Source organism: Salvelinus alpinus, chromosome 23 (assembly GCF_045679555.1).
Source record: "Salvelinus alpinus chromosome 23, SLU_Salpinus.1, whole genome shotgun sequence".
In the NCBI taxonomy this organism is placed as follows: domain Eukaryota; kingdom Metazoa; phylum Chordata; class Actinopteri; order Salmoniformes; family Salmonidae; genus Salvelinus; species Salvelinus alpinus.
Window position 1 is genome coordinate 43,489,113 of NC_092108.1, and position 144,179 is coordinate 43,633,291.

The 144,179-nt window shown below is 43.0% G+C and overlaps 5 protein-coding genes across 5 annotated transcripts; 1 reads left to right on the forward strand and 4 right to left on the reverse strand.

Annotated features, from left to right (window-relative positions):
* Positions 1–5,496: 5,496 nt before the first annotated feature.
* On the forward strand, positions 5,497–45,979 carry LOC139551095 (beta-1,3-galactosyltransferase 2-like). The gene is made up of 2 exons (XM_071362491.1): positions 5,497–5,719; positions 44,123–45,979. The coding sequence occupies exon 2, from the start codon at positions 44,391–44,393 to the stop codon at positions 45,636–45,638; it is 1,248 nt and encodes a 415-aa protein (XP_071218592.1). The 5' UTR covers positions 5,497–5,719; positions 44,123–44,390; the 3' UTR covers positions 45,639–45,979.
* Positions 6,035–75,142, reverse strand: LOC139551094 (parafibromin-like). Its single transcript, XM_071362490.1, has 18 exons — positions 75,016–75,142; positions 74,332–74,507; positions 73,257–73,362; positions 72,995–73,064; positions 72,798–72,860; positions 72,489–72,541; positions 71,930–72,018; positions 71,141–71,354; positions 70,413–70,511; positions 69,994–70,072; positions 62,443–62,507; positions 28,020–28,077; positions 17,499–17,534; positions 17,303–17,390; positions 9,852–10,013; positions 8,015–8,115; positions 7,607–7,748; positions 6,035–7,147 (listed from the first exon to the last, which is right to left on the reverse strand). Exons 2-18 carry the CDS (start codon positions 74,460–74,462, stop codon positions 7,111–7,113), a joined length of 1,593 nt encoding a protein of 530 aa, XP_071218591.1. The 5' UTR covers positions 74,463–74,507; positions 75,016–75,142; the 3' UTR covers positions 6,035–7,110.
* Positions 75,143–113,670: 38,528 nt separating this feature from the next.
* Positions 113,671–115,752, reverse strand: LOC139551097 (regulator of G-protein signaling 21-like). Its single transcript, XM_071362492.1, has 5 exons — positions 115,540–115,752; positions 115,258–115,317; positions 115,086–115,147; positions 114,776–114,942; positions 113,671–114,623 (listed from the first exon to the last, which is right to left on the reverse strand). The coding sequence occupies exons 1-5, from the start codon at positions 115,620–115,622 to the stop codon at positions 114,438–114,440; spliced, it is 558 nt and encodes a 185-aa protein (XP_071218593.1). The 5' UTR covers positions 115,623–115,752; the 3' UTR covers positions 113,671–114,437.
* Positions 115,753–128,026: 12,274 nt separating this feature from the next.
* LOC139551352 (regulator of G-protein signaling 21-like) lies at positions 128,027–130,123 on the reverse strand. The gene is made up of 3 exons (XM_071362844.1): positions 129,707–130,123; positions 129,237–129,403; positions 128,027–128,892 (listed from the first exon to the last, which is right to left on the reverse strand). Exons 1-3 carry the CDS (start codon positions 129,813–129,815, stop codon positions 128,716–128,718), a joined length of 453 nt encoding a protein of 150 aa, XP_071218945.1. The 5' UTR covers positions 129,816–130,123; the 3' UTR covers positions 128,027–128,715.
* A 3,513-nt stretch (positions 130,124–133,636) lies between these two features.
* On the reverse strand, positions 133,637–139,299 carry LOC139551098 (regulator of G-protein signaling 8-like). Its single transcript, XM_071362493.1, has 5 exons — positions 138,996–139,299; positions 137,539–137,637; positions 136,322–136,383; positions 135,588–135,754; positions 133,637–134,248 (listed from the first exon to the last, which is right to left on the reverse strand). The coding sequence occupies exons 1-5, from the start codon at positions 139,115–139,117 to the stop codon at positions 133,988–133,990; spliced, it is 711 nt and encodes a 236-aa protein (XP_071218594.1). The 5' UTR covers positions 139,118–139,299; the 3' UTR covers positions 133,637–133,987.
* Between the last annotated feature and the right edge of the window lie 4,880 nt (positions 139,300–144,179).

Consider the following 144,179-nt stretch of genomic DNA (forward strand, 5'->3'; position numbering starts at 1 on the left):
TGCCAAGGGTGCTTCAACAAAGTACTGAGTAAAGGGTCTGAATACTTATGTAAATGTGATTAAGTTTTATTTTTAATACATTAGCACACATTTCTAAAAACCTGTTTTTGCTTTGTCATTATGGGGTATTTTGTGTAGACTGATAAAAACGGCTAACAAAATGTGGAAAAAGTCCAGGGGTCTGAATACTTTCAGAACACACAGTACCAGTCAAAAGTTGACATCTACAAGGGTTTTTCTTTATTTGTATTATTTTCTACATTGTAGAATAATAGAGAAGACCTCAAAACTATGAAATAACACATATGGAATCATAAAAAAAAGTGTTAAACAAATCAAAATATGATATATTTGAGATTCTTCAAAGTATCCACCCTTTGCCTTGGACAGCTTTCAACACTCTTGGCATGTTCTAAACCAGCTTCATGAGGTAGTCACCTGGAATGCATTTCAATTAACAGGTGTGCCTTGTTGAAAGTTAATTTGTGGAATTTCTTTCCTTAATGCATTTGAGCCAATCAGTTGTGTTGTGACATGGTAGGGGTGGTATACAGAAGACAGCCCTATTTGGTAAAAGTCCATATTATGGCAAGAACAGCTCAAATAAGCAAAGAGAAATGACAGTCCATCATTACTTTAAGACATGAAGGTCAGTCAATCCGGAAAATGTCAAGTTTCTTCAAGTGCAGTCTCAAAAACCAAGCACTATATTAAAACTGGCTCTCATGAGGACCGCCACAGGAAAAGAAGACCCAGAGTTTTCCTCTGCAGCAGATGTAAGTTCAATAGAGTTACCAGACTCATAAATTGCAGCCCAAATAAATGCTTCACAGGATTCAAGTAACAGATATCTCAACATTAACTGTTCAGAGGAGACTGTGTTTATCAGGGCTTCATGGTCAAATTGCTGAAAAGAAACGTCTACTAAAGACTAAAGGACACCAATAAGAAGTAGAGACTTGCTTGGGCCAAGAAACTCCAGCAATGGATTTTAGACTGGTGGACATCTGTCCTTCGGTATGAGTCCAAATTTGAGATTTTTGGTTCCAACCGCTGTGTCTTTGTGAGACGCAGAGTAGGTGAACGGATGATCTCTGCATGTGTGGTTCCCACCGTGAAGCATGGAGGTGTGATGGTGCTTTGCTAGTGACACGGTCACCGATTTATTTAGAATTCAAGGCACACTTAACCAGCATGGCTACCACAGCATTCTGCAGCGATACGCCATCCCATCTGGTTTGCGCTTAGTGGGACTATCATTTGTTTTTCAACAAGACTATGATCCAACACACTTCCAGGCTGTGTAAAGGATATTTGACCAAGGAGAGTGATGGAAAGCTGCATCGATGACCTAGCCTCCACAATCACCTGACCTCAACCCAATTGAGATGGTTTGGGATGAGTTGGACCGCAGAGTGAAGGAAAAGCAGCCAACAAATGCTCAGCATATGTGGGAACTCCTTCAAGACTGTTGGAAAAGCATTCCAGGTGAAGCTGGTTGAGAGAATGCCAAGAGTGTGCAAAGCTGTCATCAAGGCAAAAGGTGGCTACTTTGAAGAATCTCAAATACATTTTGATTTGTTAAACACTTTTTTGGTTACTATATGATTCCAAATATGTTATTTCATAGTTTATGTTCTCTCTATTATTCTACAATGTAGAAAATAGTCATAATAAATATAATCCCTGGAATGAGTAGGCATCCAAACTTTTGACTGGTACTGTGTGTGTGTATTTTTTTTCACACTACGAGGTTGGAATAATACTGTGAAATTGTTAAAATGTCCTTTTGGGGTAAGAGCGGTTTGAAATTGGTTGGTAAATCGGCAAATAGACTAATAAGAAACCTCTCTACCAACTGCTAGTTTTCAATTTTCCACTCCCCACTCAGACCACTCCCAGACAGTCCTACATTGGACTTTTAAGTAGCTGAACATGCCATTAATACAACACTGTCCAAGAAAGAGAGACAGAATAACAACAAAGAAATCCAGAAAAACACGTCAATTTTATAAATTGATTTGCATTTTAATGAGGGAAATAAGTATTTGACCCTTCTGCAAAACATGACTTAGTACTTGGTGGCAAAACCCTTGTTGGAAATCAGAGGTCAGACGTTTCTTGTAGTTGGCCACCAGGTTTGCACACATCTCAGGAGTGATTTTGTCCCACTCCTCTTTGCAGATCTTCTCCAGGTCATTAAGGTTTCGAGGCTGACGTTTGGCAACTCGAACCTTCAGCTCCCTCCACAGATTTTCTATGGGATTAAGGTCTGGAGACTGGCTAGGCCACTCCAGGACCTTAATGTGCTTCTTCTTGAGCCACTCATTTGTTGCCTTGGCCGTGTGTTTTGGGTCATTGTCATGCTGGAATACCCATCCACGACCCATTTTCAATGCCCTGGCTGAGCGAAGGAGGTTCTCACCCAAGATTTGATGGTACATGGCCCCATCCATCGTCCCTTTGATGCGGTGAAGTTGTCCTGTCCCCTTAGCAGAAAAACACCCCCAAAGCATAATGTTTCCACCTCCATGTTTGACGGTTGGGATGGTGTTCTTGGGGTCATAGGCAGCATTCCTCCTCCTCCAAACACAGCGAGTTGAGTTGATGCCAAAGAGCTCCATTTTGGTCTCATCTGACCACAACACTTTCACCCAGTTGTCCTCTGAATCATTCAGATGTTCATTGGCAAACTTCAGACGGGCATATATATGTGCTTTCTTGAGCAGGGGGACCTTGCGGGCGCTGCAGGATTTCAGTCCTTCACGGCGTAGTGTGTTACCAATTGTTTTCTTGGTGACTATGGTCCCAGCTGCCTTGAGATCATTGACAAGATCCTCCCGTGTAGTTCTGGGCTGATTCCTCACCGTTCTCATGATCATTGCAACTCCACGAGGTGAGATATTGCATGGAGCCCCAGGCCGAGGGAGATTGACAGTTCTTTTGTGTTTCTTCCATTTGTGAATAATCGCACCAACTGTTGTCACCTTCTCACCAAGCTGCTTGGCGATGGTCTTGTAGCCCATTCCAGCCTTGTGTAGGTCTACAATCTTGTCCCTGACATCTTTGGAGAGCTCTTTGGTCTTGGCCATGGTGGAGAGTTTGGAATCTGATTGATTGATTGCTTCTGTGGACAGGTGTCTTTTATACAGGTAACAAACTGAGATTAGGAGCACTCCCTTGTCCCTTGTGTCTGTGCTCTTGTAGAATACTGGTTGAGGGGTAGAGATGTAGTTAATTAATCCTTGCCCACGAACATTCGACCAGCCATCAGATATGATTGCAATACAGTCTGCTTTCTCTATAATTTGCTTGACCTTCACTTGAACTCTGTTGAACTCTTCATCCAGCAAATGACTAGATAAAGCATGTCTATTTGGAGGGGTGTATGCTGGGCGAAGTACATTCAGAAAACTCTTCCAATACACATTGCCTGTGAGCATCAGATGTGAACCAGTTGCATTCACAGCTCAAGCAAGACATTCATCAGATTTCTCTGACTCCGTTCCTCCATTGAGCCAAAAAAACTTCTGATTCCAGGAGGACCATGAGCTGTTGCTATCGATAAGGTGTCTGATTCACCATTTTCACCTCGAATAGAAGTAGAAGGACTTTTGTCAGAAGTTGCTTGTTGTGAGCGCTGAGGGAACTTTATGCACTTGGCCAGATGATTCTGCATCTTTGTTGCATTCTTCACACATGATTTGGCACAGTATTTTCAAATGTACACAGCTTTTCCTTCTACATTAGCTGCAGTGAAATATCTCCACACATCAGATAGTGCCCGTGGCATTTTCCTATAAAGATTAGGAAAAAAATTGTTAAAAAACCCCAAATACAATTCCATGTACAGATAAATAGTTAAGCAGTTCGATTAAACAACTTTGTAAGATAAATGTTTTAAAATGAAACATGTATGGAAACAGGTGAATTAACACTGTTAGCAGGCTCAAGAAAGCTAAAACCCACATGTTAGCAAAAACTAAACTAGCAGAAATTGTTAATGAGTTAGAAATGTTTTAATCACACTTTGCTGTAGGCTACTATATACTAGTTAACAAAAAAATCATGTATGTCATATAAAATATATTCACCCCACCCAGTATTGTAATCAAAACTTATCAGAATGCATGTAGTCCTTGTCGCAGACAGTGTAGTAGTGTGGGCTCAATAGCATCTCATTAGTGTGCAAGATCTTGAGAATCAGCAGTACATGTGATGGAAGAGTGCACTGCATATTTGATGGAAGAATGCACTGTGCATGCAGAATGTTGCAATTCCATTGAATTGGGGATAGCTGAACCAATTTATGCCAATAGACCTAGACTTGCCTTATGTGTATCCCACAAAAAAGGTGCACTGTTATAAGCTAACTTTTTTGATGAATTTAAGCAAAAATTCCCCAAATTCCCTGGCTTAACTTCCCATGGAAAATTATCAGAACATTTCCGACCCTTTGCAACCCTAGTTATATTTGTGACGCTCTATGCGCTGCAAATCCCGAGTGGGCTCCTGAGTGGCCCAGCATTCTAAGGCACTGCATCTCAGTGTTAGAGGTGTCACTACCAACCCTGGTTCGATTCCAGGTTGTATCACTTCTGGCCGTGATTAAGAGTCCCATAGGGTGGTGCACATTTGGCCCAGCATTGTCCGGGTTTGGCCGTCATTGTAAATAAGAATTTGTTCTTAACTGACTTACCTTTAAGTCCTCATTGGTTTTTAGGAGCATATACCCACATTGGTGATAGAAAGATGAACTGAGGTCCAAACTCCAGTCAGTAGTGGGTAATGCACCTTAAAGTTGGTTGCCAACCGCCATATAAAGTCCAAAGAAGAAGAAAATGCCTGAAGGAGAGATTACTAGAAAAGTAGTGGACCTTGAGCATTTCAGGTAAAACAACCCAATGTTAATATCCCAGGACAAATTAGCTAGCAACAGCAAGCTAGCTAGATAAATTGCCATACATGTTTGCTTATCGACCTGTCCCTAAATTAATATAATTGGTTCAGAGTTCGTTTTGATATTTCATCCTGCGTGTCCTGATCCTGTTTGGTGTGGGGGATAAAATCAACATGCGCGCGTTGGCAGAAGCACCCGCGGTCTGGTCAGCATGTCAGTGTGTGGCAAAAGTTAGATATCTAATCAATGTAAAATGGAATTAAAATGACAAAACACTAAATTAAGGGAGAAGGATAGGCTACAACGACCACGAGCCAACAGGTAGGCTCCTTTTTAATATTCCGAATGGAGTTATTTGTAACTGTAGGATGAGAAAGCGAATGCACTGCAGCCTTAATTAACCCTAGCTAGCTAGCTTGACTATCTTCGTGAAGGGGGCAGCTGCATCCCATAATGGCGACCGGGTGTGTCGAAATAAGTGGGTGTATGGAAAGCGAATCAGCTAATTGGGCCGATTTGTTGGCACTCAAGACCGTTAACCCGGCGGTCAGTGCTCTAGTTTTGTGCCTGCCGACTCAAAGTGCTTCGTACTGGGTATAAATAATGGTCGTGTCGCCGGTACGGTGGTAGCTACGTGGCCATTTTCTCTCGCATTATTTTATTTCAAGTAGGTTAGAAGCCTACACAATAAATAACTAATATTTATAACCATTTAGACTGTAATACATAGTCTACTACGGCAACAAACGGAACACAGTGCCCTTACTCCTCCTTGGCAAGTAACGGTAACGGCATGGAAAGTAGCTACCCAGAGTGAAAGTAAGTACACGCATACAACGCATGAAGCAACAGTAGCCTGACAGTTACACCTATAATTAACTTTATCAAAAATACGAAAAGATCGTCCGTTTTATAACTGAAAATGTACAATCATCCTCTGACTTAACGGAAGAAAAAAACAGCTAAATCAAAAACCTTTACTGTATTTGTTTATAAGTAGTTTTCCTATCTAGCACCCGGATGTTTTCCTGATCAGATCATGAGGGCAGGAAAAACTTCAAGTCCAAATAGAAACCCAACTCTGCATGGTAAAGAAAGCCAAAGGAGATTTAAACTGCAACACAGACGATACACTTTCCGTCTACCAACTTTTATTAACCATTTGCATTGTGAACACATCAAATAAAGCAATGTCCATCATTACTTAAATTTGCACAACACCAACTAAAAATAACTAAACATCTTTATATCGTCATGTAGTGACCGAAGTGGTGTGTAGTTGCACATTTTTTTTTACAAAAAAAGGTGCAAATATTGGAATTTAATGTCTGGAACATTTGAACCCATCTATGCTGAATCATTAGCTTTGTTATGCATCAAGAATAAGATACCTAGCTTCTTCGATCTTCAAAGTCTGGCTCATATATCATCATATATACATTTGGATGCATGGAACGTCGCTCAGATGCACCTTGGCTGTAAGACTGCACACCTATGCGCTTTCAAACTAGGATTCTGTCCCAAATGGCACTCTATTCCCTTCATAGAGCACTGTAGTGCACTATTTAGGAAATAGGGTGCCATTTCAGAAGCATTTAGTAAAAAAGTAGAGACATAAATGTTCCTATCCTAAGGAAGTAAAAACATCGGAAAATGAAACTGACAAAGAGGTCTCGTATCCCTTATTGCCAGCAGTGATTTTTATTTGTACCACCAGATTTCCAAAGGGCTTCTTATCCAGCTCATGTTTCACATGGAATTTACAAGATCCATTTCACAAAGGAAATAGTATGGGAAGTTGTTTTCCCCACCTCCATCTATCCATCCCCCTTCCGCTCTCGCTCTTCAATCTGTCTCCACAGTAAAACGCTATACTGTTAGAAAATATATAGTTTTGGTATATTGTACATAGGAACTTGAAAAACATGGGAAGCTCCAACCTCCCCTTCCCAATGTCCAGACATACTGTATCTGCTGCTTCTATCTATGAAAACCATGAAGACCAGGTAGAAAGTATTTTCCTGAATGACTATCTGAACACGCAGGTCTATTCTGGGTCCCCAAAGTGCTGGTGGGGGGGTGTTGTGGGCCCGTGTGTCTCCTTTCTCTTCTAGTGGTAGTCCTGGTGGGGAGGAGGGAGGCTAGGTTTGGGGCGGGAGTTTATAAATGCCTTGACGGGACCTGTGGAGGAAGGAGGCCACGGTCCAGGCTCAGAACCTCAGGTGCGACTTGTGTTTCACCATGTATCTGTAGAGGGAACAGGAAGAGAACATGGCATGTGGCCAGAAGGAGCTCATTCATTCTACTGTCATCCCATTCAAATATAAATCCCAAATATTTCTATAACCCCAGAGTATATGAAGTATAAACTTTTACAGAGAATATTATTTAACTCAATGTACATGAGTGCTAACATTTACATGGTAACTTATCTTCCAGGGTTAGGGTCAATTCCATTTCAATTCAGAAAGTAAATCAAATTATAACACCACATTGTCCAATTGAAGAGAATTGGAATTCAGTGCACTTCCAGAATGAATTTGAAATATAATACATTTTTTCAGAAATATTTTTCAAGTAATTTCATTGAAAGGATAGACCAGTATAGAAAGAGGGAAGGGTTTTCATAACAAGATCTAGGTGGGTTTGGTATCAACCCCATTGCGTCATGAACATACATGTGCACAATGTGCTATCAAAACAAACCTGTCGAGGGTCTCCCAGAACTTCAGGAACATGGGCCGGTCGAGATGGCGCTTGTGGTGGCTCAGCTCCAGCACGGTCACGTCCCACTTCTGCACATTGGGGTCCATCTTCTGCTCGTCATACTTCAGATGGAAGGCTCGGACTGCAGGGTGACCACAACCACACACAGTCAATTAGGTAGGACCAAATCTCGTTTCGAGACATGGGTTGGACAGGTTAGCTCAAATACATTAACTTAAGTCCATCTAAAGGGATCACAGGTTAGTAGCCAAAGAACTGTATGGGTAGCACTTTACAGTTTGAAATACCTGGGTAACCATTTACCTGTCACAAGAAAGACATACAATTACCTTGTCGAAAGTAAAGTGCTACCCCTGTATGTATAAGAGCAAGTGGGAGGAATCTCACTTTTAGCGAAAATGTCCACAGGAGATCCGTCAGGTAGCAGCCAAGGCCAGCCCTTGAACTGCCAGGCAGGACCTTGCACGAAAACGGCCACCACGCGATCCCTGCACAAACACACACAGTAAACATCAACCTCTAGTGTGAAAACAATTAATACAAAATTAGACCGTTTTGCATGTGTGGCACAGTAAAATGGGAGTAGGTTTTGCACAATCGTCACATTGTAAGCCAGATGTAGAGAGGATGTATCGTCATTTGTGGCCATGGGGTAAGTTTTGAGGGGCTGGTTGCTCAAGTGGTATAGCGGTATGTGGGTCAAGTACTTTCATTTACAGCCGACCATTACCACAATATCGTGAGGTACTGTCAATCATGTAGTACTATTGTGTCTACACACACATGTAAAAGTCACATATTGCTTAAGAGCATTCCACACCAGGATTGTACAACATTTGCCCATTACTCATTTCAAAATTCTTCAAGCTCTGTCAAATTGGTTGTTGATCATTGCTAGACAACCATTTTCAGATCTTGCCATATATTTAAGTAGATTAAAGTCAAAACTAACTTGGCCTCTCAGGAACATTCACTGTCTTCTTGTTAAGCAACTCCAATGTATATTTGGCCTTGTGTTTTAGGTTATTGTCCTGCTGAAAGGTGAATTCATCTCCCAGTGTCTGGTGGAAAGCAGACCAGGTTTTTCTTTAGGATTTTACCTGTGCTTAGCTCCATTTTGTTTCTTTTTTTATCCTGAAAAACTCATAACATACCCATAACATGATGCAGCCACCACTATGCTTGAAAATATGGAAAGTGGTGCTCAGTAGTATGTTTTATTGGGTTACCCCAAACATAACACTTTGTATTCAGGACAAAAAGTTACTGATTTGCCACATTTTCTGCAATATTACTTTAGTGCATTGTTGCAAGTTTTGAAATATTTTAATTCTGTACAGGCTTCCCTTTCACTGTCAATTAGGTTTGTATTGTGGAGTAACTACAAGGTTGTTTATCCATCCTCAGTTTTCTCCTATCCCAGCCATTAAACTCGTAACTGTTTTAAAGTCTCCGTTGGCTTCATGGTGAAATCGCTGAGCGGTTTCCTCCTCTACGGCAACAGTTAGCAAGGACACCTGTATCTTTGTAGTGACTGGGTGTATGAATACGCCTTCCAAAGTATAATTAATATTACAATGCTCAAAGGGATATTCAATGTCTGCTTTTAAAAAATCTACCAATAGGTGTCCTTCTTTGCGAGGCATTGGAAAACCTCCCTGGTCTTTGTGTTTGAAATTCACTGCTCGACTGAGGGACCTTACAGATAATTGTATGTGTGGGGTACTGAGATGAGGTAGTCATTCAAAAACATGTTAAATACTATTGCACACTGAGTCCATGCAACTAGTTAAGCACAATTTAAAAACTTGCCATAACTAAGAGGTTGAATACTTATTGACAAGACATTTCAGCTATTAGTTTGTAAAAAATTTGAAAAACATAATACCCCATAATGACAAAGTGGAATTGAGTGTAGGCCAGTGGGGAAAAAACTCAATTTATTCCATTTTAAATTCAGGCTGTAAAAAAATCGAGGGGTGTGAATACTTTCTGAAAGCACTGTATTTATGGAAGATCATGAACGGTCATGTATGTTCATAATGTGGTCATGTATGGTCCTGGAGACTCACCAGTTCTAAGTGAAGTGTATGTATTGAAGATCATAAATGGTTATGTAGTAGGGTCATGTACGGTCCTGGTGACACGGTGGCTGGTCAATGATACGGAGTGGAATGTATGTATCGAAGATGCCAAATGGCCATGTACGGTGGTGGTGACTCACCAGTCCTGCGGAGCTAGTTTGAGGGGCTGGTCGATGACCCTGTAGGGCACGGTGACGCTGAGCGTGGCCCCCCCGGGCTGGATCTGGTCCTTGCGTCTCTGGAGCAGCACCTCGTTGTCCCGCTGGATGCCCTGCTTCTTCTTCTCCTCTGGCGTCACAAACCTCACGGAGAGGGGAGGGAGAAGAGTAATGGCTAATGCAATGGTACGATACAAAACCTCCGTCAAGAAAGCATTACTGTTAGCAAGGCAAAATAAAGTATTATGGTGCCCATGCAATGTTGTTTTCAACATGATTCTAATATAGGGATTTTTAAGTCCGACACATGTGAAGCTTGTTTATTTATCAAACGTTTATTGGTACCTCGTGGATAAATGTTGCAATCTTGTGTGTGATAAGATGAAGTTACTAAGTGTCCTGATTAATGAAGTGTTATTATTCATTTCCAGCATAGCTATTTTAGCCCAGTCTGAATTGTTCCCACTTGGTCGTCACTCCTTCCCTCCATTTCCTTTCTAGCATGCTAGCATACAAAACAAGTCCTACAATCTTCTTCTACCCATCAAACTTACTATAGCCTACATACCAAAGAAAGTGACATCCCCGTAGTTTGTTGTTGCCCGTTTTAAAACTTGGTAACTGCTAGCATGCTAGCCTCTCCACACACAAAACAAGACCTACTGTACTCCCCATCACATTCACTGTACAGTATAGCCGAGTATATGTATAGACGACATACCAACAACAAAAAAGTGAGCATCCCCCCTGTTTTTCACACTTTATTTGGTCTGTTTACAAATGCAACTCTACACAGAGTCAGGCAGTAGACTGGGTTGGTAGCTAAGGGTCATATTCATTAGGCACTAAACAAGAAACTCTGTGAAACAGGGAGGAACTTCCTGGACTTAAGCCAATAATAAACGCCAAGTGTTAAAACACTTCTGGGAATCCCTCACAAAGCATACTCGACATACCAGACTGGGGTTTGGAAAGTCAATGGGAGAAGTGAAAATGTCTTGTTTGTGCCTTTTTTAGATTCGAAAAAAATAGTCTACCTAGATTTGTGCCAATGTCTTAAAGGCACAGTGCAGTCAATGTGATTTGGAAAGTATTCAGGCCCCTTCCCCTTTTCCAAAATGTGTTAAGTTACAGCCTTATTCTAAAATTGATCAAATACAAATCCTCAATCCACACACAATACCCCATAATGACAAAGCGAAAACAGGCTAAGATTTTTTTGCAAATGTATAAAATGTAATAAAAAAATATTTACATAGGTATTCAGACCCTTCACTATGAGACTCAGGTGTATCTTGTTTCCAATGATCATCCTTGATGTTTGTACAACTTGGGAGTCCACCTGTGGTAAATTCAATTGATTGGACATGATTTAGAAAAGGCACACACACCTGTATATATAAAAGGCCCCACAGTTAACAGTGTATGTCAGAGCAAAAACCAAGCCATGGGGTCGACGGAATAGTCCGCAGAGCTCCGAGACAGGATTGTGTGGAGGCACAGATCTGGGAAATGGTACTAACAAATGTCTGCAGCATTGAATGTCCAAGAACCCATTCTTAAATGGAAGAAATTTGGAACCACCAAGACTCATCCTAGAGCTGGCCACCCGGCCAAACTGAGTAATCGGGGGAAAAGGGCCTTGGTCACGGAGGTGACCAATAACCCAATGGTCACTCTGACAGAGCTCTAGAGTCCCTCTGTGGAGATGGGAGAACCTTCCAGAAGGACAACCATCTCTGTAGCACTCCACCAATCAGTCCTTTATGGTAGACTGGCCAGATGGAAGCCATTACATAATAAAAAGCACATGACCACCCGCTTGGAGTTTGCCAAAAGGCACTTAAAGGACTCTGACCATGAGAAACAAGATTCTCTGGTCTGATGAAACCAAGATCGAACTCTTTGGCCTGAATGCCAAGTGTCACGTCTGGAGGAAACCTGGCACCATCCCTACGGTGAAGCATGGTGGTGGCAGCATCATGCTGTGTGGATGTTTTTCAGCGGCAGGGACTAGGAGACTAGTCAGGATTGAGGGAAAGACGAACGGAGCAAAGTAGAGAGAGATCCTTAATGAAAACCTGCTCAAGAGCGCTCAGGACCTCAGACTGGGTCGACGGTTCACCTTCCAACAGGACAACGACCCTAAGCACACAGCCAAGACAGAGCATGTGTGGCTTCGGGACAAGTCTCTGAATGTCCTTGAGTGGCCCAGCCAGAGCCCAGACTTGAACCCGATCGAACATCTCTTGAGAGACCTGAAAATAGCTGTGCAGCGACGCGCCCCATCCAACCTGACAGCTTGAGAGGATCTGCAGAGAAGAATGGGAGAAACTCCCCAAATACAGGTGTGCCAAGCTTGTAGCGTCACACCCAAGATGATTCGAGGCTGTAATTGCTGCCAAAGGTGCTTCAACAAAGTACTGAGTAAAGGGTCTGAATACTTATGTAAATGTGATTAAGTTTTATTTTTAATACATTAGCACACATTTCTAAAAACCTGTTTTTGCTTTGTCATTATGGGGTATTGTGTAGACTGATAAAAACGGCTAACAAAATGTGGAAAAAGTCCAGGGGTCTGAATACTTTCAGAACACAAAGTACCAGTCAAAAGTTGACATCTACAAGGGTTTTTCTTTATTTGTATTATTTTCTACTTTGTAGAATAATAGAGAAGACCTCAAAACTATGAAATAACACATATGGAATCATAAAAGAAAAGTGTTAAACAAATCAAAATATGATATATTTGAGATTCTTCAAAGTATCCACCCTTTGCCTTGGACAGCTTTCAACACTCTTGGCATTTTCTAAACCAGCTTCATGAGGTAGTCACCTGGAATGCATTTCAATTAACAGGGGTGCCGTAAGTTTAATTTGTGGAATTTCTTTCCTTCTTAATGCATTTGAGCCAATCAGTTGTGTTGTGACAAGGTAGGGGTGGTATAAAGAAGACAGCCCTATTTGTTAAAAGTCCATATTATGGCAAGAACAGCTCAAATAAGCAAAGAGAAATGACAGTCCATCATTACTTTAAGACATGAAGGTCAGTCAATCCGGAAAATGTCTAGTTTCTTCAAGTGCAGTCTCAAAAACCAAGCACTATATTAAAACTGGCTCTCATGAGGACCGCCACAGGAAAAGAAGACCCAGAGTTTTCCTCTGCAGCAGATGTAAGTTCATTAGAGTTACCAGACTCATAAATTGCAGCCCAAATAAATGCTTCACAGGATTCAAGTAACAGACATCTCAACATTAACTGTTCAGAGGAGACTGTGTTTATCAGGGCTTCATGGTCAAATTGCTGTAAAGAAACGTCTACTAAAGACTAAAGGACACCAATAAGAAGTAGAGACTTGCTTGGGCCAAGAAACTCCAGCATTGGATTTTAGACCGGTGGAAATCTGTCCTTCGGTATGAGTCCAAATTTGAGATTTTTGGTTCTAACCGCTGTGTCTTTGTGAGACGCAGAGTAGGTGAACGGATTCAAGGCACACTTAACCAACATGGCTACCACAGCATTCTGCAGTGATACGCCATCCCATCTGGTTTGCGCTTAGTGGGACTATCATTTGTTTTTCAACAGGACTATGATCCAACACACCTCCAGGCTGTGTAAAGGATATTTGACCAAGGAGATTGATGAAAAGCTGCATCGATGACCTAGCCTCCACAATCACCTGACCTCAACCCAATTGAGATGGTTTGGGATGAGTTGGACCGCAGAGTGAAGGAAAAGCAGCCAACAAATGCTCAGCATATGTGGGAAAAGCATTCCAGGTGAAGCTGGTTGAGAGAATGCCAAGAGTGTGCAAAGCTGTCATCAAGGCAAAGGGTGGCTACTTTGAAGAATCTCAAATATAAAATACATTTTGATTTGTGTAACACTTTTTTGGTTACTATATGATTCCAAATATGTTATTTCATAGTTTTGATGTTTTCTCTATTATTCTACAATGTAGAAAATAGTAAAAATAAATATAAACCCTGGAATGAGTAGGCGTCCAAACTTTTGACTGGTACTGTGTGTGTGTATTTTTTTTTCACACTACGAGGTTGGAATAATACTGCGAAATTGTTAAAATTATGTCCTTTTGGGGTAAGAGTGGTTTGAAATTGGTTGGTAAATCGGTAAATAGACTAATAAGAGAGAGTTCCAAACCTCTCTACCAACTGCTAGTTTAAAATGTTCTACTCCCCACTTAGACCACTCCCAGACAGTCCTACATTGGACTTTTAAGTAGCTGAACATGCCATTACTACAACACTGTCCAAAAAAAAACAGTAACTGCTTCATTCTGAAGGAGTGCCTTTGATTTGCTGGCCTGCACACGGGCAGTTCGGGTCAACACGACCGTTAGACCCAGTGACGCATTTCTGTGCATGAGCTTAGCTTGCTATAACATTGTTATGACATCTCCTACAAGTGTGATCGGGGATGTCTAATGGAGATAGTTTCTGGACCGCTTCATGTTTTTTCTTTGACGATAAATAAGGCCAATAAACACTAATTTTCTCCTAGTGAAAATCTTATATGTGCAGCTGTAACGGATGTGAAATGGCTAGCTAGTTAGCGGTGGTGCGCGCTAATAGCCTTTCAATCGGTGACGTCACTTGCTCTGAGACCTTGAAGTAGTGGTTCCCCTTGCTCTGCAAGGGCCGCGGCTTTTGTGGAGCGATGGGTAACGATGCTTCGTGGGTGACTGTTGTTGATGTGTGCAGAGGGTCCCTGGTTCGCGCCCGGGTCGGGGCGAGGGGACGGACTAAAGTTAAACAGCTATGGTTGCAATGTTTATGAGGAGCTGTCATGTGTTCACAGAGCAGAGGGTGGGTAGCTGGGCCCTGTGTTCTGCCCTCAGGGCTCTCTGCCTGATAATAGCTCCCCCTCCATCTCCATGCTGCTACTGCTCATTCACACAGCCAGAGTCACTGACACCATCTTAGGATGTCCAGTGATTTATGACTCCAACTAAACTGCAAAATAGCAATTACACCACGTGTGTGTGCTAAACTATGAAATGGCGTCCAAATATCTGAACCAAAGGTCAATTAGTGATTTAAAACACTAAAACTCACATTTTTGTTAATCGCTCAGCACTACCTTAGAGGCTTAGACAAATACCTGTATATCTTCCAAACGGGTAGGGTTTTGCTCAGTTAAACACAAGTTCCTGTTTAGTACTTTATGCTTCGATAATGACCTTGCCAACACCCAGCCTCCCAGAGAAGCATAAATATTGTGCATGTATTGATAAACTGAATTACCAGGGTTGAACACCAATAGGATTCATCCAACGTGTTTTTCATATATAGGCTCTAACACACACACCAGGGTTTCCATTAGCCTCCAACTGACAGCTTTTAGCCCCTCCAAATAAATAAAGTCGATAAATCAAACTGTTGCCAGCCAAAATGTACAGGAGGAAAAAAATACAAAATAATGCTTTTTATTCATTGATGGAAATAGGTTACCAGTCGATGTAGATACATTGACAGTCATGCTTATCGGTCTATAGCTTAATTTGCATAATTTTGTGGAATTAAATGGGCTTGTGTGTATTTTCATTAGTCATGCATCTTATTTATCCAACAAAACTATCACACAGCAGGATTTCTTCAACAGCTCCTCAGCGGATTGCTGCTGGACTAAAACATGTGCTTAATTGTGCCCCTTCATTTCACCTCCCATTCACCGCGCAGGCAACAGGCCATCAGCGCGTCACCCAACACTTTTTACAATGTGAGCTGAGGCAGGATGCATTTCTAAAACATACTTGTTTGAAACCTGAATGTTTTATTTAACATTATGACGCATGTCTTACCTTGCTTCAAAGTAGTCTATATGCAAAATCCAACCATGGAAACGTGGAGGCAATTCTTTTATAAAAAGACTAGGCGGCGCATTAGTTTCAAGTTGACCATTTCTACCAGTTGTGGATTTTCATAAGCACATTTTTGTGGAACAGTTTAAATTCAATAATAAGGTTTTAGTTTCTCAAAATCATTGTCATGTGGTTAATCATTCAAATCTGAATTAAAATTATAATCAAAAAGTTAAGTCAACTTATCACCAGCCTCTGCCATATGGACACATTGATAAACCGTGATCATTGGCGGCTAAAGAAATGAGCGCATGGAACTCAGCCTATAGGCTAATGCAGCAGAAGGCCTATATCCATTGCTCTTTCACACCGAGGATTGGTGAATATCGTGGGGTAGATTGTTGGAAAGATTATTCAAATGGCTTACTGTGAGGAACTATAGTTAATATATTATTATTTGCAATGGATGTTAAAGAAATACTTCCCTACACTTCTGCGCAGCAGCCCAGGTACTTCTATGCGTGCGCCATGAGGACAGAGAAACCATACAAATGCTCATTGCTCACATGGAGCACTCCAAACAAAAGAGAATGGAAAAAAACTAACAAATCTAATAAATGATGGTTATGAAATAAACCGAAACTTGTTTCTCACAAGTGTAGCAGGTTGTGAAATCTGCAATCAACGTTTCCACTCCGAGAATGATAAATTAAATGAATGTAACCAAATGACTAGGATTAATTGATAAAAACAAAACAAAAAAGGGCAAACAATTCACAAAATGAAACAATGCGCAAGAATTGGCAGCAGACAGCTGATCCATTCTGGAGACCGACTCGCCTGAATCTCCACCACACACCCATCCCTTTCTTCTAGTCTCAACATTAGAAATTATATCGAAGACACATTATCATCACACATTTTAGAAGCTTTTCACTGACAAACACAACTCAATAATCAGCTAGGGACGCTGCCCAAATTGCGGGCTTCCCAAATAAGCATAGTTTGAAACAATCCACAGCAACAAAAAAAATAAGATAATGATCCACGATTCCTCTGTGGCCAAGTCATGCTTTCTGGTGAAATATTTTATTTATTTCTGTATAGACAGGAGCAATTATATAATTTCAGCAAATGTATTTCCACTTCCCTATTGGACCCACCGCTATGCCTGTTCCTGTTCTATTTATTTTCAGATTAACTTTCTTTGTCCAGAAGCCAAAGGTACAATCCTAGTCATATTAGCAACCCATCCTAGTTGTTGCATCTTTAGATCCGCCCTCTAAGTTTCTAACATAGATTTGCATCTCTGTCACATATGGAACTGCTATCAGGTGCGCTGTTTACAATGGTGTTGGCAAAAAATAAATAAAAATGTATTGGCTGCTTCATTACATTAGTTGCATGTTCTGATACATTACCGTAATTGAAATTTGATTTATGTAATTCTGAGCACCATGGGTGGATGGCCTAATGGGTTATGCATCCATATTGACCTGGTAAATTTCAGAAATTACCCGGTAAATTCAAATCTTCCCGGTCATGTTGTCAGACGCCACATTTTCCTAAATGAAATCCTGGCGCATGCACGCGCACACACAGTCTACTTACTTGAGGTCCTGCAGTAGGTCCTTTGCATTGAGCATGGTGATGAGGGATGTGGTGGCCGCTGGGATGATGACGATGGGGGTCCGAGAGCCTTTAATGAAACGAACACAATGTATATGTTTAAGTTAATCTATTACTATTTATCACCATTCATCAATAACACTCGCACACACATACACACTGTCGTAGCAGTACATACCCTTCTTTTGATTTGGTGGGGGTCTGGCTTGGGAAACTGGAGGAGAAAAATAAATAATCAGTGACAGAAAGAACCGATATCCCATTATGAGCCATGTGCTGCAAAAAGTATCAAATTTGACAACAGATGAGACACACTGAACAGAGGAAATGACAGCTCTGGATTGTGTCCTGAATTAAGTGAAACGGACAGGCATAAACCAGGTAAAGCTAATGCACTCATTTTCTGATCAATTTTTTTATTTTATTTTAACCCTTCAAGGAGTTAGTTTACCTCAGACACGCACAGCTGTAACGATGTCAGTTTGTCTGGTTCCGAGACAAGCTTTAGCCATTGGATCCAATGAGTAGTGGAGCAGCTACTTTTGGTATGTTTTGTATATTTCACGGAAGCAAAGCACCTGTCTTTTTTGTAGTTAAAACACGGATATCCGCAAAGCATCTCTGTCCCGAAAGTTCTGATCCGAGATCAGGCCACCCCATCAATATAATCTTATTCATTATAATCTAATCTAAAAAGCAAATCTTATCCTATATAAGCACTCCTACCCAGTTCTCATCTAACAGAGCAATGTGTGTGATATGAAGAGCCTTGCGAGCTACAGTACGTTACAGGCGTAGTGAGACTTCCAAAAATAGATTTGCTGTTATGTTTTTAACGCTCACATCTCTTTTCAACCGTTTTTCCACCAAAGACACAAAACAGAATTGATCCTACCTCGATTATTAATAGCTTACTTGACACGAGAGATGAGACACCGTGTTACATTAATGCAAAAACAAAGAATAAGCAAACGGGAAAGACATTGAAATGTGGGGTTCACAAATTAAAGAGAAGAAACACGGTGTCATTAAATAGACATAACACTCCAAAATCGAAATGTGTCAGATATTGTCATAACTCAAGTGGTCATCGGAGTCCACAAACCAGGCCATTTTTAAAGATGCAGCTATATCCCACAATTCAAAATTAATTCAATTTTTTGGGGGATTGGAGGCAGCTGGGTCACCTTTTTTTTACCCGTTTTGTCCAATCCTAAGCATACATGCATGCAGAATATTTAATGCAATCCTCTCATTGGCAGAATTGCCATCTTTCAGTTGCGTGGTCTGATTGAGCTGATCTGCCCGGCTCTCCCACACAGCTCCCAGGCAGTCACTTGTCAATCTTTTGAACTGATACGAAGCCAGAACACTTGACTTGTAACTAACCTAAAAACAATGTTTACGCTCTCCTTTTCATGTAGGCTATTTTTGTTTTGATCACATCAGAAGCTCTAGTTTCCCATATGCACTGTTATTCATTCAACTGTATTGCTGCTCTTGCACCTGTCGTGGAAATTGATGTATACTGAGACAGTCATTTCTTCAAACAATCACCTTTATTTAATATTGATTAATTATTACAATAATGCAGTTGGTCGGCCACACACTAAAGGTGTTTTGCCGAGAGCTTAACCTTTAATGAAAAAACAGATCTTATATAGGAGACCCAAAAATGCTTAGTCATGGCTGCTTCCACCCCCCCATGCAGATCGGGGGCACCATCCTGGGTTCATCCTGTGGTCACCTGCACCCGGTGCCGTTTCCCAGATGCAAGAATGATTGGACACAATAAGGGATTGTTCTACTCTGCCAGGCTCTGTCTATCTCGGGTCACACACACATCACATCTATGGAATGCCAGCTGTAGGTAAATTGTCAGCTCAAGCCCCAGAGGCCGAACTCAGTCCCACAGACACAGATGAGAGTTCTCATCATAGATATTTGATGCATAAACAGTTTTAAACAATCTTGCGGTTGCTTATTTCCTAATGGGGAAAAAACAAACGCTATTTGATGAATATTAGGAGTACAGTAATACTGCTGGCATTTTTTGGAAAGCTCAAATTCCCCCCTTTTCAAATAAACCACCAATCTACCCCCTAGATGGTTATGATGGGGAGAAATTCAGAGCTGTAAATTGTTTAACCTGTAGCCAAGGCTTTATAGCCAATATGGTTAATTATGGCTGGCATTGATTACAATATCAATGTTGCCAGCCAAGGTATACGAGGGGATAGTAGGCCTAGTTGGACAAGGCTATCTGAATGTGTACGATGGAAGTTAGAGGTAGCCTAAATATTCATTATTTAATAGAAAAAAAAGCACAGACTACGTGACTAAAATGGCTGTGACTAAAACTGTCCAGAGTTTGTCGACTGATAACTAAAACTAAAAGGATGAAATGACTAAAACGTAACTAAGACTAAATAAAAAAAGCTGCAAAAATTAACACTGCTTTAAACTCCCGAGTGGCGCAGTGGTCTAAGGCACTGCATCTCAGTGCTATAAGTGTCACTACAGACCCTGGTTTGATTCCAGGCTGTATCACAACCGGCCGTGATTGGGAGTCCCATAGGGTGGCGCACAATCGGCCCAGCGTCGTCCGGGTTAGTGTTTGGCCGGGGCAGGCCCATCATTGTAAATAAGAATTGGATCTTAACTGACTAACCTAGTCAAATTAAAAACACATTTTAAAAAAGGTGGAGTTTCAGTGTTCATTTCTCCAGGCCAGCATTTGTGATGTCTGCTAGTTTATCAAACCAAGCTCATCTATTAATCTACACAAGCAGAGTAGTGGAAATGTGTAACATTCTGCCTGTCAGGCTATCTGTTACAAAATCCCTGCCTGAGACTCTTAGCACACCATCTCGCAGCCTTCTCTCAGGGATACAAACTCTGCAACTTTCTAACTCTTGCAGTTAGAACTACCTTTCCATGTACATTTCATCCGTGTGTGTGTCAATAAAGTACCCTTGTCTGTGTAACTTTGAGGTTGCCTTATTCACCTCTAACTGCGGGAGGTGCTTGTGGGTCACAGATCAGCCCAAACGGAGATTCGCTCTTTCACTATCGCTCACAACGTGGACGCACACTACATGCACGGGGCATTGTCATGCTGAAACAGGAGGTCCTTCCCCAAACTGTTGCCACAAAGTTGGAAGCACAGAATCGTTTGGAATGCCATAGTATGCTGTAGCATTAAGATTCCCCTTCACTGGAACTATGGGGCCTAGCCCAAAGCATGAAAAACAGCCCCAGACCATTATTCCTTCTCCACCAAACTTTACATTTGGTAGGAACATTGGGGCAGGTACCGTTCTCCCGGCATCCTCAAAACACAGATTTGTCCATCGGACTGCCAGATGGTGAAGCGTGATTCATCACTCCAAAGAATGCGTTTCCACTGCTCCAGGGTCCAATGGTGGCGAGCTTTACACCACTAGCCGACAGTTGGCATTGCGCATGGTGATCTTAGGCTTGTGTGTGGCTGCTTGGCCATAGCAACCCATTTCATGAAGCTCCTGACAAACAGTTCTTGTAATGAAGTGGCTTCCAGAGGCAGTTTGGAACTCGGTAGTGAGTTCATAATTTTTACGTACTGCGCACTTCAGCACTCGCCGGTCCAGTTCTGTGAGCTTGTGTGGCCTACCACGTCGCGGCTGAGCAGTTATTGTGAAGTGGAAACGTCTAGAAGCAACAACAGCACTTAGTTGACCAGGGCAGCTCTAGCAGGGCAGAAATTTGATGAACTGATTTGTTGGAAAGGCGGCATCCTATGACGTTGCCACGTTGAAAGTCACTGAGCTCTTCAGTAAGGCCATTCTACTGCCAATGTTTGTCTATGGAGATTGCAGACGGTGTGCTCGATTTTAAACACTTGCCAGCAACGAATCCACGAATTTGAAGGGGTGTCCACATACTTTTGTATATATAGTGCATGTCACACAAAAACACACACACAGAGAATGTGACTTCTCTACACAGCCATAGAGATGCCGAATGTCAGAAGGGGATAGCAAAACAGACATGCGATTCATCACGCTGCACAAAGAGCGGGGAAGGGGTGACCTTCAGCTCTGGACCTCATGTTCTTTTAATTTCCACGATAAATGGCATGTGTGGGAACAATGACGGACACTTGATGGCAGCTGCTAAACACTTGTCTGACCGCGTTCCGTGTAGGATGCCGATCACAGAATTGACAGGACGTTTATAAAAGTTGACGTTTGGCAGCTCTCCTTTCATAAACAATTCAATATACACATCTAGATCCATAGCCTCCGATACAATATGTTTTAGTGTGATTTGATTTGTGGAACGAATTCATGCGATTTGGTTTATTACTAGCTGCTGCTGATGGGATGACTTCTTGAAGTCGAGTGTGTGTGTGTGTAGGAATTAGGGGTGGGGGCAATTTATACTTTTATTCCCCCCACTTATCTGAAACTGCCATCACCCAGTGATTAACTTGTCATTTTTGCAGATCAAATGTTGTTCAGCTACTACTGTCAATATTCATCTTTAGAAATTAGCATGGCATTTACCCAATGTATATAATTCAGCTTTGAATTATTGCAGTCAAAACAGGGTGTGTGAGAATGCACCTCAAGGCTTAAAGAGATTCATAGACAGAACCCTGCAGGGGAGTGAAAGAGATAAGAAACAAGTCAGACATACCACTATATATCAACTTGGGCACTGGAAAATTACTGCTGAGCCCTTAGAAAACACTGAAAACTATTTTTCGCTCCTGCAAGTTTGTATAACTGTATATGCATGGGCTTGGTCTCATGAGTAGGTGTTGATGTAGGCAGTTACATCACTATGGGTTGACTGCAAGCATAATAAAAGCAACTTGGACTTTTTATTTTATAGAACTCAGGAGAGACTTCAGTTGTATGTTCAATCTTTGACTTCTGTCTACAGCTGTATTTTGATTAAAATTGATATGATTTATAAGTGCACATTTTGAGTATCCATGATTAAATAGAAGCCCAAGAAAGGAAGCCCAACAGTGGCTAGCTTCACAACACATAACCCGGTCCGGTCGAGACTCACTAGCCAGATGAAGCTAGCTGGCAACTTATAACGTTAGCTTTGGGCAACAGTGTTAAGTAGCTGGCTAGCCATTTATTATCATGAACTGACATTCAATTTCAATAGGCAAACAACAAGTGGCAACCTAGCTAATACTTAATCACAAGGATTCCTAAATCATTGCTAAGAATAATGAAAATGACTGCAGTTTCTACTGGTCATTGTTTTCAGGCTGGTTGTATTCGCGCTAGCTTGGTACCAAGCTAAAGCTAGCTACCCCAGAAGTTGCAGTCAAACAAACAATGCTTTATTACTAACACGGTATTGTAAACACATCGTTCGTGGCCGGTGTTTGCACCGCTTTGACAGTGCTACCGTATCTTTTTTGACACGCAATGACCCAAACGGCGTTCCATAGTATGTCGTGAAGCTAATAGCAGTGACGCTATTACTGTGTAACTCCGGTAGGGTAACATCTGAAAAATAGCGCACTTGGTAGTGTGTACTGGTGCTCGACCAATCGGCGAAAGCCAACATCACCCACGACTGAGAACGGTTGATTGTCAAGGGCAATGATTTCCATTCGCCTTTGAGTTGTCTCGCTGAAATCTTCTTACTCTTTCAAATGATTGCTTGACTTGTTGACTGCTCGATCCACACAGCAGACATTGTGTGGGCTAGGTTAGGAATGCTGTTGCACGTGTAGCGCAAAATCTTACGTGGCGTTATTACGTTATTACACGTTATTACGCGTTATTACACAATTTTTGCATATACTTTTTAAAATTGTTGGACATAAGACTGAGAATCAAGAAATCAGCACCAAGTGATTAACATTTTGGATATCTGTTCCCAAGTATTCCAATGCATAGACATTTTTTCTTTTTTGGTCTACCAGCCACTCAGATTTTTTCAACAAAAACATAAAATGCAACATGTAATGTGCTGGTCCCAAATTTCATGAGCTGAAATAAAAGATACCAGAAATGTTCCATATGCACAAAAAAACTTGTTTCTCTAAAACTTGTGCACAAATTTGTTTACATTCCTGTTAGTGAGCATTTCTCCTTTGTCAAGATAATCCATCCATCTGACAGGTGTTGCAAATTAAGAAGCTGATTAAACAGCATGATCATTACACAGGTGCACCTTGTGCTGGGGACAATAGAATGCCACTAAAATGCGAAGTTCTGTCACAACACAATGCCACAAATGTCTCAAGTTTTGAGGGAGTGTGCAATTGGCATGCTGACTTCAGGAAGTCCACCAGGCATGTACCAGGCAGATGGTTTTCTGTTATCAACGTTGTGAACAGAGTGCCTCATGGTGGCGGTGGGGTTATAGTATGGGCAGGCATAAGCTACGGACAACATACACAATTGCATTTTATCGATGGCAATTTGAATGCACAGAGATACCATGACGAGATCCTGAGGCCAATTGTCGTACAATTCATCCAGCCACCATTTCCTTATGTTTCAGCATTATAAAGCACGGCCCCATGTCGCAAGAAACTGTACGCAATTTCTGAAAGCCGAAAATGTGCAAGTTCTTCCATGACCTGCATACTCCGACATGTCTCCCATTGAGCATATTTGGGACACTCTGGATCGACGTGTTCCAGTTCCCGCCAATATCCAGCAACTTCGCACAGACGTTGAAGAGAAATGGGACTACATTCCACAAGCAACAGCCTGATCAACTCTATGCGAAGGAGATGTGTGACGCTGCATGAGGCAAATGGTGGTCAAAGTATTCAGACCCCTTGACTCTTTCCACATTTTATTACATTACAGCCTTGTTCTAAAATGGATTTAGTTAAAAAAAAATTATAAAAAATCTACACAATACCCGAAAACAGTTTAGAAATTTCCGCAAATGTGTTTAAAACAGAAATACCTTATTTACATAAGTATTCAGACCCTTGGCTATGAGACTCGAAATTGAGTTCATGTGCATCCTGTTTCAATTGATCATAAATGAGATGTTGGCTCCAATCAAGTTGTAGGAACCTGTGGTAAATTCAATTGATTGGACATGATCTGGAAAGGCACACACCTGTCTATATAAAGGTCCCACAGTGCATGTCAGAGCAAAAATCAAGCCACGAGGTCAAAGGAATTGTCCGTAGAGCTCCGAGACAGGATTGTGTCGAGGCACAGATCTGGGGAAGGGTACCAACAATTTCTGGCGCATTGAAGATCCAAGAACACAGTGGCCTCCATTTTTAAGTAGAAGAAGTTTGGAACCACCAAGACTCTTCCTAGAGCTGGCCGCCTGGCCAAATTGAACAATCGGGGGAGAAGGGCCTTGGTCAGGTAGGTGACCAAGAACCCGATGGTCACTCTAGCAGAGCTCCAGAGTTCCTCTGTGGAGATGCGAGAACCTACCTGAAGGACAACCATCACTGCAGCACTCCACCAATCAGGCCTTGATGGTAGAGTGCCCAGACGGAAGCCTCTCCTCAGTAAAAGGCACATGACAGCTCACTTGGAGTTTGCCAAAAGGCACCTAAAGGACTCGCAGACCATGACAGAAGATTCTCTGGTCTGATATAACCAAGATTGAATTCTTTGGTCTGAATGCCAAGCCCCACATGTGGAGGAAACCTGGAACCATCCCGTCGGTGAAAGCGTCATGCTGTGGTTGTTATTCAACGGCAGGGACTGGGAGACTAGTCAGGATCGAGGCAAAGATGAATGGGGCAAAGTACAGAGAGAGCCTTGATAACCTGCTCCAGAGCTGGGGCGAAGCACATAGCCGAGACAACGCAGGAATGGCTTCGGGACAAGTCTCTGAATGTCCTTGAGTGGCCCAGCCAGAGCCCCCCAAAAAATCTCTGGAGAACTGAAAATAGCTGTGCAGCGACGCTCCCCATCCAACCTGACATAGCTTGAGAAGATCTACAGAGCAGAATGGGAGAAACTCCCCAAATACAGGTGTGCCAAGCTTATAGCCTCATACCTAAGATGACTCTAGGCTGTTATCGCTACCAAAGGTGCTTCAACAAAGTACTTATTAAAGGGTCTGGATACTTCTGTAAATGTGATTTAAGTTTTTTATTAATACATTTGCATTTTCATTACGGGGTAGTGTGTGTATTTATTAGGTATAAAAGTAACAAAATGTGAAAAGTCAAGGGGTCTGTATGCACTGTAATATGAATTGTAACTCAGTAAAATCTTTTAAATTGTTCAGTGTAAAACAAGAAATAAGTTAAGTAGTAATATGGTATAGTGGCTGACTTTGTAGATATTCAAGTAAATAATACTAACTTTTATGCCTCCAAAAAAATTATCTATGAATGAACGTCACTTATTGCACACAGCTCCCCTGCCAGGCAGTGTTGCTGCGTGAGGTGGCATATAGGATTCCTATTTCTTTGTGCAATTAGCTGCCATGAAACAAAACCACAGAAATACTTTGTAAAGAGATACTGCAGCATTTTTCTAACTCACATGTGCTCATACTTGACTTTTTACTATTTTTATTTACAAATGTAATGCTCGCACTGTAGAGCCTTGCAAATTGACAACCCGCCTACGTGGCTGGTGAAATAGGCATTCTTACCCGCCAATACCTAAATTGACCCGCATTTGGCAGGTGTTCATTTTATTCCCCATTACTGATGCATGCTTAATTTGGATCGGTTTGGGCACCCAGGACGGATGCTTATCGGGACGGATGCTTATCTGTGAATCTTACCATCCTTTACGTTTGGCTTAGGTCACAACCTTGAAGCAACATCAGTTGTCCCGTTCTAAAAACTTAGAAAGTGTTTCAAACAGCAGGAACATGTTGAAGAAGTACATAGAAAGCTGTCTACATGTACAGTCGTGGCCAAAAGTTTTGAGAATGACACAAATATTAATTTTCACAAAGTCTGCTGCCTCAGTGTCTTTAGATATTTTTGTCAGATGTTACTATGGAATATTGAAGTATAATTAAAAGCATTTCATAAGTGTCAAAAGCTTTTATTGACAATTACATGAAGTTGATGCAAAGAGTCAATATTTGACCCTTCTTTTTCCAAGACCTCTGCAATCTGCCTTGGAATGCTGTCAATTAACTTCTGGGCCACATCCTGACTGATGGCAGCCCATTCTTGCATAATCAATGCTTGGAGTTTGTCAGAATTTGTGGGGTTTTGTTTGTCCACCCACCTCTTGAGGATTGACCACAAGTTCTCAATGGGATTACGGTCTGGGGAGTTTCCTGGCCATGGACCCAAAATATCGATGTTTTGTTCCCAGAGGAACTTAATTATCACCTTTGCCTTATGGCAAGGTGCCATGCTGGAAAAGGCATTGATCGTCACCAAACTGTTCCTGGATGGTTGGGAGAAATTGCTCTGTTAGGATGTGTTGGTACCATTCTTTATTCATGGCTGTGTTCTTAGGCAAAATTGTGAGTGAGCCCACTCCCTTGGGTGAGAAGCAAACCCACACATGAATGGTCTCAGGATGCTTTACTGTTGGCATGACAAGACTGATGGCTTTTTTCCGGATGCCCCAAACAATCAGAAAGGGGATTCAGAGAAAATGACTTTACCCCAGTCCTCAGCAGTCCAATCCCTGTACCTTTTGCAGAATATCAGTCTGTCCCTGATGTTTTTCCTGGAGAGAAGTGGCTTCTTTATTGCCCTTCTTGACACCAGGCCATCCTCAAAGTCTTCGCCTCACTGTGCATGCAGATGCACTCACACCTGCCTGCTGCCATTCCTGAGCAAGCTCTGTACTGGTGGTGCCCCGATCCCACAGCTGAATCAACTTTAGGAGACGGTCCTGGCGCTTGCTGGACTTTCTTGGGCGCCGTGAAGCCTTCTTCACAACAATTGAACTGCTCTCTTTGAAGTTCTTGATGATCCAATAAATGGTTGATTGAGGTGCAATCTTACTGGCAGTAATATCCTTGCCTGTGAATCCCTTTTTATGCAAAGCAATGATGACGGCACGTGTTTCCTTCCAGGTAACCATGGTTGACAGAGTAAGAACAATGATTCCAAGCACCACCCTCCTTTTGAAGCTTCCAGTGTGTTATTCGAACTCAATCAGCATGACAGAGTGATCTCCAGCCTTGTCCTCGTCAACACTCACACCTGTGTTAACGAGAGAATCACTGACATGATGTCAGCTGGTCCTTGTGTGGCAGGGCTGAAATGCAGTGGAAATGTTTTTTTGGGGGATTCAGTTCATTTGCATGGCAAAGAGGGACTTTGCAATTAATTGCAATTCAGCTGATCACTCTTCATAACATTCTGGAGTATATGCAAATTGCCATCATACAAACTGAGGCAGCAAACTTTGTGAAAATTTATATTTGTGTCATTCTCAAAACTTTTGGCCATGACTGTATTGAGTCAACCACTAATTCAAGTCCTTGAGTAACAGGGTCTGCAGACCTGCCCATTACGAACACACGAGATTCAACCAATAAAGGTCTTGTGTTTGAATACTGAAACCATGCCCACCGCATTAGGGGTTCAACGTGACGTGCAGGGTTTTATTCCAACCCAGCTCTAAAAGTTACTTTTTTGGGCCAGGGTTGGTGGTGACTGCTGATACAGGGGTTTTGAATGACTGGGAAAGCCGTCTCTACAAAAGGCCTACATTGACACAATGTTTTCGTGTCATCTGCTTTGGTGGTGACAGATACAGACCTGGTCTGGGGACGGGCTGCAGGGCTGGTGTCTGGGCCTTCCTGGCAGACGCTCCCTCCTGAAACACAAACAAAAACACAACGGTCAATCTACAGCCTGATGAATGAAACGCCAACCCTACATATTGGCATAGGATAAGCAAGTTCCATTCAACTCGGACTGTCTCCAACATATTTACACTGCATTTGGAAAGTATTCAGAGCCCTTGACTTTTTCCATATTTTGTTACGTTACAGCCTTATTCTAAAATGGATTAAATAATTTTTTCCCCTCATTAATCTACACACAATACCCCATAATGACAAAGCAAAAACAGGTTTAGAAATGTTAGCAAATTTAATATCACATTTACATAAGTATTCAGACCCTTTACTCAGTACTTTGTTGAAACACCTTTGGCAGCGATTACAGCCTCGAGGCTACTTGGGTATGATGTTACAAGCTTGGCACACCTGTATTTGGGGAGTTTCTCCCATTGTTCTCTGCAGATCCTCTCAAGCTCTGTCAGGTTGGATGGGGAGCATCGCTGCACAGCTATTTTCAGGTCTCTCCAGAGATGTTAGATCGGGTTCAAGTCCAGGCTCTGGCTGGGCCACTCAAGGACATTCAGAGACTTGTCCCGAAGCCACTCCTGCGTTGTCTTGGCTGTGTGCTTAGGGTTGTTGTCCTGTTGGAAGGTGAACCTTCGCCCCAGTCTGAGGTCCTGAGGACTCTGGAGCAGGTTTTCATCAAGGATCTCTGTACTTTGCTCCGTTCATCTTTCACTTGATCCTGACAAGTCTCCCAGTCCCTGCCGCTGAAAAACATCCCCACAGCATGATGCTGCCACCACCATGCTTCACCGTAGGGATGGTGCCAGGTTTCCTCCAGACGTGACGCTTGGCATTCAGGCCAAAGAGTTCAATCTTGGTTTCATCAGACCAGAGAATCTGGTTTGTCATGGTCTGAGAGTCCTTCAGGTGCCTTTTGGCAAACTCCAAGTGAGCTGTCATGGAAGCCTCTCAGTAAAAAGCACGTCTGGCCACCCTACCATAAAGGCCTGATTGGTAGAGTGCTGCAGAGATGGTTGTCCTTCTAGAAGGTTCTCCCATCTCCACAGAGGAACTCTGTCAGAGTGACCATCGGGTTCTTGGTGACCTCCCTGACCAAGGCTCTTCTCCCCCGATTGCTTAGCTTGGCCGGGTGGTCAGCTCTAGGAAGAGTCTTGGCGGTTCCCAACTTCTTCCATTTAAGAATGATGGAGGCCACTGTTTTCTTGGGGACCTGCTGCAGAAATGTTTTGGTAGCCTTCCCCAGATCTGTGCCTCAACAAACTCCTGTTTTGGAGCTCTACGGACAATCCCTTCGACCTCATGGCTTGGTTTTTTCTCTGACATGTACTGTCAATTGTTGGACATTATATAGACAGTTGTGTCTGCCTTTCCAAATCATGTTTAATCTATTTAAATTTACCATAGGTGGACTCCAATCAAGTTGTAGAAACATCTCAAGTATGATCAATGGAAACAGGATGCACCTGAGCTCAATTTCAAGTCTCATAGCAAAGGGTCTGAATACTTAAGATATCGGTTTATCCTTTTTACTAAATTTGCAAACATCTCTAAAACCTATTTTCGCTTTGTCATCATGGGTTATTGTGTGTAGACTTAGAATAAGGCTGTAACGTAACAAAATGTTGAACAAGAGAAGGGATCTGAATACTTTCCGAATGCACTGTATATATTGTCCATATCAAGAGCCTCAGTGTTGTGTATGATGACTGTTGCTCCCTCAGGCCGATTCCCCTTGGAAGGGGTGTGCGTCTAGTCTGATGGGAGTGCATCAAGGGTCACACCCTCTCTAAGGTCTAGGTAATTCATCATCTAATGACAGTCCCAGAGCTCTGCTTCAAAGAAGAGCTGTTAAAACATCTACATATACAGGGGGTTGTTTCTAATTGTCGATCCTGTCAGAGCTCTCAATACTGTCGATCCGGCCAGAGCCTGGGACTCAAACCAGTGATTGTATCACTAACCCAGACCCAATATTCCCTCTAAATTGCACGCATTAGAAATAAGCCTGCGATTGAACTTCACTCAAAGGGGGGGGGGGGGTGTTAACACTCAATGCTTCTCTTCACAGTGGGCAATTGTGATGAAAATCAACATGAGCAACTTTTAATGCAACATACCGAAACAAAACAAACTATGCAAGACTTATTAGTATGCAAAACTATGCACGTGATTTTGTTGTAGGCAGAACGCATCGGAGTCTGATTCTATTGCATTGACACGTAGGACTGTTGTATTTTGAGACAAGCTTCACTAATCTACGTAGCCAATACGGCAGATGGTAGCATAATTGATCTGATTCTCTGTAATAATGGTATGGGGAATAATAATGCATTTTATTTTGTAAAGTGGTTTCTTGTATCAAACATTTCTAGTCACCTTCTTGTCTGAAGGTCAAGTGGATAAACATTTTAACTTCAAGCCCTGCATGTTTTTTCCCCAAAAGTCTCATGGAATGTAGGCCTACATCTTACACCACACATTGGCTGCTATTGTAGGCTGCATGATAGAACAGCCATTTCCATGTTCAAATGTTATGGGATGCATTTTGTTTTTGATGGTAGGCCACTCTGGTAGGTCTACATTATGATCATCCACAGAAGCCTATTTGACCACTGCCTGAAACTTAAAGCAGGTACAGCCTCAGTGTTCACAGTGAACACATGCTGGAAGTTCCACAGAATTTTCAAAGTTCAAGTTTGCACTCAGCAGACCTGAAATTTGCTCAGTACAGAAAAAAAAGGAACCATTTTCCAGAACCTCAATGGCATACACATTATTTAGAAATGTGATGAAGTTGCCTCTAGACGCTGATCTTGGGTCAGTTTGGCCTAGGGGAAACTCCACCCTGAAGCACTTCCTGAAATACTGGCAATGTTGCTTTGACACATTGGTCCCTGTTGGATTTCCACTAGTAGGTTGAATTTAGTCTCTTATTTTATCTGAGATGTATGGCACACGGTCCACAGAACTTCATAAAGAGTCACCAGTTGACCCAGTGTTTCCCATAGATTATTTTCCAACACAGATAGGTGGCAGATTGAATGGTAGGGAAAACTGCTGTGACCAGAGCCATCTGTTCGTAGTTATATAGATATGTTTTCATATCATTTTACTCAGAACTCATAATGCGTCGGCTTCCTGCAGATTTGTCAGTTAACTCCATGGGCAGCAGCACAGACTTGTGAGTTGTCGATGACAGATATGATTCAATAGTTCAGGGCAGAGTCAAGAAAATGCAATGAAACTCCCGGGCCCATGGGCTGTTTTTTATTATTATTGCGGTACATTAAAGTTCTCATGCAATAAATTATGCAAGCCTATTTTGTATTGTCAAAATAATGAACTGTGAATATTTTATCTGATTAATTTAGCTGTCCAGATAGCACACATCGTCCACCAATAAAGGAGCGAGGAGTTAGAGGGGCGGTTTAATACAAATTTTTATCCATCTAGTCCAAGGGAGAATTTCAATTGAAAATTCCTCGCGTTCTCTCCAAAATCCATTGGAGGAGGTCAGAGTGGAGGGACGTGTAACTTTGTCATCCAATGGGGTTTGAGGAGGAGAAAGGATGCGAGGAGTATTCCCTTGAGATTCTCCAAGTACGTGGAAAATATAAGTAACCATTTCTATGTAGGCCTGTACTTCTTTGGTGCCAATTCTTAATGACATTGGTCACCCTAACTCTCAAAATCAGTCAATAGTCCTCCAGTCCAGTCAAAAAGTAAATAAACCTCAATGTATGGGGCTTCTGCCCCTGCAAAGGTTTTTGGTCTATCCCTCTAGAGCTCTTGTCCCTTAATCTCCCTCACATCTAGTTGCTTTCCCACTGTCTTCTCTTTCCTATTCATGATCTACTGGCCTCAGACAGATTAGTGAATCAGCAGCTTTGCTGGGATAGTCTGTGGAAGTCAAGCTGCTTAACTACATCAACACTGGCCTGACTGGAATGCCAGTCATAGGCCTGCACAACAAGCCACAGAAGAGCCATGCTCTCTACGAGAAATGTAAAGGGATACTTTATTTTTCTTCGGTACATTTAAAAAATTGTAATGATCCGAACCAGGGCCTAAAAATTACCTTTTTGGTCCCCCAGCCACTGTGGCAGGTAGATAAAAATCTACCAGTCACTCATTTATTTACCAGACAAAATATTTTTCATATTTACATAACATTTGTTATCAAACCAATAAATAGCGACACGGGACTAGTTTAAAATGGCCCGTATATAAAATGCGCGTGAATCCCGATTAAAAAGAAAAAAAAGGCACATCCAGTAAAAATGGGTCATATTTTTTTAACCATTTAGGCTAGAGACAAAACATTTTTCTTTGCTGTAAACATGCCTGTCACGAAGTCCTGCTTTATGTTCCCTCGCTGACACTGCAGCTGAGGCTGCATGACAGTGAACTTTCAAAGTCTACTCAGACTAGTTGGTACTCTTGGTTATAACAAGTGATAAAATGATACAATTTCTCACTTTGGGCACTGCTCCAATGTAACAAATGTACAAATCTAACAGAAGACTGACTCATCAGGGTCTGCATCCCCGCTCGCCATCACGGCTAAATTATATATTTCTAAAACTGACGGAGGAATAGACGCGCGTGAAGAGAGGACAGAGAAAAGCATGTAAGGGCATGTAGGGTATGCAGCTGGCTGATTACAGCTGCCACACATGATATGTGCATGAAAGTGAAGTGGATATTGGACCTGTGCACAAGAGACTAGTGGCTGTTGCTTATTAAATTCAACTGAACTTAAACAAAATGGACTTTATAAACATTTTATAACAGGCGCCAGCAGATTCTTTAGATTGGTAGGACTGAAAAGGTCGGTAGTATATAAGACACGGTACTACGGTATTCTAAAATGTTGGTATCATAAGTATCATGGCGTTTTGGTACCGTGACATTACAGTGGTACCGGTACACCGTGCAACACTAAAATCTGGTATCGTGAAAACAGTAGCATACTGTCACCAAGCCTGCAACTATCCATTAGACCATATAGAGAAAACAGCCCTGCCCCCCTCAGTAGCCCCCTCCAACTAGAGCAGATGTGACAGAGCGATAGCACAGCAAGAGAGATAGGGAGCGCGGGAGGTTGATAGAGGGGAAGCGTGTGGGGGCAGTAGAGACATAAGCGACGCTGAGAGAGCACCGTGGATGGAGAGAATGTAGCTCCGGTGCTCTACACACACACAGGCACCAAGAGCCAGTGTGCCCGAGTGAATTTGACAATGAGTCATATTTCAAACCAAGGGAGGGATCGCTCTGCGCGTGTGGGTGCGCTCGCAGCAAGAGGCATTGAAAAACATGGCAGAGAAGGAACGACACCGTCCAAAGCGGGATCCATAGAAGCAGTCACACCGTGATTGGGCCACCCCACACAGTGAGAGAAAAGCAGCGATAAAACGGTAACCGTGAGATGGAGCTGAGAGCCGAGCCAAGGTCTGTGGTGGACAGGAAGAAATAGATAAACCATTGAAGCTGGCAGCAGCACTGGGCAGTCATGGGTAGGTTGTTGTGCCCTAGTAGATGAGAGATGAGGGGAGCAAGCCCTCCATCCTGCCCTGAAACGACTTGCACTGGGGAACAGGTATGTCTTCTGGTCCGGCGTGCTCAATTACAGCTCAAAAACACGCACATGCTCTTACAAGAGCGTATTGGTAATAAAAGCTGCCATGTACAAAATTATGCACAGGTGCTTGCTGTTAGAAAGGAATATATAGCTTTGGGAGCTCGTTTTTGTTTAGAACCTGAGAACACATTGGGGTGTGTGTGTGTTTAATGTTTCTTTGCATTCCAGAGGATGCCAACATGGGGGATTTGGCTTTTCAGCACCTTTTGTGTGCTCTCACAAACAATCCTTTGTCTTGGGGGGTATTTTAAGAGAGCAGCATGTAATCCAGTCGAATGTGAGAGCCCACACCACTCCAGGGGACTAGTTGCCCAAAAATGTGAAAACAGTGCAGTGCTTTCACAGCAATCTAAATTAAACATACTTTTTCAGTTAGCTTGGGTTGCTGTGCCAAATGTGCCCACTTCTTGCTTACACCTTATCCAAGTATCAATTCCTCCAATTGTTTAAAGGAGCAATTGAGGACATAAAATATCTTCATAGTTAACTTATTTAGTCCACCCATATATTAGATAGTAACCTTAATCATGCACAGGGGCGGTTTCTTACAAGGAAAGGCACAAATAGCCCTCAATTTAAGAGAGAAGATTTTCTAAGAAGTTACTCTAACAGGATGTTGGTTTCCTCTTCATAACACATCTAAAAGTGAGGGTTTAAAAAACTGATACACATGTAAATACAAGTATAATAATAGATCCAGTGGCATGTCATTAACAGAGTAATTCGGTTGATTTTCTCTCAAAAGTAACTGGCTCCAGTTAGACTTGCATGACTCACATGCAAAGCGACATTATTAGTAGTCCTTTTTTAATGTAAATTGTAACACATACAGTACCAGTCAAAAGTTGACACAGCTACTTATTCAAGGGTTTTTCTTTATTTGTATTATTTTCTACATATTAGAATAATAGTGAAGACATCAAAACTATGAAATAACACATGGAATCATGTAGTAACCAAAATATATATTTATATTTGAGATTCTTCAAATAGCCACCCTTTACCTTGATGACAGCTTTGCACACTCTTGGCATTCTCTCAACAAGCTTTTTGGAATGCTTTTTCCAACAGTGTTGGTGTTGCCAGATATGCGGAGCACTTGTTGGCTGCTTTTCCTTCACACTGCGGTCCAACTCATCCCACACCATCTCAACTGGGTTGAGGTCAGGTGATTGTGGAGACCAGGTCATTTGATGCTGTACTCCATCACTCTCCTTCTTGGTCAAATAGCTCTTACACAGCCTGGAGGTGTGTTGGGTCATTGTCTTGTTGAAAAACAAATGATAGTGGGACTAAGCATAAACCAGATGGGATAGCATATTGCTGCGTGTGTGCAAATCTGTCATCAAGGCAAAGGGTAGCTACTTTGAAGAACCTAAAATATATTTTTATTCGTGTAACACTTTTTTGGTTACTACATGATTCCATGTGTTATTTCATAGTTTTGATCTATTTTAATATTATTCTACAATGTAGAAAATAAAGAAAAACCTTGGAATGAGTAGTTGGGTCCTACGTAGCGAAATTTGAAAGTGTTCTTTTATTTTTCATTGGATAAAAGTAGAGACTCAGAGCTAGACAATGGTATACAGTGCCTTCGGAAAGTATTCAGACCCCTTGACTTTTTCCACGTCAGCTTACAGCTTTATTCAAAAATTTTCAAAGTGTTTTTCCCCCCCGCATCAATCTACACCCAATACCCCATAATGACAAAGCAAAAACTGGTTTGTATCCAGACACTTTAGTCAGTACTTTGTTGAAGAACCTTTGGCAGCGAATACAGCCTCGAGTCTTCTTGGGTATGACGCTACAAGCTTTGCACATTTGTATTTGGGGAGTTTCTCCCATTCTTCTCTGGAGATCCTCTCATGCTCTGTCAGGTTGGATGTAGAGCGTTGCTGCACATCTATTTTCAGGTCTCTCCAGATGTTCGATCAGGTTCAAGTCTGGGCTCTGGCTGGGCCACTCAAGGACATTCTTAGACTTGTGCTTAGGGTCGTTGTCCTGTTGGAAGGTGAAACTTTGCCCCAGTCTGAGGTTATCAAGGATCTCTCTGTACTTTGCGCCGTTCATCTTTGCCTTGATCCTGACAAGTCTCCCAGTCCCTGCCACTGAAAAACATCCCCACAGCATGATGCTGCCACCACCATGCTTCATCGTAGGGATGGTGCCAGCTTTCCTCCAGACGTGACGCTTGGCATTTAGGCCAAGGATTTTAATCTTTGTGTCATCAGACCAGAGAATCTTGTTTCTTATGGTCTGAGAGTCTTTAGGTACCTTTTGGCAAACTCCAAGCGGCTGTCACGTGTCTTTTACAGAGGAGTGGCATCCGTCTGGCCACTCTACCATAAAGGCCTAATTGGTGGAGCGCTGCAGAGATAGTTGTCCTTCTGGAAGATTCTGCCATCTCCACAGAGGAACTCTAGAGCTCTGTCAAAGTGACCATCGGGTTCTTGGTCACCTCCCTGACTAAGGCCCTTCTCCCCCGATTGCTCAGTTTGGCCCGGACGGCCAGCTCTAGGAAGAGTCTTGGTGGTTCCAAACGTCTTCCATATAAGAATGGAGGCCGCTGTGTTCTTGGGGACCTTCAAAGCTGCAGAATTTCTTTGGGAAACAATCCCGTCTCAGAGCTCTATGGACAATTCCTTCGACCTCATGGCTTGGTTTTTGCTCTGAAATGCACTGTCAACTGTGGGACCTTATATAGACAGGTGTGTGCGCACCTTTCCAAATCATGTCCAATCAATCATGAATTTACCACAGGAGGACTCTAATCAAGTTGCAGAAACATCAAGGATGAGCAATGGAAACAGGATGCACCTGAGCTCATTTACGAGTCTCAAAGCATCAGGTCTGAATACCTAAGTAAATATCTGTTTCTAAAAACCCGTTTCCGCTTCGTCATTATGGGGTATTTTGTGTAGATTGATGAGGAAATTGTTTTATTTAACCCATTTTAGAATAAGGCTTTAACATAAAATGTGGAAAAAGTCAAGGGGTCCGAATACTTTCCAAAGGCACTGTACTATACACCGCAGTTGAGGAACAATGGAAAGTAATTCTGATTTTAAAGTTCATACATTTGTAACCCCACTTTGAGAAAATAATACACCTACTGGAGAGCACTTTTGTCTACACCCATTCAGCATTGTTCACACCCTCTAAAGCCTTAGTCCCACCCATGTCTTTAAGTATTCACGTGAGGCCATGTGCTAAACAGAGTAAGGTTGTGTAGTAAACAACCAAAGACAAAGTGGTCGCAAAAATACATCTTATCTAGCCCTTGGCCTATATTCTAATCCGAATTTGATGCAGGTCATGTTTTTCTTCACATTACCGTGTCTGGTAAAACACACACTATAGGCAAATCTGATCATAATTCTATCCTCCTGATTCCTGCTTTAATTCAAGCAGGAAGCACCAGGGACTCAGTCAATAAAAGAAAGTGGTCAGATGAAGCAGATGCTAAGCTACAGGACTGTTTTGCTAGCACAGACTGGAATGTGTTCCAGAATTCTTCCGATGGCATTGAGGAGTACACCACATCGGTCACTGGCTTCATCAATAAATGCCCTCGATGACGTCGTCCCCACAGTGACTGTACGTATATACCCCAACCAAAAGCCATGGATTACTGTCAACATCCGCTATGAGCTAAAGGGTAGAGCTGCCGCTTTCAAGGAGCGGGACTAACCCGGAAGCTTATAAAAAATCCCGCTAAGCCCTCCGACGAACAGACAAAGCGTCAATACAGGACTGAGATCAAATCGTACTACACCGGCTCCAACGCTCGTCGGATGTGGCAGGGCTTGCAAACTATTAGACTACAAGGGAAGCACAGCTGAGAGCTGCCCTGTGACACAAGCCTACCAGACAAGCTAAATTACTTCTATGCTTGCTTCGAGGCAAGTAACACTGAAACATGCATGAGAGGATCAGCTGCTCCGGACGACTGTGTGATCACGCTCTCCACTGCTCCGGACGACAGTGTGATCACGCTCTCCACAGCCGATGTGAGTAAGATCTTTAAGCAGGTCAACATTCACAAGGTCGCAGGGCCAGACGGATTACCAGGACGTGTACTCCAAGCATGCGCTGACCAACTGGCAAGTGTCTTCATTGACATTTTCAACCTCTCCCTGTCTGAGTCTGTAATACCAACATGTTTCAAGCAGACCACCATATTGTTCTTGGGCACAGGGACTAAGGCAACCTCCCTAAATGACTACCAACCTGTAGCACTCACGTCTGTAGCCATGAAGTGCTTTGAAAGGCCGTTCATGGCTCACAACACCATTATCGTAGAAACCCTAGACCCACTCGAATTTGCATACCGCCCCAACAAAACCACAGATAATGCAATCTTTATTGCACTCCACACTGCCCTTTCCCACCTGAAAAAAAGACCTATGTGAGAATGCTATTCATTGACTACAGCTCAGCGTTCAACACCATATTGCCCTCGAAGCTCATCACTAAGCTAAGGACCCTGGGACTAAACACCTCCCTCTGCAACTGGATCCTGGACTTCCTGACGAGCCGCCCCCAGGTGGTAAGGGTAGGTAACATCTGCCACACTGATCCTCAACACAGGGGCCTCTCAGGGGTGCGTGCGCAGTCCCCTCCTGTACTCCCTGTTCACTCATGACTGCACAGCCAGGCACGACTCCTACACCATCATTAAGTTGGCCGATGACACAACAGTGGTAGGCCTGCTCACCGACAACAACGAGACAGCCTATAAGGAGTGGGTCAGAAACCTGACCATGTGGTGCAAGGACAACAACCTCTCCCTCAACGTGATCAATACAAAAGGAGATGATTGTGGACTACAGGAAAAAGAAAACCGAGCATGCCCCCATTCTCATCAACGAGGAGCAGGTTGAGAGCTTCAAGTTCCCTGGCGTCCACATCACCAACGAACTAACATTGTCCAAGCACACCAAGACAGTCATGGAGGGCACTACTAAACCTATTCCCCCATCAGGAGACTGAAAAGATTTGCCATGGGTCGTCAGATTCTCAAAAGGTTCTACAACTGCACCAAAGAGCATCCTGGCGGGTTACATCACTGCCTGCTATGGCAACTGCTCGGCCTCCGACCGCAAGGCACTACATCCGACCGCAAGGCACTACAGAGGGTAGTGCGAACAGCCCAGTACATCACTGGGGCCAAGCTTCCTGCCATCCAGGACCTCTGTACCAGGTGGTGTCAGAGGAAGTCCCTAAAAATTGTCAAAGACTCCAGCCACCCTAGTCATAGACTGTTCTCTCTGCTACCGCACTGCAAGCGGTACTGGAGCACCAAGTCTAGGTCCAAGAGGCTTCTAAACAGCTTCTAACCCCAAGCCATAAGACTACTGAACATCTAATCAAATGGCTACCCAGACTATTTGCATTTGGTTTCTAGCTTCCCTGAAAAGTTGCATAACACGGGGGCTGTTCGATGCTAATGCAGAACGCCATAGGATGTTTTTTTTGTGTTGGTTAAGGGCAGTCAGGTCTGGAGAGAACCAAGGCCTATATCTGTTCCTGGTTCTACATTTCTTGAATGGGGCATGCTTAAAAAATAACCAGGCATCCTCCACTGACGGGATGAGATCAATATCCTTCCAGGATACCCCGGCCAGGTTGATTAGAAAGGCCTGCTCGCTGAAGTGTTTCAGGGAGCGTTTGACAGTGATGAGTGGAGGTCGTTGGACCGCAGACCCATTACGGATGCAGGCAATGAGGCAGTGATCGCTGAGATCTTGGTTGAAAACAACAGAGGTGTATTTAGAGGGCAAGTTGGTTAGGATGATATCTATGAGGGTGCCCGTGTTTACGGCTTTGGGGTTGGACCTGGTAGGTTCATTGATAATTTGTGTGAGATTGAGGGGATCAAGCTTAGATTGTAGGATGGCTGGGGTGTTAAGCGTGTTCCAGTTTAGGTCGCCTAGCAGCACGAGCGCTGAAGATAGATGGGGGCAATCAGTTCACATATGGTGTCCAGAGCACAGCTGGGGGCAGAGGATGGTCTATAGCAGGCGGCAACGGTGAGAGACTTGTTTTTAGAGAGGTGGATTTTTAAAAGTAGAAGTTCAAATTGCTTGGGTACAGACCTGGATAGGACAGAACTCTGCAGGCTATCTTTGCAGTAGATTGCAACACCGCCCCCTTTGGCAGTTCTATCTTGTCTGAAAATGTTGTAGTTAGGAATGGAGATTTCAGAATTTTTGGTGGTCTTCCTAAGCCAGGATTCAGACACGGCTAGAACATCCGGGTTGGCAGTGTGTGCTAAAGCAGTGAATAAAACAAACTTAGGGAGGAGGCTTCTAATGTTAACATGCATGAAACCAAGGCTATTACGGTTACAGAAGTCATCAAAAGAGAGCGCATGGGGAATAGGAGTGAAGCTAGGCACTGCAGGGCCTGGATTCACCTCTACATCACCAGAGGAACAGAGGAGGAGTATAACACAATATAAATAAACAATAAACACAATAGATCTCGTAAAAGATAATAAGGGGGGAAAAAACTGTTTATTTATATATTTTTTGTATCATCATCTTTGAAATGCAAGAGAAAGGCCATAATGTATTATTCCAGCCCAGCTGTAATTTAGATTGGCCACTAGATGACAGCAATGTGCAAAGTTTTAGACTGATCCAAAGAACCATTGCATTTGTTCAAAATGTATCAAGACCGCCCAAATGTGCCTACTTTGTTTATTAATAACGTTTCATGTTCAAAATTGTGCACTCTCCTCAAACAATAGCATGGTATTATTTCACTGTGATAGCTAGTGTAAATTGGACAGTGCAGTTAGATTAACAATCATTTAAGCTTTCTGCCCAAATCAGATACATCTATGTCCTGGTAAATTTTCTTGTAACTTACAACCTCATGCTAATTGCATTAGCCTATGTTAGCGCAACCGTCCCGTGGAAGGGACACCGATCCCGAAGAAGTTTTAAGAGCTCCAGCACAGAGAAGAGAAAGGAGCCTTGAATAATGAAACCTCAACATGTTGGCTAAAGCAATTGAATTCAGGAATTAATTCAACTGTTTTTAATCTTGGCCGTACCAAAGACTTTAAAACCTTTTGTTAGAACAGACTTTATGGGATGGATTATAACGTGTTTGCAAACATCTTTTCAAAATGCCTCGAGCTGTCCATCACTACTGTAAACCGAGAACTGTATAAAAAAAATATTTAAAAAACAGCTTCTACAGTGGTAGAAATAAATTATTTAATTCAAAGAAAGTAAAAAAAATAATTTAAAAAAGCATATTTTTATTAGGCTACTTTGCAGTGTGACAAAAACCAATAGGACAATGAGATGTTTACTGTAGCCTACATAGTAAAGTGCCTAATTCCTTAGATAAAAGGGAGAACAGACCATGTCCAGACTTTCGATGACCTCAAGTACTCGTCAACTCTGTCTTTAATGCTTTTTCGGGTCGCATCTCTCATGGACATTTAAAAAATAACATTAGACTTGGGGATTACGGTCACGGACAGTGATATTCACAAACACTATCGTCAGATGCCTGTGTTACGCCGAACTCACAGGAAAATGAACAGGTACAGTACTGTACCTAATAATTCTTAAATAAAATCTACTGCTGGTCTTTATGGTCTGTTGCACATTTTTACATTGTATTCCATTTCCAGCGAGACTATTCAAGCCATCAACTCCCTGATGGATGATCGTGCAGTCTCTCTCCTCTCGCTACAGCCAATTTCATTTGAATTAGAATAAATTAATATATTTGTAGGGGTTGATGTATTTTCCATTAGGTCAAATCTGGTCTGTGATATGGAGTTAAAATGTAAAACTTCATAGAGTTCTTAAGCCTCATACATTGCAAGTTGACCCTTTTTTGCCATTAGGGTACACTTTACAATAGGACTCAACTCTGACTGACAGCAGCATTTATCGGTAGTCTAAAATGTGGCACAAATTGGGGGATTTCAAACACCCAAGGGTGATCTATTAGACTATCCTTTTGTAAATTAATGGAGGTGTGAATGTTCCAGTCAGTCGCTCTCCTATTGCACTAGAGTCCTGCATCAGGCAACAACAAAATCAGCTGGCGGGTGTTCCCAGAGTTGAGAGAGAACTTCGGTAAATACAATGGCGCAATTACACTTGACATGTGGACTGACGATTTTTGAAAAATAGGATACTTGTGCCTGACAGCCTATTACATAAATGATGAGTGGACGTTATCCAACACGGAGTGGGACAGTGCAGTTCAAAACAGCAGATAACATAAGGCCAGCTATTGTGAAAGAATACTTGTGGATCTTGTTGATTTCCTCTATCGCTTCAACGGGCCTACTGTCCACCTGGTAATTGTGTGGTTCCAAAAGGATAAAGCGTCACCTACTGATGGATGTGTGGTTTCAGAGATGACATCCCTTTCCTGCACAGCAAATTGAAGAAATCTAGTTGTGAACGGACTGTTCATTAGGTTATAATAATCCATGCCTTCTGGGAATGTTATAAAGTCCAAAACTTATGGGTGGAGTTAGAAATTTGGCTGTCAGAAGTATTAAAATGGATATTGTCTGCATATTTCAAGACATGGCAAAGAAGGGTGCGGTGAGATACCCTATTATGGGTTGGATGATATTTTTCTCATCAATAAACTTGATGCAAAATAGCCTACTAAATAGGACAAGCCTAAATAAACTAGTATATTTCATAAATATATGAAGTAGCCCAGGTCTTGAAAATATCCCCTCGCTGGACTCTGTTTCTTCTTCACATTAGCAAAGAAGGACTGTTTCAGAAAATCTATAGAGGGGCTATTCGTTTTTCACACTGTGGTAAATAAAGCCAGCTTGTTATTTAGGTTTTTAGAGGGAGAGAAACCAAAAGCATAATCAGCGTTTAACTCCCCCTTTGTGATTGCGTGATTCCATCAGTGCGCCACACTATCTACCACCATCTACCACAAACAGTCACGACATGAGCTAAAAACTTAGTTGAGGAACCACTGTACAATCAACTCAGAAAGCAGGGGATGCTCATTAGTCAGCTAATTGAAGACATCTCTAAATGACACTTAAATGGGCTCATAAGCTTTGCACAGTATACTTTTCACTGTTAATTCAACATTAGTCGATGAATGATAGAGTTACAGTGCATTCGGAAAGTATTCAGACCCCTTGACTTATCCAATTTCTGTTACGTTACAGCCATATTGTAAAATGTATTAAATACATGTTTTCCATCTGCACACAATACCCCATAATTAAAAAGCAAAAAGTTGTTGCAAATCTATAAAAAATGTAAAACAAATGCTTTATTTAAATAAGTATCCAGACCTTTTGCTATGAGAGTCGAAATTGAGCTCAGGTATATCCTGTTTCCATTGATTATCCTTGAGATGTTTCTAAAACTTGGGAGTCCACCCGTGGCAAATTTAATTGATTGGACATGATTTGGAAAGGCACACACTTGTTGACAGTGCATGTCAGAGCAAAAACCAAGCCATGAGGTCAAAGGAATTGTCTGTAGTGCTCCTAGACAGGATTGTGTCGAAACACAGATCTGAGGAAGGGTCCCAAAAAATGTCTGCAGCATTGAAGGTCCCAAAGAACACAGTGGCCTCCATCACCAAGACTCTTCCTACGGCTGAGTAAAAAGGCACGACAGCCTGCTTGCAGTTTGCCAAAAGGCACCTAAAGACTCAGACCATGAGAAACAAGATTGTCTGGTCTAATGAAACCAAGATTGAACTCTTTGGCCTAAATGCCAAGCGTCACGTCTGGAGGAAACCTGGCACCATCTCTACGATGAACCTCCGCCCCCTCAGACTGGGGCGAAGGTTCACCTTCCAACAGGACAACGACGCTAAGCACACAGCCAAGATAATGCAGGAGTGGCTTCGGGACAAGTCTCTGAATGTCCTAGTGGCCCAGCCAGAGCCTGGACTTGAACCCAATTGAACGTCTCTGGAGAGACCTGAAACACTCCACATCCAACCTGACAGAGCTTGAGAGGATCTGCAGAGAAGAATGGTAGAAACTCCCCAAATACAGGTGTGCCAAACCTGCAGTGTCATACCCAAGAAGACTCGAGGCTGTAATCGATGCCAAAGGTGCTTCAACAAAGTACTGAGTAAAGGGTCTGAATGCTATTTTTTTTTTTTTTTTACATTCACAAAAATGTCTACAAAAAACTGTTTTTGCTTTGTCATTGTGGGGTAGTGTGTAGATGAAATAGTTATTTCCCCTCATCAATCCATTTTAGAACAAGGCTTTAACGTAACAAAATGTGGAAAAAGTCAACGTGTCTGAATACTTTCCCAATGCACTGTATGTTATCACACCACTACAATCCCTCAGTCACCCTAGACAAAGCGTGTGATGGTTTTAACTTGTGCTAACATTATCACTGTTGTTTTTCTCCTAGATAAAAACGTTGACCTCTGCTGAAGACCGCACTTTATCCCTGAGCATGAACCTGGTTGAAACATATGGGCGGGTTTGACAACTGACCAACAATTCAAAGTGACTTGAATGTTACTGTTTAATACATGCACCAGCTCTGATGTAGCTCCCTCAGGAGCCCTCCCGACTAATTACTTGGTTTATCAACAATAAAAAAGTTTGGTCGCACACAGCATACACCTGACTGAGTGTGTTACGGCTGCCCAAGTGAGGTGGTGCACATAGACAGCATGCAGTGGAGGAGGCGCCACTGCTACACGCACGTCGCTGGCCTACTGTCTCTCCTCTTGCTCCTGATCATCCTGGGCCATCAAGACTGGCTGCCGGGCCTCAGTGGGACAACATGGCAGAGGGAGCACCCAGTGGCTTACACCGAAAGAGGACTACACTCTACCAAAGAAAAAGGGAATCACAGCTCATCACAGATTCTACTGGTTCCCCCTGCGCCTCCGGAAAGAAATTCCAACCTCAGTTCCCCCCAGGACTCCTCCTTTCCACAGCGGATTACGGGACTGGAGAACTCAATGGCTGCTAATGCTAGCTTGAGAGGAGAAGTCGGGCTAAGGGGCCTGCTGACCTCAGAGCCATACCCTTACATCATCAATGAGCCCGACAAGTGCCGGGAGGGCAACCCAGAGCCCTTCCTGGTGCTGCTGATAACCACGGAGGCCCAGCAGGTGGAGGCCAGGGAGACCATTCGGCAGACCTGGGGGAACGAGAGCATGGTCCCGGGCCTCAGCTTTGTTCGGCTCTTCCTGCTGGGCGTAAAGGAGGGCAGGGTGGGCCGCCTGCAGCAGAGCAGCCTGGAGGCCGAGAGCCGGAGGCACCGTGACATCATCCAGCAGGATTACATGGACACTTACAACAACCTGACTATCAAAACCCTGATGGGCATGCACTGGGTGTCTGCGCACTGCCCGGGCGCCAACTATGTCATGAAGACAGACAGTGACATGTTTGTCAACACAGAGTATCTCGTGCACAAGCTGCTCCGGCCAGAGATGCAGCCGAAACGGGACTACATTACGGGCTACCTGATGAGGGGCTTTGCACCCAACAGGAACAAGAATAGCAAGTGGTACATGTCGCCCGAGCTGTACCCCAGCGAGGTGTACCCTACTTTCTGCTCAGGAACGGGCTATGTGTTCTCAGGGGACCTGGCTGTTAAGATCTACAGGGCCTCCCTGAGCATCCGCAGGCTGCATCTGGAGGACGTTTACGTGGGCATCTGCCTGGCCAAGCTGCGGATCGAACCCACGCCGCCGCCTAATGAGTTCCTGTTCAACCACTGGCGGGTGTCCTACTCCAGCTGCAAGTATAGTCACCTCATAACCTCCCACCAGTTTCACCCCAACGAACTGCTCAAGTACTGGCACCACCTGCAGAGCAACAAGTACAACGCCTGCATCAACACATCCAAAGACAAGGTGGGCAAGTTTCGCCAGAGGAAACTGCAGGGGGTACAGCCTATTTGGTGACAGAGGGTTGAGTGTGATGTTAGGTCATTGCCTGTGCAAGATACTGGGCAAGAGGTGACAGAGTCAAGCATGTTTTCGGACAAACTAATGATTGAAGGCCGTCTTTTTTTATTACTACAGTTCATATTTTTGAGTTTAATACATTCATTGATTGAAAGAATATATGCATTGGTGGACAGATGAAGACATTACTTATGTGAAATGTGGATGCTGTTTATTATGAGGATAAATCTTAGACTATTGGTGGACTGTCACTGTCTAGTATCCATTTTGTTCAACTTGAGTTTAAATACTTTTCCTTTTAAGGTTGAATCGAAGTAGCATAATAAAACATTTAAAAAGATCTGTAAGTTTCAGCTAGATGTTTTTTCTTTGTTGCATTGGATCCACACGTCGCACTTCCGCATCTGTGGTGAAAGTTGTTAGCAGTTTTTGTCAGACATTTTGACATCCCAAAAATCGGTGGTCTCACAAAATCATCCAAGCAGTTTTGGACTACAAACATTTATAACCCCTCTATGGAAAGATGACTCACGAAAACGAGGGTGTTCTCCGTTTTGCTCTATGACCACCACAATTTGGGACTCGTCTGAAGTCGGTACAGCTGATCTGCGAACTTCTGTATGCAGCGTCCGAACAGTATGGGCTACACACTAATGTGACCCCTCTGTCCCTCCAGGATTTAACAAGATTTGTGAATTCTGCAGCCAAAAAAGCTTGATTTAGCGTAAACTTTTCTGAAATACATTTTGCAATGTTTTTTTTCACATTAATTTCATAAAGCAATACAAGTCATGTGCTCAGTTTTTGTACGATTTTAAGCAGAATACATAATAGAAAAACAATTAGAAACATCTAAAGTGCTCAATTTTGGTTATTTTCCTTAACAGCTTTGTCATAATCCACTCACACCTCTCCATCAGGCCTGCCATCAACACAAGATGCATCTAACAGATTCAAAGCTGATCAATCTCTTTCAATTTGAGGATCAGTATTTCTTTCTAATAAGTTATCACAATCAAGAATTTTGAAGACTTTCTGAAAGGGTCGTAAGGGAGATGAAAAGAAAACGTAAAAATAGAGAATTGTGGTTGATATTTACTATTCCATTTAAAAAATCCAGAAAGATTTCGTGATCAGTATTACATTTTAGAGAGTTTAAAACAGCAAAGCTGACAAATTGCACTCAGTGCTTTGAGCAGCGCTCTCCATAGACAGACTGGGGAGGGCAGAGTGCTGACCCCCCTCCTAAAGCCAAGGTTAGCGGAGTAAAAGTTGAGTAAAACGCCACAACTTGATTCTTTCAGAGCTTGCCACAGTCTTCCCTGCTACCACTTCAGTCATGGTGATCTGCCGCTGCTGTGGGAACTGTTCTGACATTCTCATATGCTTTGCTGATTCTAAGTGACTTGATCGTCGACATTCTTTAGTTTCCAAAAACATTTGGAAATTGTTTCGCACGGTCGTTAGCTGTTATTGTTGGCAAATGAGATTGATTTCTGTTCATTATACTGCCCGTCAGCCATCACCCCTCTTTGCACGCGAATATGCTGACAGGCCAGGGGGAAAAAAGAAAAGAAACCTGTTGACGTGTGGTTGGATTGGGCCATTTTCCACGGTAACAGTGCAGTAATTGGTAAAAATTTACAAACCCGCTTTTGATTGGACCCTTTTATGCGCTAAAAGTGCGGGAATTGGTCAAAATTGCGAACTACTGCATCATATGCGTTGATTGGTTGATTTTGCATTGAATTATGCGATCACAGAAATGCAGAATCCTGGAGGGACTGCCCTCTGCAAAGATGACTCTCACTGACACGAACATGTCGGTTGTTTTGCTCTAAGACGCCCATAGGCCTCAAGACTCGTCTGAACGTCCCCTGGTACCAGTTGAAAGAAATGTATGAAAGTACACTGAACAAAATATAAAAACGCCACGTATTGTTCGTCCCATGTTTCATGAGCTGAAATAAATAAAAATACTAGGAATTTTCCATATGCACAAAAAGCTTATTTCTCTCATTTTGAGTATTTCTGCCTGCAATAAAGCCCTTTTGTGGGAAACGCTCATTCTGATTGGCTGGGCCTGGCTCCCATGTGGGTGGGCCTATGCTCACCCATGGCAGCACCCCTGCGTAGTCATGTGAAATCCATAGATTAGGGCCTAATGAATTTATTTAAATTGACCGATTTCCTTATAAATCAAATCAAATCAAATTTTATTAGTCACATACACATGGTTAGCAGATGTTAATGCGAGTGTAGCGAAATGCTTGTGCTTCTAGTTCCGACAATGCAGTAATAACCAACAAGTAATCTAACCTAACAATTCCACAACTACTACCTTACACACACACACAAGTGTAAAGGGATAAAGAATATGTACATAAAGATATATGAATGAGTGGTGGTACAGAACGGCATGGCAGATGCAGTAGATGGTATAGAGTACGGTATATACATATGAGATGAGTACTGTAGGGTATGTAAACATAAAGTGGCATAGTTTAAAGTGGCTAGTGGTACATGTATTACATAAAGATGGCAAGATGCAGTAGATGATATAGAGTACAGTATATACATATGAGATGGGTAATGTAGGGTATGTAAACATTATATTAAGTGGCATTGTTTAAAGTGGCTAGTGGTACATTTTTACATAATTTCCATCAATTCCCATTTTTAAAGTGGCTGGAGTTGAGTCAGTATGTTGGCAGCGGCCGCTAAATGTTAGTGGTGGCTGTTTAACAGTCTGATGGCCTTGAGATAGAAGCTGTTTTTCAGTCTCTCGGTCCCTGCTTTGATGCACCTGTACTGACCTCGCCTTCTGGATGATAGCGGGGTGAACAGGCAGTGGCTTGGGTGGTTGTTGTCCTTGATGATCTTTATGGCCTTCCTGTGACATCGGGTGGTGTAGGTGTCCTGGAGGGCAGGTAGTTTGCCCCCGGTGATGCGTTCTGCAGACCTCACTACCCTCTGGAGAGCCTTACGGTTGTGGGCGGAGCAGTTGCCGTACCAGGCGGTGATACAGCCCGACAGGATGCTCTCGATTGTGCATCTGTAGAAGTTTGTGAGTGCTTTATGTGACAAGCCGAATTTCTTCAGCCTCCTGAGGTTGAAGAGGCGCTGCTGCGCCTTCTTCACAACGCTGTCTGTGTGGGTGGACCAATTCAGTTTGTCCGTGATATGTACATCGAGGAACTTAAAACTTTCCACCTTCTCCACTACTGACCCGTCGATGTGGATAGGGGGGTGCTCCCTCTGCTGTTTCCTGAAGTCCACAATCATCTCCTTTGTTTTGTTGACGTTGAGTGTGAGGTTATTTTCCTGACACCACACTCCGAGGGCCCTCACCTCCTCCCTGTAGGCCGTCTCGTCGTTGTTGGTAATCAAGCCTACCACTGTAGTGTCATCCGCAAACTTGATGATTGAGTTGGAGGCGTGCATGGCCACGCAGTCGTGGGTGAACAGGGAGTACAGGAGAGGGCTCAGAACGCACCCTTGTGGGGCCCCAGTGTTGAGGATCAGCGGGGTGGAGATGTTGTTACCTACCCTCACCACCTGGGGGCGGCCCGTCAGGAAGTCCAGGACCCAGTTGCACAGGGCGGGGTCGAGACCCAGGGTCTCGAGCTTGATGACGAGTTTGGAGGGTACTATGGTGTTAAATGCTGAGCTGTAATCGATGAACAGCATTCTCACATGGGTATTCCTCTTGTCCAGATGGGTTAGGGCAGTGTGCAGTGTGGTTGCGATTGCGTCGTCTGTGGACCTATTGGGTCGGTAAGCAAATTGGAGTGGGTCTAGGGTGTCCGGTAGGGTGGAGGTGATATGGTCCTTGACTAGTCTCTCAAAGCACTTCATGATGACGGAAGTGAGTGCTACGGGGCGGTAGTCGTTTAGCTCAGTTACCTTAGCTTTCTTGGGAACAGGAACAATGGTGGCCCTCTTGAAGCATGTGGGAACAGCAGACTGGGATAAGGATTGATTGAATATGTCCGTAAACACACCAGCCAGCTGGTCTGCGCATGCTCTGAGGACGCGGCTGGGAATGCCGTCTGGGCCTGCAGCCTTGCGAGGGTTAACACGTTTAAATGTTTGGCATTTATAAAATTGTACCGAAAATTCCTGTTTAAATGTTTTACTCACCTCGGCTGCAGTGAAGGAGAGCCCGCAGGTTTTGGTAGGGGGCCGTGTCAGTGGCACTGTATTGTCCTCAAAGCGGGCAAAAAAGTTGTTTAGCCTGTCTGGGAGCAAGACATCCTGGTCCGCGACGGGGCTGGTTTTCTTTTTGTAATCCGTGATTGACTGTAGACCCTGCCACATACCTCTTGTGTCTGAGCTGTTGAATTGCGACTCGATTTTGTCTCTGTACTGGGACTTAGCCTGTTTGATTGCCTTGCGGAGAGAATAGCTACACTGTTTGTATTCGGTCATGCTTCCGGTCACCTTGCCCTGGTTAAAAGCAGTGGTTCGCGCTTTCAGTTTCACGCGAATGCTGCCGTCAATCCACGGTTTCTGGTTTGGGAATGTTTTAATCGTTGCTGTGGGTACGACATCGTCAATGCACTTCCTAATGAACTCGCTCACCGAATCAGCATATTCGTCAATATTGTTGTTGGACGCGATGCGGAACATATTCCAATCCGCGTGATCGAAGCAGTCTTGAAGCGTGGATTCAGATTGGTCGGACCAGCGTTGAACAGACCTGAGCGCGGGAGCTTGTTGTTTGAGTTTCTGTTTGTAGGCTGGAATCAACAAAATGGAGTCGTGGTCAGCTTTTCCGAAAGGGGGGCGGGGGAGGGCCTTATATGCGTCGCGGAAATTAGTATAACAATGATCTAGGGTTTTCCCAGCCCTGGTAGCACAATCGATATGCTGATAGAATTTAGGGAGTTTTGTTTTTAGATTAGCCTTGTTAAAATCCCCAGCTACGATGAATGCAGCCTCAGGGTGTGTGGTTTCCAGTTTACAAAGAGTCAGATAAAGTTCGTTCAGGGCCATCGATGTGTCTGCTTGGGGGGGAATATATACGGCTGTGATTATGATTGAAGAGAATTCCCTTGGTAGATAATGCGGTCGACATTTGATTGTGAGGAGTTCTAGATCAGGTGAACAGAATGACTTGAGTTCCTGTGTGTTGTTATGATGATCACACCACTTCTCGTTAATCATAAGGCATACCCCCCCGCCCCTCTTCTTACCGGAAAGATGTTTGTTTCTGTCGGCGCGATGCATGAAGAAACCAGCTGGCTGCACCGACTCCGTTAGCGTCCCTTGAGTTAGCCATGTTTCCGTGAAGCAGAGCACGTTGCAATCCCTGATGTCTCTCTGGAATGCTACCCGTGCTCGGATTTCATCAACCTTATTGTCAAGAGACTGGACATTGGCGAGTAGTATGCTAGGGAGTGGAGCGCGATGTGCCCGTCTCCGAAGCCTGACCACGAGACCGCCTCGTTTGCCCCTTTTTCGGCGTCGCACAGGGTCGCCGGCTGGGATCAGATCCATTGTATTGGGTGGAAGGCAAAACACTGGATCCGTTTCGGGAAAGTCATATTCCTGGTAGGAACGATGATGAGTTGACGTTAATCGTATATTCAGTAGTTCCTCCCGACTGTATGTAATGAAACCTAAGATTACCTGGGGTACCGATGTAAGAAATAACACATAAAAAAACAAAATACTGCATATTTTCCAAGGAACGCGAAGCGAGGCGGCCATCTCTTTTCGGCGCCGGAAGTTAGAACTGTAACTAAATAAAATATTACAAATTGTTGCTTGTCGCGTTTGTATGTTTTCTTCTCATATACATACACTATTGTTCAAGTTTGGGGTCACTTAGAACTGTCCTTGTTTTTTTTTTGTTTTTTTTCACATTTTTTGTTCATTAAAATAACACCAAATTGATCAGAAATACAGTGTAGACATTGATTATCTTGTAAATTACTATTGTAGCTGGAAACGGCAGATTTTTTTATGGAATATCACATAGGCGTACAGCGGACCATTATCAGCCACCATCACTCCTGTGTTCCAATGGCACGTTGTGTTAGCTAATCCAAGTTTATAATTTTAAAAGGCTACCTTGTTGGTATCAACACATCCCTTCCGCTGATCCTCAACACAGGGGTCTCTCAGGGGTGCGTGCGCAGTCGCCTCCTGAACCCCGTTCACTCATGACTGCACAGCCCCCTGTTCACTCATGACTGCACAGCCAGGCATGACACCAACACCATCATTAAGTTTGCCGATGACACAACAGTGGTAGGCCTGATCACCGACAACGAAAAGACAGCCTATAGGGAGGTCAGAGACCTGACCGTGTGGCACAAGGACAACCTCTCTCTCTCAACGTGATCAATAAAAAGGAGATGATTGTGGACTACAGGAAAAGGAGGACAGAGCACGCCCCCATTTTCATCAACGAGGCTGTAGTGGAGCAGGTTGAGAGCTTTAAGTTCCTTGGCGTCCACATCAACAAACTAACATGGTCCAACCAAGGCAGTCATGAAGAGGGCACGACCAAACCCATTCCCCCTCAGGAAAAGATTTGCCATGGGTCCTCAGATCCTCAAAAGGTTTTACAGCAGCACCATTGAGAGCATGCTGACTGGTTGCATCACTGCATGGTATGGCAACTGCTCGGCCTGCGACCGCAAGGCACTACAGAGGGTAGTGCGTAAGGCCCAGTAAATCACCGGGGCCAAGCTTCCTGCCCCCCTATACCAGGCTGTGTCAGAGGAAGAACCTAATAATTAAACACTCCAGCCACCCGTGTCATAGACTGTTCTCTCTGCTACCGCACAGCTACCGCGCCAAGTCTAGGTCCAAGAGGCTTCTAAACAGCTTCTACCCTCAAGCAATAAGACTCCTGAACATCTAATCAAATTGCTACCCAGACTATTTGCATTGCCCCCACTCCCCTCTTCTACACTGCTGCTGCTACTCTGTTAACTATGCATAGTCAATTTAATAGCTCTACCTACATGTACATATTACCTCGACACCGGTGCCCCCGCACATGGAGTCTGTACCGGTAGTACCACCTGTATATAGCCCCACTATTGTTATTTACAGCTGTTCTTTAATTATTTGTTATTCTTATCTTACTTTTTGGGGGGTCTTTTGTTAACTTCTTATGGCTGGGGGCAGTATTGAGTAGCTTGGATGAATAAGGTTCCCAGAGTAAACTGCCTGCTACTCAGGCCCAGAAGCTAAGATATGCATATTATTAGTAGATTTGGATAGAAAACAGTCTGAAGTTTCTAAAACTGTTTGAATGATATAACAGAACTCATATGGCAGGCAAAAACCTGAGAAAAAATCCAACCAGGAAGTGGGAAATCTGAGGTTTGTAGGTTTTCAAGTCTTTGCCTACCCAATATACGGGGTTATATTTTATTTTTATTTTTTACCTTTATTTAACTAGGCAAGTCAGTTAAGAACAAATTCTTATTTTCAATGACAGCCTAGGAACACTGAACTGCCTTGTTCAGGTGCAGAACAACAGATTTGTACCTTGTCAGCTCGGGGATTTGAACTTGCAACCTTTCGGTTACTAGTCCAACACTCTAACCACTAGGCTACCCTGCCGCCCATATTGCATTTCCCAAGGCTTCCACTAGATGTCAACAGTCTTTAGAACCTTGTTTCAGGCTTCTACTGTGCAGGGGGAGAGAATAAGAGATGATTGACTAAGAGGTCTGGCAGAATGCCATGAGCTCAGTCAGGCGCGAGCCAGTGAGAGGTAGCTGCGTTCCTTTTCCTTTCTAAAGACAAAGGAATTCTCCGGTTTAAACATTATTGAAGATTTATGATAAAAACATCCTAAAGACTGATTCTATACATCATTTGACATGTTTCTACGAACTGCAATGGAACTTCTTGACTTTGTCTGGCCTGCGCTTCGTGAATTTGGATTTGTGAACTATATGCGCAAACAAAAGAGGTATTTGGACATTAATTATGGACGTTATCGAACAAAACAAACATTTGTGGAACTGGGATTCATGGGAGTGCATTCTGATGATCATTAAAGGTAAGTGAATATTTATAATGCTATTTCTGACTTCTGTTGACTCCACAACATGGCGGGTATCTGTATGGCTTGTTTTGGTCTCTGAGCTCTGTACTCAGATTATTGCATGGTGTGCTTTTTCCGTAAAGCTTTTTTGAAATCCGACACAGCGGTTGCATTAAGGAGAAGTGGATCTATAATTCCATGCATAACACTTGTATCTTTTATCAATGTTTATTATGAGTATTTCTGGAAATTGATGTGGCTCTCTGCAAAAATCACAGGATGTTTTGGAAGCAAAACATTACTGAACATAATGCTCCAATGTAAACAGGTTTTTGGATATAAATATGAACTTTATCGGAAAAAAACCCACACATTATTGTGTAACACGAAGTCCTATGAATGTCATCTGATGAAGATCAAAAGTTATAGAGTTAATCACTTTCTGCTTTTTGTGACTCGTCTCTTTGGCTGGAAAAATGGCTTTGTTTTTCTGTGACTAGGTGCTGACCTAACAATCGCATGGTATGCTTTCGAGGTAAAGCCTTTTTGAAATCGGACACTGTGGTGGGATTAACAACAAATGTATCTTTAAAATGGTGTATAATACTTATTAGTGTATAATACTAATACTGTTTGAGGAATTTTAATTATGAGATGTTTGAATTTTGCGCCCTGCACTTTCACTGGCTGTTGTCATATCGATCCCGTTAACGGGATTTCAGCCGTAAGAAGTTAAATGCATTGTTCGTTAATGGCTTGTAAGTAAGCATTTCACTGTAAGGTCTAATATCTGTTGTATTAGGTGCATGTGACAAATAAAATTTGATGTCAGAGGAAAAACCAAGCCACGAGGTCGAAGGAACTGTCCGTAGAGCTCCGAGACAGGATTATGTCGAGGTACAGGTCTGGGAAAGGGTACCAAAGCATTTATACAGCATTGGAGGTCTCCAAGAAGACAGTGGCCTCTATTATTCTTACATGGAATAAGTTTGGAACAACCAAGACTCTTCCTAAAGCTGTCCGCACGGCCAAACTGAACAAATCGAGGGAGAATGGCCTTGGTCAGGCAGGTGACCAAGAACCCAATGGTCACTGACAGAGATCCTGAGTTCGTCTGGAGAAAGTTCCAGAAGGACAACAATCTCTGCAGCACTCAACCAAATCAGGCCTTTATGGCCAGATGGAAGCCACTCCTCAGTAAAAGGCACATGACAGCCCTCTGGAGTTGGCCAAAAGGCACCTAAAGGACTCAGACCATGAGAAACAATATTCTCTGGTCTGATGAACCCAAGATTTGACTCTTTAGACTGAATGCCAAGCGACACGTCTGGAGGAAACCTGACACCCATCCTACGGTGAAGCATGGTGGCAGCATCATGCTGTGGGGATGTTTTTCCAGTAGCAGGGACTGGGAGACTAGTCAGGATCAAGGGAAAGATGAACAGAGCAAAGTATAGAGATCCTTGATGAAAACCTGCTCAAGAGCATTCAGGACCTCAGACTGTGGCAAATGTTCACCTTCCAACAGGACAACAACCCCAAGCAGACAGCCAAGACAATGCAGGAGTGGCTTCGGGACAAGTCTCTGAATGTCCTAGAGTGGTCCAGACAGAGTCCGGACTTGAACCGGATCGAACACCTCTGGAGATACCTGAAAATAGCTGTGCAGCAACACTCCCCATCCAACCTGACAGCGCTTGAGAGGATCTGCAGAGAAGAATGGGAGGAACTCCAAGTACAGGTGTGCCAAGCTTGTAGCGTCATACCCAAGAAGACTCAGGGCTGTAATCGCCGCCAAAAGGTACTTCAACAAATTACTGAGGTAAAGGGTCTGAATATTTTTTCTATTTTCTTTGATAAATTAGCAAAAATGTCAAAAAAATGGTTTTTGCTTTGTCATTATGGGATATTGTTTGGAAATTGAAAACAATTTAATCCATTTAAAAATGTGGAAAAAGTAGAGGTCTGACTACACTGTCTCTCAGATACAGGGCAGACTTTAGAATAAACTTAGATTTTTGGGGGCGGGGGACTGTTTTTCTATGCGTTTGTATGGGCTAAAGCAGTAAGGCCAAAAATAAACAAACATTTAATAATTTTTTTATACTTCAAGGGGACATAAAATGTATAATCAAATTGCAAAATGATCCTCCGTATTACCTTCTTAAAACATTCCAGATAACTTAGTAGTAAAAAGTGTTCAGTATCAAAAGGAACATTGAATCATTTCACAAGTACCAGTTGATCTACATGAATTATGAAGGGCAGGACAACTGCAAGAGAGAACGTGGGTGAAAGAAAAAACGATATGGGTGGTACACTACAAACCACAAATGGTAAAAGACATTTAATAAGGTTATACATTTTTCTGCCATTTCCAGAGATGAAAATAATGAAACCTCCCTGGTCAGGGATCAGCCCAATGATTGATAAATCAATACATCTTGTTTATACTGAAAGCACTCCACCCCTGACAATCAGCTAAGCAGAGAGATCCTAACTAAACACATTGAATAATTCTTATCAAAAAAGGTGTCTACAGTACTGTTGTAGTCACTTCAAGGGTTTAACCAACATGGGTGTTAAATGTGTTTCTAGCTTACCATGTACAGTGCCAGTCAAAAGTTTGGACACACCTACTCATTGAAGGGTTCTCCTTTATGTTTGACTATTTTCTACATTGCAGAACAATAGTGAAGACATCAAAACTATGAAACATGGAATCATGTAGTAACCAAAACAAAACAAAAAGTGTTAGACAAATCAAAATATATTTTATATTCTTCAAAGCAGCCACCCTTTGCCTTGACAGATTTCCACACTCAACCAGCTACACCTGGAATGCTTTTCCAACAGTCTTGAAGGAGTTCCCACATATGCGAAGCACTTGTTGGCTGTTTTTCCTTCACTCTGCAATTCCAACTCATTCCAAACTAATCTAAAATTGGGTTGAGGTTGGGTGATTGTGGAGGCCAGGTCATCTGATGCAGCACTCCATACTCTACTTCTTGGTCAAATATCCTTTACACAGCCTGGAGGTGTGTTTTGGTTCATTGTCCTGTTGAAAAACAAATTATCATCCCACTAAGCGCAAACCAGATGGGATGGCGTATCACTGCATAATGCTGTGATAGCCATGCTGGTTAACTGTGCCTTGAATTCTAAATAAATCGGTGACCGTGTCACTAGCAAAGCACCACCACACATGCAGAGATAATCCGTTCACCTACTTTGCGTCTCACAACGACACGGCAGTTGGAACAAAAAATCTAAAATTTGGGCCCATCAGACCAAAGGATAGATTTTCACTGGTCTAATGTCCATTGCTCGTGTGTCTTGGCCCATGCAAGTCCCTTATTATTGGTGTCCTTTAGTAGTGGTTTCTTTGCTGCAATATGACCATGAAGGCCTGATTCACGCAGTCTCCTCTGAACAGTTGATGTTGAGATGTGTCTGTCTTGAACTTATTTGGCTGTAATCATAGGCTGGTAACTAATTAACTTATTATCCTCTGCAGCAGAGGTAACTCTGGGTCTTCCTTTCCTGTGGCGGTCCTCATGAGAGTTTCATCATAGCGCTTGATGGTTTTTGCGACTGCACTTGAAAAAACTTTCAAAGTTCTTGGAATTTTCCAGATTGACACCTTTATGTCTTAAAGTAATGATGGACTGGCGTTTCGCTTTGCTTATTTGAGCTGTTCTTGCCAAAATATGGACTTGGTCTTTTACCAAATAGGGTGATCTTCTGTATACCACCCCTACCTTGTCACAACAATTGATTGGCTCAAACGCATTAAGAAAATAAATAACACAAATTAACTTAATTGAAATGCATTCCAGGTGACTACCTCGAAGCTGGTTGAGAGAATGCCAAGAGTGTGCAAAGCAGTCATAAAGGCAAAGGGTGGCTACTTTGAAGAATATAACATATATTTTGATTTGTGTAACACTTGTTTGGTTACTACATGATTCCATGTGTTATTTCATAGGTTTGATGATGTAGAACATAGTAAAAATAAAGAAAAACCCTGGAATGAGTAGGTGTCCAAACGTTTGACTGGTACTGTATAATAGTGAAGAAACAGAACACTAACACACAAATCAGTTATTAACTATTAATTGATACATAGCTACAACTATATTGTGCATACCATAACAAATAACTGAAAACAACGTAATAGAATGCACTGAAAATATATAGTGACTATGAAGTTCAGCCTTGACCGAAAAAAATGAAAGTTCAGCATAATTCCATCACGAAGGAGATATGTACATTCATCGCGAGTTCTCCTACGCATAAGACTCCACAAAGGATGCTTCAGAGTAATTTAGAGTAATTGTATTCTGCTTTGTGAATTAACCATCTTCAGAAGCGTTGATGAAAATGAAGCTTGGAGATGAACTAAAACAGCAGCAATGGCAAAGTAGAATCAGTATTAAAATGTCAGAATGATAGACATACACTAAAATGAGACCACTGCAGTGTGTGTGGATGAGGAAGACAAAGGCAGCTTGACCTTCCCAGGTTTGCCCATTTGCAGAGACGTCGCCGAGTCGTGACTCATTCCCTGTACTCTGTGGTTCCCTACAATCAGTACCTGGAGCCCGATCTCATTATAGACTGGGCAGCCTCTGGACACAGATCGCAGGCCCCAAAGACCTGGAGGTGCAGTGAGCTAACAGTACACGTCAATGAGCTGGCCAGGGCACAGCACAACAATATACCTCAAGCTTTGGGTAATAAGTTAGTCACGGAAACCGATCAGAGGAACATGAACTCCCTATTACAACAGTAGAGTAGGAACTGGACTTCAACTGGTTTGCATCTGTTATTCTCCAAGGTATGTAATAGTTCAAACAACAACAAAAAATATACCGTTGATAAGAATACGATTTTTCGGTAGGATTTTCAATACCCCAAATATTTTCTATACTGAACTGAAATGTAACAATTTCAAATATTTTACTGAGTTACAGTTCATAAGTCAAATAAATTCATTAGGCCCTAATCTATGGATTTCACATGACTGGGAATACAGATATGCATCGGTTGGTCACAGATGCCTTAAAAAGAAAAGCTAGGCGCGTGGATCAGAGAACCAGTCAGTATCTGGTGTTAACACCATTTGCCTAATGCAGCATGACATCTCCTTCGCATACAGTTCATCAGGTTGTTGATTGTGGCCTGTGGAATGTTGTCCCACTCCTCTTCAATGGCTGAGCGAAGTTGCTGGATATTGGCGGGAACTGGAACACCTTGCCGTACACGTCTATCCAAAGCATCCCAAACATGCTCAATGGGTGACAGGTGTGGTAAGTATGCAGGCCATGGAAGAACTGACATTTCCAGCTATTGTGTAAAGAGCTTTGCGTTATCATACTGAAACATGAGGTGATGGTGGAGGATGAATGGCATGACAATGGGCCTCAAGATCTCATCACGGCATCTCTGTGCATTCAAATTGTCATTGATAAAATGGAATTGTGTTCGTTATCTTTAGTTTATGACTGCCCATACCATGGGGCACTCTGTTCACAACATTGACATCAGCAAACCACTTGCCCACACAACACCATACACGCCGTCTGCCCGGTACATTTGAAACCGGGATTCATCTGTGAAGAGCATTTTCCCACTGAAGTCGGTTACAATGCCGAACTGCAGTCAGGTCAAGACCCTGGTGAGGACGACAAGCATGCAGATGAGCTTCCCTGAGACGGTTTCTGACAGTTTGTGCAGAAACTCTTCGGTTGTGCACACCCACAGTTTCATCAGTTCTCTGGTTGGCTGGTCTCAGACGATCCCGCAGGTGTAGAAGCCAGATGTGGAGGTCCTGGCGTGGTTACACGTGGTCTACAGTTGTGAGGCCGGTTGGACATACTGCCAAATTCTCGAAAACAACTTGAGACAAGGCGCCTTATGGTAGTTATTAATATTAAATTCTCTGGCAACAACTCTGGTGGACATTCCTGCAGTCAGCATGCCAATTGCATGCTCCCTGAACTTGAGACATCTGTGGCATTGTATTGTGTGACAAAACAACACATTTTAGAGAGGCCTTCTATTGAAGCAAGCACAAGGTGCACCTGTGCAATGATCATGCTGTTTAATCACCATCTTGATATGCCACACCTGTCAGGTGGATGGATTACCTTGCCAAAGGAAAAATGCTCACTAATAGGGATAAACAAATTTGTGCACAAAATACAAGAGAAAGCTTTTTGTGCATATGGAACATTTCAGGGATTTTCTTTATTTCAGCTCATGAAACCAACACTTTACATGTTGCATTTATATTCTTGTTCAGTGTAAATTGAGCAAATTGCATTCTCTCCAGCTATTAGGGATGTATTCACAGATATAAATTTGAACCTTGGACCAATGCATAAGATACTAGTGCATTGGTCCCTGGGAGCATTTGAAAACCGATCCAAAACGTTACGAATTGCCGGTTTACTAAATGTTTTTTTATTCATTGTTTCATTCCAAAAATACCTCATCTGTTGTGGCTGAATTGACAAGTCCTCTCCTTCAGTTCAGTAGCCTATCAAACTTTTATGCATGTAACTGCGTACAACTATCTGATAAGTGTACAGTTTAAGACAGTTGCTCATGTCAACGAGAGATGGGCCTTATCCCTGTTCTAATAGGCTATTTGTGCATCTGCACAGCACGTTCAGCATTCAAATGCTTGTAAAAATGGCTTTCACACTGTCAAATCATAGGCTTTATAAGTTAAGTGACAACCAATGTAATTTGCTGGGTCATTGTTACCAAATGCACTGTAGAGAATGGTGTTTTAACAGAGTGGACAACCCACATCCAACTGCTGATTGGAGTTTTCAAACATTCAGAATTTACTTAGATTCAGGTTCACCATAATAAATAGTTTTGATAGTTTTGCTTTAAAACAGTCAGGGTATTGTGATTTTTACATGAACAGGGTCTTTTCATCAAGGACATCATTTTTAAAAAGTTGCCTAGACATGGTCGCAATGGTCTAGGGGTGTAACGGTACACGTATTAGTACCCGAAACGGTCAGTACAGCAACCTTTGACCCGCCTGCAAATGAATACATAAAAATAAAAATAATTGTCCCCCCAAAAAATCTCGAGTTCTGTACGATGGGGGTGGTCGATAAACCAGAATTGGAGGATCCTCCATGATCGTTAAAATCCCTAGTTTGGGAATATTTTGGCTTCACAGTAGATTACAACAACGATGGACCGAAAGTTGTGGATAAAACGTTAACAGTATGTCGCTACTGCTCAACGAGAATAGCCTACGCAGATTGGTGCATGTAGCTTGTTGTTGTTGGCTAAATCACAAGTCACCAACACAGCACTATAATCATAGAACCTCCGTGCGTGACAAAGCAAGTTGAGATGATCCAATCAATGGAAGATATGGAAATATAGTGCCTTCGGAAAGTATCCAGACCCACTAACTTTCCCAACATTTTGTTACGTCACAGCCTTATAAAAATGGATAAATAAAAATAAAAAATCCTCAGCAATCTACACAATACCCCAGTCACAAAGCGAAAACAGGTTAAATGTTTGCACATTTATTTACGTAAGTATTCAGACCCTTTGCTATGACTTGAAATTGAGCTCAGGTGCATCCTGATTCCATTGATCATCTTTGAGATGTTTTGTCAGAGCCCTCAAACTCAACTCTGGACCGCGAAGCCAGTTCCACTGCTTGTTTTCAAAATCAGGTAGAACAGAAAACAAGCAGCATCCAGACCTCGTAGAGTAAGAGTTGAATACCCCTGGTGCAGAGAATCATTGTACCATCTAGACCACTGAAATATATTTTCAATAACCCAAAATGTGTAGTTTCAGCTGTTTGAAACTGGTGTACAAAACCAAGACTTTAAAACCGGAAGCATAGAAATGGCGCACTTAGAACAAATATACTGCTTCTTGACTTACTTTAAATGAGAATGACAGATCTATAACTCAAATTTCTATGTGAATTTGGTCAAGTCACCCAAAAACTTAGTTAGATATTGCATCGTTAATTGAGAAGGATATGACCAAGAGCCAACAGGTAGACTGCTACTTAATAGTCAATGGAGGTTAGGCTTGGGTGGTATACTGTATACCGGGGTATTTGGAAAAAGGCCACAAAATGGTTTTTTCAATACCGTCAAAACTAATTGTAGTTTTTCTATAAATTTGAATATTTGTAGATACTTTAAGTTAATACCCGCAGTCAACTTGTAAAATACATTAGAGGATACCGCTTACAGTAGTTCCCCAGAACAGTTGAGCCAGTCACGTTTGTTTGTAAATAGCATAACGGGAAAAAGTGGGAGGTGGTGAATCCATAGCGTTCTATATCTATCGGCACGTTGTTGTGCAGCGCTCGAGGGGATGAAGTTACACTTGTATGCAATTCACCACTAAATGTTTGCCATCAGATATCTTACAATGGCTTTCCGCCGTATTTGAGAAGTCCTACTACTAGAGTTTCTTCCCCATCCCCTCTGCTCCGTGTACACCTGCTGCTCTTCCTTCAGAAAAGCATGCACAACAACTTTGTTCATTTGCACAATTTCTCTCACTTATAAAATGTCCACACTCACCAAAAACCACATTCGGTAGCTACTAGTTATGCTTGTATAGCTTTATGAGCTCGATTTGCCAATCGTTGCAATTACATTGGTTTTTCGCTCATTAGCATTTCGCTAACGGTGTCTATGTGACTTTGCTATTTCTTGTGCCAATTTTGTTAGCATTCTGGTAGACGCCCCAAAAGAAGAAAGATGGTCTTACCGTTACAGATTTCAGGGTCATGCCGTGGTAGGTGCCCATGGTGTCAATCTTGAATCCCTCCGTTTCTAAAGGACACAAGTCAATCAATCAGTAATGCACGTTACTTTTCAGGTGGCTTGGGTAAGGCTGTGGCGGTCATGAAATTTTGTCAGCCAGTTGATTGTCAATAAAATAACTGCCGTTAATTAACAAACACATTCAGCATTTCCTGGCTTCCACGCATAGCCTACAAGCCACTGATGCAGCCTTTGGAACATCTACATTTTAAAAAGTCTAATAAAACCACGTAATATAGCCTACACCATCTCAATAAATCAATTATTGATTTTAGACAGGTCTAAAGAAACATGTTAACCTCTCCTGGGCACGTGAGACGGTAGCGTCCTACCTCTTCAACAGCCAGTGAAACTGCTGGGCGCCAAATTCAAAAACAGAAATACTCATTATAAAAATTCAGAAAACAAAAAACATATTTTACATAGGTTTAAAGATGAACTGTTTGTGAATCCAACCACGGTGTCAGATTTTAAAAATGCTTTACGGCGAAAGCATAACGTACGATTATTTGAGAACATAGCCCACTAGACAAATCATTACAAACAGTAGCCAGCCAGGTAGAACAGTTACACAATTTAGAAATAGAGATAAATTGAAACCCTTACCTTTGATGATCTTCATATGGTTGCACTCAGCAGACATTCATTTACTCAATAAATGTTATTTTTGTTCGATAAAGTCTCTTTATATCCAAAAACCTCCGTTTTGTTCGCGCGTTTTCTTCAGTAATCCACAGGCTCAAACATTGCGTTTGAACAGGAAACAGGAAGACAAAAAAATCCAAATTGTATCCGTAAAGTTCATAGAAACATGTCAAACGATGTTTATATTCAAACCTCAGGTTGTTTTTAGTCTAAATAATCGATAATATTTCAACCGGACAATAACGTTGTCAATTTAAAAGGTAAACAAGAAACGCACTCTCTCGGTCTTGTGCAGGAAAAAGCTCTGTGACACAGCAGGGTCCACTCATTCAGACTGCTCTTACTTCTTCATTTATCAGAATACAAGCCTGAAACAATTTCTGAAGACTGTTGACATCTAGTGGAAGGCATAGAAACTGCAATTTGAGTCCTAAGTCAATGGATACTGAATTAGCATTGAATAGAAAAAAAAAGAAAAGAAAAAAAAAACGACTTCCTGAATGGATTTTTCTCAGGTTTTCGCCTACCAAATCAGTTCTGTTATACTCACAGACACTATTTTAACAGTTTTGGAAACTTTAGAGTGTTTTCTATCCAAATCTACCAGTTACATGCATATCATATATTCTGGGCCAGAGATGCAGGCAGTTTAATTTGGGCATGCATTTCATCCAAAATTCCAAATGCTGCCCCCTACCCTAGAGAAGTTAAGAAACTGTAGTCTATTTCAGAAGAAGAGAATACTTTGAGATGTCCTAATGTTAGGCCTTGATCTGGCTATGCCATAAAGCTGTGAGCTACACTAGTTCACTTAGCAGACAAGATTTGCTTCAAATTCCGCAGCATTATTTTATATTATAAAGAACACAATTGAACGTAGCTGAATAAAATAATTGATGAGGGAGTGCGCACATGCGGCTATTCTGTGTTGAGCGGTTAACAAAGAAAAAGGTACTCCTATATGCTTACTTTAAATTAATTTATCCAACTTTTAGTTGTGATACAAAAGTTGGGCTATACAGTGCATTCGGAAAGTATTCAAAACCCTTCACTTTTTCCACATTTTGTTATGTTACAGCCGTATTCTAAAATGTATTCGATTATTTTTCCCCCCACTCGTCAATCTACACACAAAAGTCTGACAAAGCGAACATGGACATAAAAAATAAAAAAAACGTCTTTATTAATACATTTATTAATAGTTTACATAACTATTCAGACCTTTTGCTATGAGACTCTAAATTGAGCTCAGGTACATCCTGTTTCCATTGAATCATCCTTGAGATGTTTCTACAACTTCAATTGGAGTCCACCTGTGGTAAATTAAATTGATTGGACATGATTTGGAAATGCACACACCTGTCTATATAAGGTTCCACAGTTGACAGTGCATGTCAGAGAAAAAAAACCAAGCCATGAGGTCGAAGCAATTGTCCGTATAGCTCCGAGACGGGATTGTGTCGAAGCACAGATCTGGGAAAGGGTACCAAAAAACGTCTGCGGCATTGAAGGTCCCCAAGAACACAGTGGCCTCCATCATTCTAAAAAGGAAGACGTTTGGAACCAACAAGACTCTTCCTAGAGCTGGCCGCCCGGCCAAACTGAGCAATCGGGGGAGAGGAGCCTTGGTCAGGGAGGTGACCAAGAATCCGATGGTCACTGACAGAGCTCTGGAGTTCCTCTGTGGAGAGGGAAGAACCTTGCAGAAGGACAACCATCTCCAGGCACCGCTCACCACCTGGCCAATACCATCCCTACGATGAAGCATGGGGTTGGCAGTAGAGGTCGACCAATTACGATTTTAACGCCGATACCGATTATTGGAGGACCAAATAAAGCCGATACCGATTAATCTGACAATTTTTTTTGGGGGGGGGTAATAATGACAATTACAACAATACTGAATGAACACTTATTTTAACTTAATATAATACATCAAAATCAATTTAGCCTCAAATAAATAATGCAATATGTTCAATTTGGTTTAAATAATGCAAAAACAAAGTGTTGGAGAAGTAAAAGTGCAATATGTGCCATGTAAGAAAGCTCATGTTTAAGTTCCTTGCTCAGAACATGAGAACATATGAAAGCTGGTGGTTCCTTTTAACATGAGTGTTCAATATTCCCAGGTAAGAAGTTTTAGGTTGCAGTTATTACAGGAATGAAAGGACTACTTCTCTCTATACCATTTGTATTTCATTAACCTTTGACTATTGGATGTTCTTATAGGCACTTTAGTATTGCCAGTGTAACAATATAGCTTCCATCCCTCTCCCCGCTCCTATCTGGGCTCGAACCAGGAAAGTGGAAGCCGTGTGACGCTAGCTACCACAGGAGACTTAGTGGAAAGAAAAAGCTAAAGATATATTTCTACAAGAAGCAAAAACATTCCTTTTGGTCAGTTATTCAACACAAAAGACGAGCCGAGGTCCTAGGTTCGGAAGCGTTAACTGTTCTCAGGCGAACCGCAAGGTTAAGTAGGAAGACAGGAATCAAGTCATGCTGAGTAGTGCGCTTCGCAAGGAAGAGGCGCAAGAATGACCAGAAGGTGGGCGAGTGGCACACCTCATTCGCCACTCAACAGACGCTATGTGATTGGTTCCTCCTAGTAGTGATTCCCAGAGCAAATCCCAATGTGATAGATCAAAACAAGTATTTGAAAGATAACCATGTATGCCTATGCTGCCTCAAACAATATGAACCGCATCATCACAATTAAACAAGCCTAAACAGAACAAACCACCACTGAGTAGTCAGCAAAAACATTAGCCGTGTTCAAATAGTAATACTAACCGCACTATTTGTGATGTAAATTGAGTATGTAGTATGCTTATTGGTCATATTATGGATATAGTTAGTATGCCAAGTATACAAGCAGTGGACACTATTTCAGTGCTTTTCGGGCTCATTATGCAATTCTTCAGAAAATGGGCGTGGCTTCACAACATTTGCAGATTTGAAGACAATGGCGTAAGATATGCAGCCGAAGTCTGACGAGAGCGCATACAAATTCATTGCTTTAACTAATTATGACAAATGTTAAGAAAATCTTGAGCAATGTAATTACTTTTCAAATAAGTTAAAAGTTGTGTTGGCTGAGCTAGCCTAACGAAGAACATAGCATATCATTACAGCAGTTGCTTGTATGTACCAGTACATTTGCTTGCTACCTAACATTAGTTGCTACTACTACAAACTTGCCAGTATATCAACCGTAGGCTAACTAACTACCCAATGTTTATTGACTTTTCACGTCATTTAAGTGGTGTAGTCGGTTTGCGTTCTCAATGGACATTATTAATGAAGTCGTAAGAGGTCTAGCTTGTAATTTGCTATACTAACAAGCTAGCAATAAGTTGCATAGCAACAGCTTCAAATTCCGGTAGACAGGGGAAGCGCTAGTACACTAAACTGAAAGGATACCATTTGTTTACAGTATACTAAAATTAACTAATAGTATGGGTATTCAAACACAGCTATTTACTTCTAAAGAGAAAAACACTCAAAGCCATGTTACGCAATTTAGCCATCATTCAGAGCACTTGCAATGTTTTACGCAGGCTGGTGGAAGGAGCTATAGGAAGATGGGCTCATTGTAATGGATGGAATGGAAGCAAATAGGGATTTGACAAACGGACAATTCCATGTCAACATACAATGCAGAACAATGGTCCTATTACAAATGTATGACCGCTAGGGCCGGGCAATGAAGTTATATCTCCTGGAACCCTTAACAGACATAGAACACAGCTACAATAACATGTCGATTGCGACAATTTGTAACTTTTCAGACAAAGAAAATAAAAAAGTGACAGAATTCTGCTGCAGCATAACTTTTTTTTCTCTCCCTCTAACAACAATAATTGTCACTGATTGATGTGCTGCTCTGTTTATGGTATGGGAGCTAAATGTCTTGGTAAGTCAAAGTGTTTAACAAACTTGAAAGTACTTTTTTTAGGAGATTGTTCTGCACGCAGGCAGCAGGCAGGCTGGGCAAAGCAGCTCAAGATTATTTGATTGACAGTTCCGGCCTAGTGATGGATGTTAGTCTTGCTTCAGTCCCCTTCAAACCCTATCCCAGTCTGCTGTCCCCACATGGTCCAGATGGCCACCATTGTTCCTGTTCCCAAGAAAGATAAGGTAACTGAACAAAATGACTATCGCCCCGAAGTACTCAATTCTGTCATCACGAAGTGCTTTGAGAGACTAATCAAGGATCATATCACACCCACCCTACCTGTCACCCTAGATCCAGTCCAATTTGCTTACCGCCCCAATAGGTCCACAGACGATGCAAACGCTATCACACTGCACTATCCCATCTGGACAAGAGGAATACCTATGTAAGAATGCTGTTCATTGACTACAGCTCTGCATTCAACACTATAGTACCCTCCAAACTCATCATTAAGCTTGAGACGCTGGGTCTCGACCCCGCCCTGTGCAACTGGGTCCTGGACTTTGACGGGCCGCCCCCAGGTGGTGAAGGTAGGAAACAACATCTCCACCCCGCTGATCACAAGGGTACGTTCACAGCCCCCTCCTGTACTCCCTGTTCACCCATGACTGCATGGCCATGCATGCTTCCAACTCAATCATCAAGTTTGCAGACGACACTACAGTGGTAGGCTTGATTACCAACAACGACGAGACGGCCTACAGGGAGGAGCTGAGGGCCCTTGGAGTGTGGTGTCAAGAAAATAACCTCTCACTCAATGTCAGCAAAACAAAAGAGATGACCGTAGACCTCAGGAAACAGCAAAGGGAACACACTCCTATCCACATCAAAGAGACAGCAGTGGAGAAGGTAGAAAGTTAAGTTCCTCTGTGTACATATCACCGACAAACTGAAATGGTCCACGCACACAGACAGTGTGATGAAGGCACAATAGCACCTCTTCAACCCCAAATTGGCTTGTCACCGAAAACCGTCACTAACTTTTACAGGTGCACAATTGATAGCATCCTGTCGGGCTGTATCACCGCCTGTTATAGCAACTGCACCGCCCACAACCGCAGGGCTCTCCAGAGGGTGGTGCGGTCTACACAACGCATCACCGGGGGCAAACTACCTGCCCTCCAGGACACCTACAACACCTGATGTCACAGGAAGGCAAAAAAGATCACCAAGGACAATAACCACCCGAGCCACTGCCTGTTCACCCCGCTTCCATCCAGAAGGCGAGGTCAGTACAGGTGCATCAAAGCTGGGACAGAGAGAGATAGAAGCTGTTTTTCAATCTCACGGCTTCAGATTGTTAAACAGCCACCACTAGCACTAGCAGCTGCCTACCTACAGAGTTGATATCATTGGCCACTTTAATAAATGGAAAACTAGTCACTTTAATGTTTCCATATCTCATATGTATATACTGTATCCTTCACGATCTATTCTTTACCATCTATTGAATCTTAGCCTGCTCATCCATATATTTTATACTTATATTCTTATCCCATTCCTTTACTATTATCGTGTGTATTAGGTTTTGTTGTGGAACTTGTTAGATATTACCTGTTAGATCTAGAAGCATAAGCATTTCGCTACACTCACAATAACATCTGCTAACCATGTGTATGTGACCAAAAATTTGATTTGAGAAGCCTCATTCCTTTACAGACAAGAAAAATGCTGGTTCATATCTCCAGAGGTTTCGTGTCCGCATTAAAATGTTTGCCTACCCGGACAGACAAACCTGTCGTGCATTCAAGGGGACACATTCCATTGTGTGTGAAAAGGTTAAATCGATAAAGGCTACCGGTAGCCTACTGTAAATTCATATTATGAGACAAAAACAAATAGTAGGGTACCCCGTGCTTGCAAGACTGGCCTGAAGACACCCCTGTAGCCCAGCGACATCGTGCCATGAATAGGCTAGGGTATCCTACACGCAACTGACCGAATACCAAACGCACACTTGCATCATTAGCAAAGAGACAGAGCAGGCAGGCAGCGCAAAGGAGAGAGGGGAGGGGCAGGCAGAAGCGTGTTCATACATTTTGGTAACACCATACCTAAACCGGTCGAGCATGTGCGCAAATAAATTGGCCCCCCCACAAACGCGATCACGACACGCAGGTTGAAATATCAAAACAAACTCTCAACCAAATATATTAATTTGGGGACAGGTCGAAAAGCATTTAAACTTTTATGGCAATTTAGCTAGCTAGCTTGCAGTTGCTAGCTAATTTGTCCTGGGATATAAACGTTAAGTTGTTATTTTACCTGAAATGCACAAGGACCTCTACTCCGACAATTAATCTACACAAAAACGGTCAACCGAATCGTTTTTAGTCATCTCTCCTCCTTCCATGCTTTTTCTTCTTTGGACTTTATATGGCGATTGGCATCTAACTTTCATAGTTACCATGATGACCGACCGAACTCAGTTCATCTATCAGCTTCTATAAACCAATGAGGAGATGGGAGAGGCAGGACTTACACCGCGTTCAGTGTCACAAATAGAACTGGCTTCTATTTTAGCGCATGGCAACGCAGACTGTCGTTGGCGCGCACGAGCAGTGTGGGTGCATTAATTGAATAACATGTTAACATTTATTTTGCAACGCGAGCGCACGTGACACAAGCGGTGTGGTCAGCATGTAATAAACAGTTTTTTGGTTAGGGATTTTTCTGAACTTCAAGGACCACAACTTAATTTAAATGTTCACAACCCTAGTGCCAAACATATCAAACGCATAGCAACAACGCATAACTCCGTTCCATTTATTCCATTCCAGCCATTACAATGAGCCTGTCCTCCTTTAGCTCCTCCCACCAGCCTCCTTTGCACACACACACAAAATACTATTATTCATGGTTATATTTACAAAGAAACAACGTCTCACTCACCCTCTTTTCCTTTGAATCTCTCCTGATCGTATCGGTTATAAGCAGCTGGGACAGGTTGCTTGTTCCTTATGGACTGGTCCTTGAGGGGAGGCAAGAGGTTACACTTAAAACACAGGTCATTTCCAATTAATGATCCGCATATAGAGACTATTATAATGAAGTGGTAATACTCCGCTCAACCCTGCGTCGACAGGTTACATACTCATTTTTATGGAGAAGCACCAAGTTCATTTCACGCTCCATTTCTTTTAGAAATGACAACAGGGAGGTGAGGTATTCATAGATGTTATGGAATTGGATTTATGGATTTCATTCTCAATGATGCATTGGCTGGATTCTTAGAATGCAAAAGAGTGTATCCAAAATCAAATCTATGGTGGTACATCTACAGCGTGCATTAAATTAAACATGTTCCTTACCACCAGAGTGGTGTTCTGTGCTGGCCTCTGCTCAGGGGCGCGTCCCTCCTCCCTGGCCTTCACCGATTGCAGGATGGCAAAGATGTTTTTGGAGAAGTTCTGCATGAGCAAAAGATTTATGAGCACAGTGTAAAAGGTAGGCGAGACATCACTCCAAAGAAAAAGCTTTGATGTGTAGATCAAAGCTACAAAGGACCCTTTTCTGTGCACATTGTGCAGTGACATGTGTAAAGCGAGCACCATAAACAAATCCATTGAGCTTCCTCTACCTAAAAATGTCCTAAACTCAAATGTATATAAATCAAGAGGTATTAATAATTGGGGAGATTAGTCCACAGAAATGTTGTACTTTAAAAAAAAAAACTAGATTCTGATACATGGAGGTTTTCTGCAAAATGTGTAATCTCAGACATCACTTAATAACACAACAGCAGATCTCACCACCAAATCAAAAAACATTTCCCTTGTGGTGATGCTGCCACCTGCAGGCATAAAAGAACACAAGTTTTAAACCAAAGGTTTTTGATCAGCTATGGATAAGGATCATCGCCCCCACCCTTCAAGGCCAATTTTGTTCTATGGTTACCCGAGGACACACACATGGAGTGTGTGTCTTCCCATGTGGCCGGATTCCTCCTCATAATGTCATGAAATGACAGCATCCCTAAATGACAGAATGACCCCTCCCCCCAGTCATTGCCAGTCTAGTCTAGGGGTTGACCTCTGACCTTTCCAGTGCTCTGTAGGATGGTGGTCCTGGTCCTCCACACCCGCTCTCTGCTGACAATGTCCCTGGTCACGTCCACCTCAGCGTCCACAAAGCTCCTCTGCTTCAGGGTGATGTCCTCATCCAGGTCTGTCTTAATGGTGGAGCGCTTCTTTGCCATGATCTTGGCTTTGATGGCGGCGATCTTCTCCACTGACATAGCCTCGGAAAGTGACCTGGGGGGGGGGGTAGAGATTATTTCAACTAACACTTATTTCACTAGGTGAACTGAAAGGAACACGTTATCATTTAGCTTTTTACTAAAATGATGAAACGCTAAGTTGTCATTGAGTAGAGGTTCATGTCTGAGGTTGATTGAGTAGCAATGCGATTAAATAATGCACCGTTTTGAGAATAAACCAAGGTTCCTGGTTTGTGTTCATGTCTGTTAACCGCTCTCATTGGGATTTGTTAGCTAGTATCTTAAAACCTGTGTGCAGCAATGGTGGCTCATTGATAATTGCCCCCTTTTGTAACTAGGGAGCTCAATGAATGTGCCTTCATACCTATCCTAATGCTAGTCATAAGAAAGTGACACGACTGCTCCGCTAAAGCCAACAGCCCAACATTACCAACTTCTTTCATCCATTGCTAAGGACCTACACCTTTTTTTATCCATGTACATTTTAATAGCAATTCAGCTTGTTGGTGCCAGTTGTACAATGTTGTTGAAGAACAGTAAAAAAACGAAAACATTTCTGCACTTCCAAAAAGAAAAACAACCCGATGGACGGGTATAGGCACCGCATACCTGATCTGGTCAGTTTGCACAATGCCCTCTTTGTGGCCCTCCAGTCGAGCAGCCAAACGCTCCTTGTCCAGACGCACTCGTTCCTCATCCTAGAGAACGACAAAACGTTATAGTAAAATACTCCGTTTCTATGGCAAGACTTGAAAATGGCTGTCTAGCAATGATCAACAACCAACTTGACAGAACTTGAAGAATTTTTTAAAGAATAATGTGCAAATATTGTACAACCCAGGTGGGCAAAGATCTTAGAGACTTACATAGAAAGACTCACAGCTGTAGTCGCTGCCGAAGGTGACTAATGTATTCACTCAGGGGGTTGAATACTTACCTAATTAAGATATTTTTGTGTTTTATTTTTCGTTTATATATATATATATTTTTTTAAATGTTTTGACAGAGTATTTTGAGTAGATCGTTGACAAATTACAATTAAATCCCACTAACAAAATTAGGAAAAAGTCAAGGGGTGTGAAGCACTATCTGGCCTTTTGTTAAACAGGATTTCTATTGGAGCTGAGGAGTCAGAACGTTGCAGGTCAAATAAAAAAATATTATTCACCTCTATCCTTGGTTTTTTGGCTTCAGATGACACCTCATCTGCTGCTCGTTTGACTGAGGGTGCAAAAAAATGAATAATTAGCCAACTACGCAATACCTTTTCAATATCTCTCAAATTACTTTCTACTTCACTGTGTCTCACCAAACTGATTGCATAAGTGCAACAAGCCAATTGCGTACAAATAGCATATTAGGCCTCACAGCATGGACTGTGGATATATCCGATGCAAGAGAACATATTTCCTAATATGCATGGATTAAAATCATCCAGTCAATCAATGGAAGAGTATCCAAAATGCTTCAACTGTACCTTGTGTTGGCCTTTGCAAACCAATCTCTATGGGGGCACTTCTGTCGATACTTGTTGAAGTAGCTGTGAAGGGGAAATCAAAGAGCAATATGTTTTAGTACAATGATTTCAATGGAATCAACACATGTGTATTCATTTTACAAGTTTTCATGCAAATATTTTTAAATCTGCATAAATAATTCTCAATTCATACTTACAACTTTCTCCATTGAGATACGAAAGCAAGCCCTTTCGATCAGGTCTTCTGACAACTGGAATGTTCTCGGTCTAGGGTGATCATAAAACCAATGTAATCACGATGAAATACAACAAAATTGACAAAGGTCACTACAAAGCTTCTGACAACAACAGCCAATAGGCCAATGGCAACACCAGGTTGGAAGACATGACATTCATATCAGCATTAGGCAACACATTCTAACTAAGAAGCTTTTGGAATGAGGATATAAATGTACTTACTGCAGCCCTTCGCACATAGGATGGATGAGGGAGATGCACATTGTTGAGCAGGAACAGGATGGAGTCCAGAGTATAGTACTCCTTCGGCTGACCCTCCTTCCCAGTTCTGAAAATGGAAGGTGAAAATTACCATCAGCTTAGACCAGCAGTTTTGTCCACAGTTGTTAAAGCAAAATCGATCTTGGCCCCCTCTTATGGAACTAATCTGGAATTTAGGCACAATGCATGCATTAATATCTATTTTGGTTTTTTAATTGTCTAAATCCTGTATTTTGTTAATGACATTACACACAAATTGTGACCAGGGCAACCATGTCACAGCTCTTCAATTACACTTCCAACAACTGGTCCAACTTGCTTGGTTCAGGTGCATGAGGTTAATTAAGGGATTGTCCAACCATTACATTTAGTATGGCCTGAAAGACTGTTGGTCCTGCAAAAAAACTGTTAAATACTGTAGCTAGCTAGCTTGCAAGCAAAGGTAGATTGTTATCTTGCCACACAAACTCTACTAGCCAACTTAGTTACCCGATTTGCTCATAACATCAAGCTAAATGTCTACCTGGCAAGCTAGAAATGTCAAACAGTGACATTTATGGTCACGTGCAGAAATCAATAATAGCTAGCTAACTGCAATATTGTAGCTACCTGGCTGGCTAATCGATTGTGGACAGATTCTCAAATACAATTTTACTTCTGGATTACTAGTTACCGTTAGCTGACTAAACCTGGTGGGTTTAAGTGAGACAGCTGGCTTACGACAACGTTGCCTGGCATGGTTATGTTAGCTAGGCAGCTAACCTTAGCTAGCTACACGAACCATAACAGTATACATTTGAATAAGCAAGTTAGTTAGCTTGAAACTAGACGGTTAACGTAATAGTTAAACCCCAAAACGAACAGTAAAAACCAGCTGCATGTGCGATCTTTCAGTGCAATTAGTCGCACCTTACAAACAGCAAGAAAAGTTTTGGCAACACAGCAGTGGCTAGCAGCTAACTAACGTTACTCATTAGCTAGCTACAACAGGCCAATTGAATAGTTATTTACCAATTTATAAGCAAAATTAACATACCCCCAAATGACATAGTTAGTCTTGACATTTTTTGGCCAAGAGAACTCTCCAAAGATAACTTCGTCTCCTTTGGCGACGATTTCTTTTTTCTGGATGTTGTACAGGCGAAGAACACTCAATACGTCCGCCATCTTCACTTGTCTTCATGTAGCTATGATTGTAAGGCCTCCAGTCACCTATCAACATAGTGCAATGTGGTCTCACTTAATGCCTGATCCCAATTTCCAGTTGTATTTATGTTCAATGTCAATTGATAAACCTAGCCTGAAAACAAACTGCATTACACATATTTTGACTGATCCCTCTATGTACACACACACATTCAAAAAGTGTATTTAATTCATGCCCATTAACGTTATACCTCAAAGTTTGAGATGCACTAAAATCTCTGCAGTAACAGTGTAAGTAACGTTACTCATAACATATTTTCTTTGCTTTCTCTGTACAAAAAAAGTACAATTGATAGTAAACACTACTATTAAGGTTGGCATTGACACTATAGCTGCTGTAAATGGCTAACCCATTCATAGATGCTAATTTAGCAGGGGGAAGTTTTGTAAGAGCCCAACGACTCTCGTTCTGTAAAACTCATAGCTTGCGGTACGGTTTTGAAAACATAAGACCTTATCCTTAATATCAGCGAGAGAAAAAATTCTAAATACAAAAGGTTCAATTACAACACACCTTTAAATGGTTCGAGTTCCCACACAGCCATATCGCCATGTTACAGCGCTTGTTTATGGAAAGCAGGTGGTTACCCACGCTAATTAGCTTCCTAGCATGTTTCGAGCACCTGTGTGTAAGAAAACTGGGGAGGAAGTGTAGTTCATCAACTGGAGGCACACACAGCATATGTTTCTAAATGTTAAAACAGTGTTGGAATTGTAATTCACACCCAGCCAACCGTACCCACTGAAAACCGTTGAAGGTTTTTCGAGAGCTAGTAAATGGCATGCAACAGAATACACCTTAAATTTCATTGAAAGTGGAATGGAATATTACAACCATGTAACACTAAGGCCTACATTTTCAATTTAGTTCAATTTATAGACGATGTCAGATTGACAGATCTCTATTAATATGGACTGTGGCCATTTTAAATCGACAGGTGTCAATGTGGCCCACTGTATTCAATTACTGCAACTGACTCCAATGTACTTTTCCTCAGAATGGGCATTGATTGTAGCCTGCAAGTATGTTTAATTACAGGGTATAGTAGTACATATTCAAACATGTACTTTCTGGTGGGTTCTAAATAGATTGACACACCTTGTGCCTTTATTGCACAATATGAAAACACATAAATAAAACAAATCTTTAGAAATCAGTTACATGGTCAACATTAACTTTGTCTAAGTAGGTGTTGATCTGAAATGGTAGATGACCAAAAATAACTCAATGAATCCCAGTTACTATTTTCCACGTGTGCAATTGTACCTTCAGCTGTCCTTCTCCAATTGAAATGACCCATATAGATGAATCATTTTAGTATTATGCCATTTTATTTATCCAATATTTGAAGAAATAAATCATTGCATTTATACTTCTAAAGTGTTACACAATTATGTCAAAAGTTACATTGTTGGATCTATTACATTGGAAAGGTACCTAGTGCGTTTGACATCATTACATTCGTTTTTATCAAAAACCTCCTACACTGGAATACTTCTAATGTGCTTCTAGCAGCTTCAGTCTTTATCGATGGCTACCATTGTTCCTGTACCCAAGAAGGCAAAGATAACTGATCTAAATGACTACTGCCCCGTAGCACTCACTTTTGTCATCATGAAGTGCTTTGAGAGGCTAGTCAAGGATCATATCACCGCCACCTTGCCGGCCACCCTAGACCCACTTCAGTTTGCATACCGCCCCAACAGCTCCACAGACGGTGCAATCGCCATCACACTGCACATTGCCCTATCCCATCTGGACAAAAATAATACCTATGTAAGAATTCTGTTCATTGACTACAGCTCAGCATTCAACACCATAGTACCCTCTAAGCTCATCATCAAGCTGGAGTCCCTGGGTCTCAACCCCTCACTGTGCAACTGGGTCCTGGACTTTCTGACGTGCCGCCCCCAGGTGGTGAAGGCAGGAAACAACATCTCCACTTCACTGATCCTCAACACTGGGGCCCCACAAGGGTGTGTGCTCAGCCCTCTCCTGTATTCCCTGTTCACCCACGCCTGCATGGCCATGCATGCCTCCAACTCAATCATCAAGTTTGCAGACGACACAAGAGTAGTGGGCTTGATCACCAACAACACGACGAGACAGCCTACAGGAAGGAGGTGAGGGCACTCGGAGTGTGGTGTCAGGAAAACAACCTCTCACTCAACATCAACAAAACAAAGGATATGTTTTGTGGACTTCAGGAAACAGCAGAGGGCGCACTCCCCTATCCACATCGAAGGGACAGCAGTGGAGAAGGTGGAAAGTTTTAAGTTCCTGGGCGTACACATCACAGACAAACTGAAATGGTCCACCCACACAGACAGTGTGTTGAAGAAGGCGTAACACCTGTCACCCAAAACCCTGACAAACTTTTACAGATGCACAATCAAGAGCATCCTGTCGGGCTGTGTCACAGCCTGGTACGGCAACTGCACCGCCCTCAACAGCAAGGCTCTCCAGAGGGTGGTGCGGTCTGCACAACGCATCACCGGGGGCAAACTACCTGCCCTCCATGACACCTACAGCACCTGATGTCACAGGAAGGCCAAAAATATGTATATAGCCACTGTATATAGACTTTTTATATTGTGTTATTGACTGTACGTTTGTTTATTCCATGTGTAACTCTGTGTTGTTTGTGTCGCACTGCTTTGCTTTATCTTGGCCAGGTCGCAGTTGTAAATGACCTGGTTAAATAAAGGTGAAATAAAAAAATAGAAACATTTAAAAAAAGATCATCAAGGACAACAACCACCCGAGCCACTGCCTGTTCACATCGCTATCATCCAGAAGGCGAGGTCAGTACAGATGCATCAAAGCTGGGACCGAGAGATTGAAAAACAGCTTCTATCTCAAAGCCATCAGACTGTTAAATAGCCATCACTAACTCAGTGAGGCTGCTGCCTACACTGAGACTCAATCACTGGTCACTTTAATAAATGGATCACTAGTCACTTTAAACAATGCCACTTTAAATATTGCCACTTTAATAATGTTTACATATCTTACATTACTCATATCACATGTATATACTGTATTTTATACCATCTACTGCACCTTGCCTACGCCGCTCGGCCATCGCTCATCCATATACTTATATGTACATATTCTCATTCACCCCTTTAGATTTGTGTGCATTAGGTAGTTGTTGGGGAATTGTTAGATGACTTGTTAGATATTACTGCACTGCTGGAACTAGAAGCACAAGCATTTCGCTACACTCGCATTAACATCTGCTAACCATGTGTATGTGACCAATAACATTTTATTTGATTTATAGTACCTTGTTTTGACCTTCAACAACTGATACCACTGGGGGAAAAAGCCATTGGTATGCAAGAAGTGCATTGGGAAAGTATTCAGACCCCTCAACTTTTTCCACATTTTGTTACGTTACAGCAAAATTATTTTTACTTATCAATCTCCACACAATTCCCCATAATGACTAAGCGAAAACATTATTATAATTTTTTTGCAAATGCATTACAAATAAAAACAGATACCTTATTGACATAAGTATTCAGACTCTTTGCTATGAGACTTGAAATGTAGCTCAGGTGCATCCTCTTTCCATTGGTCATCCTTGAGATGTTTCTACAACTTGGAGTCCACCTGTGGTAAATTCAATTGATTTAACATGACTTGGAAAGGCACACACCTGTCTATATAAGGTCTCACAGTTGACAGTGCATGTCAGAGCAAAAACCAAGCCATGAGGTCGAAGGAATTGTCCGTAGAGTTCTGAGACAGGATTGTGTTGAGGCACAGATCTGGGGAAGGGTACCAAAACATTTCCGCAACATTGAAGGTCCCCAAGAACACAGTGGCCTCCATCATTCTAAAAAGGAAGAAGTCCCAGACCTGCTGTTTTCAACTCTCTAGAGACCGCAAGAGCGGTAGAGATACTCTTAATGATCGGCTATGAAAAGCCAACTGACATTTACTCCTGAGGTGCTGCACCCTCAACAACTACTGTGATTATTATTATTTGACCATGCTGGTCATTTATGAACATTTGAACATCTTGGCCATGTTCTGTTATAATCACCACCCGGCACAGCCAGAAGCGGACTGGCCACCCCTCATAGCCTGGTTCCTCTCTAGGTTTCTTTCTAGGTTTTGGCCTTTCTAGGGAGTTTTTCCTAGCCACCGTGCTTCTACACCTGCAGATATCAGCTGATGTACGAAGGGCTATATAAATATATTTGATTTGATTTGATTTGGAACCACCAAGACTCTTCCTAGAGCTGGCCGCCCGGCCAAACTGAGCAATCGGGGGAGAAGGGCCTTGGTCAGGGAGGTGACAAGTCCGGACTTGAACCCGATTGAACGTCTCTGGAGAAACCTGAAAATAACTGTGCAGCGACGCTCCCCATCTGCTGAGAATAATGGGTGAAACTCCCCAAATACAGGTGTGCCAAGCTTGTAGCGTCATACCCAAGAAGACTCGAAGCTGTAATCGCTGCCAAAGGTGCTTCAACAAAGTACTGAGTAAAGGGTCTGAATATTTATGTAAAATGTTATTTCATTTTTTTATGTTGTATAAATTTGCTAACATTTCTAAAAACCTGTTTTGCTTTGTTATTATGGGGTATTGTGTGTAGATTGAAAGAAAAAAACAATTGTATATATTTTAGAATAAGGCTGTAACGTAACACAATGTGGAAAAGTCAAGGAGTCTGAATACTTTCAACAATCACTGGTAACCAGGGTCACGATCATTGGGCACCAAATGGAAGAAAAGACAAACAGGAAAGGACTTCCTGGCCTTTTCCAGTAAGAAACATTCCTTTTCATTTTCACCAAGGATATTCTATCATGATTTTGATCTCATCAGAAATATCAATTTGTAAAAATTAAAATAAATTGCTATCAAACAAAACTAGTTGGTTAGTCTGAGTATAGTGGTCAGACCATTTGAGTAAGACAGAAACAGTCCAAGGGCCCTGTCATTACACTTCTCGATAAGCTCAGTTCTAGATTTTCACAGAACATCCAATAACTGACTTTCATTGGCTTTCTCAGACGCTTGGTGCCTGACTTCTTATCGAGTCCTCCAGTTTATCTGTACTAATTTACAATGCTACATACAGGGGGACAGACTTCAAAAGACCCTTGGTCCTTCTCTCAACACATATAAAAGCTGCAGGCTAAAGTTAATTCTAGACTTGGTTTCCTCTATCGTAATCGCTCCCCTTTCACCCCAGCAGCCAAACTAACCCTGATTCAGATGACCATCCTACCCATGCTGGATTACGGAGATGTAATTTATAGATCGGCAGGTAAGGGTGCTCTCGAGCGGCTAGATGTTCTTTACCATCAGATTTGCCACCAATGCTCCTTATAGGACACATCACTGCACTCTATACTCCTCTGTAAACTGATCATCTCTGATCATCTCCCGTCGCAAGACCTATTGATTGATGCTTATTTATAAAACCCTCTTAGTCCTCACTCCCCCCTATCTGAGATATCTACTGGAGCCCTCATCCTCCACATGCAACGCCAGTCACATCCTGTTAAAGGTCCCCAAAGCTAATACGTATTTTCAGTTGCAGCTAGTGAGCTGCAACAAACGCTCAAACTGGTCAGTTTTATCTCAATCTCTTCATTCAAAGACTCAATCATGGACACTGTTACTGACAGTTGTGGCTGCTTTGCATGATGTATTATTGTCTCTAACTTCTTGCCCTTTGTGCGGTTGTCTGTGCCCAATAATGTTTGTACCATGTTTTGTGCTGCTACCATGTGCTGCTACCATGCTGTTGTCATGTTGTGTTGCTGCCTTGCTATGTTGTTGTCTTAGGTCTCTCTTTATGTGGTGTTGTGTTGTCTCTCTTGTCGTGATGTGTGTTTTATCCTATATTTTAAATACACTTTTATTTTATTTTTTAACCCCAGCCCCCGTCCCGGCAGGATGCGTTTGCCTTTTGGTAGGCCTTCATTGTAAATAAGAATTTGTTCTTAATTGACGTGCGTAGTTAAATACAATTTTTAAATAAGGTAGCAACAAAAAAAACTTGCTTTAACATATAATAGTAGTAATGTACTGTACAGTGATCCCCTCCAACAGAAACCTACAATGGAACTATTGCCCATTACAAGATACAGGTCTCTTACACCACCGCTCCTTGATTCAAATGAAACATCTTGAATAATCATGAATGGTCTTTCCATGTAATGTTTACCATTATTTATTCTTGAAAGAAAGCATTGTTATACCATAAGAGTACTGTACGCATTAAAGGAATGATTCACCCATTTTGAATTGCACAAATATAATATGACATTAAAAAAAATGGTTGAATCTTTACTTTAATATCCATTCTTGTAGTGTGATATATATGTAGTCGCATATCATGATATTGTTTTAGGTCTCCTTTACCAACTTTCAGATAATAACCGAACACACATTTTTCACAATTTGGTTGAACCTGCTGGACGCATCGTCATTTCACTCATGATCAAAATAAAAAAAGGTATTGTAAATATCAATATCTTTTTGAATTTCTGCTCTCCAGGGCACTTTGTGCGTCATTGCGAGCCAAGTCAATTTCATAGTCTTTCCACCATTTCTATCAATGTTTTTATTTCTTTGTATGGTCCAGAATCTGTTCGAAGATCAGGGCAAGGTTACGGATGATGTCCGCGGCTCCCAAGTCAAAGCCCTAGAGGTTGAGCATGCCCCTGTCCTCAGCAGGGGCGGCGATGGAGGGGCCTTTGAGGTCAGCCCGCACACTATCCGTTTGGAAAAGCTACCTATTTTCTACCAAAATCAAAACACAATAGAGGCATGATGAATAACAATGATTTGAATAACAATGATTATAGTTGTAGATGAGACAAAACATTTGGCAACTCTACAACTACTTTGATAACCAGTGTCGTTCCATGTCATTTCAGCAAGTCATGACACCCACCATCTAAGATTGTTCTGAAATAGTTTCATTAATTAGAAACAGATACTTGATTATTTTGTTGAAAGACGTTTTGAACTCTGAGAAATTAAGGTAATTGATTGCACTCAAATTGGCCATTTAAAGGTATAGGATTCAGTTAGTCAAATATAGTACCCAACATCCGATTTGCACAAAAACCTCCTCTTAACCATGGTTAAGATGTGAGGAATCCAAATAAATTGTCAAACAACACCCACGGACCACCCAAACCCCACACCAATGGCCAGTATACAGTATCAGATCTCTGTTTGACAAGTTGTGACTTGGAGTATTGTTTAATCATACTATGTAATGCATTCTCAGTAGGTGTAGGTGTGTAACGGTACTGAACAGTTCAGTACGGGGACCTCGGTTCAGTTCAAACCCAAATGAATACATAAAAAAATATACTGTATATATTTACAAAATTAAAACAGCATGCCTATAGGCTATGCCTACGCTGCAGCCCATCACATTACCCTAGTAGACCTATGCCTCGAGCAAATATGAGCTGAAAAAAAATATTCGGGCCTATGTGCACGTTGTAATCAAAATTCAAACCGTAATGGGCGCATTTCAAACTGTCCTTTGTGAGGCGCAGCTGGGAACTAGTTCTGTACAATGGCAAGTGGTGGGGTTGATAAACCAGAATTGGAGGATCCCCCATCATCGTTTAAAATCTCCAGTTTGGGAACATTTTGGCTTCCAAGTATATTACAACGGCAATGGACAGCGAGTTGTGGATAAAATGTTTACAGTATGTCGCCACGCTCAACAAGAATAGCCTATGCAGTTGCCAACACCTGAAATATGATGACACATTTACGCCGACGTCACCCCAGTATACCGGAGCAAGACGTAAACTCAAAGAAACACATCGTCTCCCCTCTGCTGATAATTTTTTATTTATAACCCCCTTTTCTCCCCAATTTTGTGATTACGATCTTGTCTTTTTTGGTTACTACATGATTCCATATGTGTTATTTAATTGTGTTGATGTCTTCACTATTATTCTACAATGTAGAAAAAAGTAAAAATAAAGAAAAACCCTGGAATGAGTAGGTGTGTCCAAACTTTTGACTGGTACTGTAAATGAGGAAAGATTAAAAATATTAAATTAAGTGAGTAGATCACAATCTGGTGATAGACTTTTGGTAGGTTGTTTACTTTTCAATAGACAATATGAAACATGTGAGAGTTCCTCTTGTGTTTTTGACCTTTATCAAAGAAGTTCAGAAGTTAATTCAGGCTATTTCAGTATCAGGTTGAGTTCCCAGTTCAATCAGGTCAAGAATATACTTTAAATAGACTGTTTTAGGGGTTAAAAATAAACCTCAATGGATGAAGGTGTGGTGAGAAATGACTGGAATGTAATTTGCCACATGCCATTTAGTACTTGTAACGGTTTTCTTCCTGGGATGAAGGAGAGGACCAAAATGCAGCGTGGCTAGTGTTAAACACATTTAATAAACAAAGAGACGAATACGTGAACACTATACAAAATACAAAATAACAAATGTGAAAACCGAGACAGACCTATCTGGTGCAGAACACAAACAGAGACAGGAAACAATCACCCACAAAATCCCAACACAAAACAAGCCTCCTATATATGATTCTCAATCAGGGACAACGATTGACAGCTGCCTCTGATTGAGAACCATATTAGGCTGGACACAGAAACAGACAAACTAGACACACAACATAGAATTCCCACCCAGCTCACGTCCTGACCAACACTAAACAAGCAAAACACATAAGAACTCTGGTCAGGACGTTACAGTACCCCCCTCCTGAGGTGCGGACTCCGAACGCACCCCTAAAACTCAAGAGGAGGGTCTGGGTGGGCATCTGTCCGCGGTGGCGGCTCCGGCGCAGGACGACGACACCACTCTACCACTGTCTTTGTCCCCCTCCTTAGCGTCCTTTGAGTGGCGACCCTCGCCCCCGACCTTGGTCTAGGAACCTTCACCAAGGCCCCCCCTAGATAGAGGAGATAGCTCAGGACAGAGAGGTAGCTCACGACAGAGAGGTAGCTCACGACAGAGAGGTAGCTCACGACAGAGAGGTAGCTCACGACTGGAGGGCAGCTCACGACTGGAGGGCAGCTCACGACTGGAGGGCAGCTCACGACTGGAGGGCAGCTCACGACTGGAGGGCAGCTCATGACTGGCTGGCGGCTCATGACTGGCAGGCGGCTCTGGCGGCTCCTGACTGGCAGGCGGCTCTGGCGGCTCCTGACTGGCTGGCGGCTCTGGCGGCTCCTGACTGGCTGGCGGCTCTGGCGGCTCCTGACTGGCTGGCGGCTCTGGCGGCTCCTGACTGGCTGGCGGCTCTGGCGGCTCCTGACTGGCTGGCGGCTCTGGCGGCTCCTGACTGGCTGGCGGCTCTGGCGGCTCCTGACTGACGGACGGCTCTGGCGGCTCCTGACTGACGGGCGGCTCTGGCGGCTCCTGACTGACGGGCGGCTCTGGCGGCTCCTGACTGATGGCGCTGGGCAGGCAGATGGCTCAGACGACGCTGGGCAGGCAGATGGCTCAGACGGCGCTGGGCAGGCAGATGGCTCAGACGGCGCTGGGCAGGCAGATGGCTCAAACGGCGCTGGGCAGGCAGATGGATCAGACGGCGCTGGGCAGGCAGATGGCTCAGACGGCGCTGGACAGACGAGCAGTGCAGGCGGCGCTGGGCAGACGGCCGACTCTGACCTGCTGAGGCGCACAGTAGGCCTGGTGCGTGGTGCCGGAACTGGTGGTACCGGACTGGAGACACGCACCTCAGGGCGAGTGCGGGGAGAAGGAACAGTGCGTACAGGGCTCTGGAGACGCACAGGAGGCTTGGTGCGTGGTGCCGGAACTGGAGGTACTGGACTGGAGACACGCACCATAGGGAGAGTGCGTGGAGGAGGAACAGGGCTCTGGAGACGTACTGGAAGCCTGGTGCGTGGTGTAGGCACTGGTGGTACTGGGCTGGGGCCACGCACCATAAGGCGAGTGCGGGGTGCTGGAACTGGAGGTACTGGGCTGGGGCGGGAAGGTGGCGCCGGATATACCGGACCGTGCAGGCGTACTGGCTCCCTTGAGCACTGAGCCTGCCCAACCTTACCTGGTTGCATGCTCCCCGTAGCCCGACCAATGCGGGGAGGTGGAATAACCCGCACTGGGCTGTGTAGGCGAACCGGGGACACCATGCGTAAGGCTGGTGCCATGAACACCGGCCAGAGGAGACGTACTGGAGGCCAGATATGTTGAGCCGGCTTCATGGCACTTGGCTCAACGCTCAATCTAGCCCGGCCAGTGCGGGGAGGTGGAATAACCCGCACCGGGCTATGCACACGTACAGGAGACACCGTGCGCTCTTCCGCATAACCCGGTGTCTGCCCGTACTCCCGCTCTTCACGGTAAGCATGAGAAGTGGGCGCAGGTCTCCAACCTGACTTCGCCACACTACCCTTTAGCCCCCCCCCCCCCAAGACATTTTTGGGATTTCTTCTCGGCTTTCCGTGCTAGCAGCGTCCCTTCATAACGCCGGTTCCTCTCTCCGGTTGCCTCTGCTCTCCTAGCTGCCTCCAGCTGTTCCCATGGGAGGCGATCCTTTCCAGCCAGGATCTCCTCCCATGTGTAGCAACCCTTGCCGTCCAAAACGTTCTCCCAAGTCCATTTCTCCTGGTCCTGCTGCTGCGCTGCAGCCCATCACATTACCCTAGTAGACCTATGCCTCGAGCAAATATGAGCTGAAAAAAAATATTCGGGCCTATGTGCACGTTGTAATCAAAATTCAAACCGTAATGGGCGCATTTCAAACTGTCCTTTGTGAGGCGCAGCTGGGAACTAGTTCTGTACAATGGCAAGTGGTGGGGTTGATAAACCAGAATTGGAGGATCCCCCATCATCGTTTAAAATCTCCAGTTTGGGAACATTTTGGCTTCCAAGTATATTACAACGGCAATGGACAGCGAGTTGTGGATAAAATGTTTACAGTATGTCGCCACGCTCAACAAGAATAGCCTATGCAGTTGCCAACACCTGAAATATGATGACACATTTACGCCGACGTCACCCCAGTATACCGGAGCAAGACGTAAACTCAAAGAAACACATCGTCTCCCCTCTGCTGATAATTTTTTATTTATAACCCCCTTTTCTCCCCAATTTTGTGATTACGATCTTGTCTTTTTTGGTTACTACATGATTCCATATGTGTTATTTAATTGTGTTGATGTCTTCACTATTATTCTACAATGTAGAAAAAAGTAAAAATAAAGAAAAACCCTGGAATGAGTAGGTGTGTCCAAACTTTTGACTGGTACTGTAAATGAGGAAAGATTAAAAATATTAAATTAAGTGAGTAGATCACAATCTGGTGATAGACTTTTGGTAGGTTGTTTACTTTTCAATAGACAATATGAAACATGTGAGAGTTCCTCTTGTGTTTTTGACCTTTATCAAAGAAGTTCAGAAGTTAATTCAGGCTATTTCAGTATCAGGTTGAGTTCCCAGTTCAATCAGGTCAAGAATATACTTTAAATAGACTGTTTTAGGGGTTAAAAATAAACCTCAATGGATGAAGGTGTGGTGAGAAATGACTGGAATGTAATTTGCCACATGCCATTTAGTACTTGTAACGGTTTTCTTCCTGGGATGAAGGAGAGGACCAAAATGCAGCGTGGCTAGTGTTAAACACATTTAATAAACAAAGAGACGAATACGTGAACACTATACAAAATACAAAATAACAAATGTGAAAACCGAGACAGACCTATCTGGTGCAGAACACAAACAGAGACAGGAAACAATCACCCACAAAATCCCAACACAAAACAAGCCTCCTATATATGATTCTCAATCAGGGACAACGATTGACAGCTGCCTCTGATTGAGAACCATATTAGGCTGGACACAGAAACAGACAAACTAGACACACAACATAGAATTCCCACCCAGCTCACGTCCTGACCAACACTAAACAAGCAAAACACATAAGAACTCTGGTCAGGACGTTACAGTACCCCCCTCCTGAGGTGCGGACTCCGAACGCACCCCTAAAACTCAAGAGGAGGGTCTGGGTGGGCATCTGTCCGCGGTGGCGGCTCCGGCGCAGGACGACGACACCACTCTACCACTGTCTTTGTCCCCCTCCTTAGCGTCCTTTGAGTGGCGACCCTCGCCCCCGACCTTGGTCTAGGAACCTTCACCAAGGCCCCCCCTAGATAGAGGAGATAGCTCAGGACAGAGAGGTAGCTCACGACAGAGAGGTAGCTCACGACAGAGAGGTAGCTCACGACAGAGAGGTAGCTCACGACTGGAGGGCAGCTCACGACTGGAGGGCAGCTCACGACTGGAGGGCAGCTCACGACTGGAGGGCAGCTCACGACTGGAGGGCAGCTCATGACTGGCTGGCGGCTCATGACTGGCAGGCGGCTCTGGCGGCTCCTGACTGGCAGGCGGCTCTGGCGGCTCCTGACTGGCTGGCGGCTCTGGCGGCTCCTGACTGGCTGGCGGCTCTGGCGGCTCCTGACTGGCTGGCGGCTCTGGCGGCTCCTGACTGGCTGGCGGCTCTGGCGGCTCCTGACTGGCTGGCGGCTCTGGCGGCTCCTGACTGGCTGGCGGCTCTGGCGGCTCCTGACTGACGGACGGCTCTGGCGGCTCCTGACTGACGGGCGGCTCTGGCGGCTCCTGACTGACGGGCGGCTCTGGCGGCTCCTGACTGATGGCGCTGGGCAGGCAGATGGCTCAGACGACGCTGGGCAGGCAGATGGCTCAGACGGCGCTGGGCAGGCAGATGGCTCAGACGGCGCTGGGCAGGCAGATGGCTCAAACGGCGCTGGGCAGGCAGATGGATCAGACGGCGCTGGGCAGGCAGATGGCTCAGACGGCGCTGGACAGACGAGCAGTGCAGGCGGCGCTGGGCAGACGGCCGACTCTGACCTGCTGAGGCGCACAGTAGGCCTGGTGCGTGGTGCCGGAACTGGTGGTACCGGACTGGAGACACGCACCTCAGGGCGAGTGCGGGGAGAAGGAACAGTGCGTACAGGGCTCTGGAGACGCACAGGAGGCTTGGTGCGTGGTGCCGGAACTGGAGGTACTGGACTGGAGACACGCACCATAGGGAGAGTGCGTGGAGGAGGAACAGGGCTCTGGAGACGTACTGGAAGCCTGGTGCGTGGTGTAGGCACTGGTGGTACTGGGCTGGGGCCACGCACCATAAGGCGAGTGCGGGGTGCTGGAACTGGAGGTACTGGGCTGGGGCGGGAAGGTGGCGCCGGATATACCGGACCGTGCAGGCGTACTGGCTCCCTTGAGCACTGAGCCTGCCCAACCTTACCTGGTTGCATGCTCCCCGTAGCCCGACCAATGCGGGGAGGTGGAATAACCCGCACTGGGCTGTGTAGGCGAACCGGGGACACCATGCGTAAGGCTGGTGCCATGAACACCGGCCAGAGGAGACGTACTGGAGGCCAGATATGTTGAGCCGGCTTCATGGCACTTGGCTCAACGCTCAATCTAGCCCGGCCAGTGCGGGGAGGTGGAATAACCCGCACCGGGCTATGCACACGTACAGGAGACACCGTGCGCTCTTCCGCATAACCCGGTGTCTGCCCGTACTCCCGCTCTTCACGGTAAGCATGAGAAGTGGGCGCAGGTCTCCAACCTGACTTCGCCACACTACCCTTTAGCCCCCCCCCCCCCAAGACATTTTTGGGATTTCTTCTCGGCTTTCCGTGCTAGCAGCGTCCCTTCATAACGCCGGTTCCTCTCTCCGGTTGCCTCTGCTCTCCTAGCTGCCTCCAGCTGTTCCCATGGGAGGCGATCCTTTCCAGCCAGGATCTCCTCCCATGTGTAGCAACCCTTGCCGTCCAAAACGTTCTCCCAAGTCCATTTCTCCTGGTCCTGCTGCTGCTGCTGCTGTCGCTGCTGCCCGTTGCCACGCTGCTTGGTCCTAGTTTGGTAGGTGATTCTGTAACGGTTTTCTTCCTGGGATGAAGGAGAGGACCAAAATGCAGCTCGGCTAGTGTTCAACATATTTAATAAACAAAGAGACGAATACGTGAACACTATACAAAATACAAAATAACAAATGTGAAAACCGAGACAGACCTATCTGGTGCAGAACACAAACACAGAGACAGGAAACAATCACCCACAAAATCCCAACACAAAACAAGCCTCCTATATATGATTCTCAATCAGGGACAACGATTGACAGCTGCCTCTGATTGAGAACCATATTAGGCTGGACACAGAAACAGACAAACTAGACACACAACATAGAATTCCCACCCAGCTCACGTCCTGACCAACACTAAACAAGCAAAACACATAAGAACTCTGGTCAGGATGTTACAGTACTCTGTTGCGTGACGTGATGTAGAACAGACATGCAAATTATGTGAACTGTAAATGAACAGAACTATACAAAGTTGTGTGTTTATAAATTGTAGGCAATAAGCACCCTACAATTTGAAACTGCATAAGGAAAGGATGGTACATACATTGCAAGAAAAGCAGAGTTTCTAGGTGAAATCGGATCTGCTATATTCCGATTAAATTTGAGGTGTACGGTTGTGGGTGGGAATTTCCCAATACCAAGTTTGCGGCCTCCTGTAGACTTCCACGCATCCCTGAACACTTGCGTGATATGGGAATTTCTGGGATAGTAAATTCCCAACTATACATTAATTAATACGTCTCTGGAAATTTACAAACCATGCATGTCATGGAAATTCTCAACTGCCCAACTCGACATTAATTAATACGTCTCTGGAAATGTACAAACCATGCATATCACGTAAATTCTCAACTGCCACAGGCAGGCCTCTCTCTCATGTGTTGGAAGAGAAGCCGAGTAAAAAGAAGCCAACTCTCCGTGTCTCCTTATTTATCCTGTTTTTAAGGCTTGTAACAATTATAAGCACGGTTTCAAAATCTAGAGATAACATGTTTATGGTCATGGTTTCCTTTTGCTCTTCATGAGTGTACTCGTTGCATGTGGTACAGCTGCTGACAAAGTCTTTCATTTCTGCTTGCATGTTTGGCCAATATAATGTTTCATGTGCCTGGCAGTAGCATGGGTCACCTCCAATGTGACTGGAGTGTATTCAAGGAAGCATCTCTGGATGTAGTTATTTGGGGATAATGACTTTCTGACCTCTGAACAAGATGCCATTTTGCACACTGATCTCATCTCGAAAGGTCTAGTATTCTCTCGCTGTGAACGGTGTCTCCTCTTTCAGGTACGGCCAACCTGTGAGAACCATGGACTTCAGTGACTGTAGGTGTTCATCCTTGTCAGTGTGTTGCCTAATCTGGGCTAGGCTGTGACGTTTAAGTAGTCTGCCTGATTGATCTGTTGAACATCTTGTTGTTCCGGCTCCAGGCCTATGGCCGAGAGAATGTGGCCATAGAACTTGACATCTTTCACCTTGAGCTGCAGCTTCTTCAGGCCAAGGCGCAGCTTAACTGATTGGTAGCGCTCCATCAGTGCCAGGAGCTTCACATCGTGGTTGCGTTCTGCTTCTTCGTGTGTCACCACAGCCTACGATCAGGACATCATCAGCAATGGGTTCAGTGCCCTTGAGCCCAGCCAGTAACTTGTGCTGCTTGTGTTGGTATACCTCAGTTGCCACTGAGTCACCAAACGGGAGCTTGAGCCAGCGTTTCCGACCCCAGGGGGTCCAGAAGGTAGTCATGAAGAGCTGCTTTCTTCATCCAGCTTGCATTGCAGGAAAGCATCTTGGGTGTCCCCCAAGGTGAAAAGCCAGGCCTTGTAGAGGACATCCTCCTGTGTCGGCATAATGTCAGTGCTTGGTTCAGATGCTTTGGGTCGATGCAGACCCTCAGCTTCTCTGGCTTTTTCACTACGACCATATTGCTGATCCAGTCAGTTGGTTCAGTCACAGATGTCATGTGGCCATCGGCCTCATACTTGTCCAGCTGGGCCTTCACAGCCACTTTCATTGCAATGGGCACATTGCGAGGAGCACACTGGACTGGAGTGATGCTCTCATCCACTTCAAAGTGTACCTCCCCAGGTACTGATTCAACGGGTCCGTTGAATGCATCGTCATATCTGCTGAGTAGTTCTTTGAACAAGGGTCCCTGCTGGACATGCTCCACGATGTGCAGGTCATTTGTTACGGTGAACTGCATCAGTCCCAGGCATTCGCATGTAGAGCCTGAGAGGAGAGGATGTTGACTGGTTTTCACAATCTCAAACTCCAGCTTGTGTTTGTGTCCCTGAATAACACATTCGGTCTCAAATATGCCCAGAGAGCTCATTAGCTCTCCTGAGTACAGCTTTAGTCTAGTATCGCTGGGTAAGAGATGCGTGTCAAGTATCAGAATGATTTTGTCTTTGTAACTCATTACATTGCACGTAGCACCGGAATCCAGTTGTCATTGTTGCAGCTTGTTGTGTAATTATAGTGTCACAAACCATTTCTTCCCTCTTAAGTGTACAGCCCCAATGGATTCATGCATGTACATGTGACATCATCACCACAGTGAATCTTGCCCTCACTCACCCTTGTTTTGCCACACACTTTTGCAAAGTGATCATTAGTTCCACAAGCTCTGCATGGTTTTCCATAGGCAGGGCAGTGCTCTTTGCCTCATGCATGTGCATTTCCACAGTATTTGCGTGCTATGGGGCTGTCTGTGTTCACCATTCGTGAATTACTCTACCTGGATTGGTTTTATCTGAATGTCTGCCTGGCAACAGCATGAAAAGTATCAGCGTCGGTGTGTGGGGTTTCGATTTCCATTGCTCTCATTTCAGTGACTTCGGCAATGCGGCACATTTCAATGGCAGTCACTAATGTTAAGCCTCTCTCTCTTGCAATTCCCAGCACTATTTTGTCACGAATCAGTTCATCTTTCAATCCCCCGTATTCACAAGTAGCGGACATTTCAAATGGGGTATAAAGTTGTGTACTGACTCACCCTCTTCCTGTTTGCAGCTTCCAAAAACGAACCGCTCGTAAATGACGTTCCTGGCGGGTTTGAAGTAACTCCCCAATGCATCCAGTATGGCCTTTGCGTCACCCTGTTGTCGTGCTGTGAGGGTAAGATGGTGCCGGTAGATATGTCGGCATTCGCTGCCCATTAAGCTCCTCAGAGTTGCCGCTTGGACCTCGTTGGGTTTTTCATCTAGACCGGTCGCCAGCGCATAGTCCTCGAATTCATCCTTGAAGTTAGTCCCTATTAGTATTCCAGTCCCCTGTGAGAACCATGGGTTTTGGTGGCGGAATGTTTGCGGCCATTGTGATGGAATAGGATATCTCTTTGCCTTCAGCCATCGAGGTAGGTAGTGATGCTAGCTAGCCAGCTAACAACAAGTTGAACAGTGGTGTGACTAACGTTAGCAGTAGGAAACGGCGTGCGTTCGCATATGGAACCTAACTGTGCCTATACAGTACTTAGCTACAAAAATAACAAACGTGGGGTTTTTGAGCCACTTCTGATACCATGTTTCTGTATGATATGTTAGATTAAAGAATAAAGACAGACACAAATGTCAAGTTCAACAGCCTTGTTCAAGCATGGGAACAGCCCAGCTAGTCGATTACCTATCAACTAGACTCCGTAACAGCAACCTATATCCCATGGACCAATCAACACTATAGCAGCCCCAATGGAGGCTCGCCCTTGGCCAAGCTGGATGACTCCTGTCAGTACTGTGCTTTATTCTTTTGAAAACACTATTGTTGATCTTTGAATAGGCTCGTTCATTTTCCTCCAAATGAGATATACCCCCACAGTCCTTTAACCTCTACTTGCTACCAAACCCGGATCCGGGAGCACCCCCCACAGTAAAAAAGCTGACTAGCATAGCCTAGCATAGCGTCACAAGAAAATAGTAGCATCTAAATATCATTAAATCACAAGTCCAAGACACCAGATGAAAGATACAGATCCTGTGAATCCAGCCATCATTTCTGATTTTTAAAATGTTTTACAGGGAAGACACAATATGTAAATCTATTGGCTAACCACTGATAGCAAAAGACCTCATTTTTTTTTCACCATTTTTTTCCTGCATCAGTAGCTATCACTAATTCGACTAAATAAAGATATATATAGCCACTAACCAAGAAACAACTTCATAAGATGACAGTCTGATAACATATTTATGGTATAGGATAGTTTTCTTTTAGAAAATGTGCATTTTTCAGGTATAAATCACAGTTTACCATTGCAGCTGCAATCTGAAATAGCGTTGGAAGCAGCCGGAATAATTACAGAGACCGACGTCAATTACCAAAATAATCATCCTAAAACACTTCAGAAAAATACACAGCCTACAGCAATCTAAAGACACAGATCTTGTGAATCCAGAGAATATTTCAGATTTTCTAAGTGTTTTACAGCGAAAACACAATATAGCATTATATGAGCGTACCACAATAGCCAGAATCACAACCGCATTTACCAGCTGTAAATGTTAGCGATCGTAATAACCCAACAAAAGATATATAATTTTACTAACCTGGATTTACTTCATCAGATGACAGTCCTGTAACATCATGTTACACAATGCATATAGCTTTTGTTCGAAAATGTGCATATTTAGCAGCATAAATCGTGGTTATACTATGTAATCACTACAAACATTGCATGTATTCTGGCCGGCGCCATTTTGGATTAGCGCCTATTCTTATAAAAATACTATTCATAAACTTGACTAAAAAATATAAGTTGGACAACAATCGAAAGATAAATTAGTTCTTAATGCAATCGCTATGTTAGATTTTTAAAATTAACGTTACTAGACATATAGTGTGCGTTGCAGCCAGACCAGTGCCTGCAAAAGTGGCGCGCAAACACTATGACATTTTTCCACATAAATACGTAATAACATCATAAATAGTTCCTACTTTTGGACGAGCTTCCATCAGTATCTTGGGCAATGTGTCTTTTCTTCAAAAGAATAGTTGCTTTGTTGTAAAACGTCCTCTTCACCTTTGGAACTAGCTGCTACCATTAGCTATGTCGCACAAACATGTCCAAATCCTCAAACTAGATACAAAGGAAATTCAGAAAAATAGCACTATACTCGCATAAACTGATATAAATCGGTTTCAAATAACATCGTTATGATGTTTCTAACACCTATATTTAATTAAATTACAGACGGATACATCTCTGGTCGATAACTGAGCGTTCCAAAATTTCATCCTGAGTTCTTGCCAGGCGCCATTACGAACGAGGAAAAGAAATGTACTCTCGTTCCATCCGGCTTTATAACCTCGGACAGCTACGTAGAGAGCCGATTCCACTTCTCATTGGTTACTGACATCCAGGGGAAGGCGGGGGCAGTTCATTTCCAGCCATAGGATATACACAGGCTTTAAAACTGAACCCAGAGCAGAGGATAATTCTCAGACCTTCGCAAGTCATGTCAGGATTTTTGCTGTAGAGGGAGTTCTGGGTCACCCACAGACATAATTCAAACGGTTTTAGAAACTAGACAGTGTTTTCTATCCAATAGTAGTAAGGATATGCATATTGTACGAGCAAGAATTGAGCAATAGGCCGTTTAATTGGAGACCAATTTTCGCTAAGTCGAAACAGCACCCCCTATATTCTCAAGAGGTTTTAACCCATGTAAGCAGGTAAGCACCACATTTGAAATTCAAAGATGAAGGAAAGTGTTTAATCGTTGGTGGTGCTTTCACTGTAAAGCCTTTTTGAAATCGGACACTGTGGTGGGATTAACAACAAGATTACCTTTAAAATGGTATAAGATACTTGTATGTTTGAGGAATTTTAAGTATGAGATTTCTGATGTTTGAATTTGGCGCCCTGCATTTTCACTGGCTGTTGTTATATCGATCCCGTTAACGGGATTGCAGCCATAAGAAGTTCACAAGAACTTCAACATTCACAAGGCTGTGGGGCCAGACGGATTACCAGGACGAGTGCTGACCAACTGGCAGGTGTCTTCACTGACATTTTCAACATGTCCCTGATTGAGTCTGTAATACCAACATGTTTCAAGCAGACCACCATAGTCCCTGTGCCCAAGAACATGAAGGCAACCTGCCTAAATGACTACAGACCCGTAGCACTCACGTCCGTAGCCATGAAGTGCTTTGAAAGGCTGGTAATGGCGCACATCAACACCATTATCCCAGAAACCCTAGACCCACTCCAAATTGCATACCACCCAAACAGATCCACAGATGATGCAATCTCTATTGCACTCCACGCCCTTTCCCACCTTGACAAAAGGAACACCTATGTGAGAATGCTATTCATTGACTACAGCTCAGCGTTCAACACCATAGTACCCTCAAAGCTCATCACTAAGTTAAGGATCCTGGGACTAAACACCTCCCTCTGCAACTGGATCCTGGACTTCCTGATGGGCCGCCCCCAGGTGGTGAAGGTAGGTAGCAACACATCTGCCACGCTGATCCTCAACACTGGAGCCCCTCAGGGGTGCGTGCTCAGTCCCCTCCTGTACTCCCTGTTCACCCACAACTGCATGGCCAGGCACGACTCCAACGCCATCATTATGTTTGCTGACGACACAGCAGTGGTAGGTCTGATCACCGACAACGACGAGACAGCCTATAGGGAGGAGGTCAGAGACCTGGCCGGGTGGTGCCAGAATAACAACCTATCCCTCAACGTAACCAAGACTAAGGAGATGATTGTGGACTACAGGAAAAGGAGGACCGAGCACGCCCCCATTCTCATCGACAGGGCTGTAGTGGAGCAGGTTGAGAGCTTCAAGTTCCTTAGTGTCCAAATCACCAACAAACTAGAATAGTCCCAACACACCAAGACAGTCGTGAAGAGGGCACAACAAAGCCTATTCCCCCTCAGGAAACTAAAAAGATTTGGCCCCCAAGATTTGGGTCCTCAGATCCTCAAAAGGTTCTACAGCTTGTCAGGACCCGGTGCGAGAAACAGTCACTAAATCGGCAGAACCCAGAAGATGAGGCAGACACAGCAGTACTAGAGATGGTGGTTTAATAAAAAATAGATATCTTCCAAAATACAAAGAAAATCCACAAAGTGGTAAAAACAGCAAGGGAAAAACAAACCTCAAAAGACTAATACAAAATACAAAAGAACAAAACCAGAGAACCTCTGGAATATCCAACAAGAGAAAAATATATGTTCACAACAAGGCTTGGGCTGGGGCTGGGTGCTAACATACAAACACTGAGCAAGGAACTGAGGAACACACAGGGATTAAATACTAACAAGGGAACGACATACAGGTGCAAACAATAATTAGAGCAAGGGAAAAACAAAAGGTACAAAAAAGGTGCAATGGGGACATCTAGTGACAAAAAACCAGAACAGTCCTGGCCAAAACCTGACAGAATCCCCCTCCTAGGAACGGCTCCTGACGTTCCTACCAGCCTTCTCAGGGTGGAGGGCCCTGAACTGACGAATGAGGTCAGGGTCCAGTATGTCCTTGGCAGGAACCCAGGAGCGCTCCTCGGGACCGTAGCCTTCCCAGTCCACCAGATACTGCCAGGACCGCTGCACCCGGCGGGAGTCCAGTATCCGGTGGACGGTATAAGCCGACTGGCCTCCGATGACACTGGGCGGAGGGGGAGGTCTGCCTGCCGGAATAAGGGGAGAAAAAACAACAGGTTTTAATAAAGAAATGTGAAATGTGGGATTGATTTTAAGGGATCTGGGTAAGTGCAGGCGAAAAGTAACGGGATTGACTCTCCTGGCAATCTTAAAGGGTCCGATGAATCTCTGGGACAGCTTGCGAGACTCCACCCGTAGCGGTAAGTTTTTTGTTGAGAACCATACTCTCTGGCCGGGGTAAAGGGTAGGACCGGGACGGCGACGTCTGTTGGCTTGTCGTTGGTACTGCTGTGAGGAACGCAGAAGATTAAGACGGGCCTTCTTCCACGTAAGCCGACAGCGTCTGATGAACCTCGAGGCTGAAGGCACTCTGACTTCTGCCTCCTGGTCCGGGAACAATAGAGGAGCATAGCCAAACTGACACTCGTGCGGGGATATACCAGTGGAGGAGGAGCACAAGGTGTTGTGCGCGTACTCAGCCCAAACAATGAAGGATGACCATGTGGATGGGTTGTTGGAAACCATACATCTGAATGGTGGTTTCCAGCTCCTGATTCATCCTCTCAGTTTGGCCGTTGGACTCCGGATGGTACCCTGAAGATAAACTGGCCGTGGCCCCTATGAGTTGGCAGAAGGCCTTCCAAAACCTTGAGGCGAACTGGGGACCTCTGTCGGAAACCATATCTTGCGGGATGCCAAAGACTCGGAACACATGGTTAATCACCAACTCAGCTGTTTCCTTGGCAGAAGGTAATTTGGTCAAGGGAACAAACCTGGCCGCCTTAGAAAACCTGTCGATGATGACTAGGATCGTAGTATTACCATGGGACGGAGGAAGGCCAGTAATAAAGTCCAGCGAGATATGGGACCAGGGTCGGTGGGGAATAGATAAAGGGTGAAGGAGTCCTTGAGGGCGGAGGTGAGAAGATTTGCCCTGGCAGCACACGGAACAGGCCTTGACGAAAGTGGCAACGTCTTCTTTTATGGTGGGCCACCAGAACTTACGCTGGATGAACTCCAAGGTGCGACCTACGCCCGGGTGACAGGTGAGGCGAGAGGAGTGCCCCCACAGAAGGACTTGGGAACTTGCTGCCTTGGGAACAAACAACCGATTAGCAGGACCTCCTCCAGGGCCCGGTTCGATGGCTTGAGCTTGTTTCACGGTATCCTCCACTTGCCACGAGATCGGAGCCACGATCTTAGCGGCAGGAAGAACAGTCATGTCAGTATCTTCTCGAATGGCAGGAGAGTAGACTCGTGACAAGGCATCCGGTTTGAGATTCTTCGACCCGGGTCTATAGGTGAGAATAAACTGGAATCGGCTGAAGAAAAGAGACCATCGAGCTTGTCTGGAGTTCAACCGCTTCGCCTGCTGGATATACTCCAGATTTTTGTGGTCCGTAAGCACTTGAAACGGTTGAGAAGCCCCCTCGAGCCAGTGTCTCCATTCCTTCAATGCCATCTTAACCGCTAGGAGTTCACGATCCCCCACATCGTAATTCCTCTCGGCCGGGGTAAGCCGGTGAGAGAAGAAGGCGCAAGGATGAAGCCTCTTGTCTTCACCCCTCTGAGACAGGACAGCTCCAACACCAACCTCTGATGCGTCTACCTCCACCACAAAAGGTTCATCCGCCGTCGGTAGTGTCAGGATGGGAGCAGAGAGGATGCGCTGCTTGAGTCCTTGGAAGGCCGTCTCAGCTTCTCTTCCCCACAGAAACCTTGTGTTGCCACCCTTGGTTAAAGCTGAGAGAGGGGCTGCCACCGAGCTGAAGTTCTTGATGAACTTGCGGTAGAAGTTAGTGAAGCCCAGGAAACGCTGAACTTCCTTAACGGACTTGGGGGTGGGCCAATCTGCTACCGCCCCTACCTTCTTGGGGTCCATCTGGACTCGACCGGGTTCCACTACAAATCCCAGGAACTGTACTCGAGAGGAATGGAATTCACACTTTTCCGGCTTAACGTACAAATGGCTGTCTAGGAGGCGTTTGAGCACTTGTCTGACATGCTTAGTGTGTTCTTGAAGGGAGCTCGAAAAGATGAGAATGTCATCCAAGTAAACAAACACGAAAATGTTAAGCATATCCCTAAGCACATCGTTTATGAGCGCTTGGAACACAGCCGGGGCGTTGGTCAGGCCGAAGGGCATCACCAAGTATTCGTAGTGACCAGTAGGCGTGTTGAAAGCGGTCTTCCACTCGTCACCGGGTTTGATCCGCACAAGATGGTATGCGTTCCGCAGGTCAAGCTTAGTGAAGACCACTGCTTCCTGGAGCAGCTCAAAGGCTGTGGCCATAAGGGGTAGCGGGTAGCGGTTACGGACGGTTATGGCATTAAGTCCCCGGTAATCGATGCAAGGACGTAATCCCCCGTCTTTTTTGGCCACAAAGAAAAAACCCTGCTCCCGCCGGCGAGGTGGATGGACGCATGAGGCCTGCTGCCAGAGCGTCCTTGATGTAGGTATCCATAGCAGCTCGTTCGGGAGGAGATAGGGAAAAGATCCGACCCCTGGGGGGGCAGGTGCCCGGAAACAGGTCGATGGGGCAATCGTAAGGTCTATGGGGTGGTAGTTTGGTGGCCCTCTGTTTGCTAAATACCGGTTTGAGGTCATGGTAACACTCGGGAACTCGGGACAGGTCGATGGATTCTAGAGACTCGGGAGGGGAACTCGGGGAACTTGGGAAGATACAAGTGGCTTGGCACGTAGGACCCCACTGCTTGATAGTGCCCACAGACCAGTCGATGTGAGGGTTATGGCTGTGAAGCCAGGGGTATCCAAGGACGAGAGGGAACTCGGAACACGAGGTCAGATGAGAGTTCATCACTTCCTGGTGTTGGGAAACTAAAAGACGCAAGGGGGTAGTGACACAAGTGACAAGTCCAGATCCCAAAGGGCTTCCATCCAACGTAGTAACCCTTATGGGGTCACTTAGAGGTTCAGAGGGAACGCCATTCTCCTTCGCCCAGACACCATCCATGAAGTTACCTGCGGCTCCAGAGTCTACCAAGGCTTGAAGGGGAAGCTCGTGGTTGTCCCAGGAAACGGTAACTGGAATGAGCAGGCGGGAGTTGGATGGATGAGAGGAGGTTATGTTTCCCGTTACCGTCCTCCCAGGCCTGCACGGGAGAGTGCGTTTTCCCTGGAGCCCGGGACACGTGGAGAGGAAATGGCCCGGTTTGCCGCAATATAGACAGCATCGCTCCCTCATCCGGCGGTCTCTCTCAGCCTGGGAGATGCGTCCAACCTGCATGGGTTCCGGTGGAGTCAGCGGGGATAAAGGTGGAGACTCGGAGCTGGGACCGATAGGAGCTAGGGTGAGAGATCTACGGTTGAGCTCTCTCTCTCTCAGACGCTGGTCTATGCGTGAAGCCAACTTGATCAGGGACTCGAGGTTGTCCGGTGGTTCCCGAGTGACCAGTTCATCTTGGATGGTGTCGGAAAGACCCTTCAAAAAGCACACTGTGAGCGCCTCGTCATTCCAGCCACTCGCTGCTGCCACCGTGCGGAACTGGATGGCATAGTCCGTCACGCTGCGCCGACCTTGGCGGAGAGTCAGGAGCTGTTTGGCTGAGTCAGGACCGCTGGTAGGACCTTGAAACACTCGCTTGAATTCTTCAGCAAAGGTAGAGTAGCTGGCACAGCAGGGACTTTGGGCATCCCACACAGCAGTAGCCCAGGCTAGGGCTTTTTCCGACAGCAGGGTGATGATATATGCTATCTTGGACCGGTCGGTGGGAAATGACGAGGGTTGCAGCTCGAAGGAGAGAGAACATTGGGTGAAAAACCCCTTACAACCACTCGGATCACCTGAGAACCGTTGGGGAGGCGGCAGACGAGGTTCAGCCAGGGGGTTAACTGCCACGGGCACTTGAATCTGATGAACTGGAGCAGAAGCGGTTGCAGGAGAAAGTTGATCAGAAATCTGCTTTATGGAAGTCATCATCTCCGACAGAAGTTGAGAATGTCCAGCCATTAAGGCCTCTTGCTGAACCAGAGCAGCTTCGTGACGTTGGACAGTCCCCTCGTGGTGGGACAGCATGGGAAAAAAGTCCTGGGTACTGGCTGCCTCTGGGTTCATTTTAATGGCTCAGTGTTTCTGTCAGGACCCGGTGCGAGAAACAGTCACTAAATCGGCAGAACCCAGAAGATGAGGCAGACACAGCAGTACTAGAGATGGTGGTTTAATAAAAAATAGATATCTTCCAAAATACAAAGAAAATCCACAAAGTGGTAAAAACAGCAAGGGAAAAACAAACCTCAAAAGACTAATACAAAATACAAAAGAACAAAACCAGAGAACCTCTGGAAAATCCAACAAGAGAAAAATATATGTTCACAACAAGGCTTGGGCTGGGGCTGGGTGCTAACATACAAACACTGAGCAAGGAACTGAGGAACACACAGGGATTAAATACTAACAAGGGAACGACATACAGGTGCAAACAATAATTAGAGCAAGGGAAAAACAAAAGGTACAAAAAAGGTGCAATGGGGACATCTAGTGACAAAAAAACAGAACAGTCCTGGCCAAAACCTGACAACAGCTGCAACATCGAGAGCATCCTGACTGGTTGCATCACTGCCTGGTACGGCAATTGCTCGGCCTACGACCGCAAGGCACTACAGAGGGTAGTGTGTAAGGCCCAGTACATCACTGGGGCTAAGCTGCCTGCCATCCAGGACCTCTACACCAGGCAGTGTCAGAGCAAGGCCCTACAAAATTGTGAAAGACCCCAGCCACCACAGTCATAGACTGTTCTCTCTACTACCGCATGGCAAGCGGTACCTGCGTGCCTTGTTAAGGACAAAAAGTATTCTCAACAGTTTTTACCCCCAAGCCATAAGACTCCTGAACAGGTAATCAAATGGCTACCTGGACAATTTGCATTGTGTGCCCCTGTCACGCCCTGACCATAGTTTGCTTTCTATGTGTAGTGTTTTGTGTCAGCACTATTATTCGATAGCTTCACGTTCGTTGTTTGTTATTTTTGTTTAGTTCGTTCAGTGTTCTCTTTTCTAAATATATTTCAAGATGAACACTTACCATGCTGCATATTGGTCCTCCGATCCTTCCAACTACTCCTCCTCAGAAGAGGAAGAAGACGAACGTGACAGCCCCACCCCAACCCCTCTTTTACACTGCTGCTACTCTCTGTTTATCATATATGCATAGTCACTTTAACTATACATTCATGTACATACTACCTCAATTGGCCCGACCAACCAGTGCCCCCAAACATTGGCTAACCGGGCTATCTGCATTGTGTCCCGCCATCCGCCAACCCCTCTTTTACGCTACTGCTACTCTCTGTTTATCATATATGCATAGTCACTTTAACCATATCTACATGTACATACTACCTCAATCAGCCCGACTAACCGGTGCCTGTATATATCCTCGCTACTGTTCTAGCCTCGTAACTGTTATTTTTCACTGTCTTTTTTACTGTTGTTTTTATTTCTTTACTTACCTATTGTTCACCTAATACCTTTTTGGCACTGTTGGTTAGAGCTTGTAAGTAAGCATTTCACTGTAATACACCTGTTGTATTCGGCGCACGTGACAAATAAACTTTGATTTGATTTGATTAGCATTCAGTGGGGTGAATAAGCATGCACAACCTTGAGCAAGTTCACAGCCATTCACTGGCATTTATGGGAGAGACGGGCGGACGTGGTCGGAGACGTTAAAGGTGTGCACTGGCGTGTGTGGTGGTTTGTGGGGATTTACTGAACCGTTTCTGGACATACTGTATACACGTCCGTGAATGTCCGAGCACAAAAACGGGTTGTTTGGATCCTGGATGCTGATTGGTTTATAGCAAGGAGTTATAGCACCGCAATCCCCGCATTTCACGGGTAATGCCTGTTAACATTACCTTACCCATTTTTATGCTGCTGCTACTCTCTGTTTATTATCTATGCATAGTCACTTTACCTCTACCTACATGTACATACCTTAATTACCTCAACTAACCTGTGCCCCCGCACATTGAGTCTGTACCATCTTCCTCCTTGTCTGAGGATGAGCAAGGATCGGACCAAAATGCAGCATGGTTTGAATACATACTTTTTAAAATAATAATAACGAAGACGAAAAACACTTGATAAACTACAAAACAACAAAACGACGTGAACAGACGTGAACATGAGAACATAAAATATGAACGCACGACCAGGAACAAATGAACGAACGAACGAACGAAACAGTACCGTGTGGTGAACAAACACAGACACAGCAACAATCACCCACAAACAAACAGTGAGAACAGCCTACCTTAATATGGTTCTCAATCAGAGGAAACGTAAAACACCTGCCCCTGATTGAGAACCATATCAGGCTAGTTGACAACCCAACATAGAAACACATAACATAGAATGCCCACCCAGCTCACGTCCTGACCAACTAAACAAGACTTAACAAAGGAAATAAGGATAGGAACGTGACACCAATTACCTTCAGAAGTCACATAATTAGTTAGATTGCACACAGGTGGACTTTATTTAAGTGTCACATGATCTGTCACATGATCTCAGTATATATACACCTGTTCTGAAAGGCCCCAGAGTTTGCAACACCACTAAGCAAGGGTCACCATCAAGCAAGCGGCACCATGAAGACCAAGGAGCTCTCCAAACAGATCAGGGACAAAGTTGTGGAGAAGTACAAATCAGGGTTGGGTTATAAAAAAATATCTGAAACTTTGAACATCCCACGGAGCACCACTAAATCCATTATAAAAAAAAAGAAAGAATATGGCACCACAACAAAGCTGCCAAGAGAGGGCTGCCCACCAAAACTCACGTACCAGGCAAGGAGAGCATTAATCAGAGAGGCAACAAAGATACCAAAGATAACCCTGAAGGAGCTGCAAAGCTCCACTGCAGAGATTGGAGCATATGTCCATAGGATCACTTTAAGCCATACACTCCACAGAGCTGGGCTTTATGGAAGAATGGCCAGAAAAAATACATTGCTTAAAGAAAAAAATAAGCAAACAGGTTTGGTGTTCGCCAAAAGCCAAAAGCTCTGGTCAGATGAGACTAAAATTGAGCTTTTTGGCCATCAAGTAAAACGCTATGTCTGGCACAAACCCAACACCTCTCATCACCCCGAGAACACCATCCATTTTTCCTCGGCAGGGACTGGGAAACTGGTCAGAATTGAAGAAATGATGGATGGTGCTAAATACATGGAAATTCTTGAGGGAAACCGGTTTGTCTTCCAGAGATTTGAGACTGGGACGGAGGTTCACCTTCCAGCAGGACAATGACCCTAAGCATACTGCTAATGCAACACTCAAGTCGTTTAAGGGGAAACATTTAAATGTCTTGGAATGGCCTAGTCAAAGCCCAGACCTCAATCCAATTGAGAATCTGTGGTATGATTTAAAGATTGCTGTACACCAGCAGAACCCATCCAACTTGAAGGAGCTGGAGCAGTTTTACCATGAAGAATGGGTAAAAATCCCAGTGTCTAGATGTGCTAAGATTTTAGACACATACCCCAAGAGACTTACAGCTGTAATCGCCGCTAAAGGTGGCACTACAAAGTATTGACTTTGGGGGGTGAATAGTTATGCATGCTCAAGTTCTGTTTTTTTGTCTTATTTCTTGTTTGTTTCACACCATTTTTTTTTTAGCATCTTCAAAGTGGTAGGCATGTTGTTTAAATCAAATGATACAAACCCCCAAAAAATCTATTTTCATTCCAGGTTGTAAGGCAACAAATTAGGAAAAATACCAAGAGGGGTGAATACTTCTGCAAGCCACTGTATAGCTTCATTACTGTTATTTTATTGTTACTCTTTAATTATTTGTTAATTTGTTATTTATTTACTAAATATTTTCTTAAGACTTATATTTTCTTAAAACTGCATTTTGGTTAAGGGCTTGTAAGTAAGCATTTCACTTGTATCCGGCGCATGTGACAAACACAAATTGATTTGATTTTGATTTGATTTATCAATGCGCATCCACTGTTCCAAAGCCCAGCCAGTCAATTGATCAACTTCATCTCTCCTGGAAACAAAAGCATCTAGACAATATTTCCCCATGCTACTAGCCTAACATTTGGTTTGGTACAGCGGGGGTTAATATAAGCCTTGCTATGTGCCTATCCTACCTGTGCAACAGATCACTGGGCAAAAACATTGTTTGCACGTCATTTCAACCATAAAAAATCTTTGTTATGATGACAGAACGTGCAAAACTGATTTGCAAAAAATCATCATCAATGTAATGGAATTTCATTCATTCATTCATTCATTCAAATTCATTTATTAGGATCATTATAATCATTATAATTGGCAATAGAAATAAGAAGGTAAAACAAACAAAAATGCACATAGTTTGCTATCATAGTTTGCTACCTCTGGCCTAAGAACAGTTATCACACAATAATCCCTGGATTCTCGCCTTATTGCTGAAATAACTTAATTGTCTATTGTCCTCAGATGGAAAATCTTGGCCTCAACCCTAACATTATTATGATGCTACAGGGAACTGTGTAACTGCCTGAGGTTTGTGCTTATTGGGTCATGTGGTACAGTAAATGAGTGTCACAGAAAAAGTGGAAGTCTGTGTACCTATCTATTTTAGCCATCGTCTTGTCCTGTTTGTCTTGTTTTGTTTGGCCATGCATGATGTAATGTTGTTGTGTGGAAAACCAGTCAAGTATCTATGGGCTCTGTGTGTGGATGTCAAACTAGTAAATCCACCAACTCAGCATAGAGGATTCGTTGTTTTGAATTTGCATTGGGTAACTACTGCATAAGCTCAGGGAATGGAACACGTATATTTGCATAGAGCAGCATATTCATACAGCGATACAAAGAATAATTATGTGAGACGCGTCAGATAATCAGAGGTCATAGCGACAAAATCATTTACAAAGATTATAGCCAACAGGAAGCGTAGTCAGCCTTAGAATAGTCTAACACCAGGGCCCGTATTCACGAAGTGTATCAGAGTAGAAGTGCATATCTAGGATCAGCTCTTCTCTCCTATTCATTATGATTTAAAAGCCAAAACTGATCCTAGTTCAGCACTGGTCTGAGACTCTTTGTGAATACAGGCCCAGAAATGTAGCCAAAACAAAGACATTCCTTCCTTTGTCCTCATGTTTTGAATGGCCTGACTTGACCTTTTTTTCAATTGTTACGAATGCGGAACATTCAAAAGTAGGTTACTGTTCATATACCGTAGGCAGATAGTTGTGTAGTCAATGGCTATGTAAGAAAAAACATCATTTGTGTGATGACCCAGTTGTCTCTGACACAGAGGAAGTGAGAACCTGCTGATCAAAACATATTACAAACGTTGGAAACGCTCACATTGTTTTCCTTCAATGAAGCAAGCATTTTCACCTTTCTTTGGTTTGACATACTGTACAAGGCTTCCCTTATGCTTTGTGTGCTACTCGCACGTTGTAAGTTAACCTAGAATCACACAGTGTCTGTCAATAGATTCCCATATGATTAGCAAAGAGTTTTCGTCTCATGACTTGGGACTGATGCAATGTATTCTTGATTTGGTCTGAGGTTTTGTTTTGAACCAGACAATAGATATAGTCTCCCGGGTGGCGCAGTGGTCTAGGGCACTGCATCGCAGTGCTAGCTGCGCCACCAGAGTCTCTGGGTTCGCGCCCAGGCTCTGTCGCAGCCGGCCGCAACCGGGAGATCCGTGGGGCGACGCACAATTGGCATAGCGTCGTCCGGGTTAGGGAGGGTTTGGCCGGTAGGGAGGGTTTGGCCGGTAGGGATATCCTTGTCTCAGTATGTATAAAAAAAAAATATTAAAAAAATGCACTCTACTGTAAGTCGCTCTGGATAAGAGCGTCTGCTAAATGACTAAAATGTAATGTAAATGTATAGTGGTACATCGAGACTATAGACGTCATAGATAGGTCATACATATGCACAGGTGTCCAAGTGAGTTCCATTTGCGTGTGCATGTACTGACCCAGTGTATTGTGTATAAGCAATACAAGGGATCTTGCTTTGTCACTTTGGGTTGTTCTTGCATGAAAAGGAAAATGTTTTTGGTAACACTTTACATTCAGTTATGCTTCAATGAGTATTAAACAGTAGTTTTTATAGGAATTTTTTGAACTGTTTATTATTAGCTTGTATGTTGTTTATACAAAGCCACTATAACAGATATGCATCTTGTTGCTCTGAACGAGATAGAAACACTGACATGACTGTCACATAACCTAGTTATCTTCAGAGAATCTAGTTATTAATATACAGCGTTGTCTAAACGAGGAAATGATGACGGGTTGTCATGATGTGATGTGGTTTTGTCCCACTGCCTCAATCAACAACTTAACCTACCCGAAACAGGAAACTGGTTTAGGAGGTGACAAACAGGCACTGTAAAGTGAGATTTTTTCTCACCAAAATCTTCTGCTGGTAACACTTACCTTAAAGTATCCAGCTGTAATGCTTTATAGCTTGTTTTATTAAGCATGTAGGATCCTTTATAATGTCTTATAACAAGGCTTACAATGTCTTATATCTCTCTATGCATAACACTTTCAACTGTCGACCTCTTAAGGATCGGACCCTTTAAAAAAGAACATTTGCCTAAAATTACAAACCCAACTGCCTTTTAGCTCAGGACCTGAAGCAAGGATATGCATATTCTTGATACCATTTGAAAGGAAACACTTTGAAGTTTGTGGAAATGTGAAATTAATGTAGGAGAATATAACACATTAGATCTAGTAAAAGATAATAAAAATAAAAAAACATGCGTTTTCACCATTCATTTTTTTCATCATCTTTAAAATGCAAGAGAAAGGCCATAATATAATATTGCAGTTTAGGCGCAATTTAGATTTTGCAAAGCAGTATGTGCGCAAAGTTTCAGATTGATCCAGTGAAGCATTGCAATTGTGGACAATATTTTGTATCAAGTCTGCCCAAATGTGCCGAATTGGTCAATTGATACATTTAAGTACTATAGAGAACATACAAAAATGATATGGTAATGCAAAATTTAAGTTTACACACTCCCAGAATGTCATACTGTACATGATGGATCATTAGCTTATACACTGTAATGATTTTCGTCGTCTGAAGAAGAGTAGTCGGACCAAAGCGCAGCGTGATAAGTGTTCATGCTTTTTTATTAGAACAGAACACTATAACAAAATAACAAGATAAAAAATGAAACCGAAACAGTCCTCTAAGGTGCAAAACACTAAACAGAAAATAACTACCCACAAAACACATGTGGGAAAAAGCTGCCTAAGTATGATTCTCAATCAGAGACAACGATAGACAGCTGCCTCTGATTGAGAACCACACCCGGCCAAACACAAAGAAATACAAAACATAGAAAATGAACATAGAATGCCCACCCAAATCACACCCTGACCAAACCAAAATAGAGACATAAAAAGCTCTCTACGGTCAGGGCGTGACATACACTAACTTTTACACATCTAGATGGCCAGGCGGGGTGGGTGTGGAGCCAAAGACCGCAGGGGTTCAAACTGTAGAACCCAGTTCCTACATTTGAATATAAAAAGGGATTTTATCAAACAGAACTATGCTACATTTTATCTCTGGGACCCTCAGGATGACAAATCAGAGCAAGATTACTGAATGTAAGTACATTATTTACCTTCAGAGGTGAATGTATCAAACCAGTTGGCGTGATAAAGGGTTTGTTGTTGTGCATTCTCCTCAAACAATAGCATGGTATTATTTTCACTGTAATAGCTACTGTAAATTGAACAGTGCAGTTAGATTAACAAGAATTTAAGCTTACCACCCATACATAACATGTCTATGTCCTGGAAAGTTTGCTGTTACTTACAACGTCATGCTAATCACATTAGCGCACGTTAGTTCAACCATCCCGGTATAGGGACATCGATCCCGTAGAGGTTGAACTGCCTGTTATTTTGTCAGGATACATAATGCAGTATATCTGGATGATTTAAGTAAAGTGTTACTGTCAGGTTATTGACAGCCAAGCCTGTCAAGATCACGGCGGGGAAATGAGGACATCCAGAGTGCGTTAAAGCACTGCCTAGACTCCATTGATTGGGAAATATTCAAGCAGGACAATGCCAACATCACCAACTACAAACAAAAGGCAACTAATGCAGCAGACAAGCTCCTACATTCGCAAGGAACCAGGACAAGAGCCCACATCCACAAATAACCAGGACAATGGCCCTTATATGGACATGTGTGCCTTTCCATATCATGTCCAATCAATTGAATTTACCACAGGTGGACTAGTTTGTAAATGCAATTCCTCAAAATGTTCTTAGGAACTTCGTAAATATCTTCTTATGTGCCATTGACATTAGTGACTTGCTTGAAACCAGTAAATACGCCTGTGACAGGGATGATCAGATTTGGTTATTTCATTATTTTTCACACATTATAGCCATCAGACTAGCTATATCAAAATCCAAAATGGATAACCAAGAAAAGAGATTGAAGTGATGGTGGAGGAAATAGCAGCCATGAAGCATTATTTTCAAGAATCCCATTTCTTCTTAACTTTTTTCTTAGTAAGAAACTTAGGGGAAACCTTAAGAACATTTCCAATAACTTTATTGAGGAATAGCAACTTTGCTTAACTTTTTTCTTAAGTCTATAGTTTAGGGAAAAAGGGCAGTTAAGAATACATTTCTTCTTAAGAAGGTTTTGTGAATCCGGCCCTTGCTCAGGAGCGCTCAGGACCTCAGACTGAGACTGAGGTGAAGGTTCACTTTCCAACAGTACAACAACCCATATCACAAAGCCAAGACAACGCAGGAGTTGCTTCGGGAAAAGTCTCTGAATGTCCTTCAGTGGCCCAGCCAGAGCCCGGACTTGAACCCGAACGAACATCTCTAGAGAGACCTGAAAATACCTGTGTAGGGACGCTCCCCATCCAGTCTGACAGAGCTTGAGAGGATCTGCAGAGAAGAATGGGAGAAACTCCCCAAATACAGGTGTACCACGCTTGTAGCGTCATACCCAAGAAGACTTGAGGCTGTAATCGCTGCCAAAGGTGCTTCACAAAGTACTGAGTAAAGGGTCTGAATACTTCTGTAAATTTTTTTAACATTTGCAAATATTTCTAAAAACCTGTTTTTGCTTAGTTATTATCGGGTATTGTGTGTAGATTGATGAGGAAAAAAACTATGTAATCCACTTCTTCACTACGCTGTCTGTGTGGGTGGACCATTTCAGTTTGTCCATGATGTGTACGCCGAGGAACTTAAAATGTTCCACCTTCGCCACTGTTGTCCCGTCGATGTGGATGGGGGGGTGCTCCCTCTGCTGTTTCCTGAAGTCCACGATCATCTCCTTTGTTTTGTTGACGTTGAGTGAGAGGTTATTTTCCTGACACCACACTCTAAGGGCCCTCACCCCCTCCCTGTAGGCTATCTCATTGTTGTTGGTAATCAGGCCTGTAGTGTCCACTGTAGTGTCTATAGTGTCGTTTGTAACCACTGTAGTGTCGTCTGCAAACTTGATGATTGAGTTGGAAGCGTGCATGGCCACGCAGTCATGGGTGAACAGGGAGTACAGGAGAGGGCTGAGAACGCACCCTTGTGGGGCCCCAGTGTTGAGGATCAGTGGGGTGGAGATGTTGTTTCCAACCTTCACCACCTGGGGGCGGCCCATCAGAAATTCCAGGACCCAGTTGCACAGGGTGGGGTCGAGACCCAGGGTCGCAAGCTTAATGATGAGTTTGGAGGGTACTGTGGTGTTAAATGCTGAGCTGTAGTCAATGAACAGCATTCTTACATAGGTATTCCTCTTGTACATGATGGGATAGGGCAGTGTGCAGTGTGATGACGATTGCATTGACTGCGGACCTATTGGGGCGGTAAGCAACTTGGAGTGGGTCTAGGGTGACAGGTAGGGTGGAGGTGATATGGTCCTTGACTAGTCTCTCAAAGCACTTCATGATGACAGAAATTAGTGCAATGGGGCGATAGTCATTTAGTTCAGTTACCTTAGGTTTCTTGGGAACAGGAACAATGGTGGCCATCTTGAAGCATGTGGGGACAACAGACTGGGATAGGGATTGGTTGAATATGTCCGTCTGAGGTCGCGGCTAGGGATTAAAAGTTTAAAAGTTTTACTCATGTTGGTCACGGAGAAGGAGAGCCCACAGGCTTTGGTAGCGGGCCGTATCAGTGGCACTGTATTGTCCTCAAAGCGAGCAAAGAAGTTGTTTAATTTGTCTGGGAGCAAGACGTTGATGTCCGCGACAGGGCTGGTTTTCTTTTTGTAATCCGTGATTGACTGTAGACCCTGCCACGTACGTCTCGTGTTCGAAAGCCGTTGAATTGCAACTCTACTTTTTATCTATACTGACACTTTGCTTGTTTGATTTTCTTGCGGAGGGAATATCTGCGCTGTTTGTATTCGGTCGTGTTTCCGGTCACCTTGCCATGATTAAAAGCGGTGGTTCGCACTTTCAGTTATGCGCGAATGCTGCCATCAATCCATGGTTTCTGGTTAGGGAAGGTTTTAATGGTCACAGAGGGTACGACATCTCCGATGCACTTGCAAATAAACTCGCTCACCGAGTCAGCGTATACGTCAATGTTATTGTCTGAGGCTATCCGGAACATATTCCAGTCCACGTGATCGAAGCAATCTTGAAGCTTGGAATCCGATTGGTCAGACCAGCATTGTATTGACCTGAGCACGGGCGCTTCCTGTTTTAGTTTCTGTCTATAGGCTGGGAGCAACAAAATGGAGTCATGGTCAGATTTGCCGAAGGCAGGGCGGGGGAGGGCTTTGTATGCATCACGGAAGTTTGAGTAGCAATGATCCAGAACGCTACCATTTCTTGTTGCGCATTCGATATGCTGATAGAATTTAGGAAGTATGGTTCTTAGGTTAGCTTTGTTAAATTCTCCAGCTACAATAAATTCAGTCTCAGGATGTATGGTTTCCAGTTTACATAGAGTCCAGTAAAGCTCTTTCAGGGCCGATGAGGGATCTGCTTGGGCGGGATATACACGGCTGTGACTATAATCGAAGAGAATTCTAGGTAGGGTGAACAAAAGGACTTGAGTTCCTGTATGTTGTTGTGATTACACCATGAGTCGTTAATCATAAGGCATACACCCCCGCCCTTCTTCTTACCAGAGAGATGTTTGTTTCTGTCGGCGCGATGCGTGAAGAAACCCGGATGGCTGTACCGACTCTGACAACATATCCCGAGTGAGCCATGTTTCCTTGAAACAGAGACGGTTACAATCTCTGACGTCTCTCTGGAAGGCAACTCGTGCCCTAATTTTGTCCACCTTGTTATCTAGAGATTGGACATTGGCGAGTAATATGCTCGGAAGCGGTGTATGGTGTGCTCGCCTTCTGAGTCTGACCAGTAGGCCGCTCTATCTGCCTCTCCTGCGGCAACCACGTTGTTTTGGGTCGACCTCTGGGATAAGATCGCATGTCCATGGTGGAGGTTCGAACAAAGGGTCCGCTTCGGGAAAAACGTATTCCTGGTCGTAATGATGGTAAGTTGACATCGCTTTTATATCCAATAGTTCTTCCCGGCTGTATGTAATAACACTTGAGATTTTCTGGGCAAACAATGTAAGAAATAATACAGTGAAAAACAAAACTGCATAGTTTTCTGAGGACCTGAAGCGAGGCGACCATCTCTGTCGGTGCCATCTTTCTTATCAACTGTGTGTGTATTTTTGTGTGAGAGTTCGTAGTTGGTGAAATGTGTAGGACATTTTCTCTTCGCCCCGTGGCAACATGTGTAGAATTTAAGGAAACTCTAAAACTTATATTTTTACTCTCCGCTGTCAAGTGAAGTGCCGCTAAAATGTTTGGCTCGCTAGTGCTCTGACAGCATGTGTGGGTATGCAGACCCGCGATCCACCGTGGCCACTCATTTTTTGTGGCCCCCACCCCATCAGTGTTGCCTATCACTGATCTAAAAGCGAAACCAAATTCCAATGGAAAATGTAAATGCACGATTTTTGGTTTAGTTTTCACCTTAATGTGTTATCACTGCACTTTTAACCATTTAAAAGCACAACAAAGCTCAAATGGGTATACAATGTGAGGTATTTTGAATATTTGTACAACAACTTTATATTTTGTCACTGTGTTTCATCTAATAGCACAACCAAATGACCTGGATTGCAGTTGAGATTACATTGAAGTATATGGTGCAAGGGATCAGTGCCGTTGCAGATTATTCTAACGTTTGTGAAGATTTCCATAGACCTGCAACCTTTGCATGCTATCTTGAACATGCATGCTTCCTATGACAAAATGTGGCCATGATGTGTTATTCATTTTAAGGTTGAATAAATACTGTTACATTAGTTTGTAAGATAGCCTTAACTATAGGCTATTTACTGTATTACAATGGTAATATTGAGTTTGGTTGACAACACAACCAAATATCAACATTTAAAGGAGTTCCATCTGAGCCACTGGTTTCATCCTATTCTTGAAATTGTATTTTTGGCTGAGATGGAGAAGTGGATCCAACATATAGTTTGTTAACTTGTTAACTGGCTATTTACTGTATTGCAAAAGTGATAATGACTATTGTTTTGTTGTCAATGCAACCAAATGTCAACATTTGAAGGAGATGTACAGTATCTTCTGCTTGGATAGTTCCATCTGTGCCACTCAGTCTGTCTTTAATCCTAGTTTGTCGACAAATGAATAGTTGATATGTTGGATTCACATCTCCATTTCAACCAAACATCTAAGTTAAAGTTTCAAATTTGAAATGCACTTTAAATACAGTTTGATTTCATTTAGTCCTATTCTTTAACTTAGATTTTTGGTTGAGATGAAGAAGTGAATCCAAAAATGGTATTATTAACTTGTAAATTCCCTTTGAAATCAACCAAAACATGAAACAGTAGAGATTTCTCAACAACCCTTCTCACAATTGCACATCGGTAGTAAGTAGTCAGTGGCAAATATCTAAACAGGGCTTGGTTAAAACCCTAGATGGGACCAAAATTATAGTTGTAGATAGATCAACTCTCCAGTAGGAGTTGCAGCCCAGCCTATTGTTTTTTTCTTCTAGTGGATAGTATGTTGAAGATCTGAAGTTGTTTCAATGGTACAAATTCAACATATTTTATATAAGGTTTGTCTATGTTGAAAATGGACTACTATGATGACAATCCTGTGGTAGAAATTTCACAAAACAACAGTTTGTTCGAATCCAATGTATTTTCCACATCACAATAAATTGAGAAATTACGTTGAAACAATGTTGATTCAACCAGTTTGTGCCCAGTGGGATGGTGGTTTCTGGGAACATGGAGGGGAAATGGATTCTTGTGAGTTTGACGAAAACAAGATGGACACCTGCCTCCTGGACTGCCCCACTTCCTGTGCCTTTTGGTTACTTTGATTTGTTTGTTAGTGTCATTTTAAATTGCATGGTTCGTAAATGTTCCTGGGCCATGAGAAAGGCCACTGCTGAAAAGGGAAACGTGTAAACCATTACTTATTATTTATTAAATGGTGAAACTAGTCCCTTGTTTCCTACTTCTGCCTGCTCAACCCAGATCCAAAAGAACCTGTCATATTTCCACCTCGTGACATTACCCTTTCAGTAAAGGTCGTGGGAAGCGTCTTAACAAACAAATGCAGTCAAATATTAGGATATTTAAAAAGTGCTTTGAAGGTTTGAAGCATTTACATTTCATTTACATTAATGTGTTTTTATTAAATGTTTAATTTATCTGTTCGAATTTGGAAACCATGTGCCATTTTATAAATACATCTATAGAAATATTTTACAAATGTCCAGTGTAACAACAGCATTTTTTACATTCAGTAATTTCTTCACAAAATCAATTCTCCAAAATGTTATTTTTCAAAGCTTACATCACAAACATGCCTCATTGTGTTAAAGTAAACAAAATTACCCATTCTAAAATTGTTGTGGTTTTCAAAAAGTCAACTTTAGTAGATTATCTTATCAAATGCCTTATAAAAATAACTCAACTGATGACCTGCAGATTATGTGCAACTGCAGATACCTTCTCATACAGTCACAGCCCTGACTGTTTAGATCCTACATAGTAAACATCCCCGGAACTTTGACACAGAAAGTCCCTAACAATAACATGCCATGCAAGGTAATCCCCTGACACCACCATGTCTCTGTCGTAGAAATAGAATCGACATTATATTTCTATGATCTCTTTAGTCCCCTTCTATGTGACGTATGTTCCTCTTTCAAGTGAATGTACATAGACTAAACACAAATGTTAGCAAGGCTTGCCAGCACAGTCACTTCTGTCTGTTCCTCCCAGCATTCCCTTAGGCCTCGTACATCTGTACCCAGTATAATTCACACTCGGAAGCATCTTCTTATGAATCCTGTTTGTAGAAGCTCCCTGGCTGTGAAACATTGCAGTCCATTGTTGGAAGCCTCCGTTCAGTTTCTATCATCGGTATTCATTCACATCTTCGTGTAGTCCGATGCAGAGTCCAATAGGGTCCGGTAGATGTTGGATCTGAGGAACCTGGGGTAGGAGTCTTTCTCCATCAGGCTGTACACAATCCTCTGGGCCTCGTCGAAGCAAACTGTGGAGGGCGTCTTCACATTCTGCCCGATGAGATCTCTGGTCTTGTGGTCAATGTTGATCTGGAGAGATTTAGAGGGAATTGATGAGACTTAGTGGATACAAGAAGTAGATGTGCTCATACAAAGCAAATGTGGCCATAAAAAGTAGATGCATACGTGATCAAAGATCTACATGTTTTTGTGAAGTATTATACTATGTTTGTACAACTTGCCTCTTTTGGAGCCTCAGCTTCAATGTATGTCTTGTAGATCTTCTTGGCCCTGGAGGACAGCCTGAAGGAGGACTTAATCTTCTTGTAGTCTTCACAGATCAGCCAGAATTCAATGTTCTCATCGCTGAACTCTGATTTCAGAAAGGCCTGAAATGTTGCCATGCCGTCTAAAAGGGGCACGAGAAGACACACTTAGCTAGGCTTTAAAACCTGCAAACCTACGAAAATTGACATATGATCATCATATCTTCAACGGTTCAACCTCCATTTGTATGTTTAAACATTGTTTTGGAGAACACGAAATGCTTACATTTTGATGTGAGAAGTCTCTCCAAAGACTGGGACCACAGGATAATTTCCTCAGTACTAAGTCTGTAAAGGACAGGAGGACAGTTATTTTTTAGATCAATACACTGGATGTTAATGTGGGTCCTGATAGGAAAGGCTCATGGACATGGAGAGTCTATCCTTAGGCTATTTACCGTTCAGTGTTAGGGGCATGGGAAGATCTGCGTTGTAGTCGGGACCTCAAGTCGCATCCCCTGAAACAAAGTAAATAGGTAAATACACAAGCATACACACAAAACGTGCACATGCACAGAAAACCTCAAAGATATCTTGCTCCTACGTGCAAAGGCAACCAGCAACACACTTTAGTGTTTCTAAAGAACAATTGTTTTTAAGAATCTGCAATAGTGCCGAATGACCAACAAACCAATAAATCAATGTGGAATGTAAGCAATACTTTATCAGCGAATACTCACTTTGTCTGCTTTCTTCTGTTGTCCTCCATGTCAATGTTGAGTGGATGCAGTTCCCTTGATGGTGATGTGACTAAGATAAGCATGTTTGGGGGAACACGATCATTGGGTTCTTTGTATGTATTACTCAGTGTTGGAGTTCTCTGCTAGCTGTCAAATTGTGTCTGTTTTGACGGTCCTCCAAACACCCTCCTTTATACGAGCGATGGCTACTGTGATGTTAGTGTGTGTGGCGTCACCCGTTTCGTTGGCCTCTAACCGCAGAAATAGAGGAAGTAGGGGATGACGCTAGCTTGTTCACACCAGTGCAATGCAACTGACTGACTGTGCATTCAGAAACCTGCACAGGTCATTGCCTACCGATATTAAGGCCAGGGTATGCAAATGTAACGTGGAAAATTAAACAACCGATAAGCAAATTTTTTACCTTCACTCTGTGGGCTCAAGTAAAGAACAAGGACCTTTGTTTAATTTTTCAAACACATTTGTCAGGTGGAAGTGATACTTTCATTAGGTTTTTTGCTTTCATGTCCCATGATAGTGGAACTGCTGCTGTTTTGTTTTTTTACCAATATAAACTCTTGCCTTTTCACAAGTATAACCCTAATAAATGTATCTGGAGTTTTTGGCAGAAGAAGAGAACAATTGAAATAGGTCAAACCATGCAGCAGAAGAATTTACCGGATTCGTCAGTGAAAATCCCACTGTCCACCTTTTAGTCTCAATTCTCCTTAGTGCACTTCACCTTACTGAATGACATCAGTAGTGGCCTCTGACATTTATTTTTCCGTCCCAGAGAACCAATCATATATAGTATGTTAGATAGACGGACAGATCGGGGCCAGATCACAATAGATACAAAGAAGATTTTGTCTTGACTAGACATATCGTTAGTTTATTCCCATCAAAATGGCAGCTCTTTATCTGATGACAACTAAGCAGACAGAACTAGCAGTCACAGTGTTGCTTACAGTTAACGTCACCATGAAAAACCAGTCAGGGTAGACGTAAAACGGTCACATGGGTATGAGAACTTGGTCACATGGGTATGAGATCTCATGCACGGGCTGACCTGCAGCATATAACATACTACTTCCAATACAGTCCTCAGGAATACATCGTTTCTTGCTATACGTTATGACATACATTATTTTAAATGAATAGATCCTATTAACATTGTATATCCATATTTAAATCAATATTCTATTTGAAAATTCATCAAAGCAATGCATTTTTCAACTGCGTGGGTGGGCATGCGTGTGCACTTGTGTCACTTTTTGAAACAAACCACATCTACTTCCACTTCCTCTTTCCTTAGCAGCCAACTGAAATGTGTTATATAATGACCTGATGACTAAAAACAAAACAAAATACATGAAATATCCCAGAAATGAAATATATGGGAGTCAGTGCATTCGACATGAGGTTGGTAGACGGTGAATTTCACTGACAGGATTGGCATATTAACATATTGACTATATATATTTTGTAAATCTTTTGGGAAAAATAACACAAACACATTTTCGTAGTGTTGTACACCTAACATACCTCCTAACTGCAGACCACGCAGAGCCTGCAGGGTCGTTACTGTAATGAGTACGATGGGAGACAGAGTGCTGGTTTCAAGCGCAGGGCGCAACAGGTGTTTATTAGTAAAGGACCACAGGAGAAGGCAGGTAGCTGGGTCCTGGGGCAGGCAGAAGGTCATACACAGGGACTCCAACAAGGTAACAGTACAGTCAGGGAAAAGGCTAATAACGTAGTCTGGGAGATCAGGCAAGAGATTGATGACAGGAAATCTGATAGGCAAAAGTACAGGCAGGGATTAGGCAAAAAATAATAATATTGAGCATTGTTAGTGAGGACTACTATGGAACTAACCAGCGCTCTGACTAGACTGTGTATCAACACAAACAATACCTCACAATGATGGGGTGCAAAGAACTGAACTAAATAGTGTGTGTAAATGACATACAGGTGTGTGAACAGGTGATCAGACTTCAGGTGATTGGGATCTGGAGAGTGAGCTGCGTTCAGGGAATCTATGTGTTTGAGAGTGTGAGCTGGAAAGTGAGCAGTGTTCAGGGGATCTACTGTATGTGTTTGAGAGTGCGAGATGGAAGCAGACGTTACAGTTACACCACAAAAAAGCACAAGAAAGTGGATTTCGACACCCACCATCTCAGATTGTTCTGAAATTGTTTCTGCTGTTAGAAACAGATAGGATTAGCATTCCTGCAGCAATACTTTGTTGAAATATAATTTGATCTCTGGAAATGTAAGCTGATTGATTGCATCCAAATTGGCCATTTTAATTTATAGGATTCATATAATATTGAATAAATATAGTACCTAAAATCATATTTGAACCAAACGTTTTTCTAACAATGAGTTAGACATCAGGAATCCAAACGAATGGACAAAAGCCAACCACGGACCCACACCCCATACCAATCCCACCCCGACAAGTATACACTGAGCATACAAAACATTAAGAACGCCTGCTCTCTGGCTTCTGACTCATCTTCACACAGTTGATTGAAGTGCCGATCCTGCTACTGACGCTGGGCCTCAAGTGTCTCCAGGTATGAGGCCTCGGTCTCCCTCATGAAGTTCATGTAACGAGTTTCCTCCTCCTCTTCATCCGAAGAGGAGCAGGGATTTGACCAAAACGCAGCGTTGTGAAATGACATGATATTTAAACAAGACGAAAAACGAACTATACTTGATAATAAACAAAATAACAAAACGATGTAGACAGACCTGGACGTAAGAACTTACAATACAACGAAGAACGCACGAACAGGAAAAATGACTACACAAACGAACGAACGAACAAACCGAAACAGTCCCGTGTGGCGCAACATACACAGACACAGGAGACAACCACCCACAACAAACAATGTGAAACCACCTACCTTAATATGGCTCTCAATCAGAGGAAACGTAAACCACCTGCCTCTAATTGAGAACCATATCAGGTCACCCATAAACCAACATAGAAACACATAACATAGACTGCCCACCCAAACTCACGCCCTGACCGACTAACACATACAAAAATAACAGAAAACAGGTCAGGAACGTGACATAACCCCCCCCCCTCAAGGTGCGTACACCGGACGCACCACCAAAAGTCTAGGGGAGGGTCTGGGTGGGCATCTGACCACGGGGGTGGCTCAGGCTCTGGGCGAGGTCCCCACCCCACCATCGTCAATCCCAGCTTACGTATCCCCCTCCGAATGACCACCCTCCTATTCCACCCACTTAATTTAAAGGGTAACATCGAGATAAGGGGCAGCACCGGGACAAGGGGTAGCACCGGGATAAGGTCGCTCAGGACAGAGAGGTAGCTCAGGACAGAGAGGTAGGTCAGGATAGAGAGGTAGCTCAGGATAGAGAGGTAGCTCAGGATAGAGAGGTAGCTCAGGATAGAGAGGTAGCTCAGGATAGAGGGGCAACTCCGGACTGAAGGGCAGCTCCGGACAGAGAGACAGCTCTGGACTGAGGGGCAGTTCTGGATTAATGGCAGCTCCGGGCTGAGGGGCTGCTCATGGCTGGCTGACGGCTCTGGACGCTCATGGCTGGCTGACGGCTCTGGACGCTCATGGCTGGCTGACGGCTCTGGACGCTCATGGCTGGCTGACGGCTCTGGACGCTCATGGCTGGCTGACGGCTCTGGACGCTCATGGCTGGCTGACGGCTCTGGACGCTCATGGCTGGCTGACGGCTCTGGATGCTCAGATGGCACTGGGCAGACGGATGGCTCAGATGGCGCTGGGTAGACGGATGGCTCAGATGGCGCTGGGTAGACGGATGGCTCAGATGGCACTGGGCAGACGGATGGCTCAGATGGCACTGGGCAGACGGATGGCTCAGATGGCACTGGGCAGACGGATGGCTCTGGCCGGATGAGGCGCACTGTAGGCCTGGTGCGTGGTGCCGGAACTGGAGGCACCGGGCTGGAGACACGCACCATAGGGAGAGTGCGTGGAGGAGGAACAGGGCTCTGGAAACGCACTGGAAGCCTGGTGCGTGGAGTAGGCACTGGTGGTACTGGGCTGGGGCGGGAAGGTGGCGCCGGATATACCGGACCGTGCAGGCGTACTGGCTCCCTTGAGCACCGAGCCTGCCCAACCTTACCTGGTTGAATGCTCCCCGTCGCCCGACCAGTGCGGGGAGGTGGAATAACCCGCACTGGGCTATGTAGGCGAACCGGGGACACCATGCGTAAGGCTGGTGCCATGTATGCCGGCCCGAGGAGACGCACTGGAGACCAGACGCGTTGAGCCGGCTTCATGACACCTGGCTCAATGCCCAATCTAGCCCTACCAGTGCGGGGAGGTGGAATAACCCGCACCGGGCTATGAACACGTACAGGAGACACCGTGCGCTCTACTGCGTAACACTGTGTCTGCCCGTACTCCCGCTCTCCACGGTTAGCCTGGGAAGTGGGCGCAGGTCTCCTACCTGCCCTCGGCCCACCACCTCTTAGCCCCCCCCCAAGAAATTTTTGGGGTTTCTTCACGGGCTTCCGTGCTAGCCGCATACCTTCATATCTCCGGTTCCTTTCTCCGGTTGCCTCTGCTCTCCTCACTGCCTCCAGCTGTTCCCATGGGAGGCGATCCCTTCCACCCAGGATCTCCTCCCATGTGTAGCAACCCTTGCCGTTCAACACGTCCTCCCATGTCCATTCCTGTTTAGTAGGCCACTGCTTGAAATCACGCTGCTTGGTCCTGGTTTGGTGGGTGGTTCTGTAACGAGTTTCCTCCTCCTCTTCATCCGAAGAGGAGGAGCAGGGATTTGACCAAAACGCAGCGTTGTGAAATGACATGATATTTATTTAAACAAGACGAAAAACGAACTATACTTGATAATAAACTAAATAACAAAACGATGTAGACAGACCTGGACGTAAGAACTTACAATACAACGAAGAACGCACGAACAGGAAAAATGACTACAAACAAACAAACAAACAAACAAACAAACAAACAAACAAACAAACAAACAAACAAACAAACAAACAAACAAACAAACAAACAAACAAACAAACACACACACACACACACACACACACACACACACACACACACACACACACACACACACACACACACACACACACACACACACACACACACACACACACACACACACACACACACACACACACACACACACACACACAAACAAACAAACAAACAAACAAACAAACCGAAACAGTCCCGTGTGGCGCAACATACACAGACATAGGAGACAACCACCCACAACAAACAATGTGAAACCACCTACCTTAATATGGCTCTCAATCAGAGGAAACGTAAACCACCTGCCTCTAATTGAGAACCATATCAGGTCACCCATAAACCAACATAGAAACACATAACATAGACTGCCCACCCAAACTCACGCCCTGACTGACTAACACATACAAAAATAACAGAAAACAGGTCAGGAACGTGACAGTTCAGGTATTCACTGGTTGTGCTCGCAGTGTTTCCTCTTCCCTGGGAAAATATATAGGCAAAAGTAATGAAATGTACAGTACAGGAATTATAAGGTACAGACTTCATAGCAAACCTGAAGGCAACCGGTGTGAGTGCAGTTTTGTTCTCCAACCATGTATTATCTCATCAAATGTATGACATCTTATCCAGCAAAGGTCAGTATGCGACCAATCAGATTTACCAAGCAGATACACCAAAGACGCAAATAATAATTGTCTTGGGTCTCCTTGAATAATGTTTAGGAACATAACCCTGTCATGACAAAAGCCCTCTGTAGATGAGCTTGCCCTGTTGAAGACAGCTAAATTGTGTGATAAGGTCAAGTGAACATGACAATCAATTGATATTGAACTGTTTCCAAACCGAGAATGGAATCAGGGTGTCTGTGGGTGCTGGGCTCTGAGGTTGTGGCTTCACCATTAGAGCATGCATCTTTCTCTGGGTCTGTAGGTTCAGGAATGTCCTCTGAAAAGAAATGCTTGCTCATTTATTTAGAATTCAATACAGAAATATCTAATATACATAAGTATTCACACCCCTGAATCAATACTTTGTGGAAGCACCTTTGGCAGCGATTACAGCTGTGAGTCTTTCTGGGTAAGTCTGTAAAAGCTTTACACACCTGGATTTTGCAACATTTGCCCAGTATTCTTTTCAAAATTCTTCAAGCTCTGTCAAATTGGTTGTTGATCATTGTTAGACAACTATTTTCAGGCCTTGCCATAGATTTTCAAGTAGATTAAAGTAAAAACTGTAATTCGGACACTCAGGAACATTCACTGTCTTCTTTGTAAGCAACTCCAGTGTAGATTTGGCCTTGTATTTTAGGTTATTGTCCTGCTGAAAGGTGAATTCATATCCCAGTGTCTGGTGGAAAGGTTTTCCTCTAGGATTTTGCCTGTGTTTAGCTCCATTACATTTATTTTTTATCCTGAATACTCCCCAGCCCTTAAGGATTACAAGCATACCCATAACATGATGCAGCTATGACTATGCTTGAAAATATGGAGAGTGTTACTCAGTAATGTGTTTTATTGGATTTTCCCCAAACATAATACTTTGTATTCAGGACAAAAAGTTAATTGCTTTGCCACATTTTTTGCAGTATTACTTTATTGCCTTGTTGCAAACAGGATGCATGTTTTGGAATATTTTTATTCTGTACAAGCTTCCTTTTCACTCTGTCATTTAGGTTAGTATTATGGAGTAACTATAATGTTGTTGATCCATTCTCAGTTTTCTCCTATCACAGCCATTAAATATTGGTCTCATGGTGAAATCCCTGAGTGGTTTGCTTCTTCTCTGGCAAATGAGTTAGGAAGGACGCCTGTATCTTTGTAGTGACTGGGTGTATTGATACAAATTGTAATTCATAACTTCATTATGCTCAAAGGGATATTCAATGTCTGCTTTTTTATTTTTTACCCATCTACCCTTCTACCCTGCCCTTCTTTGCGAGGCATTGAAAAACATTCCTGGTCTTTGTGGTTTAATCTTTGTTTGAAATGCACTGCTCGACTGAGGGACCTTACAGTATGTGTGGGGTACAGAGCTGAGGTAGTTATTCAAAAATGATGTTAAACAGTATTATTGCACACAGTCCATGCAACTTATTATGTGACTTGTTATGCACATTTTTACTCCTGAACTTATTTAGGCTTGGGGTTGAATATTTATTGACTCAAGACATTTCAGCTTACTTTTTATTTTATTTACATAATTCCACTTTGACATTATGGGATAATGTCATTTTGGGATATTTTCCCACAAAATGTGGAAAAAGTCAAGGGGTGTGAATACTTTCTGAAAGCACTGTCAGTATGTTTGTTTGTATAATGTAAGGTCGGATGCTCCGGCTAACGTCAAACATGTAGCTATGTTCCCGGCATTGGCCTTCCATGGATGTTTATATGACAAGTTATCGACCTCGGTTTACGTCTCTCGCAGTGCTCACTCTGACATGCTACAGCTAGCTACGCTGAAGACATTGGTAGCTAGCTAGATAGTAATTTAGCTAAAACAATATATTACCTTGCTGATCATTGCTGCTCGGCGTCATGGCTTCAAATGTCGCTGTCGGTGATGTCGAATCCAGCGTCCTCCGACTAGACATGCCTGGTCTGCATCCAGTACAACGTCAGTGGTGTTGAACCACTGGCGTGTTCTGATCCACTTTTATTGTCAATAGAAAGAAATGGTCAAAAGCGCCAATAGAGAACTGATACTGTATACTGGGTTGGGATTGGTGTGGGGGGGGTCTGTGGTTGGCTTTTGACCATTTCTTTGGATTTTTCACGAGTCATGTCTTACTCATTGTTAGAAAAAAGTTTGTTGGAAATTGGATGTCAGGTACTTTATTTATTGAATATTATATGAATCTTATCAATTTAAATGGCCAATTTTTGGTGGAATGAATTATCTTAATTTCTCAGAGATCAAATTTATATTTCAACAAGATAATGTTGCATAAATGCTAATCTTATCTGTTTCTAGCTACAGAAACACTTCCAGAACAATCTGAGATATTTGTGTGCTTGCTCAAGCTGTCTAAATGTATTTTTATGGTCGTGGGAGAAGTTTCAATTGTTTGAGCCCAGTGTAGAATTCAAGCCGAACAGAAGATAAAGCAGTTGTAAGAAGACATTGGAGACTTTCTATGATACCAGATGTACTATATTTCGGGCAACATGCCCTCTCTGTCTACCTAGGCTTACTTTGCATGCCTTCACCATGGTTACGTAAGGTATGCAAAGTTACATCCATCAGGCCAAGGTTCAGTAATGCACCTTTTGGCCCTACGCACAATGAACAAGCATTGTCAGTGCATCTAAACACCGTGGTTTAAATGCTTCCATTGGATGAGTGTTGATCATATGAAATGGGTATTCTCAGTGTATACAATCTTGTTCATTACTGCATTTCTCTTTGCACTTCAAAGATGTTGAGCACGCCACAAGCTCTCCACGTTCTCCAAAAGTCTTTTTGCTGCTCCTGCTGCTCTGTACTGTTCCGTAGAGGTTAAGGTTAAGGTTAAGGTTTGGGATAAACATCACGTTTAGGTGCTCATTCCAAATTGTTATGGTAAGGGGCCGTGGCGGTTCTAGCTTGTATGGCTCCCTGGGCGAACCCCCCCCTTCAGACTCCCCGCCCCCCCAAAAATAACACCATTCTGCACCAACTGTCATTTTTATTCAGACATTTGGAACAACACAAATAAATAATCATAACATTTAAAATGATATAAATATAAAAATATCTACAAAAATAAGACTCATAAATATCAAAAAGAAGTAGCAAAGACAAATGGAAACAAATTTGTGTTGATTTGGCACTCGAGCATCAATACATTACCCTTCCACCAACACTGTCAACCAAGAGTCAAGACTAAACCAATTCACCTGGTGGTGTGCAGACTGGTTTTATATTATTCTTAACGATTTCGCACAAACCAGACAAAAATGCAACAATATGTCTGTGAAACTATATATTCACATGAATTGTCGTTTATTTGGTAACATTTCGTAATGTGACTGATTTTACTAATTGTATTAGTACTGTAAAAAGTTAGAGGTGTGTTATTTGAAAGATTCCCCAACTCCCCCTACCTCGGGCTTCCAGTGGGGAGACCTTGAGGTCAACCTACCCCCGCCCCCTCCCCATCTCATACTTCTGAGTGGGAGACCTTCCCAGGCAGTAACCTGCCTAGCTCACAAACTAGAATCAGGGCGCCCACTCTGACAAGGTTAATTTACCCACATTCCCACACAGTGACATGATATCATTGACCTGACGTGCAAATTAGCGAAAGAAGACCGATCCCTCAAATGTGACCATTCCAAATGTCGCCTGTACCTAAATTTGCCACTGGTACGGGTTAAGGTTTGAGATATGGTTAAAACCAAAAATAAATGTCCATGGCTGGGATTGAACACAAAAACTTCTGATCAAGAGTCATGGGATTACACCAATCAACAACAAAACCCAAACCTACTTGATGGTAATAGTGCAAGTTGTCTGCCTTGATATGGTTGTATAGGCTAAGTCATGACTGTCAACATGAAACCTGTGCAGCTTCTGTTTTATCCAGAATTCCCCAACTGGGGGCCCGCGGGTGGTTTTATTTGGCCCCCCAGGTTTTCTGACCAAGAAAAAATATTTATATTTGAGTGTGTAATTTTCATTGTTGGACATAAAAGACTGTAAAGACACCAGGAAATCAGCGCTAAGTGATTTTAATTTAAGAAATCTGTTCAAGGTATTCCCACACATAATAAAGAGACACGTGATCGTATACAAATGTAACCAAGGTTTGAAATTATTATGTTTTAATCAAACATTATATCTGTTTGGGCTTCTTGCGGTCAATTTGCAGTCTACAAATTATTTTTACTTTGTTCCGGCCCCCCAACCGCCACTAATATATACATACAATTTACTGTAGGACATTTTAATCATTTAGCAGGCACTTATCCAGAGTCAGTTACAGCAGAATGTAGGTTTAAGTGCTTTGCTCAAGGTCACATCGACATATTTTTCACCTAGTCAGCTCAGGGATTCGAATCATTGTGACTTTTCAGTTACTGGCCTAACACTCTCAACTGCTAGGCTGGCCTAACCACTAGGCTACCTGCCACCCAAGTTCTGGTGCAGGGCCAGTTTAATTTGTTTACAAAACGAGAACGAGAACATAAGTCAATGTGTGAGCTTTGCTGCCACCTGGAGTTGGAGAGCTGTACACACTTCAGGGACCACACCCTCTGTTCCAACACCCTTCTAACCCTTCTCCTTAAAGTGTTCAGAATTGCTTTTTTGAAAAATCGGATTGATGCCAGCATGGGCTAGAGGGAGTTTCCATCATATTTCTGGTACCATTCATATTTATCCATGGATGGGGAGTGAACATGTGCACTCTTCGGGGAAGCGGGAAGTTAATCGGATCGCATCATAGTCAATCAAAACAATCAGGGGATGTTTTGCATCGAATTCAAAATGATAGCACGGACACACCCTGACCGCACTACGCACAATTTATATGAGAGAAAAATTGCTGTTGATTGAATGTTTTCTTCAAAAGAGATATCTGATTTTAAATACATACAGTTGAAGTCGGAAGTTTACATACACTTAGGTTGGAGTCATTAAAACCCATTTTTCAACCACTCACACAAACCTATAGTTTTGGCAAGTCGGTTAGGACATCTACTTTGTGCATGACACAAGTCATTTTTCCAACAATTGTTTACAGACAGATTATTTCACTTATAATTCACTGTATCACAATTCCAGTGGGTCAGAAGTTTACATACAGTAAGATGACTGTGCCTTTAAACAGCTTGGAAAATTCCAGAAAATTATGTCATGGCTTTAGAAGCTTCTGATAGGCTAATTAACATCATTTGAGTCAATTGGAGATGTGCCTTTGGATGTATTTCAAGGCCTACCTTCAAACTCAGTGCCTTTTTGCTTGACATCATGGGAAAATCTAAAGAAATCAGACCTCAGAAAAATAATTGTAGACCTCCACAAGTCTGGTTCATCCTTGGGAGCAATTTCCAAACGCCTGAAGGTACCACGTTCATCTGTACAAACAATAGTAAGCAAGTCTAAACACCATGGGACCACGCAGCCTTCATACCACTCAGAAAGGAGACGTGTTCTGTCTCCTAGAGATGAACGTACTTTGATGCGAAAAGTGCAAATCAATCCCAGAACAACAGCAAAGGACCTTGTGAAGATGCTGGAGGAAACAGGTACAAAAGTATCTATATCCACAGTAAAACGAGTCCTATATCGACATAACCTGAAAGGCCGCTCAGCTCCAAAACCGCCATATAAAAGCCAGACTACGGTTTGCAAGTGCACATGGGGACAAAGATCGTAGTTTTGGAGAAATGTCCTCTGGTCTGATGAAACAAAAATATAACTGTTTGGCCATAATGACCATCGTTATGTTTGGAGGAAAAAGGGGGAGGCTTGCAGGCCGAAGAACACCATCCCAACCATGAAGCACGGGGGTGGCAGCATCATGTTGTGGGGGTGTTTTGCTGCAGGAGGGGCTGGTGCACTTCACAAAATAGATGGCATCATGAGGGAAGGAAAATTATGTGGATATATTGAAGCAACATCTCAAGACATCAGTCAGGAAGTTTAAGCTTCGTCGCAAATGGGTCTTCCAAATGGATAATGACCCCAAGCATACTTCCAAAGTTGTGGCAAAATGGCTTAAGGACAACAAAGTCAAGGTATTGGAGTGGCCATCACAAAGCCCTGACCTCATTCCTATAGAAAATGTGTGGGCAGAACTGAAAAGCGTGTGTGAGCAAGGAGGCCTACAAACCTGACTCAGTTACACCAGCTCTGTCAGGAGGAATGGGCTAAAATTCACCCAACTTATTGTGGGAAGCTTGTGGAAGGCTACCTGAAACGTCTGACCCAAGTTAAACAATGTAAAGGCAATGCTACCAAATACTCATTGAGTGTATGTGAACTTCTGACCCAAAGGGAATGTGATGAAAGAAATAAAAGCTGAAATAGATCATACTCTCTACTATTATTCTGACATTTCACATTCTTAAAATAAAGTGGTGATCCTAACTGACCTAGGACAGGGAATTTTTACTAGGATTAAATGTCAGGAATTGTGAAAAACTGAGTTTAAATGTATTTGGCTATGGTGTATGTAAACTTCCGACTTCAACTATACACATAAACAGACCAAATAAACAAATGACAATAGAGATTTCAGATCATTCTCATTCATCACCTGACTGTCAAAGTTTTCCACCACATGTTATCCACCATTCACAAAAATTGCCCTCTCTTTGTCTCCCTGAATATCTGGGAACTTAAAAGGTTAGAATGCATACAACTTTGAATTGCAGTAGCCAGTGCACCTGTAAAAAGCAGGCACATAACAGTTGCATTTAGCATCTGGCTTTCCCCAAAATATCCACACAGAACAAGGACAGGAGCTTGGCAACTCATTTGCATAGTTTTTTATTTCAAATTTGATGCTTGATTCATTCAGATCATTTTAATTTCAATTTGAGACAGTATCTGATTACATACAGAAGTGATAATACTATTGATACAAATTAAGAACTTATTCGTCATCTAATTTATAGTCAAAGGGGCAACATTTTGGCATTTTACTCTCTACAAATAACTTAGTTAAATACAACCAACATTGCACACATTATACTATATACATTCATTGAGGATGGAATCAACCCATTAAATGTAGTCACCGGTTAAAGAAAAGATATCTCTGATATTGTTTGGACATGGATTGCAATGACATGGTAAGCATAAGTAGATGAAAGAGGCGAAAGAATGTGTTTCTCAACTTCTGGGTTGTTCTCGACCAGTTCCTGGTTAAATGGTTAGCTGACAGCCATTTAGTCAGTTCTCAGGTGCTAGTTTTAAGGAACGGTACAATCCATTTCCACGTGCATTGCTACATTTAAACACAGTCTAGCCAGGATATTCTGGACGTTGCTAAACTAAACCATAGGTAACAACATCCTAGGTAAGTCGAAAATAAGGTAAAAAAGAAATAAAACCATCCCTTTAATCAAAGTGGTCCTCCATGGATAGAGGGACTATAGCTTGCCAGTGTCTGGTACATAGAATGTTGAGAAACACTTAGAGCGTTTGTTATTCAAGAGAGTCACCTTGCATCTGCTCTCCTCAGCAAATCCTGGTAGATGTCTGACTTGAGGAATCGTGGGTAACAATCCCTGGCCATCAGACTGTAGATCAACTTCTGTGCCGCGTCAAAGGAAGTCAGGCTCGGCTGGGAGATGTTCTTGGTGATATTTTCTCTGGTCCCACAATCAATGTTGATCTTCAACCAAGATATAAGCCCAGTAAATACATTTTTTCCCCCCCAGACACATTTCTACATCTTATGTCCACTGAATGTAAAAAGGCAGACAAAGGTATAAACAGGTCTAGATCCAACCAGGTCCTTATTAATTCATTTGTTTGTTCTGAGTTATGAAATTCACCCGATTTGTGAACAGGGGTTGTATGTGTCGAGTGTATCAGAGTAGGGATGCTGATCTAGGATCAGACATCTCTTGTCCATATAATCTTTTTCATTATGATGTTAAAGGCTAAACTGATCAGCCTAGATCAGCACTCCTACTCTGAGAAGCGTGATACATACGGCCCCTGGTAGCTACTTACCTGTCTGGGTGCTTCACATTCCACAAACTCAGAGTAGATCCTGTTTGCAGAGGAGATCATCCCTGGAAGAGACTTGATCTTCTTGTAGTCCTCACAGGCCAGCCAAAACAGGATATTCTCCTCACTATACTCTGACTTCAGGAATTGTCGGAAAGCTGCCTGCCCAGCTGGACATATGGAAAAATAAGAAAAGAAGGGAAGTCTATGTTTGTTATTGTAAGAAAGTATATGAGCGCGAGTTCTGTCGCAAGAGAAAGGCAGTAATCCTAACTTGATACATTTTAGTTACTTGTAACAGACAATCGTAATTTGCCTGTGATTTTCTAAATCACACCCCGAGGATGGCATAATCAGCTTAGCACTGTTGGCTATGCCTTCTAGACAGGCTGTATAGTAACATTTAACATTTAAGTCATTTAGCAGACGCTCTTATCCAGAGCGACTTAAAACGATAGAGACGTTGTCCTTACATTTACTACACAGGAGTTTGTCCACAGACTCTCCCCAAGTCTCAGCCTCTTCAAGTGGGTCCTTGAGAAAGCAACAGAATCTACCCTTGAAAAGAGCGTTCAGATCCATCACTAGCGCAGTAATCAGTGATTTTCAAAACACAATATCAAATCTGCCTCACACCTGGAAAGAAATTAGATGAATTACGGTCCATCAATGGTTTTGCATTTCAAAAATATGTTTTATAGTCCAGTGAAAAGATCTTTAAAAAATTCAAATGACCTGTTATCCAATACATCATATTAACTTAAATGCAAAATGCACATAGTAGACTCCTCATTCTTGTAATAAGTTGTAACTTGTATTGAAACATAGCGTCATTCGTCTACAGAATCAGTGATAAAGGAACTCACTTTATTGCCATGGCAGCGTTGTCTGTCTGGGAGAGAGAAAATTGTTCCTGCCAATGTGAGGCTAAGATTTTGATTGTTTCGAGGTGAGGGAGTTAAGTTGCAGGGAACGATCTAAACCAGGCTCCCTCCATGAATGGAACACATGCAAATCAGTATGCAAAGTGATGTTTGGAGAGAGGGTATCCTTCCTTCCAATGCCTCTCTGACCTCTCAGAGAGTATACACCTGGTGTTTCAAGGAGTGGCCCTCATGTCTTCTATGATATCCTGTCAATCATAGATATGAAGATGAAAGACAGAGTATATAATCCTAATATAACCCTAAAGTCAAAAGAGTGTACCACGGTACACCATTGTACATTTACCATGGTAAATGACGTCACCATCGACGAATGGCACTTTTGAAGAATTCGAAACAACTAGTACTACTTGGTAACAAATGGTGCCCAGTAGAGCTTGTTTCAAGTGATTATTAGAATGTTATAGCTTGTTATATGTTCTTACTCTGTAATTACCATTTCACCAGATCATTTCTCAGTGGATAAATACTCTACAGTAAAACCAAAATCTCTTTCAGATAGTCTTTCATAGTCAGTAACAGAAACATAAGATAAACACTCATGGCCATGTGCTATAGTATCACAACAAAATAGTCACCTAAAATACACAATACACATATCGAAGTACGTCTTTTTATACTTTTGAAGTACAGGTATGTGTATTTATGTTTTTTCGAACAGCCTAAAAAGCTACACATGGAATATATCATCAGCTATTGTATTGTAACAAAATAGTCAACTACAGCATCAACACAAATTGAAGTATTTGTGAAGGCTTTTGAAATACAGGTATCTGTATTTATGCTTTTGAACAGCCTAAGAAGTGACAGATGGGAAATGAAATGAGGTCAAATGAGTGAGGTAAAATGCAAAATAGAAAATGAAAGGTAAACAGATGATGAAGTGCTGATGAAGCACCTCGATGGGAGGCTGACCATAAACAAATAGAGCATGAAGGGAATCCCGCATCCTGGTATTACGCTGGATTTGCATATCTGTTGTGGAATATCTTCCACATGAATTACAATGACAATCAACAATGACACATCAACAATAATATTCTATGCTATGCTCTGTGCATGATGCGCATGATATCTTCAGTCATTCTCTCTTATGTCTGTCTGTCACGGCTGTTGAAGGAACTGGACCAAGGTGCAGCATAGTCGGCGTACATTTTTCCTTTTATTAAATAAAAATGACGCCGAACAAAACGATAAACACTACAAAAACAAACCGTGAAGCTAAATGGCTGTGTGCCCTAAACAAAGTCAACTTCCCACAAAAACAGGTGGAAAAAAGGGCTACCTGAGTATGGTTCTCAATCAGAGACAACGATAGACAGCTGCCTCTGATTTGAGAATCACACCCGGCCAAACACAAAGAAATAGAAAACATAGAAATAAAGATACTAGAATGCCCACCCTAGTCACACCCTGGCCTAACCAAAATAGAGAATAATAGCCTCTCTATGGCCAGGGCATGACACTGTCAAATCTAACCCTGCCCTAAAGCACATAATATGTTTAGACCTTGTAAACTCTATTTTGACTTGTGTGAAAGTTTGAGTGATATCCGAGTGTTAGGAATACTGGCCTTTGTGAATAAAGTACTAAAAGTACAATATGGTCCATGTTTGCTTGAAAAGGGCTACATACATAAGATATTGTACTGGTTATATTTCCCTTCTCTGATCCTTTTATGGTATTGAATATCTACCACCCTTGATGGAGGGTCAAAGGTTAACCACAGATGCTGTCAGTGCAAGGTATACCCTTTCTGCATATAGGAAACCCACCCTCATGTGTCAGCCAAGTGATGCATTGTGGGATAGGGGTAATGGAATATTCCCAATGTATCCAGTAATTGCAAATGTGTAGTCATTAATGTACTAATGAAGATTAATGATGGCGGGTCATGGTATATGAGGACAGTCTTCATGGTGTACGAGGACAGTCCTCCCTGGGGTGCTCACATATCCTGATCCCCATCATCCTCCAGCCCAGGATATTATATGCTTCCCAAACAAAACCAAGAATGGAAATCTCACCAGGCGATGGAAAACACCACGGCGATCCCGATTTGCATCCGTGTGGATGAACCAAGACTGGAAAATTTGATTTTCAAAAGAGGTGCTTGTCTCGCATGTGCACAGTGCTGAGAAGTGTTGCAATTGGTGCACTGCAGACTCTAAAACACTGTCTATTGCTGGTGTGGTTGCTATACATCCCCAAACTACAAAGTTGGTGGATTCTTATTCAAGTTAACCCAGAGGAGTTTACTATCAAAGCATTCCTACCCACACACAAAACATAAATAAAACAATTTCCCCCCCTATTTGTTGTTTCCCTTATTCCCTTAGCTGCCATGTAGATATTGCATTGTGGCATGTTTATTAAAATGTACAGGTCTCATACAAACACTAATTAATTCCTCTTCCAACACCATGTCATCTAGCTGTCATGGCTAGGGCCAGGAGTTTTCCATAGTAACAAAGGCCAATCATTTTTTCTGCCTACTTAATTTGACCAGGAAGTACTCTAGGCTCACACTGGGTTAGGGTGCTTCCTCTGGTAAGCCACAGTGTGGCGCTGTGTATCCTCGACCAGCACCTTCAGCAGCCTACAAAAAAACAAGTATATTTCCCCATGTGCTGCAACAATGCCTGCCCACCTGTGTGAAATAAATATAAATATTTCATTTAAAAAAAGTCAAGGCAAGGATTTGAATCCCACAGTGTACATACTCCTCCACTCCTAACACTTTTTGTCTCCACTGTAAGTAAGTTCATTTCTAGGGCATCGGTTAGAATCAGTGAGGGGTAAGGAAACATCAGCCAGCGTTAGCATTCCTGTATTAAATGAATGTAAATTGAAGCTAAATGCTTTATCACGTTTTTTTTGCCTGCCTGGCATATGTATTTATTAGGGATGTTTCGTCTTAAGGTAAGTCAAGTGTGGTGCCTAGTGATTTCTCTATCCGAAAGATTTGGCATTGCTGTGAACTGTCTTGGAATTTCAACTACTACTAATACGTGATTTTTTTATGTCCAGGCAATGCTGTAGTTAAATATATATATATATCCCACCAAACTCCCATGGCGAAGATGCCATGGAGCCAATACTGTCCGTCATTTAACTCTTAGTGGGTAGGAAACAATCTAATCACTTTGCTGTAATGAATTCGACACCGCCAAGATAGATTCAGTGGGATTGTTGGCAGCTTGGAATGATTACATATTTTTCTTTGTAAGGAATACTGTGTGCATACCAATGACGTGAATATTTCTAATCCTAGAGTGGTTACTCCTCCTTCTTCCTCAGTGAGGTCTATACATTTTTTTGTGATTCGGCAGGGGTTCCTTCCAAATACTTCTATCGCACCTTCTGATTGTGTAATGCACTAACATCATAGTCTCTATTTGTCATGTTTTTGTTTGTCTCTTTTGACATAATTGAACAGTTATAAACGTTAGAAAAAGCTTTCATAGTACATTGTTTATTCCAATAATTACTCTCCAGACAATATATACAATTTACAACTAAAAGCCAACATAACAGATTATTATCATAAATTATTGAATTAATACAAGCAGTGGCAAGACATTTAACGGTAATCAAGATGAACATTGCATATTAGTATTCAAACAGAGTATTATGTGTCTAGATGGAGAACATTTTAACTGATAGCTGTAAAGTCAAATCTCTTCAGAAAGTCGCATTAAAAAACACAACAACTAGTCACACAGCGAGTCAGATACAGGCATTGCACTGCAAGAGAAATTAGAAGGGTGTGTGTGTGTGTGTGTTTTGTGCTACTCTCGGCTTAAGATGCTACAACCAGGCAGAGGAGTCGCCCGTGGCCTCCCCTCGCGGCTCATTGAAAACGCAGGACCGTGACCTCCGGCGGAACATGGTGGTCCCGGGGCCTTTTCTCTTGGTGAGGCGAAGGTAGATGTCGGAAGTGAGGAACCTTGGGTAGCAGTCTTTTTTCATCAGGCTGTAGACTTTGCTCTGTGCCGCATCGAAGCAGGTATTCGTCGGCGTGGCGATAGTCTTCTGGATGGCCACCTTTGTGGCGTAGTCGATGTTGACCTAAAAGTAAAGTGACACTATTATGTTAAGTGGATGAGGCTCAATCCCTGGAGTGGTGTAAAGCTTGCCGCTATTGGACTCTGTTCTCTGGATGAATCACGCTTCACCATCTGGCAGTCCTACGGAGAAATCTGGGTTTGGAACGCTACCTGCCGAATGCATAGTGCCAACTGTAAAGTTTGGTGGAGGGAGAATAATGGTCTGGGGCAAATGCAAACAACAAATGCATCCAATAAGTTTGTAGAGTCACAAGCTTGATGTAATCATTGTGTGCTAGGAGAATGGGACCAAATACTAAACTTTTGACTACTTTAATGCAGATATAAGTGAATTTGTCCTATTGCAGCTCACTGTAGTCTCCACCTAATGTTGAATATGCAAGAGTATTTGACAAAAACAATCAAGAATTTGAGTGAAATCCATGGTGAAAGCTACTGGAGATTGTGAAATTGTGAGGGGGCGGTACCTTAGAAAGATGCTGGTTGGAAATAGAGTAATTTCATGCAAATGTATTAAATTATGCCCATGGTTATATAGAAATTAGATGTTACTTTAGCTATACACCCAATCCTTTCTATTGGCAAGTGTGACTTGTTTAAGATCAGTGGGAGAGAGGTAAATGTACTCTAAACAGCTACAGTTCATGACTGGCCCAAGACACCTTGAGACATTCTTCCTAGTTTATGTTACGCAGAGCCCTCCATGTAAATACACTTCTGTGACACAATACATGTCCCTGTACTTGGTTTGGAAGTCATGCTCACTTATTCTTCAACTGAGCTTAGAAGACACTAACATCGTCATCTCAAACTGAAAGAGTGTGGGTAATTATTCCACTGTCTCAATTGCTGCTAGTTGCAGAGAAGGAAAACCACACTGTCACGTCTTTCTTCATCCAATGGTGGTTATAACGCTTCTAAACCACACGTTTCTGTAATGGTCATATCTGTCTTACTAGGGGCATAGAGCATCTTCTTAACCACAGGTTTATCATGCACTCAGGGCTTTTTTTCATGCATCATACTCATTGTAACCTCTGCATAGTTCCTGTGCGTAGTTTATAAAAGTCAAAGTACGTATAGCGGTGAATGTTGGTGCATTGCATCCAGTCTCCTTTTGAATTAGATCAAGACCATAGAAGAGCAACAAAGATGAGATTTGATCTGTCTGTGAATGCTTGACCAACCAGCAGCTTTAGGGAAGTCCCATTGATGTGGCCCCACAGTGTTCCCATTGCCATTAATAGGGCCCACATGGTCAGGGAAACATCTAGACCCTAGACAGCTTATAAAGCTCCAGCAAGGCCTATTTGGTTTCATTTCTCAAGCACCATATATACCTCCTTTGGGGCCTCGGCTTCAATGAAGACGGCATACATCTGCTTGGCTTTGGTGATGAGCCTGGAATCCGAGTCGATGGTCTTGTATTCCTCACAGGCCAACCAGAACTCAATGTTCTCCTCACTGAACTCTGTTCTGAGGAACTGAGAAAACGTCTCCACTCCATCTACTCGGGGGAGAAGAACATGCTCTTTAATGATCCATTGGATTTATTGGATTCAATCACGAGGCTTATATGGATAAAAACAACATGTACTGCTCTAGAATAATGGCGACAAAGGGATCTGCACTGTGCCCACTGCCACTATAGATTAGTTACTTCGTAACTTACACTTGATTGACTTTCAGACTGTATTAATTGAGATGTGGCTTGTTTTTGTTAATTCCGATTCAAAGTAGAAATAGTCAAGCTCTGTAGATTCCCAACCTGCTCTCAATGGAAAGTGGGAAAGATAATATTGAACAGTCAACCACTGATCTCAATGACTCATGGAGCAAGCCCTGCAAAATGATTCACAGCCGTAATGAAACACTCTTCAATAGACATATCAGGAAGTTAGACAGGTTTGATAGTCGTACCTAACGCTAAAAACATAGTAGTGAAACTTCATTGTTCTCTCCTCTAACCTTTAATTTCCCTAAAGACACTGTGGCTTCCCATTAAAGTTGTGCTTGGCACAAAAATAGACTCGCAATTTGTGACTAAATCAGACATCGCTGGTTTCAATCTAACCTGAATGTCTGAGCAGCTCTTCAAAGGTGTCGCTCCATCTCAAAGCTGCCTCCGGTGAGATGCTGCGGAAAAAAGAGTCAGAGATACCATTTAAGTCCTTTGCTAATGATGTGTTTATTTGTTTATATATCTTTCCGTGCAAGCCTGTTGAACGCTGATGGTGGGCTACAGTATGTCTAGCTTCTGTTGTTTCCCAATGGTATTTTGAATGAGGAAAATAAACTGTACAGTCCATGAATTTAAAGGGGTATTTCAGCTAAATTACACATTTAGATATTCGTTTCCTTATAGTAGTCTATGGGCTGGGCAATGCAGCTTAGAACGTATGGCAACAATGATCTAAACATGTAATTGCACTGAACTATCCCATTAAAGGCCCGCACAGACTATACGATTTTAGCCATCTTATATGCCACCCAGACAAAATGTCCACATCGTGGGCAAATTCTTAGGTCGTAAATCGATTGTCGGACATCTCACTGTGACAGGGTCTAGGGTCTGCCCATTTAAGTACGACTGTGTGCGGTCATAGGCTCCAACAAAGTTCTGGCAGTGTCAAAAAGGTTGAGCCTTTGTCGTGCAGTGTGGCATGCATTTATTTCTTCAACATTAGAATTGACACATCGGATAATGAAAACTTGGAGCAGGTAATGGCCTGTGTGTAGTTACAAATAACATAGACACACATCGGATGTCAACATGTCAACGCTTGTATTGTGTAACGGCAATGACTATGTTGAGGCGCATATCCCATTGGAGCTATGGGCCTCATATTCGGTGTTAGCGTTTCCATGTTGTGATGCTCCCCTTCAGATTGAGAGTTGAGCCCCTCATTACGAGGAGCGCACGCTCACAGAGGTATGGAGGAGCAATGTCTGTCCGTCTTCCGCTTGTTGCTGTTCTTTCGATGCCGTGCTTGATACGTCCAGTTGATGTAGCCTAGCCCTAGCTGACCTAGCCTCGCAAGCCAATTGCAGAATGTGACAACAGAACTGAAGCAAATCATACAATCGGGCCAAGTTGATGTAAATTAGGTCACATCGCACAGTGCGACGTGTAATAATCGTAGAAGACTCAATCCGACGTACAGTGTGGAAAGCACTTGAGATTGAAAATGCTCTTCAATACAAATTGGGTAACTGGGGCAATTAAACATGTTACGTTATTCTGCAGGGCAATCTCTTTCCATTGCTTTGCCTTTAAGACTGATGTCTTACTTGCTGGTTGCGGTGGCAGTCTTCTTTACTGGACTGATGTTCTCATGGGAGCCTGACTTGGTCAGCAGAAGGCTCAGTTGGCTCCTCTTGTCTTTCAATCTGCAACCAGAGTTAATGGAACACTTTACATACCGATACATTTCGGTTTATTGTACAGCAGTTTAATCATAATGAATGAAATCACTAGCCTGGCCCCAGACCTGTTTGTGCTGTCTTGCCAACTCCGATGGTTATTATTAAGCTAAACACTGTTTCAGTCGGCAAGACAGCGCAAACATATCGGGGAACCAGGCTACAAAATCACAACAACAGAGTGATAAACCGGCCATTGTTTACTCAAGCCGAGGACCTTTAACATGGACGATCACATGATAACTGAAATAAATAGGACTTCTTTCTTTCCACCTGGGCCACATGACGTAAAGGTCAACAGAGCAAGCAGTGTTTCACTGAAGGCAGCAGTGGCATCTCATTTGTGGACTGCCAAGATGGTGTGGGGTGGACAGTGCCCTTGAGAATGCTAGCAAAGCGAGATGGTGTCAGCGTGCTAACCATCATTCTGAAACTAGGAACCAACCACACATATGCCCTGTAACACAGAACAAAGGCAAACCAAGGGGAAATGTACTTCTGCACTTCTACTCAACGAACCAGTATCTGCAACACATTCAAGGGAATTTGCATGGACAGGAATTCACACTGACAGCAACTGAAACTGTGTTGCAAATCATTCAAAAGTTGTATTTCCCGTCTCCTCTCTACCTCCTGTCGAGGTAGCATCATTCAACTTTGTATAGTTAAATGATGGATAGTTACAAAGAACAAATGTTTTACCATGTCACAATTCATCCCCATCGCGTAGAGTAATTTAATTTGCCGCACAGTTCTGCATCAAAAGTATCAACAAACCGAGACAGCCCCAAATGACTTCACACTCTCAAACAAACAACATCGTGACACTTTAACACCTACTCCGTGTCTCCACTTGTCTTGTTGAAAACTCAAAGATGCAAATACATGAAACCAAGGTACAGAACTCACAATTGTTAGTTCTAGGGTGTCACCTTAACGAATGAACATTTCTTTTCTGATCTCCTGCTATTGAGATAATGGCAATGGCTCTCAGATACACATGTACACTCTCACTCTGTAGAAACAAGTCGAGCATGGCGCCATGGCAGACCCCCTTACGCTATGAAGTCAACACCAACACTTAATGAGTGGTCGAGTTGTGGAGGAGAAAGTCACAATATAAGAGAAGATATTCATGTTAGCGATAAGGTTTTCTCTGTCTGTCTCCCATTGCTGTTGTGCAATGCAAATAAAGGAAGTGGCATTCTTACAAGATGTAATGAAACAAGGTCTTAAAAGCTTCATAGAGTTGTTCAAATACACACAAATCGAATTCTGCTTTCAAATAAAAAGGATAGGAAGATTTCAAGTGCAAAAAAACCTACCTGGAATTACTATCTTTCATTCTCGGTGCCTTCAAGTCCTTAGGACCAAGCATTTTGAGATACGCTTCCTCCTTTGGGGCCAACAAGTTGAATTGAGGAAATAGAAAAACAAATGTCTCCATGCTAGCTTCCTTCTAACTTTAGCATTTGTGAAGGCAGACCACGAGCAGCTCGTAGTGTTCGTTTAACCCCATCGTTTGTACCACATCTCTTTTCAAAGCTTCGCATAGCCAAAATATTTCCCCTGTACCTTTTCACACTGCTTCCTGACCCAGGTGACTACTCAGTTTACCGCAGCATCAGTGATAAAGAAAATCCCCTGATGGTCAACATCCTGCTTTAAAACGATTACCTATGAACTTCACAGAAAACAATAACTTCCTATTACCAGACAAATACTGCATTTACATTAGTAATACTGTACAAACATGGATTAGGCCTACACTTCCATCAAGCATCAATAAGTGATAGATTGATATGCAATACTACTGTTGCAAATATTCAGATCAAAGGTATATTGAAGCACTTTGAACCTGTATTAAAAGTGTATTGAACCTGTATTGAAGCATGTTCAAACCCGCGCTTTGAATGCAGCAGGTAGCCTAGTGGTTAGAGCGTTGGGCCAGTAACCGAAGGTCATTGATTTGAAAACCCGTTCCGATAAAGTGAAAAATCTGCCGATGTGCCCTTGAGCAAGGCACTTAACCCTTATTTGCTCCAGGGGCGCCATATTACTACTAAACCTATCTTTTGTATCTGACAATAAAAAAATATATACACTGAGTGTACAAAACATTAGGAACACCTGCTCTTTCCATGACATAGACTGACCAGGTGAAAGCTATGATCCCTTATTGATGTCATCTGTTAAATCCACTTCAATCAGTGTAGATGAAGGGGAGGAGACAGGTTAACCTTTTACTGCAATGTGCTAAATCAGGGTCACACAGAGTGGTTCTTGGTAATCTTCAACAAATCTCCTTTGAAACAAAAGTGGTTATGGTTATGACCTTTAACATTCCACCCATGACGCCACTAAAGGGGGACTTGATTTGACTGCAGGAAAGAGCTACAGAAGGATTTTTAGGCCTTGAGACAATTTAGACATGTATAGTGTATGTGTGCCATTCAGAGGGTGAATGGGCAAGACAAAATGTAAGTGCCTTTGAACGGTGAATGGTAGTAGGTGCCAGGCGCACCAGTTTGAGTGTGTCAACTGCAATGCTGCTGGGTTTTCCCACCTTAAATAGTTTTCCGTATCTATCAAGAATGGTCCACCCCCCCAAAGGACATCCAGCCAACTTGACACAACTGTGGGCCTAGCATCCCATGCTTTGACCTGACGAATTGAGGCTGTTCTGAGGGCAAAAGGGGACGCAACTCAATATTAGGACGGTGTTCCTAATGTTTGTACACTCAGTGTTTATACTGTATACAGTATATTGTGTGACTTGACCGGGTATCAAAACCTGAAACGCTGTCAAGTATTATGATCATCTCAGATAATTATTTGGGTAGTTGTCTGACAATGCATGACCTAACAGTGATTGATTGTGTTGCTGCGACTATGTTGTTGCGTTCTATAGGTGTCCTATCAGGCCGTATGTCTCCAAGCTGCTAAAATGAACAGTGTTACATCCTAACAACCAACACACAATTAACACACCCAGTTAGCATTCTCCTCAAAGGAAGCCAGAGGTTCAAACACTACACGAGCGAAACATCATCCCCTCATTCAGATAATACAAGGGATGGTGATTTTGCAACTTATCGGCAAGATGTCATCTCAAAGTGCAAAGCACTGTCATTCCCTATGACAGAGTAATTCTGTGATTCCGCCGTGCTATCGGCAGCCAGCAAGTGGAGAGATAGAGGGGAATGAGATGGAATGAATAGTAAAATGGGTATGCATAAAGGCTAGGCTGGGTATAGAGGCCTGGTGGTTTAAGGGCATCAGTGGTTCAATAGAGATAGACAAACTCACTGTGACACGGCGGAGAGCAACAGGGAATAGGTGCCCTCGCAGATAAACAGAGACAACTGTGATGTCTTTGTTTAAAGGAGGGTAGGAGGAACGACAACAACCAAAGCCCAGAGAAGAGAATGGACTTGTGAATGGGAACAATGCAGTTGTATGTTGAACCATAGCAAACACAGACCTTGGCCGTGGTTCATAGTACTGTTTGACACGACACCAACTACGGATCTTATGGTACTATAATGCATCATCAGTCCTCCTCTACTTATAGCGGATAAGTTATTCTCATGCCATCCTAATAATCACAAGACAACACAGGTTGAAAAATGGCAACCTGCGGTTGTTGACATAACTGGACTTCAGCAGTTATGCAATTCTTATGTACTACTTATGAATGGTGTATGAACGAGTTATGAAGCCCTTATGTTTGGGCCCTTCAAATAACGTTTGACCTCGATAACTATATAGATGGAAGTTTTAATTGTCACATACACCGGATAGGTGCAGTGAAATGCGTTGTTTTACAAGGTCGGTCATAGTAGTACGGCGCCCCTGGAGCAAATTAGGGTTAACAGCCTTGCTCAAGGGCACATCGACAGATTTTTCACGTTGTCGGCTCGGGTATTCAAACCAACGACCTTTCGGTTACTGGCCCAACACTCTAAAAGCGAGGCTACCTGCCACCCTAGTTAGCTTACTACCTACCTTACTTCATTATGTGTATACTGCAAGTCACCAACGTAGAAAAGCAAGCCGAGATCCACTGTTCAGAAAGAAAAAAAAACATGACTTAAAAAACACAAGCCTATGCAGCATTAGTCTATTAAAATAGCTATGTAGCAATGAGGCTTGTGCAGTAGGCTATAGGCCAATACATTATCACTGCATATTGGCTATGCTTGAATTGCCCTGCCAATGTTATTCTTCTCAGACCATTTTGAAATACATTTTTGGTATATGATAACACTGGTAATAGATCATTTGTTGTATTACTTGTGAGGCACAGCTGAGTGAGCATAATAATTAGCTTTTTAAAATTTTACTGGACTGATGGCCTGCATCTGATGGTCAGTCTCAGGGGAGGGAGGGAGCAGCGTTGAGGCTCACCCGTCCCTCCGCTCTCTCTCTCTCCTCTGAGAGAAGGGGACACAGTCGCACTGCAATATTTCTGCCTCATGCACAAATTCATGTTGTTACTCCTATGACCAGAGAATGTGAAATATTCCTCGATATTAAAAAAGACAAGCCGCTAATGAAAACAATTCAAGCTTATCAAAACACTTTGCTATACTTATTCATTGCAGCTGCAGTGCTGGTTGTGGCGTGAGTGGTAGTATGGAGAATGCACATGTTATGGCTTATAAAAGTGTTGAACAAAGTGTTGACAGTGCTGAATAACAACTTAAACATGAACTTACTAATACAGCAGCTCTTTGCCGTTATCATTGAGTCTCTCTCTAGTCATGGTTTTACAAGTTTTGAAATCTCACCGTATCAACTTTGCTATGAGTTCGGGGCTTATTTTTTTTACAGCCTATGGCTTGAAAAAACTGTGCAGACACAGTGATCTGAGCTATCTGATGGGTCAGGGGTAGGCCTATAGGTACACTTGATTTGCTCTCTGGGCCTGCTGGGTATGCAGAGTTCTATCTTCAGACATATGAAATGGTTCAAAATGGGAACACTTTGCCTTCCAGCTAAGGCTGCTGAATCAAGTGCACCTACCGCCAACAGCGCTAAACAAAAAACAAAAAAAGGCTTTATCGTTGTTGTTTTTTACAGAAATGTTTGGTGATCGACTACGAATGCCCCTTGGAGATCGACCAGTCGATCACTGCTGTAAGTAGTTACTGTTTTGCACTTAAAGGTCCAATGCAGCTGTTTTTATCTCGATATTAAATCATTTCTGGGTAACAATTAAGTACCATACTGTGATTGTTTACAATTAAAATGGTCAAAAATAAACCAAAATAGCTTATTAGCAAAAATCTTTTTCTCAAGCAATAATTTTGTTAGGACTGTCTGGGAGTGGTCTGAGTATCTGTTATTGGCAGAGAAGTTTGGAACTCTCTTTTTTATTGGTCTGTTAACTAATTTACCTCCTGGTGATGTCACCAGGCAGGCCAAAACTTCATCCCAAACAGGCTGACATTTCAGGCGGCCTTTTCAAACAGCTCTGTCACAAAAAGGGCATTTTCATCAATTTCACAATTTCACAGTATTATTCCAACTTCCTAGTCTGGTAATATTTGTATTTGTATTTTATTTTACCTTTATATAACTAGGCAAGTCAGTTAAGAACAAATTCTTATTTTCAATGACGGCCTAGGAACAGTGGGTTAACTGCCTTGTTCAGGGGCAGAACGACAGAGTTTTACCTTGTCAGCTTGGGGATTTGATCTTGCAACCTTTCGGTTACTAGTCCAACGCTTTAACCACTAGGCCCCAAGCGGTAGGCTACCTTTATATACGTATATAACACAGGGAAATCACATTTTTGACTGCACTGGGTCTTTAAGCGGCAACACTCAATAGCACCGTCCTGCTGTGGCAAGTTTATTACTAACAGTTGAATCATTACAACCAATTAAAATTAAAGTCTATCAAATTAGTTTGTTAGCCCAGGTGTGGTTAACTCATTAGGTATTCTGGGCCGGATGTCTGGAGGATCGATGGTTCTGCAGAACCGAATAGATGCTGCCAGCTGGTCACCAATGATTTGATTTGTTTCATTATTCAAAATAATATTCAGAGAACCATTACAGTTTAATTCTTTCACCACCAGCTCCTGCAATTCTCTCCAAAAACAATATGGCCACACGTCGTTAGCATGAAAACTCAATGAGAGCAAAGGCTGTTCTTCTGTCTTTGTGGCGTTTCAGGATGCTTTAAAATGTTGATTTACATGGAGTGTAGTTGCTGGGGTGGGTGGATGAGTCGATTTAGTGTAGCTAAGACACCAGGGGATATGAAGGCACCCTTTTAAAAACCGTGGGTTAAATGTTACTGGCACCATACATAACCAAAGTGCAGAGATCAACACGAAGGGAGATAGAGTTACAAGTGCTGTGGTTTGTGGTCGTCTCGTCTTCCTTGGTTGAATGCACTTACTGTAAAACTTTCTGGATTCCCAGCAAACAGGGAACTTGCTAAAGACATTTGGCGACATTCCTATTGGGACCCTTTAAGGGTTTCAGCGAGATGTT

Coding starts and splice junctions, on each gene's coding strand:
- LOC139551095 (XM_071362491.1), top strand. CDS start 44,391: ATGCAGTGGAGGAGGCGCCACTGCTACACGCACGTCGCTGGCCTACTG.
- LOC139551094 (XM_071362490.1), bottom strand. CDS start 74,462: ATGGCGGACGTATTGAGTGTTCTTCGCCTGTACAACATCCAGAAAAAA. Junction 62,508..69,993: donor GAGATTCAAAGGAAAAGAGG/GTGAGTGAGACG, acceptor TGTGTCCTTTAG/AAACGGAGGGATTCAAGATT. Junction 17,535..28,019: donor GCAGCCCGTCCCCAGACCAG/GTCTGTATCTGT, acceptor TTTCTCCTCCAG/TTTCCCAAGCCAGACCCCCA.
- LOC139551097 (XM_071362492.1), bottom strand. CDS start 115,622: ATGCTTATCTTAGTCACATCACCATCAAGGGAACTGCATCCACTCAAC. Junction 114,943..115,085: donor GAGACTTCTCACATCAAAAT/GTAAGCATTTCG, acceptor TGCCCCTTTTAG/ACGGCATGGCAACATTTCAG. Junction 114,624..114,775: donor AAGCTGAGGCTCCAAAAGAG/GCAAGTTGTACA, acceptor AAATCTCTCCAG/ATCAACATTGACCACAAGAC.
- LOC139551352 (XM_071362844.1), bottom strand. CDS start 129,815: ATGGATCTGAACGCTCTTTTCAAGGGTAGATTCTGTTGCTTTCTCAAG. Junction 129,404..129,706: donor CAAACTCCTGTGTAGTAAAT/GTAAGGACAACG, acceptor CCATATGTCCAG/CTGGGCAGGCAGCTTTCCGA. Junction 128,893..129,236: donor AATGTGAAGCACCCAGACAG/GTAAGTAGCTAC, acceptor TCTTGGTTGAAG/ATCAACATTGATTGTGGGAC.
- LOC139551098 (XM_071362493.1), bottom strand. CDS start 139,117: ATGGAGACATTTGTTTTTCTATTTCCTCAATTCAACTTGTTGGCCCCA. Junction 136,384..137,538: donor ACTGCCACCGCAACCAGCAA/GTAAGACATCAG, acceptor TTTTTTCCGCAG/CATCTCACCGGAGGCAGCTT. Junction 135,755..136,321: donor AGAGCTGCTCAGACATTCAG/GTTAGATTGAAA, acceptor TCCCCCGAGTAG/ATGGAGTGGAGACGTTTTCT.